Raw genomic sequence first — 143,161 nt, forward strand, 5'->3', positions numbered from 1 at the left:
TAATTTGGGTGCTCAACAGATATTGGTACATGCAATTTTTAAAAACAATTTGGCAATAATATTAGACACAATGTGTCTAAAGTCATTAGAACTGAGAGAAAGAGTTTCTCATAGATAATGGTTGTGATTTATTACTCCTCTGCAGAATTATACCAGAAATCTAACTTTCAAAGCAAGGCGTATCACTTAAGGCCTCTAAGTGGTCGGCGTGCATAAGAGAGTGGGTCAGAAAGTGCTGTGAGGGTGTTAGAGAGGACTCTGAGTGATGCTGGAGGAGGAGATGTCCTTCCTTTTGAATTATTCACTCCATCACTGTAATGCATCTCCCTTCACATCGAGAGTTCTTATTTCAAGAGTGCATTTACTCTCTACTGCTCCAGATGCGGCTGAGAGCTTGAGTTTGAGAAATATGACCAATGGGATTCCCACATATGTATGTGTATGTGTGTTGCTCTCAGTACAATTTAAGAATTAATATAAAAATCCTACTAAAATGTTTCTCCTTCTGTAACCTACTTTATGTACAATTCAATTACTTCTCTCAGGACTCAGATCTCAGATCATCCAGCATGAGATAAGTGCACTGTTGGGGTGTATATTAAAGAAGACAATGCATGTGATTTGAAACCATTAATAATGGCCTACAAAAGCCTTCATGAGACTACAAGTCTCCATGGCAACAATAAATGATGAATACATAATACATTTTAATAGGAAACTGTCCTGAACAGATGTTTGGTATGGTAAATAAGATCTTATCGGTGGATTATTTCTGCCAACTGACCCTCCACTAAACTCGACCTCCTCAGTTAGCTTGAGAACTTCCTATAAAAATACAATGGAGATTTGTGTAAATAGACAAATGTGCTTATTAAAATTGGCTCTATATATGACCTGAAATAATAATGTTTGACATTGCAAAGTATTTTTAGCTGCCGGTTTTTTGTTTGTTTGTTTGTTTGTTTGTTTGTTTTTGGTCACACTTAATTTTAAGGTTCAATTCTCTCTATTAACAAACCATTAACTACAACTTTTGCCTCAAACTCATAATTTACTGCTAATTAATGGTATGATAGTTGTTAACATTAGGTACTGGGTAGGATTAGTGATATAGAATATGCTTATGCAGAATATGTGCTGTATATGTACTAATAAACATTCGATACTTTAATAATGCTAATAAGCAAACAGAATTAGTCACTAAACTGTTAAGTTTTTCTTTAAAGAAAAAGTGAACCAACAAACTAACAATAAAAAATATTTAAAGCATTTATTAATTTAGATTAATGTTAATAAATGTGCTATTGTTAATTTTTAATCAATGTTTTTACTGAAGCTTGCACACTTCTATAATTTCCTATGACATTTTTTTTTTTTTTTTTGATTGGTTTATACAAACACAAAATAAAATAGTTTTGATGCTGTTATAAATGTTATGTCAATTGGCACTGCATTATTTTTGTATTTTATTTATTTATTACCTGGAAATTACTTGAAATGACCTTTTTTTAGCTACAGCGATAAGGGAATGCCTTTGCCCATATTAGGCATTTCCTGACACATCATAAGTTATTACTTTTGTGAGTCCATTTTGTACTTTCTGAGCAAGAGTGCCCTTCAGCTTCGAGTATGAATGAACATATACTGCATGAGAGCTTGCCTAAAAAAAGTGCAAATTCACGTTTTATTTAAAAGTGGGGGGAGCATGTACCCATGACCCTGTGTATTCCACGCCCCTGCCAAAGAACACAAGCAAGTGAACCCAGTATGATTTTGATCATTAAAGGGATAGTTTACCCATAAATGACACATTTTCTCATCATTTACTCACTATCAAGCCAAACTTTCACAGAAAAAAATGTATTTTGAAGAAATAATGTTGGTAACCAAACAGTTTTGGTTACCATTGACTTCCACTGTATGAAAAACACTTCGAAATATCTTAAAATGTCTCATTTTATTTTGTACTGAAGAAAGAAAGTCATACCAATTTGGAACAATAAATATGACAGAATTTTTTTTTTTATTTTGTGTAAACTATCTAATAGAAGCACATTTAAAATAAAAAAAAATAAAAAACGCTTGAATAAAAAAACAACCCGTTGCTGTAAAGCCAGTTACTGATTGCACACAAATTGCAAGTTAATGAGAGAAAATTAACAGGAGCACATTGTTTGATATGTAAAGCTTGGAACACTGTGACGGGTTTTGCTCCAGATGGTCATTGTGCTCAGTTTTTTTTTTTTTTTTTTTTTTTGATTAGCCATGATAAGATCACATCTGCTGGTGGACAGAGAGCAGGGGCCAAGAGAGAGGGGCCTAACAGACCCTTTGCAGCTGCACCACAGATATACCACAGATTAAGACTCCTTGACTAGATGATGAATGAATCCGTAAGACAACATCATACATCCAATGTTTTGATGACATTAGTTTATTACACACACTGACTGAAATGGAGAATAAATGTCAGATCGAGAGCGAGACAACAACTAAATAAATAATACTATTTCACCTCAAAACCTGCTTATTAATTATCTGTAAAAACTTGACCGAGCTTCATTTTGGATGTAACAGATCATCCAAAATTGTGTAAATGAACCGCATGAAGTCATAGTGAAATTACTATCAGTTACTGTCAGTTCAGCTAATTAGCACATGTGCTCATACAGAGTGCTGGGAAGAAGCAGAAATATAATGATCTTATGGCACATAGCCGCTAGTGTGATTGAGAAACATTGTTCCCACGGGACGCCGAGGACTGGCTGCCCTCCAGTATAGATACTATATTCAAACCTGCCATGAACAACTCTGTAGACAGGTCTGATCAGTCCTTAAAAGTGCAATAATATTTCACAATTTCCTGGAAATCAGTTTCTAGTGTTATTTTATTGAGTTACGCTGTTTTCGGCTGGAATTTATTATTATTATTATTATTATTATTATTATTATTATTATTATTATTATTAATATACAACTTTTTTTTGATAATGGTAAACCTCACAGTATACAGGTATCAGTGACTTCAATGTTGTAATCAAACATTAAATTTGCAACTAAAAGTGTTGTTTGCATGTGTAGTTAGAGTCTCATTGTTGTAATTTTCAATAGATCAATATCATCTAGATTTTTTTCAGGGGTTGCAAGGAGGAAAACGTTTGAGGCAAAATGTCAAGTGCAAATAAACCCTATGCATAGTTTTGTAGTTATGTTTAAAATATTTAGAAATATATTTTTATATTCTTTAAAAATATATACAAATAAATTCAGAACTTTTGTGTCAATACGTTTGAATTATTAAGCAGCATGTGTGTGTGTGTGTGTGTGTGTGTATATATATATATATATATATATATATATATTACAATAATACTGTTTACATTGTATTTTATCAAATAAATGCAGCCTTGATGAGCATAGCACACTTAATTTAATATTTATAAATGTATAAATATTTTAAAATCTTGCCAACCACCTTTTTTTTCCTTCTATTCACAGCTTTGTCTCCTGAATAAAAGATGTCCCTTGCAATATTCACTCTTAAAACTGTACTTAGGATTGACATTATAGCTTATGTAACTTGACATTATACCTTATGCTTAGTATACTTATTAGCAGCTCAAAGTGACACAAAAAAATATATAAATAAATAAATAACAAATTCTTAACAGTGCAGATTTAAGTCTACGTGTGCCATCTGGCGGTCCCAGGTGTGGTAAAGTGCAGCAGTGTACGCTTTGTTTATACTGCAGTAAATCTTCTACATTACAACAGCCCAAACTGAGTCTTTATACATGCAGTAATGGATTGGCCATGCGTTGAATAACGTCTGCTGGCCACAATTCTCATAGGACATTTTTGTCCGGCATAGGTTGAGAAACAAGTGGAACGTGTGAGGGAAACAAAACCACACACACATACAATCCCAAAAGAGGCCCAGTGTCTGTGATAAAGGTCTTCCAATTAAAGCAGCTCAACTTTCCACCTCAATAACATCTAAGCATCTATTAGTAGTAAGCCCCTCCCCCCCACACACGCGCGCGCGCGGCCTCTCTGTCGTGCTCCCGCTGAGCTCAGCTCATTGACTGTATGATTAGGTCATTTCGTTCTCATCTGTCTCTGAGAACAATCAAACAACAGCCGAGAGCATAAAGAGCTGAAGTCTGTTACCTGCTCTCCAGCAAACTGTAAATCATCTGTCCCACTGCTGGGTGATTAATGAGAATCAGGGTTACAAAGGCCAAAATCTGAAAGTTAAGCTCAAAAGATCTAATCTAATAAGACAAAATGTCAGTTATTATATAGATATTAAATAGATATTATGTAATTCACAAACCATAAACTTCCAGCTAAAGTCAAAATAAAGTTGATGTATTTGCATGTATGGTTCCATGAAGAAGAACCTTTAACATGCATGGAAACTTTTCATTGCAAAAACATTTTTGTTACACTTTTAAAAACAAAGGTTTCAAAAGGGTGTTTTCGCAGTGATGCCATTGAAGAACCATTTAGGGTTCCCCCTCCAAAAAAACTTTTAGTGAACAGTTCTTGAAAGAATCATGTTTTTCTGAGTGAGAAGAGCATTTTAATAACCAGAAGAAAACATTTTCCAATATAAAAATCCTTTACATAAATGGAAAACTTCTGTGGATGTTGAAGGTACTTCACTGATCCAACAAAAATAATTTATTTTAAAGTGTGTAGTGGAAAAAGGTTCTTTATTAAAATGTCCTTTACACTAGGAATATTAGTGTTGATTAGTTTTTCTTTTATGGCATCACTGAAATAAAAGAATGAAATTGAAGAATGAAAAAAAAATGAGCAGAGATGGAAACACTGCTTTGCAGTAAAATCTTTACATTTTTAATTATTTTTTACTTGAAAGTGATGGCTTTTTTTTATTTTTTATTGTCTGTCTAATGAGATGGCACATACTACTTTTCATATATCATATGACATCAGTCATCGCCTGACTGAGACTGAGAACTGCATCCAACTGAAACTGAAGATGTCACAAATCAAGAGTGGTACTACTCTGAAGTTACCAATAAGGGCTTATGACATTATGCATGTATGCGTATCTCATTATTACACTGTTGCCCTTTCACGTTCATAGCCAGATATCATATTAAACAACAACTCCTCTGGGAACTCCTAGACACTTAAATCCACATTCATAATTTAAAGAAACATATTCAGTGTGCTGTCTGTGCGCCCTGTCCCGAGGGGCCACAGCCGTAGACTGGACGACCCTTTGATTCTTCACACACTTGCAAATGTGCCAGTCCATTGTCCACGGCTACGTCCTGTTTTTGCATATTGATTACATTGATCCCTCCACTAAGCACTTACAAAGAGCATCTGAAGAATCAATACCGTGCCTTCTGCTGCTGTCTTGCCAAATCAAACTTACCCCACAAAATAACATCTTGTCTGGGTGCAATGACATGTATACTCAGAAGGGACATGGTGAGACAGAACCATGCTAATCCTTTCAAAAAGCATTATGCCCCTTAAGACCAGCATGTAAAGGGTGTCGCTAACTCCAAATGTAACGTTCCCTCCAAACAACACAACTCTTCCAACCTTGGTGTTTTGGACAAAGGGATGCATCCGCAGAGTTGGGATAGAGTTTCACAGCCAGATTGATTATCTGAAAGTCTGCCTTCTTTGTTCTGGTCCCCACGGTGCTGATTTTGCGCTTCAGATGAATGTACACAGATGCAGGAACTTGGGTGCAGAGCAAGAGCTGTGTAGTGGTTTTTATGACATTTTGGGTTTACTCTTAGATATTTTTATCGTTTTCAGAGACACTTATATGACGACTTTAGAACAAGAGTTCAGAACAATTGTTGGGAAAAAGTGCTTATGATCCTTGAACAGTCACAAGAATAGTATCCAAATGAACACTTACAAACAGACTTAAAACAAATGTGCTGAACTGAATCTACATTGTACAAATCTATAATTAACATTTAAAGTGAATATTCTTATAAAAGCCAAAAAGCTTGGGGTTTTGTCCCATTTTTTAAAGTAAAAAACAACATTTCTAAAACTAGATATATTTACAAATATTGTAAATATAAAGACGTATTTTCATCCAATATTTCTTATAATTTTTTTCATAGATAGACTACTTCCAAGCTAAAGGGCCACTTGTGTTTGACTACTACAGTAAGAAAGTATCAAGAGGGTCATTTAAACGTGTTCAACTGCTTTTGGAGGCTATTCAAATATTTGACTGCTTTGGCATTTTAATGTTGATTTTTCCAAACAGGAGCATCTGCACAAAGACACCTTCTGCATTTTACGGCAGCACACTACTTTTAGAGAGGTAGTCATTTATTTTATGGTGTAAATGTAGCACTCAGCCTAAATAAATGTTCAAGCTCACTGAACCTCACACAAAACAGGCACACTTCAGTGGACAAAGACACAGACGGAGGGAGGGAACATCAAGCTCTTCTTTCTTTTCCTGGAGGGGTGTTTGTTCAGAGTGGGTGCAGGGCAGTCTGGAGGCAAAAGAAGCCAACAGGGAGAAGTGTGTGTTTGTACAGGGAACAGTGAAAGATGACCAATAAAAAAAAGGAGTGAGTGTCACAAAAGCTACTCAAACTTGTGCATATGTTAGCATATTCTGATTGTGTTATGTTGTTAGTCTTGAGGTGTAAGAAAGAGCGGGAGAGAAAGTGAGTGTTGTGACAGAGGGGGGGCAAGCAGCTCATTGTAAGCAGCAGTGAGTTAATCTCTTTAGCGGCACACGTCTTATGTAAAGAGGTGTAATGGTCTCTGCCCTCTCCCTTCCCCAAGGGACCGCAAGGGACACTGGGGTCCCGTATCCCAGCAACATTTGCATGTCGGTTATTCCAAAAAAAGATATGAAGGGGGAAAAAAACTGGTGAATGGTGATAAGATCCGCCCCCTTTGCATGGTAGACTCTTGTCTACAGGCAGACTATAGAGTATTCAGTGGTTCACACAAGGACAAACACATTCTGACTCACAACTGAGAGCATGCGAAGGAGATTCGATTCAGATTTCACAAACACTGCGTCTGTGGATTTATTTGTTTGGAGAGTAAGTGTCATTTTGTCATCTATTTTATTCTGGTAAGCCTTTGAACTTGATAGTAAAGAGGTGATTTCGGGTTACAGATAGCAGACATCGAGACGCTCCAGCTGAGATTGTTTACCTGCATCACATGTTGGGAAGTGATGCCTGTGCATGTGTCACAGCACAATGCAATGTTTGACTTGATTGTTTTGTACCTTAAAAATGAACAAATAATGCAATAATGATATGCAGTGCATTCAGAGACTGCGAAACATTGCTTTTCATCAATGTTCATGTTTGTTATTATTTAGCATACAACATGAAAAGTGCAAAGTCATCACAAAAATACCCTCTGTGGGTTGACAGAAACAGTTTGCTTGTTCCAGTGATTTATGTGAGTTGTTTTAAATGGGTTTTGTTGCATTCTTAATTTATGACAACTATGTAGTAGGTGTTGTAACAAAGTGTGAATTGATAATAATGTCAAGCACTGCAAATATTTTGCAGTGCTGCATAAAAGAAGAGTATTAGCATTACACCATTGCTTGTCATGCCTCAAGGATAAAATATGTGACTCTCTTAAACAAAGACACTGATGAGATCGCTTTTCATTGGATGGGACCGCCAAAGGGCTGCCTGAAGCCATTAAGTCATTCTGCTGAAAAAGAAGCATTTATTTATAAGAATGCAAAAGTAGTGTCGAATAATCGTATTTAATTATTTGAAATCATGAATGATAATCGAGTTTTTTGTGGAATATAATCTTTCTGGCAATGGTAATAAACAGTTGCAATCAGCTGAATCTGTGTTTATGGGATAATTAATGAATGCTTCTACAATGTCTCCTTCATTTGATTTTGAACCAGCAACTGGAGAGAGATGGAGAGTGGAGAGAGAGAGCTCAGAAACAAACAAAGATGTGGTAGCATTAATGGTTCTCTCATCTAAAACCAGCTGCGAGGCAGCAAAGTTGCAACAAAAAAACCCTGAAAAGAATATTTCTTTGGAATGCATAAATTCATAATGTGACGATAATAATTAAGAAACAGCTGGCATATTTGCTGTGTCCTTTCTAGCTAATAAGCCTTTAACATATCAGCACATCATCACAATTAGCCCAGTTATACAAAGCCATGTGTGATGATCGTGGCAGGTCTTTTGTTCATAAAGCCCCTCACTATCTGCTCTGAAAAACAGATGGAAGGCATGATGTGTTGATTATGGATGTGTAATATATGCTTTAGGCACATATAAATCATAAAAAAGTTGAGTAGCTGTTGTCAGGTGACTGACAGGTCCCATCTCCCTAGTGGGACCCCATATTATGTCCAACGTATTGAGCATTATATATGTATAGTAAGCTTGTTTTATTTTTGTTTTCTAAGTAATGCTTGTTTGATGTAATGAAATATGCAAAAACATTATGCATGTTTACATGCACCATTATGTTTGAGCTAGTCTGTCAAACTATACATGGCAAATCAAATATTTTTAAAGAATTCAATATTTCATATATATTTGTAAATTAAATAAACAATGCACAAGCCACAACACATAAGCCAGCTGTAATGAACTGATGTGTGTACATGCTGGATGAAGCAAAGTTTCAATCAGATTATTTGTCTAACTTCCAGTGATGGGAATAACGGCGTTATAAATAACGGCGTTACTAACGGCATTACTTTTTCCAGTAACGAGTAATCTAATTGATTACTCTTCTCATCTTAATAACGCCGTTACCGTTACTGCCAAAAAATGCGGCGCGTTACTATAACAGATGATGAAGCTGTTCTTTTTTTTCATCAGACCAACTAGATCTCTGAGCGAGAGGCAAATATTTTTTTTTTACTGTTCTTCCTTGGTTAGTGGGCAGAGCACGAGACAAGCCCATAAATGCTGACGATTGGCTGAGGTAGAGTAAAATTTCATTGTAAGCCAATCAGAGGTAGAGTTGGGCGGGTGTTCGAAAGCACGCATAGTAGTGATGGGAATTCGGCTCTTTTGACTCAGCTCACTGAAAAGAGCCGGCTCTTTGGCTCACAAACGGCTCTTTAAATGACTTTGACAATAATATTTCAATTTTTATTACATAATTATTTAATTTCTATAGGCTAAATTTGAAAAAATAGAGTCGGCTCTTCAGATATGCGAGCCAGCTCCCGAAGTTCAACTAAAAGAGCCGGCTCTTAGAGTCGGCTCATTCGCGAATCGCGAACGACTCATCAAAAGCTCATTCGCGAACGAGTCGATCCATCATCACTAACGCTCATTCGCGAACGACCCATCATCACTAACGCTCATGAATTGCGAACAACCCATCATAACGCATAGTCGGACAGGACAGGACACACAAGGAACAACACAAGCCAGTCAGTCAACGAGAGACAGGTATGGCGACGAGCCCAAATAATCCAACAGTAGCCTTCTCTAAATAGAAGTATACATTACTTTTTCCTTCAAGAAATTAAAGAAACAATAAAAGGAAATATCAAAAGTTCCCAAAAATCTATCGTGTTATTTGCATTGATCCACTATATAAACATAATATCTACATACATGGAATTTGATTGGAGGCTAGTCTCACTTCAGATGTGTGTACAATGTTTCATGTTTCTGTTAATAATGTATTGTATTAAGTGTCCATTTCATTATACTATTCAGATTTATCATAAATAATTGAACATGCACATGTATTTTAAGTTCCTTTAAAGAGGGGTAGAGGTGGGCTCACATTTGAGCATTTAAAATTTAATTTTACTTGAAAGTAACGCAATAGTTACTTTCTTAAGTAACTAGTTACTTTTAAAATTTGTAACTGAGTAACTAATTTAGTTACTTTTTGGAAGAAGTAACTAGTAACTGTAACTAATTACTTTTTAAAAGTAACTTGCCCAACACTGCTAACTTCACAAAAATCGGACAGGTACATTGGACTGGACTAAAGCATTTACATGACATTTTAAAAAGACGTTGTTTTAGTCCAGCATAAATCAAACTCAAAGTGCATGGAAACATACTCATTGTTTTTGGTAGCCTGAAAAGAACCAAAAAAAAGCAATTTGCAGGTCTTTTGACCTACTGACCAAGTAATATGAATAGATGTTTGACCGGGTCACACTAATTTCAAGCTTGCATATGCCTTTGTTTATCAAAGAGGAGGGTGTTCTTGATACTTGTACAAAATATGCATTCAGTATGGTCTCCATATTGTAAATCAGGTTATTCAGGGTCACTGCCATTAGGTCTACCCCATTGTATCCCAAGTGGGCAAAGAGCCAACAAAAAATACTGTAGTTCCTGGTTTTGTAGGACTTGTTTGCTGAACTAGTGAATGTTAAGTAAAGATTCTGCAAAAACTATACTGCTCTAATGCCAATAGTAGTCATCTCACTACATTTCTTAAAATCCATGTTTTTCCAGGTTTCCCAAATGGGAATAAGAAGGATCTCCACACAAGGCTATGTGTCCATCAGACCTTCCTCCATCATTAAAATTCTGTAATTACACACCTGCTGCCATCAAGACCACCACCTGCCTTCTCCAGATGCCCCAGGAAACATGGGTAGCGTCAGCAGTTTGATATCAGGCCATAGCCTCCACAGCAAACACTGCAAATCTTCTGAAAACAAAGTCAAAAAGGGGCTTCAGTCGAAGAAAACAGGCCGTAGCTTTGATGGCTTTCTGAAGTATGGCTTCTCTCAGGACCATTGCAGCACCAACAACAACTCAAAAGTCAGCTATCATTCAGGCAAAAATGACGACTTCTTTTACATCAAGGTCAGCAACAAGCCCCGAACTGCTAACATTAATACAGCTGAAGACAGTCAAGGAAGAACAACTGAGATGGACAATGAGGTGGACAGGAGAGGAGGGCCACCAGAATTAGTTCCGCTGTCTGGAAAACTAGAAAAGGTAACAGAACTAGAGTCAGTCAGAGAATAAACAAAGTGTGTCATGGTTACAAAAAGTTCACCTTATTTGCCATAATAACATATTGAGAGTTTCATTTATTCCCTGCCTATGTGTTTCAGTCCTATAAAACTCTAATTTAAAGCAGTACAACTTGTAAACAAAGCAAAATGTCTGCTTAGGACACATGCTCAGTTCAGATGGAAGCAGCCAAAACCAAAAGATGGCCCATCCCCCAGTCGTTGTTAACACACAAAATCAAACAACAGTGAAATATAGTTGATGTTAAGTAATCCCCACCAGCCCCTAACACTTTTTACTAAGAGCTTAGAAGGTGTCTGCTCCATTTAATTAAACCTCCAGATTGACGAGGTAAGAATGCTTTGATCTCTCCAGAGATTTGGTCCAATGGCGGTGTCAGGGGCGATTCTAGGATTTTTTCAACTGGGGGGCACAAGAGGGGCCACGATTAATACAGAGGGGCCAATCTTGTGTTGTTTGAACTGTATATCCAAATCATTTCAAGAGTTCAGTAACCTTTAAAATCAGTAATAAACAGTGATACCCTATTATATTTTAATAGCAGTTATTCACTGCTCTTAAAAAAAAAAAATCTAATACAAATTGTATTAACTTTTCACTTTACAAAAGTGAAAGAAAAACTGTAATAAATAAAAGAATCCAATGTATGAATAGTGTACAACTCACAAATAATAATAATCAGAATAACATTAATAATTCATAGAAATAAATACACAATTAATTAATTAATATAACTACTATAAATTTAATATAATTTCATAATATGTTTTTGTTTATTATCCACGTCCCATTCAATTTGCATAGCAGCAGTTGCAGTAAATTTGCATTGACGAATAAACAAAATCTACTTATGTCAAGGCTAATTAATCTTGAGCATATTGATTTAAAAATATCATATATCCATACTTTGTTAGAAAGCTACTTGTTCAAAAAGGTAGCTTTAGTTTAACATGTAAAATATGTGGATCCTATAAAACAGCAATCGCGGAGCACCATGTTGATTTAGAACGCCAACTGAATTTATTAGGAATCTACAGACGCAAATAGACTAAAGGTGTAGAAAAATAAAGACCTATATGTGTATTTTGGACTTTTTTTTCACCACAAGTCTGAAAGAAGATATGTTACTGAAGACAAACAGGCCCAAATCTCAAAATTGACCAGTAAAAAAAAACGATGTTTTTGCATGTGTCCAGAGGTGGGTAGAGTACCCAAAAACTTTACTCAAGTAAAAGTAAAAGTAATTCTAGAAATATTTACTCAAGTAAAAGTAAAAGTACTAGTCTTGAATAGTTACTTGAGTAAGAGTAAAAGAGTATCGGATAAAAAATCTACTCAAGTAGTTAGTTACTTTGGGTCATATATACGGAGCCTATTTTTATTTAGATATATAGATAAATGTATGTAATGTGTGTGTGCGTGTGTAAATGTATATATTTCATCAGCCTTTACTGCAATTTATTATAAAACCCTGTCTGTTTACTTAAGTAACAGATATAGGTTTCATGCCATAACATATTTTTAATACGACTGACTTTATATTAAATGTGAATTTAACATTGAAAGTTAATGTGATATAAATATTGCTACTAATCTTTCATTGTTCAGAAAGAGAGCAAATAACATTAACATTATTAAAGATCATTTTCACTGACAGTCTAGATTTCAATCACTCTCAGAAACTCCCATTAAAATCACTGAAACTGTTAACACTGTGAAATCAATATCTTAATTATAGATTCGTACACACATCTGCACTTTGTTGTTTCTGACGAGAGAATTCGCCAGAAAGAGGTATTCAGTCAGCGAGCGAGTGAAGGAAGCACCGGCATTTCAGCGATGACTCATCGGAACACCTCTGATTGGCCAATGCATTCAAACGAATCGTGTGTGATTGGTTATAATGCGCAACGCTGTAAAACGCATCTATCTCTGGCTCAGCGCCAGCAAGCGATCACAGATCTGAATTTAACAGCTGATGATATGACTTGCTGAACGTACTCGCACCGGTGTGATTGAATTAAAATTAATACAATCTTAATCGGCTATTTTTTGTCTTTTGGAAGCTGCATTCAACTTGACTCCCCTCTGTTATAAGCCACACACGTACAACAAACTACTGTCATAGTGGTATCGTGTACTGTAATCGAATGTAGCCCAAGTTATTACCTGTTAAACAGTAGACAGCACACGCGGTGTTCATCTAATAAGGATCTCCACCGCAAGCAAATAATAGCCTTTGCAGATTTGCTTTCAATTCAGTGCAGTTCCATAGTCCCGTTTTCAACGCTGTTGATGCTAAACGTTACAACTCTGAGTGAACCGCTTCAGACGCTCAGTGCGTGAGGCAGGGAACTGAACGAATCATTCAAACTGATTCATGAACCAATTCACTCGTTTGCCAATTGGTTTGATCAAGCCTTTGAACAGAATTGACTCAAAAGAATGAATCATTGGCGAATGGGCATCGCTCATTGCCCAGAGAAAAGTAGACGGCGCGTTTGGAATAAACTGAAGCATTTATAACATTTATTGCATTAAGATAAAGTAACGAGAGGGGCGTCGCTCACAGTAACGAAGTAAAAGTACAGATGAGTTATTTACTAAACTGAAAGATTATAATTTGAATTTGTGAGTGACAGACAAGTAGAAATGTGGGGGCACACTGGGGGGCCAATCAGTTTTCAGGAGGGGCCAGTGCCCCCATGGCCCCTCCCCTGGCTACGCCACTGGGCGGTGTGGCAGTTGCAAGCAGACAAGCACCTCTTTCTCTGAATAGCTTCATTTATGAAGAATCTAGGATAATGAGCCCAGTTTCACTAGGTCAGGAAGTTAATAATAAACCATTGGGCAACCATGCTACCATGAGTAAGACAAAGTGACGGAATAAGGGAATGGAATAAGAAAAAAGAAAAGGATTCTTGAGATTGTCTTGTGGATCAATCATTTACTGTATGAAAATGTTTTTGTTGTTATGCCCTGGCTGGTGTGTGAGTAATTACATTAAGAGCTTCTGATCAATAGGTTTTAAGATGGATTTGTGTCCTGCCATAAACATGAGTGGATGATCAATTGTTTGTAATGCAATTAAAATTCCAAAAACACTCCTCTATCTTTGTTGTCCTTTCTCTTTTAGAGTATAGAGAATATTTTAATTCGACCCACCGCATTCAAACCAGTTCCTCCTCGAAGCAGCAGTTCCTCTGTGGAGACTCATAACGACTTGAGCACTATCCTGGGCAAGAGAATTAGTCCTATTGACAGGCTAAAAGATCTTCAGGATCCAAAGTTGGAGACAAATTCTGGTACCTTCTCTGACTCTGGAAGGAACTCTATGTCCAGCCTGCCTACTCACAGCACCAGTGGCAGCAGCCAGATGGACAACCTAAGCACTTCAACTAACCACATGGCACGCCATGGAGGCCTTGCCAAAAACATAGACACATCTCAGAACGCACAGGGGGGTGTAGCAAGGATGAATGGAAACTCTGGATCCAGTTGGATGTGTAGCGTTGCTAACGGTGGAAACAGTTGGGCCAATGGATTTGGTGAAACAAACAGAAACAGTGAGATGACAAATGGCAATACAAGATCCATTGGTGTCCTAAGTGAAAATGTAGCGGCAGCAATAAGTATGAACAGAGAAATAACTGCTGCAGCACTTACCCTTTCATCCACTGAGCCAAAGATGGATTTCTCTGGAAACCAGGAACTGCTTCTGGAACACAGATTTACAATTTCAGAGCAAAGCCCGACAAAACCATCATCTTCCGGGGGCTGTGTCCGATCACCAATTTCAATGGATGAATCACTGATACAGCAGCTGGAGGAGAAACTTCTAGAACGTGAAACCGAGCTGGAAGAGTTACAAACGAGCCTTGATGAGAAGGAGTCAGACACATGTCATCTATTTGAGGAGAAGCAACGCTACTGTGCTGAGGAGATGGAGGGGTTGAAACAACGCTGTTCTACAAAACTCCGACAAGTAAGTTGCTTACAATATGGGAATGTGACTACATAAAGTTTAGTGTGACTGCAAAACCAATGAGTACTTTATCTTACATTGATGGTCAACTAAGTCATTATTCACCTTTATCCTGGCAGATCTTAATGATGGTTTGTCTAACCTGTAGGTGTCTCAGAGGGCTTTGAAAGCCCAACAGTTATTGCAGCTTCAGGTGATACAACTTCAACAGGACAAGGAACGTCTGCAGGAGGAGGTGAACCAGCTTAATCGTGACCGGGATACTGCAGAAAGCCGTTTCCGAATCTATGAGAGCCAGAAAAACCTAGTACCCACTCTAGAAGAGACTCAGTGGGAGGTCAGTCTATAAAACTTTAGCGTTGTGTAAAGACAAATGTGGATACAATGAAAATCTAATGCGCTCTATGTTTGATAAAGTGGTCAATTTAAAAGCTGGACAGTTGGGATAATGAGGGGAAAAATCTAAATTGTTAAAAAAACACATTCACATCCATCATTTTTGTAGGTGTGCCAGAAGTCAGGTGAGATTTCTCTGCTAAAGCAGCAACTTAGGGACTCCCAGGCCGATGTTGGAAACAAACTCAGTGAGATTGTAAGTCTCAAAGCCTCTCTGAAGGAGTCCAGATGCAAGCTGGAAGAACTGGAGAAGAAGATCAAAGACTATGAGGGAGCACTTCACCAGCGGAGCGCTGAGGTTGAGGTCAGTGTTAGTTGATATTAGATTGACTTACAGTTGCTATTACATGCTCTACCATCACATTTGCCTGACTGTGATATCTCTCTTTTTTTAAAAGGTATCTAAAAATGAGTTTCAAAGAAAGAAGAATGAAGCTGACCTCCTCAGGGAGAAGGTGAACCTACTGGAAACAGATATCAAGGGCATGAAGCAGGACTTAGCAATGGCCAAAGAGGAGCAACAGCAGCTTATGACCATGAGAGCCAAAGTCGAGGAGCAACAGCTGCAACTGCAGATAAGCCAAGCCCGGATGGAGGCCTTTGGGACAGGTCAAGCCAAATCGAAAGCCCAGGATGGAACAAGTGCCAGCAAAACACTGAATCATAACAGAGGGACTGCGGACTTGGATGCCCTACAGAAAGAGGTAGAGAGGGTGAGAGGGGAACTGAAGGAAGAGAAGCAAAAGAAACATAAGATGATGAATAGCTTCCAGCAGGAGAGACAAACGTGGAATAAAGAGAAAGACAAAGTAATCAGATACCAAAAGCAGTTGCAGTACAATTACCTACAGATGTACAGAAAGAACAAGGACCTGGAGAAGATTCTGAGGGAGCTAACGGCTGAAATGGACAGTCGGTCAGAGATAGACATGGACAGCCATACCTCTGAAAAGATTTTAGCCACAGAGATATGAGGTCAGAGGATGAACGATTACACAATTAACCGAATGGTCTTAAAAGGGTTAATGTACTAGTGGGCGGAATTCACAAAGCAAAATTTAAAGGGAGGAAACATGATGTCACAAGAGATTTCAAGATGTCAGGAGTTGTTCGAACTTCAAGATAGCATCACTTGTACATACCACCAAAATATGTTCTCCTTTTAGATCTACCATTTAACTTAAACTCTTAGAATGTAATCCATGTGCATTTCTGAATAGGTTCCTATTAAAGGTGCAGTAAGCAATTTTTGTTCATTAGAATTACATTCTTACTTGAGAGACTGAATTAGTGCTCCATCAGTAACCATCACATCTGTCTCTGTGGCAGCCGTGAATTCTGTAAACTCCAAATAATTGACCACAGTCAGACTCTTTGTGTAGCCATTTAAGCATGTTCTGCCTGTCAGTCATTTTGTGCATTCATAGGGCAGCCGGTGAATAGGAAGCAGGTGTCTTGGGGTGTGGCAGTTTAGACCTGAATAATTTTATTTAACTTAAACAATTCCAATTAAGAACCATATTAAGTTTTATAAGCAGTTGACAGGTGTTGGTTCATCATGCAAGGATACAATTTTGTAAGTATTTAGCTTGGCAACAATGAGATGTGCTACTGTTTTCCTGCTAATCTCTTATAACAATGGTAAGGGATATGGAAAGAATGTGCAAGTCTTATTTAGTGAATAATTTTGCAGAATGGCTAACATTGCTTACAGCACCTTTAATCTGTGAATATCCAACCAAATGTGACCCTGGAGCACAAAACCAGTCTTGAGTCATTTGGGTATTTTAGAAATGGCAAAAAAAAAATAAAAAAAAAAAAATTAATTATCGATTTTTCTTTTATTCCAAAAATCCTAAGAATATTAATTTCCATGTTTCATGAAGATATTTTGTAATTTTCTACTGTAAATATATCAAGACTTATTGTATTAGTAAAATGCATTGCTAAGAAATTCATTTGTACAATTTCAAAAGTGATTTTCTCAATATTTAGATTTTTTTGCATCATCAGATTCCAGATTTTCAAATAGTTGTATCTCAGCCAAATATTGTCCAATCATATCAATGGTAAACTTATTTATTCAGCTTTCAGATGATATATACATCTCAATTTCGAAAAAAATAAAATAAAATCACCCTTATGACTGGTTTTGTGGTCCATGGTGACAAATGCTTACCTCTATCTAATCCAAACAATCCAGCGCTTCTTGCCTAAACCTCAAGCAGTTGTACATTCTCACTACAGGGTGACAAAGTGATATGAATGTTTTATCTGCTGTTATTGCTAGTTTGCACTCTCTCTTCCTTTTTATATGACAATAATCTTTATTACCAGTGTCTTGGCAGAAAGACTCATAGAAACAATATGTGTACAGGAATATAGTATCTCATACAGTGAGATTATGTCATGTTCAATGAAAATGCACTGTTCACAAACATATTTCATTGTTAATCTAAAGTATTTCACAATTCCTTCAAATCTTTTTTAACAGTACTATACTATCAACTTTAAAGCCTAGACATTGTACGGTTTTTGTTAGAACTGAAAAAGTACAGTCAAGTCACTTTCACTCGCAGACACATGTGGGAAAAGGGTTCATTAAAACATTTGTTTTGGAAAATATTACTTGGTTAGAACAATAATAGTGAATGCATGATGACAAAATACTCATTTTTGGATCAGTTCTGGAATTGTCTGAAGGAATTGCCTAACTGGGGAAAAGATAGGTCTTAAAACTGACTGAACAACTATTTTACTCTCCAGTATAAGTACTGAATTTTAATTAGTTATCGCTTCAAAATGATATCTACAGAAATATTTATATAGGCCGGAAGAGGCCTGACAGTACAACAATATGTTATACAGAGATGAAACTTTTTTTTTTAGTCTAGTGCAGAAACACAGGTGGTGGTAACAAAGCAGTGTGTTCTCCTTTAAAACTTAGATGTAATACAATACTATACTTAACCGCTCACAGGACAACTTTTCCTAGAAATGTTGCTTGTAACAGCAAACAGAAAGATTAAGGTGGGCAGCACTGAGACTGTTTACGTTTTTCATTGCACAAATTTGTTACCCAATGTTTCATCATACAAAAGCCCCCGAAAAGCTGCCTTGTAAGTCATCACCCCTTGAGCTTCCTGGAGTTTTGATTTGATAACAACAAACGGATAATCATATTATTGATGGTGCAGGGTGGTTGTGGGGTGTAAGGCTGTCTGTAGATTGTTGTATATTTCTTATTTATTTTAATTAAATAAATTAAGTTTTTTTTTTTTTCCTGAGTGCTGTTTTAGTCGGTTTTCAGTGAGTCATTTTATAGTTCATCAAGTTGCATATGGCACAATACCTAAACTACGGTGGCCGATAAGTGCAAAACAACATTACAAAGTGTGAAACACTTTTACGAAGCTCGAGACAAATTTACATTTTGGAAAACATTTTTACTTACTATAAAACACAATTACATGGGGAAAACACATTTACCAAGGACGAAACAAATTTACATTTTAGAAAACAAATTGACAAGAGGCAAAACACTTTTACCAGTCCCGAAACAAATTTACAATGACAGATTTTTCACGGAAAGGGAAAGTACCACACACCGGAAGTGACGCGGTGAAAGGTGTTGTTGTTGTTGTTGTTGTTGTTGGTGAGCGCGGTAAATTCGTGTGGTTGTGGAGTAAATGGCATTAATGAAGTTGCGGCCGAGGGAGGTTTTGTGGCAAACACATGAACAGCTTAACGCGGTTTTTCTTCACTTGTCATCGATGTTTGGAGTTTCTAAACGACGCGGACCAGACGGAAACACAAGACATACTCTGCATCAATGTGTTCAATATTTTAACGAGGTCCACTCGTACCCTGTAATCATCGACATGATGTCAAGTCTACACGGTGTAAACATCAGCTTGAGGGCTCTTAAAAGTAAACTGAACGAAGCGTTGTACCGCAGAAGAAAGGATACTTGGATGAGTGTGTGAGACTGTGGAACAGTCACAGCATTCGCCCTTCCAGAACAGCAGCATGTTCGGGAGTGCCCAATGAACTCTACTACTTACCACACAGGTGATACATTGGTAATGAACAGATGAAAGTATCATTCTAGTGTTTTAGCTTAAATGAAAAGAAAAGCTTATGTTTTCTATTTAACGATAGGTTTGCCTCCAGAGACTGCAGATTTCAAATTGGATAGGCTGAACTGGATGCCCTTACTGAGGCAGCCTGTCATTGACTCCTTGTGGGGACCCAAACAAGCAGGAGTACTTGGACTTTGCCATGGAACACAATCAGTTACAGAAACCAGAGAACTGGGACTCTGCACCAGAACTGTACATGAAACTAATCTAATATGTCTCAACTATGAAATTATAAAAAAAAGGGAGTTTTTTGTAGTGGTGGAATACTGCTGTCTGTCTGAACACAATGTTTATGAATCTGTCCCCCACAGCTTAATTGTTTTTGTGTAAGGTAAATTAATCAAAAATACTAATAATTATTTAATAAATTTTTGTAGTATAGAAAACAAAACTTCTTGAACTACTTGTTTCTTTATCTAAAACAGTGATTCACAAAGGGATCCCAGTTTGAGAGTCACAAATCTAAAACATTTTCAAAATGTTAACGGTGAGGGGAAAAAACATGCTCACATACTGTTACATTATAAAAACAATTTTGGCAACTGCACTTTAAAGTGAACCTTTAATGACAATGTTTTCAGAGTCTTAACTGTATGGAGCCAGAAGAGTCTCAATAAAGATAAATGCACACACTACAGTCAGATATGCACACATAGGATTCATACATGCACACACATGATTCATAAATACACACACAGGATACACAAATGCACACAAAATTCACAAATCCACACACAAAATTTAAAAAGCACAGAAGATTCACAAATGCATACAAAATTCAGAAATGCACACAAAATTCAGAAATACACACACAATTTAGAAATGCAAACAACATTTACAAATGCACTCAAGATTCACAAATGCACAGGACAAGATTCAGAAATGTATTTCTGATGCACACACACATATATCTTGATTCACAAACTGTTTGCGGTCTGTGAACTTCACTGCATTTGTGTGTGAATTTTGAGACTCCCTTGACTTGGCTCGACACACAAATGCCTTTTTTTAAACAGGGAATGATCTGCAACCAATCAGATATCTCCCTTGTTTTAGCCAATCACAAGAATGCACCCCACGTGGGGGATTGTTTACTTATAAGCCAATCAGCGAACGACTCACTTTCCTCACGCAGCGAACGACTCACTTTCCTCAGCGAACGACTCACTTACCTCACACAGCCGGCGACCCACTTTGCGCAGCCAGCGACCCACTTTGCGCAGCGAACGACTCACTTTCCTCACGAGTCACCCAGCGAACGACTCACTTTCCTCACCCAGCGAGCGACTCACTTTCCTCACGAGTCACGCAGCGAACAACTCACTTTCCTCACCCAGCGAGCGACTCACTTTCCTCAGCGAACGATTCACTTTCACTTTCTGCAGTCACTGGGCTATATGTACTGAGACATTTTTAAATTTATATTTAGTAAAAAATAATAAAAAATAAACCTGAATTGTAATCTAAACATCTGTATTTTCATACAATTTAATACAATTGCTGTGTGAACACTTTCATGTGATTGGCTTATAAGTAAACAATCCCCCCACATGGGGTGCATTCTTGTGATTGGCTAAAAGAAGGGAGATATCTGATTGGTTGCTGATCATTCCCTGTTTAAAAAAAAGCATTTGTGTGTTGAGCCAAGTCAGGGGAGTCTCAAAATTCACACACAAATGCAGTGAAGTTCACAGACCGCAAGCAGTTTGTGAATCAAGATATATGTGTGTGTGCATCAGAAATACATTTCTGAATCTTGTCCTGTGCATTTGTGAATCTTGTCCTGTGCATTTGTGAATCTTGAGTGCATTTGTAAATGTTGTTTGCATTTCTGAATTGTGTGTGTATTTCTGATTTTTGTGTGCATTTCTGAATTTTGTATGCATTTGTGAATCTTCTGTGCTTTTTAAATTTTGTGTGTGGATTTGTGAATTTTGTGCGCATTTGTGCATCTTGTGTGTGTATTTATGAATCATGTGTGTGCATCTATGAATCCTGTGTGTGCATATGTGACTGTAGTGTGTGCATTTATCTTTATTGAGACTCTTCTGGCTCCATATAACTCATCCATCATTTAGCATAAAAACAGCCAAATCCAGGACTATTTTGAATTCCAAAGTCCATTTGTGACTTAAAGTGTATAAGTCTAGGAGTGCTAATTTTAAGGAGTTTGAAATAGTGATGCACTGATCATGATTTTGCCGATTCAGATACAGATTTCAGTTTTTTTTTCTTTAAGCAACAAACAAGAAAGAAGGAAAGTATGCATAAATAAGATGTTTATTTGGTATTAAATGGGCCAAACTGGCTTTTGGCTATTGAAAAAAATAACCGTAACCATCTGAAATTAACAGCAGTAACTGCGCAGTAAGTAGACTACATTCAATACAAACATAGATGGTACAGACATCAGCATTTAGCTTCTGTTTCTGAATTTGGTTAAAACTACATAGAACTGGCCTTAAATGAAAAGATTAACTGTAACCATGTGAAATTAAATGCAATAACTGCATAGTTCTAGATTCCAAACAACACAATCAACACACATTCAATAAGATGTTTCTTAATCAGCATTCAGTATTTTAGTTTTTAAATTTGGTTTAAAATTAAAAAAAGGTATTTACCAGTGAAACTAAATAAAAGTATGTTGGTGGGAATAAAACAAAGATGCAAAGTGTTTCATTCATCCAATTAAAAAATAAAAAATTAGGGTAATGATTCACATCTATATTTTTTTTACTTGAGCCAATGAAAAATAAATAAGTTTTGTCTCAAGTTAAAAAAAAAATACAGATGTGAATCTGAATTTTTTAATTGGATGAATGAAACACTTTTTTCAGTGTGCTACAGCAGGTGATTTTTAAATCAAATTAAGTCGATGTAATTTTAAGGTAAAATAAAATCATCCTATACGAACTGACATTTACTTCTGTCTTTTCAAATGTGTATGTCACTGTTTAGTCTGTTTCGTTTCTCATCCAACAGGCGAGAAGTTGAGCTGAAGATCTCTTCACTGTCTCCGCTTGTGCGCTCGCGCAGCTTCAGTGTGCAGGAAAGGCTTTTATTTGTGAACCAGTACACCAACAGCTGCTTGCTTCCTGTGCCTCAGACATGTATCGATGCCCTTCCAGAGCTGAACAGCTGCCCTTGTCCTGCGCAGAGATTTCGAAAATACTTCCACACAAATGACATGATAGCAAATGATTACAATGTATGCGGGCACACTTCCAGAAAAAACAGACGAAAAAAGACTGATCGCGTATTTTAAGCAAAAACCGTCCGGTTCCGATTTATGGCCGGTCAAACTGTATTTGCTATTGGGAACGTAGAGTCATCCAGGAACTCTATTTGTGGCAGTGGTTCCAATCCAGATGGCAGAAGTGAAGACAGCCCAGTAGCAAACATCAAAACATCTTCCACAGACAAAGCAGCCTGGCCTTCTGCAAAGAGAAACAATTCAGATACATAATTAGGGGTTCAAGCTTGAAAAGCTGAAAGCCTATTGTAATTGTACTGATTTTTATTATTAAGGTTTTTTTTTTTTTTTTATAAGTTTTACGGCTCTGTAATCATGTGATGCACGTGATCATTTAATAGATATCCTCATAATGAACAACTTCTCCTCAAGAACTACAGCTGTCAATCAAATTGTTCATCAAAAATGCGCTATCATCTTAAAAACGTACTTGCGGGAACTGGTCCTAGATTTTTCACCCAATTGCAACCAAACAAGTGCAGTACAATTCTCTGGACTCTAGACCAATAATTATCTAAAAAAGGTTTAATGTTACCATTTGGGTAGCCATAACAGGGTCATTTAGAACATGGGAGTGGCAAAACACTCAAAAGCCTATAAATCCTAAACGAAAACTCAGAACTTCACAAAAATTGGTGAGCATATGAGACATAACATTCTAAAGATGCTTGCAAAATTTCATGGAGATCGGACCATAGATGGCACAGTCTATTACTTTCAAAATGCTTTGAAAACTATATAATTCCTATGGTAAATTGACTGTAATGGTCTTTTCCTTCTGTAATTTAGGTGGTTACATTATTGCTAAATTAAAAAAAAATATTTTGATGCTATTGTGCTTAAAGGCCGGAAATGCTTGAACCCTGATAAATGCTGCTTACAGCTTTAATTGCCATGTGATTTCTCAACTAACTAACAAACCTTCACAATCAAAAAGATTGTCTGCCCAGTAGCCCATGGTTTGACTTTCTTTAAGCCTTTGATTACTCCCCGAAGGACTGAGGTCAGGTTTGGAGAGTCTCTCAAGGTCAAAAGCAGTGAGTTGCTTTTCATAGTGGCACAGGGCAGGGGCCAGCAATTTAATGTGTTGCTGTAGTGCAGTCTACTGCAGGGTTAAAAGACCCTCCCTGAATCTACAGAGTGAACACAAACATTGTTTCACTGCTGTGTAATGGCAATTGAATTAAATGAAGGAAAACTATTAAATAAATATTTTCTCTGCAATTACTATCCACCTTAACAAACGTACATGGGGGGGGGGGTGTTTAAATTTGATTTAAAGAACTCTATTTTCACATTGCACATTAAAAGTTAATTGTTACAAATTAAGTATTACACACAGAAACTGGAATGACACAGATGGCTGAGTGGCTTGAGCACTTACACGCCCCATGCACTTTCTCAAAACTTTGTTGTGTTATAGATTAAATTTAAAATAGTATTATTAATATTTTTCCTTATCAGTATACGCACAATACGTAAATGACAAATAACAAAAGATATATAATTAATGTATAAATAGGTAAAATAAATATACACATACACACAAATACATATAAAGCATCACAAAATTGTATAGGACCATCAGTACAACTTACCTGGACGTGTTTTCTTTCTTTAGGCGTAAATCTTCCTTTTGGCCCATAGTTAAAAGACTTCTTTTGTCTTTGAGCTTCTTTACTCCATGAACTGTTTGTATGATGGGCATGGTTGTTCTGCTGAAATGGACAGAGATCCGTTTCAAAACAGAAAGTTATGAGCCGTTTCATCAGTAATTATTACCATTACTGATTTGTATTCACATGGCCTCAGATAGCTAGCGTTTTGCTACACTAAAAAATAACAACTTACTTTGATTAGCACTGTCCGGCTGTCGAGACATCTCCTGTGTTTCCGTCTGGTCCGCGTCGTTTAGAAACTCCAGACAACGATCGCACGTGAAGTAAAACCGCGTTAAGCTGTTCATGTGTTTGCCGCAAAACCTCCCTTGGCCGCAGTCCATGTTCTGACACCATAAACTTCATTTATGCCATTTACTCCACAACCACACGAATTTACCGCGCTCACCAACAACAACAACACCTTTCACCGCGTCACTTCCGGTGTGTGGTACATTCCCTTTCCGTGAAAAATCTGTCATTGTAAATTTGTTTCGGGCTGGTAAAAGTTTTTTGCCTCTTGTTAATTTGTTTTCTAAAATGTAAATTTGTTTCGTTCTTGGTAAAAGTGTTTTCCCCATGTAATTGTGTTTTATGATAAGTAAAAATGTTTTCCAAAATGTAAATTTGTCTCGAGCTTCGTAAAAGGTGTTTATACTTTGTAATATTGTTTTGCACTTCCCGGCCACCGTACTAAACAGTATACCTAACAGTAAAGGCAATGCAACTGCTAGAGCCAGTGATGACAGCAATCTGCAACACAGGTGCGCAAGTCAGATAAGACAAATAACTTCTTGTATTTTTATCTATCTATATATTGATTTATTTTTATCATGTTCTTAGCATTCCAGTGCTATCAGAGAGAATAAACACAAAAGCAGTGTTTAAAGATTTAAGCGATGTTGTGGTGTCGCCCTCTTGTGGCAAACGTCAATTATTACACAGGCCTAGTCTATGAATCTTAATGTATAAAATGCATTTTTGCTTCATTTCCCCCAAAGTGCTGGTCAGCATTGTCCTCTGTCTGAGTCATGGCGAGAGACTAGATGAAATTACTAGATTTGTAAACGCAACTACAATTCTGTCTGCTGCCATGTGTTAGTAAACCTCTTTGAACACAACCACTGGCCAAAAACAAGAGAAAGAACTTCCAAGATGAGCCAAAATCCTTTTTTTGATCTCATTCTCTGACTTAAGTATTTATCTGCATGAGTACATTATTTATTAATTAAACACGGTTGGCTTCTCTGAAGCGATTGCTTACCGTTGATTTGGAGGCGTTTCCTCTGTCCCCTCCACGTGGATGTCATGTTTACTGTCCTCTTTTCAGCTGTGATGTATTCCAGTAAGGAGGTCCAACAAGAACTCTGAGTTAAAACTTGAACTCTGAGTTGACCTACCAGGAGATGGGAAACTCTGAGTTTTGGTTTCATTTTCATTGTAACCCACTGGCAAAAATAAATAAAATAAAAGGAAACCGTGGCAGCAGTGAAAAAAAAATAATAATAATAATAATTCAGTCAGGTAAAGCTGAATTAAAGGTGTAAAAAGGTTAGACATGACTTTACAAACATTTGACATATTCAGTAAATATCATTCAGTGTCTATTTCAATGTCCAGTGGCTTTTTCCACATAGTCTAATGCTCTTTTCACATAATTATAGACTAAATGTTCTCTAATCCAACATACATTTCTTCATTAGTGTAATAAAATTAACATTTGGCTTCTATTCAGAAACCAACAGCAAGAAGTCAGAGACTAGTAAAATGGGGGGAGAACCTGCATCAGCACCACTGACAGATGAAGAGGAGGTGGCCACAATATTAAAATCTATCAGGGGAAAAATAATTGTTGCTTTTGTATTTGTGGGAAATAAAGATGACCAAATTAATTGTGAATAATTAATTTGGTCATTCAACCATAACAGCTGTGGTGGTGGTGGTTACGGCATATATCTTACATTACCTTTCTGTCTGGCATCCTTCCAATATATTCAGCCATCAGCTTCATTTTCAGAAGGCACAATGATAGGAATATGCATGTCATCAATGCATTCAGCCATACTGGAAATCCTAAAGGAAACTATGTGTATCAGGTTACTTCAAGAGGTCGCAGCAAGATGTTATCAAGTGGTACCACTCAAATAATTATGCAATTGTATATATCAAAATAAAAGTAAAATAAATTCCTCTCCTGATGTAAATTTAACTCCCCACTAATTAATGCAGCCTTCTTCAAAAATTATTATTATTGTTGTTGTAGCTATTTGATTTATTTTGTTATTACTAATATTATTTCTACTACTACTACTATTAGGCCTATAAGACTTTGCTTACAGTTACTCACAAGGTGCACTGTGTGGCATATATTAATGTATTTTAAGTGGTCGTTTAAGATTTGTATTCTATATTTTTACAGGGTTAATGTAGATTCATAAAGTGTTCATTTAAGCAACATGTTCATCAATGTTAAAAGTGTTTTTTGGACCAAAGGTGAAAAATATTTTAGTCATTATTATTTGAAAATGTAGTTCTTTTCATTCAGGTGTTTCTTCCAGGTATAACTCTTCCACTAGATGGAGCACTCACAAATTGTGAAAACTCTGAGAAATCTCTCTCTCTCTCTCTCTCTCTCTCTCTCTCTCTCTCTCTCTCTCTCTCTCTCTCTCTCTCTCTCTCTCTCTCTCTTCTCTATCTCTCTCTCTCTCTCTCTCCCTCCCTCCCTCCCTCTCCCACCCTCCCTCCCTCCCTCTCCCATATTAGGCAACTGACAGAACAAAGGATGTCATAAGTAATCGTATAAGTCTGGTTGACAAATATACAAGAAATGATTGCATAAATACTTCATGAATTCCAACAACAGCACCTCGTTGTTGCCCTCTAGTGGAAGAGAGAATAGAATCGAAGCAGGTATCAAGGTATTTAAGACCCCTGTAATTGAAGACCCCTGATTTAAAACACACGCACATTCAATTTTAAATGTCCAATTTTAACATTTTTGCATAGGTTATATTTGTATCTTCATGCATGGAAAGTACTACATTATAAATATATGGTGTAAAGTAGTGGTCCCTTTACACACAGAGAGAGCAGCACTGTTCAAAGCTACAGTGCACTAAACATTTAAAACAGTAGCATGGCTCATACATGTCCTCCTCTGTACACTAGTAGGCTACCATGTGGTTAAGCGTTCTAGAGAGGTTGGGTAATCCTGTAATGATTGGTGATGGGGTCACATGTTGAGGTGTGTGTGTGTGTGTGTGTGTGTGTGTGTGTGTGTGTGTGTGTGTGTGTGTGCTGAGAGAGATTAGCCATGGCTGGCACTAATTAAATACTTAAGACTCAGGCATAAGCAGTGAACATGCTGAATAAAACATCAGCAAGACTTTGAGACTCCATGAAGAAAAAAAGCAATACAATAGCTATGAAATCATCTCCCATTCAAATATTAACATTGGTTTATTTGTATATTGCACAACTTAATGTGAGTGGGAGAACAAGAGAATTCCCATCAAAGTATTTGCATGTATTTCAAATTAAGTATTTTATTGTACATAAAGTTATACTTTTACATTTCAAGATAAAGTTTCATATTAAACCTCTCCTTATAACAAACAAGCATTATCATTATCTTCATTATCATTTTCATTAAATGTAGAAAACAATCCAAGCAGCAAGCAAGGCATTGACAGGGATGAATATACTACAGTACAAGCATACACACACACACACACACACACAACTCTCTCACCTAAAAGATTATTAGGAACACCTGTTCAATTTCTCATTAATGCAATTATCTAATCAACTAATCACAATCACATGGCAGTAGACAATGCATTTAGGGGCGTGGTCCTGGTCAAGACAATCTCCTGAACTCCAAACTGAATGTCAGAATGGGAAAGAAAGGTGAAATAAGCAATTTTGAGCATGGCATGGTTGTTGGTGCCAGACGGGCTGGTCTGAGTATTTCACAATCTGCTCAGTTACTGGGATTTCCACGCACTACCATTTCTATTAAAACTATATATATATATTAGTATCTATGTATATACACATATAGTATTTATGTACATATACGTATATACACTAACGGGTTAATTAAAGCCTTTTTTTAAAAGTTTAAAGGGTTAAAATAAGATTTAAAATCTCTTTTTAGCTACTTTAAGGATTTAAATAAAAATCTGACATTTTTAAATGCCACAAAACAACTGGAGCAAATTTGAAATCTATTTTTTTTTTTTTTTGTTCTAAATAAATCCTGTTTTGCATTAAAAACACCTAAACATTTTGATGTTCCAGAGCATGTCTTACATTCTTCATAATTAACCATATGCTATATCCCAAAATCACTTAATTTTATTAGAAGAGATGCTCTTAAAATTCTAAATATTTTTGATTAAAAAAAAACTACACAACCTTTAATTATTACTAACTTATTACTTAATCCATTTTTATTCTTTAAAATTTACCACATCAATAAATATCATAAAAGCTTTTCCAATAAATATAATTTAAGATTTTTCTTTTTAAGTTGCTCTTTTCCATAGACTGAAGGTGAATGGCAACCAAAACAAATCTTTTAGTGAATTACAATTTACATTCAGTCTTTTCTGTCCTTTAACTTCAGAAGACCTGGGATATTTTGTTAAAATGGCTAGTTAATATATCACTTTTATATATACATATATTTTTTTTATGATTCTTTAAGTTGGTGGTTCTGGCCCTCTACATTCATTGTATGGAAAAGAGCAGCAAAAAGACTCTGCTAAATATCTCATTTGCTATTCCAGGATGGAAAGAGTGTCTGGACCCACTTTATATTAAGTGGTCTTAACTACTCTGTACTTACATTTTAATTAATAATTTAGTACAATGTACTTATTGTGTACATACATGTTTTTACATTGTACTTATATTTTAAAAAAACTACATGTAATTACATCTGTATTTCATTTCTGTAATTACATTTATAATTACACCTTAACCCACCCTTAAACTTACCCATACCTCCAACCCTCTCCCTAACCTTTCCCCTATCCCACCTCAATAGCAGCAAAAGTGTTTTACAATACAATATGAACACAATAAGTACATTGTACTTATTTTTGTATGTAAGTACATAGTAGTTAAGGTCACCTAATATAAAGTGGGACCGAGTGTCTTATGTTTGTACTGACATGAAGGTGAGTAAATGGTGATAGCATATTCATCTTGGGGTGAACCTTTGAGATAAAACACAAAAGGAGACAACATCGACACTAGCAGCACACAGAAGTGCACCAACCGTATGCATCCAGCAAGGATTAATGTCTTAAATTCACAATGTTGGTACCATATGTTTATGTTCCGCTCTAATTACATTTGTCCACTGCAGGCCCTTAAGTGTGTGAATTAGATAGAATGACTGCAATGAGTGGGGTAGACAAATCAGGCACATAAATTCACACTGCCAAGCACCGCTTACCCACAATCCTATTATGACATATAAATCTCCAGAAGATCTGGCTAGTTGTAGAGAGCCACTTGGCAATGTGCAGTGGCTTTTTACCACCTCTCATACATGTCAAATTAGGCCATACGGCCAGATAAATCCGTATTGATCTGAGAGGGCCCCCAATACCACCTGCTCACACTGCACACAATCAACTTTATGTCTTATTCACAAAAGAACATATGGATAAAGGACAATTTGAAAAGATTATACTACTGTGTCTTGTATGGAGAACTAAAATCTGACCAAACTAATCCAATGGTTTTTTAAGCCATGTTCTGGTTTCAAATAACAGGAAGTAGAGATAATGTGAATGTGTAATTTTCATGACATTTATGCTCAATGTAAAATAATATTCTTAATGAAATTCATAATAAAGTGTGATTGAAAATGATATCTTTTTAGTCTGGTGGTCTCTGAGTTTGCTGAGAATCTGGGTGGGGGGGGGGATCACTGAATCTCTAAAGATTGAAAACTCCTGCTTAGTTGCATCTCTATTTGTGAAATTGTTGCTATAGTAATGGTGATATGCTGTGCTGATATGGGCTTCCTCTAGAGAGAAGGTCAGAGTGGACCGTGTTGCCACCAGAGCAGTTTCATCAACAGGTGTCAGAAGAAAGAAAATGGCATAGAGAGAGACCAAGAGAAAGATCAGTTTGAGAGCAGCTCTGCTGAACAAAACCAAATCACTAAAAACCTAATCATACCACTGGGAAAATGAAAGTGCAAATCAAAGGAACCTGGAATGTGTCTGGGAAACTAAACAGAAGGTTTGATTGATCAGAATCAGAGACAGATCCTCATTTGAGAAGCCAAACACATAGAAACATGGTTTCATAATGGAAGAGTGGGGCATTAGTGATGTTGCAAATGTCCAACTTCATTGTTATAAAGTTAGAGATATAAGAGAGAGGATTTTTCACTCTTTGTTGCCCCTAAACTGTCAGAAATCAAATGCAGGTTCAATAGAGGAAGAAATTTTTGTTAATGATTTCATATTAACATTGAATTGTTATTTATATTTTTTATTCATTAATGTCTTGTGGAATTTTATATATATATATATATATATTTATTTATTTATTTATATTTTTATATATTTTACATTTATTACTACTATTATTTTTTTGCTGTTTTTCATTATTATTATTAGTAGTAGTAGTAGTAGTAGTAGTAGTAGTAGTAGTAGTAGTAGTAGTATTGGTAGGCCTACTCTATTTTTATTTTATTATTGTAACTTTTGTCTGACACTTTTGGAATTGATGCTTTGGTAGTTTTTTATGCATTAAATTTTGTGTCATTTAAGTACTCTGAAATTAAATGTATTTAAATAAATAAATAATAATAATAATAATAATAATAATAATAATAATAATAATAATAATAATAATAATAATAATAATAAAAAGATAAATAACTAATCATTACAAATAAATAAATAAAAATAAATAAATAAATGTTCTTTAATAAAATGAATGTTTAATAGTAAATAAATTATTGTTCACAAATAAAGAAATAAATAAACAAACAAATGTTCTTTAATAAAAAGAATGATCACTAGCCTATATAAAACAATATTCAAAAATAAATGAATTGTCTTTAATAAAATGAATGATCACTAAATAAAGCAATGTTTACAAATAAATAAATATTTTTTCTTTAATAAGATGATTCTTATAATGAATTAAATAAATAATAATCAAATAAATAAATAATCAATCAATGTTGCTTCAGTAAAACTGGGAATCGCTACAAACACACGCACAGATCGTTAACGTGCTGCCGACTCGTTTCAGTTCTGATGTCATCCTCGTGTTCGTGTCACGGAGGAGGGTAATCCACTGACTCCCGGTCAGTTCTCGAGGGCTCCCGTGTTTCACGCCGGGACTGGACCAAGAGAGAGGTGGAGTCTTTGGGCTTTGAGCTCTAACTCACCCCATGCCAATCCCCCTCTCCACACTTTCTGCCTCCTTTCTCGCACCGTACTCGGACGGGACACACAGCCGCGCAATGGAGTCGGAAGGCAGCCAAAGTAACCTGTCCTCCTCGGACTCTCCACATGACCCCTGGTAAAAACCTTCCTCCGATCTCAAACCTTAGGCTACATATAAGCGCGTCAGATCGAAATCAATTAAAAAGTAACCCAACAAAGAGGGAAGCGTGTTTTGGCGGTGTCCAGCGCACCTCTCATCCACTCGGATGAGTTTCAATGAATCTCTGCCGTTATTTGAGTCTCGGAAGATCTCGATGCCTCTCTTCTGTTTCTCTTCAGTCCTTATGATTTATACACAAACGCGAGGCACTTGTTGATCACTTGTTTGTGTTGTTTTCACAGTAAGATGTTCATCGGGGGTCTGAGCTGGCAGACGACGCAAGGTGAGTAACACATTAGTTACTAATAGACAGATTTGATTCATATAAAACTCTGAATTGCTGTGTAATGACGGTCTAAATCAATCTCATAAATCTCAGCTATAAAGTCTACACTAAAGTTACAACCTGCAAATTTAATGCAATTTAATTATATAAGACAATCTCTGAAATGGCTTAAAATCGAGTGGAAATGTAAGAAACATCTGCAACGACTGAAAAAGATAAAAGATATTAGACATTTTTATAATGCGTAGTGTTTCATGGTATGCATGCAACTAATAAGCAAGTAGCTCTGGATGATAAACCTTTTTTTTTTTTTGGCTTGATCCTTTGTGCAAAGCCTATACAACAGGTTTAGCTGAGTGAATGGAGAAAGTTTCACCAACTGCTGTCATGCTGTAGGCTGTGCTCAGTATGTAGGACACATTGTTGTTTTGAATGACGCTGAGGTATTGTTCTCGGCCCAGAACTCTTAATAGCCTTCCTGTCATCTGATTCTGCCAGCTATTGTGATCATTTAATAGATTAACATTCTCATTAGGCTTGGCAGACACCTACTTTCCACCGAAGTGGATAACTAGTTAGCCTAAATTTGATTGTTTTTAGAAATCAAAAATACAGAATCAAAAAGTAGATCATCTAAATTTACATGAAAAGTCTTATTTATGACGATGACCTCACCTTGAATTTCACATCAGGCTTCTAATATCTTCACCACTGATGATGTCATCCATTCACTGTTGATGTCATTAATTAATAATCTTTTTAATAGACTTTTCCGAAATCTTGTTTGGCTTCTCAGCTTTAATGCTCTGAAATAATCCCTCTTCTCCTGCGTTCTCAGAGGGTTTGAAGGACTACTTCTGCAAGTTTGGTGAAGTGAAAGACAGTATGGTGATGAGAGATCCAGTTACAAAACGCTCAAGGTAAGGGAACAGCCAACCTGACTGGGAAGCGACAACAAACATACAAAGGCCTTTATTATTGACCGTATTGTCCATTTTGCACAAATGGGTGGAGGTGTTGTAATTTTCATCTCTCTTTCCTCTAGGGGTTTCGGATTTGTCACATTTGTTGACCAAGCTGGTGTGGACAAAGTCCTGGCCCAGTCCAGACATGAGCTGGACTCGAAAACTGTGAGTTGTTATCATCATTTAACTGCTGTGCTAACAGTCTCCTTGTGTTGCTTTTACTAAAACCACCACTTCAGATACACTTTTTTGTTCAAAGCCGTATCTGACTGACTCAAATGCCAAAATATAATTGTTCAGGGTCACAGATGCTGTGTATGCTTGTGACGTTTCATGCTTCTTCACATTTGGTTTTGGTCAAACAATTCAGGAAGATCTGGTGAGAGAGAGAGAGAAAGTTCACATCTCAGCCGTTCCTCAATGAGGTTGTCAGGGATGCATTCCTATTCTGTGTCAATAACTATGGTAACTAGGGGACCCGGACAGGGAATGCTGGGAGCCGCTGGGAAGCCTTTGTGGTGCCTTGTCTCAAGAGTGCTCACCAAACACATTAGACTCAGATTTTTCCCCTAGTCCTTGAGTGATGTCTCATTGTTTTTCTAACAAGTGTACAAGGATTTTTAGGCCTTGTTTATGAATGACATACATTGGATGATTCAAATAAACGTGATGTTGCATCAAAACGGATGAGTCGATTCAGTAAGAGAGCTAGAAATAGGAAACTTTAATGCGAGGTTTTGTGTTGCGTTGCATCTATTTCTGAGAGTCTTTGTCGCTGTGCAAAGCAGGCGGGTCCCGGGACAATGGTGCCCGTTGGTTACCCTGACGACAGTGGAGTCACCCCCTAGGGGGTCAGTGGGGAGGGAGCATGAGGCCCGAAGGAGAAGAAAAAAACTTTCTCATCTCTCTCTCTCTCCCTCTTCTGAAAGTTTGCACCAGTTCCTCATTTGAGTGAAAGAGTGCCTTGCACTATGGCAACAGGTAGTACACGGCAAACCACAACGAAACTGTGTGTTTCTGTGCTTCAGAAATCCTCAACACTTCAGCCAATTTGTTAACGGAGATTTTACACCGAAACGGGCAACCTAAGGAAAGGACCAGCAAAAGCCCATCAGACTCTTACTAAAAACTACAGCGAGCCTTTAAAAAGTGTCTCCCAGCTCCAGTCTTCCACAGCCTGGCCGCTTGTGCTGTTTTCTAAGTGCCTCCCCCCTGAGAGAGAGGCAGGCAGAGCCAGGGGAACATGGAGGCCTTTGTCCTGCTTTACCTCTATGACTGTGCCCCTGTGAAGGTGCCTTATGGCTGCTCGCCTGGGCCGACTTTAAACTGGAGATTAGCTTAACGAGCTCAGCGATGGGGCGGTGGAGGAGGGGAAGCCAGGAAAGAGAGAAACGTGTGCGGCACAGCTCATACAAATCACAATTTTAAGTCAGCGGTCTTGGGACGCACTGTTGAGCATTCTTGTGGATGGTGCGGTCGTTCTGTGTGCTTGTGTGTTTGTCTGTATGTGATTGATGCACACCGCTAGGGTTTCGGCGATTGACCCTAAAGGATTGACCTGGTTAGTTAAGTCCATTGACTTAAAATAGTTTTGACAGGGATGACAGCTGTGGCTGTTTAAGGGCACATTGTGGTCAGATAGTATTCTGATGTTATTTTTTATTGTATTTCTGAAATTATGTGAGTACGTGTTTTCATGTTAAAGAAAGCTGTGCCACGGGATGTGTTTATGTTCTCCCAAGATGGAAAATGTGTGAATGAAAGGGCAATGTTATTCCCAGAGCCACAGAGAAATATTGACAGCATCTGAAAAAAAAACCTTAAAGTAAACGCACAAATCAGAATATCCATACAAAGTGTGCATTTGTTAAGCACACTTTAATACTGAAGTGTATTAGCACTGGGAGTCAAACTCAGAAAGAGGTCTTCACTGTAATATCAACCTTTGGGTCAAGTGAGAATACAAACAGAGCACATAAGAGTTTACAAGATAAAAAAAGAGGACGTTTTAAAACACACCAGGGTCTTATTGTAAAATATAGTCTAAATGTAGACTTTCCATTCATTTTGGTTTCAGATGGTGTTGAAATACTTTTAACACATTCATTTTTATTTTATTTAACTTAAGTTTAGTTTTTATTTTATAAATAGGTATAAGTTAAAAATAGTATTTTTATTTAAAGTAAAAGTTGTTTTTTATTTTTTATTTAGTGGACCAGCTTTTTAAACATTTATAAGCAGTGGAGCAGATTTCTTAAGATATTATGTAATAGTAATAGTAATAATAATGAAAATAAAATAGTATTTGAAGAATTGCTTTCTTTTTTTCGTTTTTTTTTTATTTATTTATTTTTTTTTAGAAATGGTCTTTTAATTATATGATTGTCATTTTACTATGTTTAATATACACTGAAAAAAAAGAAGACTGAAAAAGTGTAAAATAGTTGACGCCTCCTTTCTAAAACTAATGTAAATTTAGTGAAAGTCTATAGTGGATAAACTTAAAATCCCTCAGAATGGAATAGTGTATTCATTGTATGTATTTTATATAATGATTAATAGACAACTGGAAACTCTCATTTGATTGAACCATTGCGTGATAAAACGCAAAGGAAATAAGCAAACATTCAAGACCAAAAAAGCGTTAATGTTTAAGAGCATTCACTAATGTGAATGTATTGAATTTCTATGATGTTTAAATATACAAGCCCCTACTGAATCCATTATCTTTCAATGTCTCCACTCCCCACATGGTCAAAACCAACTCGAATGTCAATAATCTGTATTATGTGAGCAAACATTTTATCCTCAGCTTTCCTCTCATATGCGTCGGTGGCTGTATGTTGATTTTGTTTGTTTGTGTGTGTGTCTGTTTGTGCACAGGAGTGGTGCGGCCTCAGCAATGTTGTGGACCGGAGGTGACTATCAGAGTAGTCTAGAAACTATAGACATACTGTAAACTATAGCCTCTGCATCAGATCTCTGTTCAGATTAGCTTAGCCTCTTCATTTTACTCTCTAGATTCTCAAAGAAACTCTGTTACTTGTAGTCTGTTGAATGAAAACAAACGGGCGACTCTGGTAAACTGCTTTAGTTTACCTCAGAGCTGCTAGCTCTTTAGCGTAGCTCTGTTCAAACCCTCTCTCGGACAGACTAATCATTATTGGTGCTAGCGCTGTACTGCCTTCACTGTCTTCTAGAATTTAACCTCAGTACAGCATGATGTAGACTAGCGTCTGGTAAATAGATAGACTATAGACTAATTTAGAGTATCATGAGTTCCTGTAATTTAGATTGTCTACTTTGGCAATGGGTGCTAATCTACGTCAAATTTTCTGCACATGGTTCATAAAAATAAAAATCGAATGGTATATTAAAATGTTGTTGATTTACACAAATTTAGCTTTTTTAGCAACTTTAACTCTGTTTTAATGCATTTAAGTGCAAGTATACTCTAGTTTCAAAGAGCTGGATACTATTTTTAATATTTCACAGCATTTTCCAGATTATGACACAAATAAAAAATAATGATCAGACTTTCAGAAAGAAAGAAAGGAAATAGAAAGACATGCAAAAACAAACAAACACAAACAAACAAAACATTTTGTTTGGCTGTCAAGAGTGTGTGGGTCAAGGATGCTTTTCTGCTTGATCTGCTCTGTGCCTTCTTTGTTTTCTGACCCCTCTTCTTCCAAAGAAACGTGGTTGTGGTGTTTCCCAGAGTGTTTTTCATGTCATCCAGTGATGTTTACAGGAAAGCTGACCCTTCTCTTGTCCAGTCACAGGTGGCCTTGACAACCTCTTCTGTCTAGTCATACTCCTCCATTTCCATTTGCCTCTCACAGAAACCTGTGAACTTTTCTCCCTGTTTCTTTGTCGTCTCTGAACGTTACACTCTCTGACGGAAGGGGTGTTGTTCACACTGACAGCAACAAATTGACTCCAAGTTTGCCAGTCACATGAGCAGCAGTAACCGTTGGCAATAAGAAAAGTCACATTGCGGAAACTAACAATTGGTTTGAGGAAAGATTCATTTAACTGATCAAAAGGGACAGTAAAGACATATGCAATGTTACAAAAGATTTCTATTTCGAGTAAATGCTGTTCTGTTGAACTTTCTGTTCAACAAAGTATCCTAAAAAAGTGAATTACAGTTTATACAACAATAATAAGCAGCACTACTATTTTTAAAATCAATGATAAGAAAGAATGATTGTAATGTTATAATAATAATAGCATTATAATCATTTAATAAATAATTTTCGAATGATTCTGAAGGGTCATGTGATACTGAATACTGGAGTTATGATGCTGAACATCCAGTTTTGCATTCACATGAGTAAATTGCATTTTTAAAGTATATTCATATAGAAAGCAGTTATTTAAAATTTCAATAATATTTCACAATATTACTACATTTTTGCAAATACATGCAGCCTTGTCAAGAGGCTTCTTAAGTCTTTAAAGACTTATTTAAAAACATTACAAAATCATTCAAAAACCAAAACTTAATTCATAATTTTTTTGAATTATGACATTATGCAATACAAGTTTATATGCAAGCACTCTTCTAACAAACAAAAAAACTATATATATATATATATATATATATATATATATATATATATATATATATATATATATATATATATATATATATATATATATATATATATATTTTTTTTTTTTTTTTTTTTTTTTTTTTTGAACACAGGCAAAAAGCTGGAACATTTTTCTAATTTCTAATTTAATTTTGCAGCCCTAGAACACATACTGTTACAGTACAAAAATAATGCATATTCAGTATATTTCATTTTAATGCTGCATATAGTATTACCAGGGTTTTTTTTTTTTTTTTTTTTTTTTTAAAGAGAGACTTATTTAATTACTTATTGGTAAGAAGATTTCCAAAAAATACGGCCAATTGTGCAGCCAACCGGTAATATTACTAATGTTTTCAAGTGACCAATAATGCAACCTGGCAACATCTAGCAATAAAATCACTGTCAATGTGAATGGAGCATTATTGTCTTCTTGACAGTTTCTCACTGTCAGTTCTATCTTTGGTTAAATCTACATTTCTTTTTCATTTCTCATCACTCTTGTCCTCCCCTGAACTCTGCATGTATGAATGCACCATCATTCTCAAACAGTATAGTTAATGCAGGGTGCAGTCAGAGCCTTTGAAACACACATGCAGACGTCCGTGCAAGCGCAGAGAGACACCAACCGAAACCAGAGCTCAGAGGATGTGAGCTTCTCGCTGATGTTCTCATTTATAGTCCCGGGTGTGTTGGTGTCAGTCTTCCTCTTTCTCCAGTATTTCTAAACTAGACCTTCTCCTTTCAAACTCTCCTCTAGATTGACCCGAAAGTTGCCTTTCCGCGACGGGCCCAGCCTAAGGTATGTGCCTGTCTGGTCCACGTGGGCAAGATGCTTGATAATATCCAGCTTTTTGTTATTTTTGAAGATCTTCATCTCTCTTCGCTATCTCTCTTTTTCAGTTGGTGACTCGGACAAAGAAAATCTTTGTTGGAGGTCTGTCAGTGAACACTACCATTGAAGATGTAAAGCAGTACTTTGACCAGTTCGGAAAGGTAAGATTTTTAAATAAAAACAGCTTAAAGCAGAGTTTTCAGCATCATTACTCCAGTCTTCAGTGTCACATGATCCTTCAGAAATCATGCTAATATTCTGATTTACTGTTCAAGAAACATTTATTATTATTATCAGTGTTGAAAACAGTTGTTTAATATTTTTTTGGAAACCGTTATACATTTTTCAGGAATATTTGATGAAAAGACAGTTATAGGAAAATTTGAAGTTAATAAATATGTGTGTTTGCTATCACTTTTGATCAAATGAATGCATCCTTGCTGCATATTCATTTCTTAAAAATAAAACATTACTGACCCCAAATTTTTGAACAGTAACAAATTTGTTTAAACAGCATGAAGACTGACTCAACTGATGAATAAATGAATTCAAATGAAATAACGTAAACGAATCCTTCTGAAGGTTGTACAGAGGTGCACTGAGTGAAATCTGAGCCAGATTAGTGAGGAAGCATGAAAGAGGGAACAAGAGAGGCGCAGAGAGACTGAGAGAAAGAGTTGGGGTAGAGTTTGAGAGTTTGAAGGGGTGGGTTTTGTTTGCAGGAGAAGGTGGGGGAGATTACTTGAATCTGAATTAATTCGATGGAACAGCTGCTCCTGCCCTGAGCCCCCCCTCCTTCCCGGTTACCACGGTGACCCTGCCCATCCATTGTCCCCAAGTAATTTAGCGGGCAAAAGGTTTTGTGTTTGGGGTGTGTGTGTGTGTGCAGGAGAGAAAACGAGGGAGAGAGTGTGTTTAGGGGGGAGGACGAATGTTCATAACTGAAGTAACACAACAATACTGTACATCCCAAAATCTGACGGGCTTCTGTAATCGATCATCTAACGTTTCTTTGCATCACACTTCAGTTACACGTTGTCGGTGCAAAACTTGGGCAGAAAATTATTCATCATTCTTGAGCCATACTTGAGTGTGGAATGCAGATAGAGAGAGAAAAGAGAGAGAGATGATAGTCGCAGCCACCCGGGGAAGTTGCAGATTCGTTTGCCTCACTGGCCACTTTGTGTTCTGGCCTGGTTTGAACAAGGGATGGACAGAGGGAGCGATGGAGAGAGAAAAACAGACACCGTGATAAGAAGCACGCAGAACAAGATGGGACTCGATTTGTAACTCAATTTAAAAGATACTAGTTAAGATTGGAAAATTTGAAAGGTTATTAAATACAGAAAAAGTGAGAAAAGCTCTCAGATTTACGCTTGATCTGACCTTTAAAGATATTCACACTCAGGGATTTCCTTCATGTAGGCAGTTGCTTTTGAAAATATTAACAGATTTGAGAATGTGATAACAGCTGATTTATGGGGGCTGCCTTATTTGTATCTCAAGGCCAGACGAATGCTTGCTTTATCATCATACCTCCGTCATTGTTAGGTAGGCACTTTATCCAAAGCAAGTTGTGTTGCATTCAAGGTAAACATTTTATCAGTGCTTGCTCTGCCTAGGAATCGAAGCTTTGTCCTTGGCATTGCTAGCGTTTGTGCTGCTGTCTGAGCTACAGGAATTCTGTTCAGTTGTTTGAGAGTTTGGGTGACTTAAACTGCTGATATACTTTATGTCCAAGACTGCCATATAGGCAAATATAACGTAATATAATTCTAAATGACAAAATTAAATTCACATAAAAATCTGTAATACATTTCTGCAATAATATTGGTAACCTAAACTGCAGAATTTTTGTTTATGCCAAAGACGTGTAGGCAAACACAAGATAATAATAACTCTGAATGACAGAAAATGAAATGTACATAAAAGTTATGAAACTAAATGAATTGGGAAAAAAAAAAAGAAAAGAAAAAAAGTTCCGTCTGGAATAGTTTAGTAGGATAAAAATGAATGATGGAACAATTAGCACTTTTTAGTGTCTTTTTTTGTGCACACAATGTGGATAAACCTCAACGTACTATTATAATAACAGTAAATTATGTAAAGTAACCCTAAGCCAAACCCTAATCCGAACATTAACCATATACATGTAGTTAAATATTATTACTCAATACTTAAATGTATACTTAAACTAGGATACCTTAAAATAAATTGTTACCACTCTAATTTATCCCTACCCACATTTAATTACTGAAACTTTGTTTTTGCTCTGGTTTTCAGTTAAATGAAGGCAAAAAATATTTTTGGTACTTTACTAAATTTTGTTTGTTATCCACTGATAAAAATGCAGGGTTATTAATTAATTTTAATCATCTCAAAATGACCAAATATCAGCCAATTAATAACTAGTAATATTAAACCCAATACTAAACTATTAGACAAGTTTTATTTCCAGACACACATATTAAAAGATGAGTAGAAGGAAATGGAGAAGGAGACGGAACACAGAACACAGTGCATGGTATTGGTCTTTTAGTTAGTTACTCTTCACCAAGAGACTGTGAGCGTGTGCCCAATTCAAGTGTTGATTGGTCAGGCTTTCACAGTACGTTGAAAAGAAACTAGAGGCCAAAAAAGTTTGCTAGAATTTTTGGTATAGCTGGTATTGCATGACACTTAGTTGAGGGTTTTAAGTCGTCTTTTATTTTCTGAAGCAAATTAAAAATAACATGTCTCGGCAAACGATATGTTCAGATAATGTGTTCTTCTGGCATTCAAAATAATTTAATATGATGCCTTCTGTGTGCCTCCTCCTAACGACAATCATTGCATCCATTTCAAGAGCAAAATAGTTTGACAAGCTTTTTTGAGTCAAAAAAAAAAATAATGGTGCAAATACCAGTAATTTGACGAGAGCAAACGTTAGTAAAATTATTGTGTGATTCATTTGAATAATATCCTCCCATAACATTTTTTTCCGAAAGTGAAACTCCTACAAATGCAGATTCAGTAAGGTCAGTTGCAAAACTAACTGTGTCTACTTCTGTTCAGCCCTAATTCATCACTTGGCGTCTTTGGTAAAACCTTTTGCTATTTTACATTTTAACACCAAAAGACAGTTTTTACAAGTGCAACAGTTAGTAAAACTGGCCCTTGGTGTGTGGTTCTGGTGTTTGAGTGTCAGGTTTCAAAAATTATGTGACAAGTAAAGATTTTGTGTCAAAGCAGTTGAAAAAAAAAACTGTAAAATAGATTTTACTGACTATTCCTTAACACACTTAAAGGGATAGTACACCGAAAGATTATACTTTTGTTGTCTCCTACTCAAGTTGTTCCAAACCTGTATGAGTTTATTTTTTCTGTTGAATACAAAAAAAATAATCGGTGACCTTTAAAGACTCCCTTAAAAGTTGACCAAACTAGAAGATACACACATTTAATATTTTCACTTCCAGAAAAACCGAAATAAAAACATTGATGACTCATCCTGCACTTCTCATATTTTGATCCAGTCAGATGCCCCTAATATCAACTCAAACTGCCTTTTTATGTTCCCCAGTAGGATATACGTCTTCACAAGATTAACAACTGTGACTAATGCTATAGATAACAAATAATCTCGTTCTCTTCCTGTCCTACAGGTGGATGACGCCATGCTTATGTTTGACAAAACCACCAACAGACACAGAGGTAAATCTCCCTTTCTCTTTATTTCATTAAATAACTGTGCTGCCAGTCTCCCCTTGCTAAACCTGGTCCAATCTGTCTCCGTCTCTTCTCCATGGCCCTCCATCCTGTACTCTGTAGGATAAGCGGTAGGTGAGGAGAGAGACTGAGTAATTAGTGTGTTCGTTAATCTGGGTTTAGGCTAAAACCCTGTTAAGCGTCCTTCGCTCCCCCTCGCTGGTTTCGACAGCACATCGATTATGACAGCTTGCATAGCTTTACCGCAGCCTTTCAACCCAGCGGAGAGGTGGAGGAGAGGAGACACATGGAGAGACAGACAGGAGGACAGACACCAGAGCAGCACTTGAGAAGAGAGAAGCAAAAAAAAAACAGCAGATATTTTTGTTGAGAAAATCTAGCACTGTTTATGGAGATGAAGTGGACACATGTATGACTTCAAAGGTTTAAAAAAGAATATAGGTCAGAGGAAATCTGTATAATTACAGTATTACGGGTGAACCTTAAGGACACAAGGACATTCACAAATATTTAACCGCAAAATTGAGAGGTTTCAGGCACAAAGATAAAGCACATTCATTTAGTTTTTACAGATACGTGGGAGTGTCCAAACGCCTGAGACCACAAACTGGGGGATCATTTAAATATGAATATAAAAAAGAAAAAGTGATTTATTTATTGATTTATTTATTTTTGGTGATGTACACATTCTGTAATTCATGCACACTGCCATTGAAAAGTTCATGGTTCAGCATTTATATATAAAAAAAAATTAAATTAAAAAAAAAAAAAAAATATATATATATATATATATATATATATATATATATATATATATATATATTCAGTTCGAATTTGTATTTATTACAAATTAATTTGTTACAAAAATATATTTCAAATAAATGCCTTTTTTTACTTCCAATTCACCATTAAATTCAGAAAAAAATAATAAGAAAACATATATATTTATTATATTTATATATATATCGCAGATTGCACCAAAATGTATAACACTTATTATTTTCAACACTGAAGAAATGTTTCTTGAGCAGCGAATCAGCATATTAAAATGAATTCTTATGAATCATGTGACACCAAAGACTGGATTAATGGTGCTCAAAATTCAGTTTTGCCGTCACAATAAACAAAATACACTTTACAATAGATTAAAATAAGAAACAATTGTTGTAAATGGTAATATTACTATTTTTATTGTATTTTTGTTCAAATAAATGTAAAAGAGACTTCTTGCTAAAACGTAGTAGTGTGCTATACATAAATAGAAGTTTCAATTCAAATTTTAACTCAAACCTTTATACTGTTAATATAATTTTTGTAAGAGAAGCATTTTCATAAGTGGTCTCAGACATTTGGACCTGAAATAAAAAGTATGGTAGTGGTAATGTGGCACAGTGATTATATCAGATGGTACTGTGATGTTTACCATGGTGCATGTTCCCCAAAAATGATAGTATCATTGTATTTTTAGTGATGTCACAATCATTCTGGTATTTATTTAACAAGGTTTCTGAGAAGGGAAGTATAATTTGTTGGTAGTTTCATCTGCCCTTTTCGCCTGGAGTTGAACCTAAGTACATGAACATTGGACATTGTTTATAATGACGGCCGCAGTGGAAAACCAAATGTAAACTGTGATCTGAGCGTCTGGACTCTTTCTTTCCTCAGGGTTTGGATTTGTGACCTTTGAGAATGAAGATGTGGTGGAGAAAGTCTGTGAGATCCACTTCCATGAAATCAACAACAAGATGGTGAGAACTCTTTTTCTGAGACACGGTTTCATTTCAGCCGCACTGCTACAACTTGTGTTATCTTCCCTTTCCACTCACAGGTGGAGTGTAAGAAGGCCCAGCCCAAGGAAGTGATGTCACCCACAGGCTCTTCAAGAGGACGTGCACGTGTCATGCCCTATGGGATGGACGCCTTCATGCTCGGCATAGGAATGCTGGGTAAGAGAGTAGATTACAAGGATGATTAGAGTTTAAAGCATGTATTTGACTCTTCTGCCCTCTGCTGTTCAGAGTGAAACATGCAGTCTGGAAAAGCCATAAAGTTTATTCCAAAGACACAAATGCCACACTTTTATTCTACTATATTGACTAATATTGATATTGAGTTATCGTACAACTATAGTATATTATAAGTATTAAGTACTAAGCATTATTTTATGCATATAATTGTTTAACAAAATTTGATATAGTTTTTTTATTTACTTACAATACTTTATGAATAGACATGAATTGCTGTTTTTTTCCAAGGTTACCCAGGGTTCCAGGCAGCAACATATGCAGGTCGCAGCTATACTAGTCTCACACCAGGATACACATATCAGTTCCCCGGTAAGACTCAATGTCCAGCTCATGCATTCTGTAGGCCTTTTCACACGCTGGGACACGGGAATTAACTCTTTCTTGGGATAAGTCTTTGCAAACACTCAAAAATATTATTAGAGATTGGGTTTTTGAATCAGGATTGGATTGTTTTTCAGTTTATGAATAAGCAAATATCAAATGAGTTGCCATGCGATGTGGCTGTATATCGGCACGGCTACAACTACATTCATGCCTAAAAAAAACTACATTCCATGATACAAAAACAGGGTTATTTATAAAATTATAATGGATTTGGGCATCTGACATGGCACTAACTGTGAGAAATACCATAAACAGAGTGATAGAAATGCTGAAATGGTTGGAGTTCTGTTATCACTAGAATATTGCACTCCTCTCAGCCAATCAGATTCGAGGACCAGAAAGAACGGTTGTATAATTGCATATTAACCAATTCACTGACCATATTGTAATGGCTGTCAGATATAAATTGCATAGTTGCTACTAATTCAGTTAAATTTGCTAAATATGGTTTTGAACATTATCTGGCAGTCTTGACAAAACCTTTGAGATCTCTCAATTTCCATATGCACAAAGTCATATACTAATAGTCATCAAAAATGGAAATTTCACATTTTGTGATTAGATTTCATGGGTAAAAGCACATAGATTAGATTATACTGTATGTACAGTACAGCTTGGGGTTGGTAAGATTTTTAAATGCTTTTAATGGAAGTCTTAAATGCACACCAAGGTAAAAAATAAAATAAAAAATGCATACAAAACAGTAATAGAGTTAAATATTTTTACCATTTAAAGCAACTGCTACCTGTTTGAATACATTTTAAAAAGTAATTAGGGATGCACGATATTGGATTTTGGCCGATATTCGATATGCCGATATTTTCAAAAAAAAATTTGGCCGATGCCGATACCAATATATATAAACATTTTTGCCTGATATATTTAAACTTTAATTTTACTGAAGAGAAATCCATGTATCTCTTCTGTACTGATTCTACCATAAATGTATTAGTTTACAAATGTATACAGACATTCACACCTGAAAAACAGGTCAATTATTTCACTTGGAGAATATCGGTTTGGCTCATCGGCAGAAATATTCATATCGGCCGATACCGATGATGGTCATTTTAAGCTTTTATCGGCCGATACCGATGTTGTGCCGATATTATCGTGCATCCCTAAAAGTAATTGATTCCGGTGATTGCAAAGCTGAATTTTCACAAAATCCTTCAAAATCATTGTAATATGCTGATTTGCTGCTCAGTTGACATTTCTTAATACTGTCAATACTGAAAACAGTTGTGCTGCTTATTATTCTTGTGGAAACCAGTCATGTAAAGACCCGTGGCTGCTTGTAAATCTCAGAGAGGCGGTCTAAGACTTTCTTTCTGTGTGTCTTGCCACTCATAGGCCCTGCAGTGCTTGTCCATGTGTGTCGTGTGAACAGCACTTGTGTGTATGTTTAAACAGCTTCCTGTGTTTATTTCTATTCTAGAATTCCACTTAGAGAGGACCCCCCTTCTGACATCACCCCACCCCCCTGAGCTCACAGGTTAGTTCCTCTATGAGCTTCACAAGCAGCTAGTGCACACGGCCAACACACAGCATAGTGTGATCTGATTGCCGTAAGATTACGATGTGACAACAGCACCCAGGAAACCCTGCATAACAGGCATTACCACACATTATCAGAGCATCGTTTCTTTCTCAGAATAACGCAAGCACTTTTCCCATTGCTTTTGTACTGCTTGATACTGATTGTGTTCTCTTTCCTGTTTGCTTGCTTGTTCTGTATGTATGCGGATGTTTTCGTAGCCATTCCTCTAACGGCGTACAACCCCATGGCGGCAGCCGCAGCAGCAGCAGCTGTGGTCAGAGGTGCGAGAAATTTGTTTTTTCTACATCCCACACACAACCCATTCTGTAGAAATAAGAGCTCAAACCCCAATGTCTGGCCTATATAGCTATAAGCTTCCCTGTTAATGAAGCGATAGAGGCATTGTGGAATTTCATGTTGATTTGTTCTGTAGGCTCAACTTCTTCTCGCTCAGCTGGGTTTTTAGGTACCAGCAGCCCTGGGCCGATGGCAGACTTGTATGGAACGGCCAATCAGGACTCAACCGTCAGTAGCTATATCAGCGCTGCAAGTCCCGCCCCCAGCACTGGATTCAGCCACAGCCTCGGGGTGAGTCAGTGACATGCAGTGCTGCTATTGTGGACTCAAATCAAAAACATTTTCAGTCATTGAAATAAAGCTGGAAATAAACTACACTTAAAAAAAAACAACGTCACTTAAAAATAGAAATGTTGCTTTTTAAGCTAAAGTACTAAAATAACGAAACCACAGAAACACAAAATGGCTAAAACTTAAACTACATTTAAAATGAAAACTCAAAATGTAAAAATTAAAACCTAACTCAAAACATTAACAAATAATATAATAATATAAAAATAATGATATAATGACACCGAAGACAAAGTGAAAAAGAAATTTAGAAGGTTTAAAAAACACATTTCAACCATTTTCAAAACAACAACACCAACATACATTTAATGACTCTAAAAACATCCAACAAAAAAAATAATAAATAAATAAACAAACATATTTTTGTACATTTTGAAAACATTTATGTATATTAATCATTTTCAATAGATTTTTTAATGTATATTTTTTTTAAGAATTCATGAATATACATTTTTCGAAGTTACACCAGGTGACATTTTAAAACCTTAACTAACCTTGCCATTTTATGAAAGGTTCAATTATTGACCCTGACACACAATCATGTGTCTGCAGGGCGTTTTTTTAAATATTTGTAGTAATTATTAGCTGTAATATTACTATTTAATAATAATTACTATTATTTATTATAAATTGTTAGAAATAATAAATAATTCACCATAAAGTCATTAAAAACATGATTTCAATTGCATTTTAGTGTATTTTTTAATTAATCAAAAAAATCTGATGAACTATTAATCTGATAACTGAAATTTAAATAAAGATTCCTTTATGCTGCATTAAAATTCACGTCATATTTGTATCTTTACAGGGCCCTCTGATTGCCACAGCATTTACTAACGGCTATCACTGAAATGAGTGACAGGTACTATAGTATTCATGGTTCTGACGTCTTCCCCACATCTTAAGGAAGGCTTATATTCAATCGAATATAACGGATGCGATCTACGTGCCGCAGGGTTTATTTTCTCAAGCTCTCTGTTTTTGAATGGTTTTTCTTATGACAACCCTAAACTGGTGGAATGTCGGCTGCAACACTATTAATGTGATGTGACATATTTCCTGTTTTATGAATTACTGTCATAGTCTCTAAACTAACCTCCTGCTCCTCTTATATAGAGCCAAACCTGTATATAACTAGTTCATTCCTCAGATTTAAACACTAACAACTTAAGTGTATTTTTTGTCTCATTTTATTTCTCTCTCTCTCTCTTCAGTTTTTGTTCAAATTTTGTCTTTTTTGTGTTGACATAATGTACATGTAAGTTTGTAATTGTAGAAAAGCATCTTCATTTTAACTGCATAAGAGCAATAATCTGTCAAAACTCTGGATCTTTGTAGCGTATTTAAAAGACTAAATCGCTTTCAGACACATTTGGTACATTTTCTACTGAAGAATATAGTGTGATGGGATGTCAAAATGTATATTTTGTTAGTTTTGCAACTGGATTTATTACATTGATCATGAAAATAGCAGTAATTATAAGGAGAACATATTTCTCAGACTTAGATTCGAACTTGTTTGTGTAAAATATTGTACATAATATCTTTTTGATCTGGTAAGATCTGTCGGCATGATTAAGAGAGTTTTTTACCCTCAAGAACGCAAACACATGATAATCTGTGTCCAAAAGTTTTTTTTTTGTTGTTGTTGTTTTTGTTTCATGATTTGATGAACTTAAAATTGTTTTATTTTGTTTATTTTGGTTTTTAGTTGTTGTTGTTTTTTTTGTGAGAGAAGGTAATGTGAATGATGCTACTGTTGAGTCAGTGTGTGTGTGTGCGTGTGTCTGTGTTTGAGAGTGAAAGCATGTCTGGTGCTGTCATGATCTAATGTATTATCTTCAGTAAGATGTTTTAAAATGTGAAGTGTAACCCCTATTTCCATGCTGTTTTGTTGCTTTTACCAAGTTTATATCCACAGCACAATTCCTCTTTAAGAGGGTTAAAGTGTTGTAATAATTGGAATATAAATATGCTTCAATTAACTGAAGACTCTGGTACTGGTGGAGAAAAAAAAGTAGCAACACTAATATAACACTTTTTATGAAGTAAACAGGATGGCTGTTATTAATTAAAAGTTTTAATGTTTCTTGTTTGAAGCTTGACCCTCTGAAAATTGAAATAAAAACAAATATAAAAGTAAATGTGAAAATGCCGATTAAATTATTTCAAATTTCAAAACTCCTACATGATTTAAAGCTGCATGACTCACTTTACTCCAGACGTTGCCTGTTAATTTTGTAAGTCCTTTGTAATTCACCTGTGACTTCAGAGCATGTCAAATCGCCTACAGTCTGTTACTGATTCTGTCTTCTGAAAGTGCACACTGAACACTCCCACACAGAAATCTGTATTCACGGGACATTTGTGAAAATATATTGAAACTAAAGATTTTGCTCATGATGAAACAGCATTATCTTATTGTTGAAGCACGTCATATGACTAGGGCTTTTACCGTTAATTTCGCTATATGGGGTTGCGTAGGCGGCAACACGTATCAGTCTTTTTAGATAAACATCTCTGTTCTGTTCATTAAACAGTTGATTTCTTGTAATTTTATTGTATAACGCTTATTACTACAAAACATGCTATCAACACTAACCTGCAAATGTTACCTTAAACAGCTATTTTTAACTCATAAAATATAGTTTTGCTGGTATAAATTAATTGTCGGTTGATTCAGTGATGTTAAATCATATTTTTGGCTTGAATAAAAAAAGTTAATTTAGATGTTAATATTTGCAGTTAAATATTTTTTCTGTGTGTGATATGAAAAACAAAATGTTAGGATAAAACTTTGCATTGGGCCGTAGCCTACACATTATATTATCTCTTTTTTTAAATATAATTTTAAAATAATTCCTATATAAAGTCATTCCATACTGCAACAGAATCTATTCAGTACACTTACAGTCTTAAAAATAAAAGCACTGGCAAATAAACTCGCAAAACATCATTTTGCAATTCCATGAGGTTGCATATCAGTTTGACTGTCACCTGTTAAACAATGCAATAAAAATATGTTTCAGCATCACTAACCTTAATCACTCCGAAGACACAAGAAAAAATCTTTCAATCTTTTTTCTCAGAGGAATGAATGTTTTTATAATGTTTATTTTAAATATACATGCATTGTGAGCACAATACAGCTTAATATCGATTCAAATGTGAGCCGACTACATTTAACAATCCAGTCTTCATGAGTATTACATGAAGAGAAACAGAAAATTGGAAACTATCTAAAAATATTTACAGAAATACCCTCACAAACTTGGGCCGAAAAGAACCAGAAGCTTGAAGTGCGACTAAGACTGTCAATGACATGCACCCTGCCTCATATGCAAGGCAAAAGAGATTATAGTGTGAATAAAATTTAGGCAAATGATGCTTAACCTTTATCCTTTAGTCCTTTCTTTATGTGGACCTCAGAGTATGTCACTGATTCCTCGGTGCAGGTCACTGAAGTGAGTGTCGGAGCTGGACAGTTCTGATAATCAAGACATAACATCACATAATTTCAGCTTACATATAAAGTGCAAGTGCAAAATACAACAAAACTGTACATTTGCTTTCTAAATTGTTAACAACTATTAACTAAGCATGATCTAAATACTACAGAGCTCTTGATTGGCTCTATTTACCTCATTTCTTGATTTCACACTGTCTCGAGGAATGTTTATTGCTGCATAAACAACAGTTGTTTCACAAGTGTCTGGGCACTGTGATCCACGGGTAGCATTAACCTGAGAGAAATCATGTTTTTCTGACATCAAGAATATTCACAAAAAAATTTTTTTTAATAAATTAACAAACTTCACTCACCAGGGCTTCTTTTGCTCTAGTTCCTATTCGCTTGTGCCCTAAAAAATACAGCTTGTTAACATTTACAGTCAATTGAATTTAGTTTATTTTCAAATTGATGGTGACCTTCAAATCTCAAGTACATTGTGATAAATCTACAAGCATTCAAGTTTAAAAGAAATTTCACAATTTTTCTTACCTTTAGAATGTTTGTGAATAACACAGGCAATGCAGATGATCGGCAAAACAAAACCCAAGCCTAAAAGCACTGACCACGTCACTGTGTCCATAATGTAGGGCTTTGGTGTAACAGGTGTATTAGGCACTACAAATTATAAGAGTAAGAAGTATAAATGTTTATAATTTGGATTGTTCATTAGACTTTTTAAGCAAGAGTTAAGTGCATTGACGCATGTCAAAAGTGTATTGTATTCACAGAATAGAATCAAACTTATGAAACGTGTAAAAAATAAAGCTCACCCACATATACATGTGTTCCCTTTCCATATTCAACAGTTCCAAGTTGAGGTAAATCCATAAGTGCTGTACAGTAATACATGCCACTATAATTTAGACGTACTGACTGCAGGTGCAGCATTGCGTTGATAAACACAGATCCATTTACAGAAGGTAGATCGACAGAATTAATCGTTTCACTCTTGACTACAGTTTGATTATCTTGCATCCACTTAACCATGATTCTTTTCACGTGTGAATCAGCTTTAATATGACAGCTGATGCTGACACTTTTGCCTTCCTTTGTTGTCATCTCAGGTGTTTGCCACACAGATATGTTCCAAGATGCATCTCCAGAGACAAGACCTGTGAAAATAGTAAAAAGTAAAGTAATTAATTCAATTAATTGTTATAAATCTAAGAGCATCTTTATATTAAATTGTGCTTTTGAAGAGAGAAAGGACGATATTACCTGTGAACCAGATGGTTACGAAGAGAGCAGAGAGACTGGAGCTTGTCATTTTATTTAACCTGCCGAGCCAGCGGGTTTCTCACGTTAGCAGAGGCAGCTGTTTTTCATTTTTCCTGTGTGGTGTATCCTGCCGTTTGAAACAAAGCATCACCTTATCTGCATGAACTCACACGCTACGGTGACACCCACAGACAAGCCAGTTCAGCTCAGTCAACGAGTCTTGTGACTTATTTTGTCAAATGTACATTATTCATTTAGCAAATGTATTCATTTTTCAAAGATAGACTGAAATGTCATTCATACAATAATGCATTCTTTCTATGATAAGTAAGCTTTTAGTTTCTGTATTAAAATGTATTTTGAGATTTTTTTTGTGGTGCATAAAGCCAAAACATAAAACATCTTTCATCATATCATAATGAACAAAACATTTATTAATAAAGTAATGAAAGAATTAAATTCTGAAACATATTTAAAACCTTTTTTTTTTAATAAAATATGCACACACTGTACACAGAACATGTGATTCCCCTTTACTTAAAGGTGTCCTTGTTACAGTCTTCAAATATTCATTAACAATATGACCTTAATACTATTAATTATGGTTACATGAAATCATGCATAATTTACTATAGTATATACATAAGACGTGTAATAAGAACATAAAATAAGGTGTTACCTAAGATTTTTCCATACTATATCATCCAGTGCACTATTATATACAATCCCAATTCCAGAAAAGTTGGGACATTTTGTAAAATGCAATAAAATATTTTATTCAGCTGACAAAAGTACAAAGAAATGCTTTCCAAAGTTTGCACTGATCAACTTAAATTTATTTTGTAAATATAAACAAATTTTTATATTTATATTTGTTTTGATGGCTTCAACACACTCCAGAAATGTTGAAACAGAGGCAAAATAAAAGTGAAAATGTAATAGAATATCCAAGTTTAACTGATTTAAAACAGTTCACTGTAAGCAGGTGAACTGGTAATAGATGAAGGTATCATGTTTGGGTATAAAAGGAGCGTCTCAGTCTTTGCAAGCAAAGCTGGATCATGGCTTATCATTTTGAGCCACATTTCATGATAAATAAATAAATAAATGTTTCATTTATTTTAATTTTTTTTATCAACACAGAGATACAGTGTGTATGCACACTTAATATTTCAGGCTACAACACATTAAAATAATACATGCATTAACACTAGATATATGAAGTTCTGGAGTTTAGTTTAAATATTTTTTTATTATTAGACTTCTTTCTGGCACTAGGAGAGGAGAATCAGCAGGGCTGGACTGGTGCAAAAACATCTGGCCCACACAGTCTCCCATAAATGTTTTGCTGGGGTAAGGGCAATTGGAATAAAGTAATTATTAATAAATAATGGACGAAAACAAATTATATGTTTGAATATTAGCATTAATAAAGGGTCTTAATTATTGAATTCATATTTTTCCGCAATTATTGAATAGCTAATTCTTGAATACAGAGTTAACTATAGGTGAGCATGATTACACCAAGTACAACATGTTCCTGGATCAACATCCTTGTTAATCCTGGAACAACATTCCGATCAACCAATCAGAAATTAGATATAACTTTTCAGGAAATATCTGTTTTAGGCTCACTATCAGGGTGAGGTGCTTCTACACCCTTTTTAATCAGCTATCATTTCCCACTGATTTTAGGGAAAAATTATGGATGGGGTTAGGTTTAGGGGTAGGGATTGTGTTAAGTCTACATTTTTGGACAAAAATGTTGATCCAGGTCATCAGAACATGTCTTACTTATTAAAATCACGACAACCTTATTTTAACCTATATTTATTAGGCTACAAGTAGGCCTATCCTATAACAATTTTCATTAATAATCAATATCATAAACCATATTTCTACAATGTCAGTAAATGCATGTTAAAAAGTCTAGATGTGGTGCTGTGGATTAAATTGCTTATTAACAGTTTTTTTATACAGTTTACCTCACAGTTTACCACACAGTTTTCGCTAACTTCACCACAGAGACTTTACTGTTCAAATATAAGTTTTATGTGTTGAATTCAAATGGGCAAGTGCTGCTTATTATCACTTCAATAGAGCAGCGAAAGTGTCGAGCTACAGTCAGTGTCAGTGCTGTGCAGTTTAATCAGGTAACTTAGTGCCATTTCATCACTTGGTTTTAGTGTTTGCTTACCATGCGCTACAGCGATTAAAAGATATCCGCAACTCTAGTGTAAACAAGTACAAAGACGCTCATATCTTTTGGACTGAAATAGTGAAGATACTAATATGCAGGGGCATGGTGGTATTTCGCAAACGGCTCACTGGGAAAAGATCAGGTGGTCCCGATGTCCTTTACTCCACAACAAATCACGTCAGCCAGACCCAACGCAATCCCCCCCGCCCCCCCATTCCGAGGAGATCCAAAGAAATCCAAAGAAATCTCAGTCTGTAGGGCAAGCAGGGCCTTCCTTAACTGACGCAGGGCCTGGTGCGAGGTAGGGAGGGGTGCCCCCTTTTGTCCGTTAGCGTTCTCCTTGGAGTCCACTCAAGCGTGGTGCCTGGTGCAACTGCACCAATGACACCCCCGCTAAGGATGGCCCAGAGATCAAGACAGGAAACCTCAGTTGAAAATGAGAAACCATCATGTTAGAGTGTCAAATATAGCCACATGAGCTCTGGAGTACTTTGGTAAACTGCTGTCACATACAGCGTTGCCGCTCCCACCACGTGCATCACGCACTGTGCGTAGGGCAAAAAGTGCTGAGGGGGCACCAAAATTAGCCTAATGAATTTTTTTTTTTTTTAAATGCCGGTATTATTTCATCAGCCTATAGAAATATTAGCCATGTATATGTAACAAAAAAGGGGGAACAAGAAAGATATTTAATAATTGCTCTAGTCTATTCTAGAAAGTGAGTCCACAGTTTTTTATGCAGTGATGCCGCAGGGTTCTCTTGGCCGGAGCTCTTCTCATATAAGCTAATTTTAGAAAGACAGTGGGAATGTGGGTGTGGTCATATTGTGATTTCGATTTGTTTCTGTGAAAAATGGATGTTGAGTTCTCAGTCTCGAAGACCAGAGGGACCTTCAAGAATTCCATCAGTGTCAGATCCAAAAACAAACATCTGTCATGGTATGGGGGTGCAGCAGGGCAAATGGCATGGGTCACTGGAAAATGTGCAAAGGTAGCATTGATATGGAGGCATATACTGAAATTGTACAGAAACATTTACTGCCATCAAGATGACATCTTTCATGGAAAGTCCATGTTTATTAGATCAAGACAATGCCATGTCTCATTCTGCATGTGCTACAACAGCGTGGTTTCATAGACACAGAGTGAATGTGCCAGATCAGTCCAGATCTGTCTCCTATTGAAAATGTTTAGCCAGTCATGAAAAGGAGAATGAGAAAATGACAATCAGACACTGCTGAGCATCTGAAGTCTTGTATCATGTGAGATTGGACAAAATATTTTCTTTCAAAACTTTAACAACAAGTTTCCTCAATTCCCAAACAATTAAACGTTGAAATTAAAAGGAAAGTTGATGTGACACAGTGTTAAACATGCCTCTGTCCCAACTTTTTTGGAAAGCTTTGCAGACATCAAAATCCAAATTTGTTTATATTTACAAAATAAAATTAAGTTGGCCAGTGAAAACATTAGATTTTTTTTTCTTGGTACTTTAGTCGATTAAATAAAAGTTAAAGATAATTATTGATTGTATGGCATTTCACAAAACGTCCCAACTCTTCTGGAGTTGTACCAGTTGTAACAGTAGCTTTTATACACTATGCTGCGCTGTTTGCGCCCTCCTCGCTTAAGTTCTATGCAAAAACCGTGGGAAAATTGCCAGTGTGTATTTCTTGGCAGCCTTGTAATGTGATTTCAGGGCCATTATCCATATGGCTGTATCAGTTGTAACTTTAACACTCCCTTCTCCATTTGACAGATAATGGCAATATGGGCAAGTAGACAGTCTTTTTTTTCTCCACTTGCCTCTCCTCTTACATCTTACATTGCTTCAGCGTCCTGCACACATTCTCTCTCTCTCCCTCTCTGAAGAAGGATAGTGTTCAGCCCGGTTGGTAATTAGGTCATAAGCCATCTCTGACTCACTCAACGTCTCATCCATTGCCTTTCACACTTACCCGATCATCTGACATCCCCATGAGTGTCTTCATGAGCTCTTGCCTTCTTGTTTCTCCTCCGGTCTTCCATTCAGTTTCCTGATCTTCTTCGCACGGCTCTTGTAAATGTTCTCACCATCTACTGAACCGTCCTAACTCTCTCTGCTTGTTACTCCTGCATCATGAGTGCTGGTCTTCAACAGTCGGACGAAAAGACCAACTGCTCTATCGATGGGAGTTCGGTCCACAGTTTTGGAAGGTGTGCCGAGCCGCAGGAGCCACCACCACTAAAAAATTATATTTTTTTGACTATTTTTACTTGCTTTTGTCCGGCATGGCCTATTAACATTATCGCGCTGGTTTTTTCTCTAATGGTGAGTAGAAAATACTTGTTATGTATATGTATATAGATATTATCTGTGTATCTACCAGGACAGTTGCATGTTTGTACGCTGCAGTTCACCCAAAAATGAAAATGCTGTCATAACTTGTGAAACAATAAAAAGGAATTGAAGTAAAGATGACAAAAGCTGCTTAGTTGCTAACATTCTTCAAAATATCTTCTTTTGTGTTTCACAGAAGAAGGAAAGTCACATGGTACAGGATTGCAATGACATAAGAGTAATCAATGACAGATTTTTCATTTAGGGTGAACTATCCCTTTAAATCACATTCTTAATTGAAGATATATATCATAATGTGCAGTTTGTCTTTTCTGGTGTTTTTCTGCAGAGTTGATTTTGTGTGTTTATAGTTTTGCACTTTTCTGAGTGTTATACATGCGGCTTTGAAATCTGACTGAACCTAATGTTTTTATGGTCCAGATAGACATATAAGTGTTAAAAATACAGATGCCTGAAGTATCTGTGAAGTTCACTTTTGTAGCACTCCCACGCTTGCAAGCAAGACTGCATACACTCTCACACACACCCTTTCCCCTGCTCGAGCATTCACACGGCAGCCTGCAGATGTGAAAGGTGGATACTGTGATGATGAACTTTCTCAGGCTGCTGGTCTCTATACTGTAGATGAACAGGAAAGTTTTTTCAGTGGTTTTCTACCTGACTTTTCACACCTTGACCTCAGAATGAGAGATACAGTTTTACACTCTGGCCACTAACATTATTCACTTTCTTTTTAATGTCAATTAAAAAGAAAGTACGTTTTGCTATGAATATATATGAATATATATTAAAAAGCATTGTTTCTTATTCTTTTTTGTCTTATAGTATATTAAGACCATGACCCCATCAAAACATGAATACTATATATTATATACATCATGTATTAATTGTAAATGTTGAGGCTGTAAAGCACGCTTAAATCAGACACGGGTGTCACAAGGCAAATATCTGAGGCCTGTGTATTATTGAAGTCACTAATATTATTAATATTATAATTTGAATATATTATACACTTAAATAATTGTATTTAAATAATTCTAAATGATAAATAAAAAAAACATTTAAGAATACTTTTTTATTATCATTCTAACCTTAATATTTATAAGTAAGTATTTCTGCATCACAGATTTAAGCACTTTATCATAGGAATAGAGAATAGTACATCAGTGATGTATAATTAATTGGGGGGGGGGGTCTATCAAGACTAAATAGGTAGAAATGTATCATGTATGTGAACAAATGTACATTCATTTGTATATTTTTGTAAGGTACAGTGATTTATGGCATAAATGTTATTTATCCGCATCATAGTTGCCCATTCCTGTCATACCTTTCCCCTGCATTCAGCAATCTGTGCTTTCAAATGCCACCACCAGACTAGAGGTGGTGGGCTCTGAATGGGTTAAAGTGCAGGGGCTTGCTGTGGAGAGCAATACCTCCAGTTTCAAGTTGACTCTACCGCTGTTACACATTAAAACTTTAGGGCTCACCGACTACAACAGCTGCAGACACCACCACACTGTCTGTGAGAAACTAGAAGAGCATCACAAATCACGCAACCCAGCTTAATGCACTCTGACACACACACTGGGGGGGTTTATGCATTGTCAAAATTGGTTAACACATAATGTTTATCTTCACAAGAGCAGTGATTTGATCATTTAAAAAAATAATTCTCACTAAACGTCATGCTCATTCATGATTTTTGTTTTGTTTTGTAATCAGTAGTATTAAAAAAAATTTAATATCCTTAAAACAAGATTTACTTCCACATTTACTTAAAATGCATAAAATAATAAAACTTTGTATATTTAAATATTCTTTTTTCATGTTTTAGGCATGCATCTAACATGTAGTTATGTTTAGCACTAATAAATAGTTTTAATATGCAAATCAGCTTAGTGAAATCAGATGATCTTTGTCATCCCAGTAAATGTGATTTAGTGCAACTGGGCTGTGTATGTCCAAGTCTCAGTTTGCTGTCTGATCTTATTAAGAGAGATGGAATGAGGATGGCATCTTCAGTATGCCCCTCATTGCTGTTTGCTTTATGGGCCACCTAATGAGACCTGTCACTGATTCTGCTATCCAAATAAGCTACAAATGTATTTTTACAATAAGCATAAGTTCTGTATTGCTTCATTTAAATGAATGTCTTTGAGTTTTTTCATCCTCAAATTATTATTTTGTGAAATTGTGTCTAGTCACGGTTAGGATTTCTCTCTCATTCAGTCACAAAGCGTTTATGATGCAGAAGACTATGAAGGAGCTCAGCGGTTGGGGAGAAAGGCTCTTCACATGGGAATTGCTTCCTTAGTCATTGGCCTTGTGATCATAATGATCTTCTCTGTTGTACACTTCACCACGGTACTCATTTGCTGTCTTGAATATATTATGAATGTGGTTCGTTTAAAGAATAGTTCACATAAAAATGAAAATTCAGTCATTATTCACTCATGTCTCAGTCTTGCCAAACCCACATGAACTTTTGGAGAAGATCCTAACCACTGTTTTCAGTATAATGAAAGTGAAGGACTGACCAAAAATACAAAAATCACCATAAAAGTATTCTTAAATTAGTTATTATGACTCATGTGCTATATTTCAAGTGTTCTGAAATTATATGATAGCATTATATGAGAAACAGACTAAAATTTAACTCATTAGACTGAAAGTCTTGGAGAAATCATCAAAGAAGCAGCAATGCTTAATTTTATTAAAGTTTTCCTTTACGTTGGATATTTTATATGAATCAATAGATTCTACTCAATATCAGTGAAATAGTTTGATAACAAATTGGACTGATCTTTTCTTTTTTTTTAAGTCACACTCACTGACTTGATGGTCCGATTGCGGTGGTTAAAATTAAGCTGAAGGAAAAGATTGTCAGTGAACTTAAATTTCAGTCAGTTCATCACTCAAAGCCTTTATGTGGCTTCAGATAACTACAAGAAATGTAGCCACTTTTAGGGAGCTATTTAAACTTTTTTGAGACTTGAAAAATCTTAATTCTATTTATTCAGCAGATTGTCTCCTTTGTGTTTGGAACAACATGAGGATTACTAACTTGAGCATTCATTTTTCTGTGAACTATTCCTTTAAATTGTCTGATGTACATAATAGTCTTACTTGCATATCCTGCTAAGTAACATGATTTATTCATTGTGTTCTCATTTAGTAAGATATTTCTCTTTTCTTTTTTTATATCAACTAAACAGGATGCAATCTGATCATGGAGAAACCAGTTCGACAGGAAGACTAAACAAAACATTGGTGGTGATCAGTTCCAGTCAATGCAGGAGAACACCCAAGACGTGGTTTCAATGTGGTGGCACCATGAGCTTGAACCATCCTGGGTTTATAAGTAATCAATATTTTCAAATGGAATGTATAAGTGGGTCTGATTTGCTCAAAGCATGGCCGAGAATCCGAACTAGAAGAAATCTTACACTTAAAGTCATTTAATATTTATAGCATCTCAGAATGATGTTGTTTATTTCCGCAGGCAGTACAACTGCATTTGAACGGCTGTATTTGCTGAGTATGATGACACATCAAATATTGCAAATGTATAGTTTAGAGGTGTACATTGTATTTGTCCTGAAGCATACTAAAAGGATGCTTGAACCCAAATAGCTGATGCTTTTACAAAACACAAACCAGTGGATGTTTTTGGATGAATGTAAAAATAAAAGTATAATCATTTTTTATGAATATGAATAAACGTGCAATATATGAAACGACTCAATAGACTAAATGCACAAGTGTCTGTAACAGTTACATAATGGATTAAAGCAGCACTAGAGACTCCATCTCCACCTTTACACCCAATGCACTCAGCAGCGTTTGAGGTATCCTGTATTTTGATATGTAATATTATAGCCAGCTAAATCTGCCTTGAGTCTTGGCAATCGCAGCAAACAAGCTATGGTATACCAGTGGTAATATTTACTTCAGGTGTTTCATTGACAAGTTTTCAGCTACTTAAATGTACGGGGTGATTATAGTAATAGTAACCAGTGCGTCATTACCATCGATCTCACTTGATTTACTAACTAATGTTTTCCCAAGATGTACTGGTGGCCGTCTCACTACTGTCTGTGTTTATTGAAGTGTGCTTCGCCGGTTGCAGTTTCACTTATCCCAGTACCTCATTGCCAGTCATGTCATGACACTGTAAAACTGAACAGCAAGCTTCTGATGAACACGTGTGTGGACACTCAAAAACAGCTGGCTCACTCCATCACAGGACACACCCAATGGCATACCCCTTAAATAAAAAAAATACATTTTAATGAAATAACTATGAATTAAATATAAAATTACTTAAAAAAATATATATATATTATATATATATATATATATATATATATATATATATATATATATATATATATATATATATATATATAATAAAATAGTTTAAATTAATAAATAAATATACAAATATTAAGAACTTATATTTAGTTTGAACTTAAATACCTTGATTATTTTAAATAAACCACATTTCATATAGACCTAATACTTAAAATGGAATAAACATGATAGTAATTGGCCTATGTTTGATTACTATAATAAACTCATACATAACATAAAAAATGTTTCTGTTAGTGTAACAACCGGTAGGTATGTAGTCAAAACTGCACTTTCATGCAGTTTATGAATAAGTAGCAGTACACTGCATTCATTTGTAGCAAACAAATATGTGTATAATATATAATATTAAAACATTAACAACGTGCTGTTTGAAAACAAACACTTCTTTTATTATTTTAAATAGGCTAAAGCACATTATATAATACTTAGAATTGAATAAATATGATGGTAAGTGGCCTATATTTAATTACTATAATAACCTCACAACCCGTAGTCAAACAGATTGTTTTACACAGTTTATTAATAACAAGCAGATTACACTGCTTTAATTTGTACAAACAAATATGTGAATAATATACATATAAGATTGAGACAGAGCAAAAAAGACCGTGCTACAAAAGTAGCAAATGTGTTACTTCTTCCACCGGTTTAACTCACGCAGAGCTCGCCGGTTATTCTTTTACTGTCTATGGTTATTCCCCCTGTCCCGAGCAGCAGCAGCAGCAGCAGCAGGCGGAAGAGGTGTGCTTAACATTTAACCTTTTTGTGAGGCAATGTGAAAATGGCGTTATGAAAAGTATCATAGTCGCGAACTACAGGCAAATAAAGTTTTCAGAGGTAAGAGATTTATTCACGAGGGAAATCACCACAGTCCGAGATGAAACGAAGATACACTGAGCTCGTTTCTGTAGGCGAGACTTACACGCAAGAACAGGAACAAAGAAAAAACGAATGTCACAGAACGACCAAAGAAAACAACATCCCTGTTTTTACTTCCTTGGTATTTCTAGGTTAGGCTATTCAACTGTTGAATCGGCCGCGTAACTCCAGACTGCTAAAACCGCACAAAAACGCCGTGTAGGTTTGAAATACGTTTAGGTGATTTCCAAAACAATATAAACAGCGCTCAAAGGTTAACGTTAGGTTACTTCACTAATCGAACGTATTGTATTGTAAGTGAACCGTTTGCGTATTTTAACAACGTTTTAAGGAATTATATATCTGTCAAATTAAGTTCCTTATTGTAAATATAAAGGTAGTTTTCGGCTGCAGTCTGCAAGTCAGTTCGTCTAGTGGAAATCAAACTGTTCTTTGGCGCCTCTAGCACATTTTGGCTAAACTACGATTATCAGAAAAAGTTAAATATAAGGGTTTTGCCATATTTGTCGTATGTGATAAGTTAAACTTAAAAAAACTTGAAAATTTTTGAAAATAATTACATTTTTCTTGTTGTCGACTTACCATCCCATACTAATCGCGAGCATCCGTTTGGTTGTTATGGTTACCAGATGAACGCTTAGGTCGAGACTCGCTACAGTCTATTTTGAAATCAATAATTATTAATACTACTTTTATAGTTACTTAAACGTTGCCAGCTCCCTTACTTTAGAAATTATTGTATGAAAAACGTTTAAGAAAAGAACATTATTACCATACATTAAATATTAAAGGGATAATTCACCTGTTTGTCATCATTTGCTCACCCTCAAATTCTTTCAAACTTTTTTCAAAGTTTCTTTCTTCTACTGATCACAAAAGAAGATATTTTGGTACATTGGTCACCAAACAATTGACAATAACCATCTACTTTAATAGTATTATTATTTTTTCCATACTATGTTAGTCGATGGCTACCGTCAGCTATTTTGTGAACTGTTAACATTTTTTTTTTGTATTTAACTGAAGAAAGAAGCTAATTTTTGGAGCAACTTAAGGGTGAGTAAATTATAATATAATTTAAATTTTTAGGTTGACTTTTTTTTTTTTTTAACTTTTAAGACCACTGGTGAATATACTTTTGAGTGAGTGAATTGAATTGTGAAGGAAGCTCTTGTTCAAAACTGGAAGTCTCATTAAAATGCATGTAAATAAGGAGCAGCATGGGCAATACCAGCAGTGAGAGAAGCACAGCGGAGAAGACGCAGAGGCGAGAGAATCGTGGTGGCAAAGATGGCGCTCGACCCAAAATCCTTATGGACAGTACGGAGGACGGAGACATCTTCCAAACAGATGATGCCAAGGTGGTGTGGTTACAGTGAAACATTAACCTTGAAAACATGTTCCTTAACTCATTTATTGCAGCAATATCTGACTGCTCTGCTTCTATTAGCTGTACACACCTCATCCATCTTTATCTCTGTCTTACTAGGAGTTTCTAGCCTGGCAACATGATCAGGAATCAGATGCTAAATCCGTGCCAGAGGAAAGGCCCACTGTGTTCCGCTGGAACGGTCCAGGGAAAGATATCTACTTGTCTGGCTCCTTCAACAACTGGTCCAGCAAAATCCCCTTGACTAAAAGGTGAGTGCTGACAGATCATTAGATCATTACAATGACATGGTAGACTATGTTAGCACAGGAAACACAGCAGGAGGTATTCGCATCATCTTAAAAATGATAACGCTAAACGCTCTACAAGGAGCTGTTAGTCAGCTGGTCCTCGATAGTGGGTCTGTTCAGATAGACTCGAAGGACAGCAGGGGAAAATGAGAAGCTAAATTCAAAGAGTAAGATGCATTTGAAGGAGTAATCCATATTTAATACATGTTAAGCTCAACTGACAGCTTTTGTGGTGCAAGGTCGATTTGCACTGATATGAATTTCAATGAGACATTGTAATGCATAAAACCACAAACCGTAAAATGATGAGAAAAGAAAATAATTCATGTACACTGCTGTTCAAAGCTTTAAAAAAGAAATATTAAATGAATCAAACATGACAATAAAGTCTTTAAAAAATTTTTTTTTTTTTTTGAAGCAGCACAATTGTTTTCAACAATGATAATATTTAATAAATGTTTCTTGAGCAGCCATTCAGCATGTTAGAATAATTTCTGAAAGATCATGTGACACTGAGGCAGGAGTAATGGCTGTATTAATAACATATATTTAAACAAAAAAAGTTCACAATATTGCAAAATCTCACAACATTATCTTTTACTGTATATTTTTTTTTAAATCATGCAGCATAATAGTGAGCATAATAGTCTTTCAAACCCATTTTAGAAAATCTTTGAACAGTAGTTCAAATAAAATAAAATTTCTTTTTAAATTCTCTCACTTTCAAATTCTCTCTCACAAACAAGCTTTGTGCCACAAATGCTGTTGATTGAGCTGAATATTCCTTCCACTTCGTTATTGTACATAATTGTCTAGCTTCACACATTTCAAAAGTGAAAATAAAAAGAAAAAAAAAGAAAACACTTAATTGTTTTAATATAGCACGAGGACACTCTTTCTCTCTGATACTGTAGTTTTGACATGTTTTAATCACTAAAACTGGGCAATTAAGACAACTGTGCTTTTACATGCTCAACACTAGGGGTCAGTGAAAGAAAGTAAAAAGGCAAATTTCAGATTGTGCCCCCTTTCCTTTTTTTTCTAAGTAGAAAAGTGGAAAGAACCTTTCACTTGCTTTTCCTTACTGTTTTGATCTCCTTTTAACAGTCAAAATAATTTTGTGGCCATAATTGACCTGCCAGAAGGTGAGCATCAGTATAAGTTCTATGTGGACGGACAGTGGATATTAGACCCCAAAGAGGTGGGAAAGAGTTTCTTATAGCATTTGTTTATCTGATAATCCTCATTCAGTAGTATATTTTGAAACCTGTACTTGCATTTTTTAATTAAATCTATTTTCTTCTAGCCAGTTGTGACTAATAAGTCAGGTGTGATGAATAATGTAGTTAAAGTGAGGAAAACAGACTTTGAGGTTTTTGATGCACTGAAGACAGATTCTGAGAAATGTGCCGACATGTCAGGTAAGTATAAATCTATTCACTGTTAAGCTACTGAAATATGTTACAGGTTCTGATCTTCTGTCTTTTTCTGTCAGACTTATCCAGTTCCCCACCTGGACCGTACCATCAAGATCCCTACTCAACAAAATCAGAAGACAGACTGCGCTCTCCTCCCATACTGCCACCACATCTGCTGCAGGTGCTCCTCAACAAAGACACGGGAATCTCTGTAAGTGCTGCTCTGCTACATCCTGAACATAAACTGGATCAGCCAATGACAGCAGCTGCTCACTGTTTTTGTTATGTTTTTTTATTTATTTAAGAATTCGCTTATTCTCACCAAGGCGGCTATTTTGTGAAATTATTACAATTTAAGATAAGTTTTTTCTGTTTTAATATTCTTTAAAATAAAATGTATTCCTGTAATGCAAAGCTGAATTTTCATCAGACATTACGCCAGTCTTCAGTGTCACATGGTCTTCAGAAATCATTGTAATATGCTGATTTATTATCAATGCTGGAAACTGCTGTGCTGCTTAATGTTTCTGGGATAATTTTCAGGGTTCTTTAATGAATGAAAAGTTAAAAGGAACAGCATTTTATATATATATATATATATATATATATATATATATATATATATATATATATATATATATAGATATATATATATATATATATAGATTATTATTTTTTTTTTAAACAATATACATTTTTACAGTCAGTTTTTATTAATTTAACACATCCTTTCTGAATAAATATATTAATTTATTTCAATAAAAATAAAGATAAGGTAGTGTATATTGATCCAAAATAATTCTTTTAAATAAATACTGCTCTTTTTTTTATCAAACAATCCTATGTAAATATAGCAGCACTGCTGTTTCCAATATTGATAATAAATCCGCATATTAGGATGATTTCCGAAGGATCATGTGACACTGAAGACTGGAGTAATGGCTGAAGGAAATTCAGCTTTGCATCACAGAAAAAAGGTAAATTATATTATAACAGAAAAACATTATTTTATATTGCAATAATATTTCACAATATAACTTTTTTAAATTAAATGTAGGTTCCTTAAGCACAAAATCGCATGGCAAAGCAATATGGCAAAATTACTATGCCTTGAATAAAAATGTTACAATTTTAGCAATTTTAGAAAAGTATTCTAAAAAAGTGCATTCATAATATTAAATAAATAATGTAATATTATTTAAAAGAAATAGAAAATTAACAATGGTGTATATTTTTGTTGTTTTGGTTATTTATTTAGCTAGCTAGCTTTATGGAACATTAAAATATTTCCATTACTTAAACGCTTCATTAGGGTTTTTTAACACACATGAAATCTGATGGAAACCGAGCAAGTGCTTTGATAGGAGCTCAATTCTTTGTAAATACAGTGTTGCAGTTAAAGCAGTTCCTTTTTAGGCTTAAAGAGATAAGAAAAGATAAAGAGCCTATGGTTGGAAATTGCTGAGTGTGGCCAATTTGAGAACACAGAGACTTTCCCTAACTTGTTCCCATGTCTGCTTTTAACAGTGTGACCCAACCCTGCTGCCTGAACCAAACCATGTGATGCTCAACCACCTGTACGCCCTGTCCATCAAGGTCTGGCAGGAAACTACACACATACTTCAGAAATTCTCAAATAATGTCCACATCATCAGTGATAGTTCACTCAAAATCTGTCTGACGTTATTATTATAATTTTTTTCTATGCAACACAAAAGTAGATGTTGCTGTCCAAAAATAACAAAAGCACCATAAAAGTATCATTCCTTTAGTAGAAATGAGTGAGTAATGAGTTATCAAGTAAATGAGATGTTATTTTCAGGGGAACTATCCCTTTAATAATTTTATTTTGCATATGGTAGAGTTGACCAGCAATTTGAGTCAGTGTCACTGATGTGCATCTGTTTGCTCTCCTCACACAGGACGGCGTGATGGTTCTTAGTGCAACACACCGCTACAAAAAGAAGTATGTGACCACACTGCTGTACAAGCCTATATGATCTCAATCCACCAACACTATTCTCTCTGGTGTTTGCCTTGTACCACTAAATGTTATTCATCGAAGAAAGGGACCATACCTATCAAACGTCACCAAACGCATGTGTCTCTGTGAGTTTATATTTGCGTGTTTCTGAATGTCAGCGTCCCACCCAAAAACCAATATCAACAATGTTTGCACAAATAATGTAATGCGTTTGCCAAATGTTAAAATATCAGCTTGCAGACGTGTTCTGTATGTGGTTTTTCAGTTAATGTATTTCAAAATACTCTTAGAGCATTCAAAGGACATCTGTGATGTCTGTCTTCAACTTTTCTTAGATCATCTTGTTTCATGGGATGTTACTTAAAGACATTTAATGTGAACATTCCCGTCGTGTTCCATTGGATGTAAATCTGCAATTAAAACGATACCTGTTGATGAATGGACCATTGTGTTAATAAAATGCACACTAAAACATTGTTTGTGTATTGTGTTTACATTAAGCAATCACATACTGATAGTGTATTTTCTTGGATAAGCTCTACTTTTTAACTGTTCTGCTGCTTTAATATGAGCACTACATATCTGTCTAGATGGATACAATGCATTATGTAAATGTTTTTCTCAATGCACGGTTTTCTTTGTCACATTTTGGGTTGGAAGGTGTTTTTTGCAGAGATGTTGCTAGTGCTGAAAGTCCTGCTAAACTGAACTAAATATTTGTGGTATTTATCTGTACCTCACCAGTCTGGCATGAGCCTTGAAAACAAGCTTATCAAAGTTATTGTGATATTGTTTTGTAATTTGGAATCCATCCTAAAAAAAAGTTCACACTAAGAAGTTTCACAAAACCATAATAAGTTCTCAATAAGACTGTTAGGATTTATCGTTGCACAATACAAAACTGTGATTACACAATATCCATAAGGCACTGAAGATTCTTATTTGATCTCAGATTTTTTTTCCAATTATGGTACAAATTCCAAGAGGACTGTAAAGTGGGGAAAAATAAAAAAGCTAAATACTTTGTTATGAATGCATTTAAATAAACAGTTTCAGTGTAACCTTGGTTTTTATACCAAAACTGACTCATATGGGCAGAGAAAGGAAAATGTCACCCATTACTGAAAAGACTTGGCGAAATCGGATGATAAATTTATTAGTGGATTGCATTAATCTGTCTTACTTTGAGATGTGATGTTCAGTTAAAGTCTTTTTTCTCTGTCATAAAGACATGTGACAGCTTTAAAGAAAAATGCTAAGTATGTAATGCACCAAACTAGTCGACAGACTGGTTGACAACAAGATGCTCACATGTAGAAAAAAAAAAAAAAAGTCTTGTCTACCAAAGGAAGGCTGTCAATTTGAGAAGAGACAGTTTTATTTTTAAGTCATAGTGATTGACATAGTGCTTTAGCTCGCTATAGTAGAACTACTGCATTGGAAAATTACAGAATTTATTGCATATCATTTAACCAGAGAGGAAGCTTTTGGAAATTGGAAGTAAGCTAATGAAACCGTAATTGTTATATTGGATTTATATTATCTTTATTATACTGATTTCCATTACGAACATTATGATTAAATGGTAGCATGCAAAGGTGTCACATAATAGTCAGAAATACATCTGCGCTGTTAATGCACTGTACAGTAAGATCATAAGCTACAATTATCCCACATATTATTTTTTTTCATTTATAATAAATGAAATTAAGTTAGAGGAAAGAGTGTTGTTAACTGTGATTGAAAAAGAATTTATGCCCTTTTAGAATTTATACAACCCTGCTCTCTATATGGATCAGGTTGTTATATTTGGATTACATAACAGACATACACAATTCAGAAATAGATCAAATACACAGTAAATGGAGCAGCGGTGTTAATGCAGGTTGAATATTCCTGATCCTGGGGTCTTAACCTGTGTTTTGAATCATTTAGCTTAGGCAGTTTGTCTCATGAGAATTATGTCACAGTGTTTTACTGCATCAAGAGAAAGGTGTGTTTTAGTTGACATGTGAAGCCGTGTCACACCCAACCAGCCTCAGTTCTCCAACATGCCTTTATTTATTCAGAAGACTAGTGAGGAATTAAACAAAACAGCACATGCATTGTGCAAAAGAAGATTTGTGCCTATAATTAGAGGTAAAAGGTTGTAAGGGATGTGAAGCTTAGAAGAATGGTGCGCAAGACAGCTTGTAAAAATAGAGTTTGGGTTGGTATATTGACATTTTCATGTAATGTTTAAAACATGACACTATTTTATCCAAAGCAATATGCACATTCTCTAAACTGATCTCCATGGCCTTTCTGAACACGCTTAAGCTCCAGGATCTCAGACAGGAGGCAAAAAGCTGCTGCAAATTTCTAATCTCTGAGAAATCTCTTATTTCCTAATGTTTGAAAAAACAACAGTAAAATTAATATAGCTACAATAATATATACAATGACATTTTTGGCTTCTTGCAGTGGTATGGCTGTCTATCTCACACTCTTGATCCTTACCGTGACTCTGCCCACATGTAAGTACTCTTAACCATAGCCTTCTTAACAAAGACATAGTGGTTCATTACAACTTTTTCTAATTTCATGTGAACTGATTTAAACAAAATTGACACAATTGAGTAATATAATGCATAATTTCTGGAAAAATAAAATAAAATTTAACTTAACAGACCCCAAACATTTGAATGGTAGTGTAAATAATGCAACAGATTCTATCACGCTAGCAGATTGTTTCCCGTCAGTAGAATTGTTTGAGTACTCAAACTGATTCAAACCCACATTTGCACTTGAGTTTACCAGTGATATCTCCTCTGCAGCTCATCTGAACAACATTAAAAACTTGCTACAGTTTGAGGACATGATTGAGTGCACATTACCAGGCAGTTCACCGCTGCTGAACTTTGCAGACTATGGCTGCTATTGTGGTTTAGGTGGATCAGGGACGCCTGTTGACCAGCTCGACCGGTTAGTGTATTATATTATATTTTGTGAGAATGTGTTAGTGTTTATCACACAGTTTTTATTCTGAGTCATAGTGTATTATTAATGCTCTTTCTCTAATGACCTGGTAGGTGTTGTTTTACCCATGATGCCTGCTATGGCAAAGTAGAGACCCTTCAGTCCTGCTCATCAGTGTTTGACAGTCCCTACACAAACACATATGACTACAAGTGTGATAAGAATACCAAAACAATCACGTGTTTGGGTGAGTGAAAATGCGGGGACGTCAACATAAAGAAAAAACAAATATCAGTATATAACAGACAAACTTACAAACAAGTTTTTTTTTTCTCTGCTATCAGAACTTTTTCCAAGACAAGCCACAGCTGAATAAGCCTAATTTTTGTGCGTTTACAAAAAAAGTGCCATTACTTTTCTGAATGAATCAATGTTGCCAAACGAATCGTTTGAGTTAATGAATCAATGACTCACTCAGAATCCCTGACTGAATCAGTGTCGTTGAACAAATTGGTTGGTTCAGTGGATCAAACGTAAAGGTCACGTTGGCTATAACTGCACAAAAATTTAATGAAATTCCCTGCAAATAATACAAAACTGGCAGTCTGTTTGAAATAGACATATGTAGTATACAACCAATGGAACACAATAAACTGTTGTATTAAGTTAATTTTATATAACATTATTTTGAGCTTTTTTCTAAAGAGTACAGACAAATATACTGCAAAAAATATACTGTGTTATTCAACACATCAACATAAAAGTGTAAAACATCACATTTTAAGTGTACATAAGTGTCTTTACATACTCTCTTTGAGTGTATTTAAGTGGTCTTGTGTTTTATTGTAGTCTTATATTATCAAGTAAAAGCTGAAGTGCGTATTTAATCAAATTAAACACACTCCTTTATACAACTTCTCTTTTTCTCTTTCAGACAGTAATAATGACTGTAACATGTTCATATGCAAGTGCGACAAGGCTGCAGCGGAGTGTTTTGCTCAGTCCCCTTATAATGCCTCCAATAATCATCTGGCCTCGAGTGTTTGCAGCTCAGCTTCCAGAGAGACCAGCAGCTTTCTTATCACTCTCACTACATTCACAGTCACTCTCATACTCCTACAACACAACAAAATGCCTTGCAATAAGTGAAATGTGCATGCACTGAACATAACTGTGTTCTTTCTTGTCATTTTGGTAATTTAAAACCTTTTTGTGTGCCGACAACTCTTTTGCATGTACTCATGTTTTCCAAGCCTAATTCTCATGCCTTTTTGATAAAACTGAATTCTTCTTGTAGCAGCTGTGCAAATTGCAAACACATGCTGACATTCCCAAAGATGAAACTTGCCTTTTGGAAGCTTGTGTGTTCATATTTATTAATATATCTTATGTTTCTAATTCACAAAGTTAGCTTATCAATGTGCACTTCCCATCAAGGTTATATAAATAAGTTTTAGACCTATAAATAAATGGCTGCTAACTATTCATCAGGTCTTCACCATGAACACCTTTCTGTCTCTTATTATCCTGAGTGTGAGTCTGCCCACCTGTGAGTACACTTAATATATGTTCCACTATTCAGCTCCTTGTTTTATTTTATTTATTATATTGTATTATTTACGCGAACCAAAAACGTAACTTATAGAGATATTAAATATAATTTGCTAAACAGCATTTATTGATTTATTTAGTCATTTCGATAATTGAGCTAATAACTTTATATTCTAATTTATAACTTTATAATATTTCATGAGAATGCTTTAACAGAATTGAAAGGGATACTTCATCCCAACAAAATTTGTCATCATTAACCCCTCAATGTTCCAGAAGAAGCTTTGTTGTTTGCAACACATAAGAAGATATTTTGATATTTTAAGATATTTTGAACATTTTTAAGCAGCCATACATTTGCATGCAGTGGGCTTCTTTCTGTGTTCTGTAGGAGAAGAAAGTCATACAGGTTTTCATGTTTTTATTCTTCTTTTTCTTTTTTTTACATGAAGGTGCAAAAATGACAAAATTAGATGTGAGTAGTATTTTGTGAGTAGTATTTATATTAAAAAAATAATCTAAAGTCAGAAAGCTGTGCATGCTAAAAAGATTGTAGAGGAAATGAGCTTTGGTGGAAAGTGTAGCAACACATTTTTTTTTAATGTCTGTAACTTATGTTGTTGTTTAATATTTCCATATTTAATTGGACTTATTTTGAAAACTACATCTTGTCCCTAAACTGTTTTAAAAAAGAAAGAAAGTGCAGTGACTACCAGGGTGGAAACATGGATGCCCATTTAAATTTTATATTTGATATGTACATTTTGTTCTCTGATAATACAATTTTAATTCAGAAAATAATTAGTCTAAAATAATTAAAGTAATTGGTCATAAACACTAACTTTGTTTCAACAGACCTCACTAGACTCCATGGAACACTGGATGAAGCACAAACCAGTCATATGTTTGCTATACATCTCTCACAATTGCTATGCATATCTCATAAATATTTTGTAAGGTAGATGGTAAATTAAAGATTTTACAAGATATGTGTATGTGTGTACCTACTTAACCATATTTTGGGGACACATTTGTACCCAAACGTGAGCTAAACATGACAAAATCTCCTTTTGGAGATGTCCTCATTTGTAAAACTGTTATAAAAATAAAGTAAATTTTTTTTTGTTAATTGTAAAAATGCAGAAACTTTCCTGTAAGGGGTAGGTTTAGGTGTAGGGGTGGTGTGGGACAATAGAATATACAGTTTGTAGTATAAAAACCATTACGTCTATTGAATGTCCCCATTTAGATAAGTAAACATGAAAGTGTGTGTGTGTGTGGGGGGGGGGGGGGGGGTAATTTAATAAAAAATGGTTCATGTAGTATTCCTAACTTTTAAAGTTTGAATTTTAAAAGCATTTTAATCTTTTTATAGACAGTTTGGAAAGTATAGAACAGCTGATAATTAAGACCACAGCCTGTTGTTTACATAAGATTCGAATTATATTGCATAATTAGACTGCTAATCAGTATGAGCACTGATACACTATCACTGTTCAACAGTGGTGGTGCCTCTAGACTACCGTGCGGTGTGGCAGTTCAGGGATATGATCATCTGTACCAACCCTAATAGCTGGCCTATACTGGACTATGTGGACTATGGATGCTACTGTGGAATAGGAGGCTCGGGCACCCCAGTGGATGAACTGGACAGGTCAGATTCAAACATCAGGTTATATGCAGGGACACTGAATTAATCGGCTGAATCTGTTTGGTCAGTCACAGTTCGGCCTTCTCAGGCTGAGATGATCAGTGCAAAAATTATAAATGTTCAAATGTTGCACAGATGTATTTATTTTTTAGGCAGTATGCATTGCAACATAGAGATATCTTTTAATACTGTGATTCTTTCTATTTTTGTTATAAACATTTAATGACAAGAATGTGCAGTCCAGCAAATTTAAACATTACCTTCTTGATGAAAATAATGAGATTTTGGCACAATAGTAATGTGAATATTAATTAAGCGGCTCATGAATATTAATTATGCATCACATTTCTCAATAAAGAAAGGGGCTACAGTTTGTTTATTTTCCACAGCAGCCAAGCAGCACAAATATCCTAAAACAGAATAATTGTTCATAAAAAAAATGAAGGCAACAAACTTCATGTCCACAGTATCCTCTGTCTCTCTAGGTGCTGTAAGGTCCATGATCTGTGTTATTCTGACTCATGGCAACATGACGACTGCTGGGGTATCTTAGACAACCCCTACACTGAAATCTACTCATTCTCATGTGACAAAGCAGCAAAGAAAGTCACCTGCAATGGTGAGATGTTACACTCATGTCTATCTGCAAGCACTGTTAGTAACTGAGACCTGAGCTGCATCTGGTTTGTGGCACAAAATGTGGACTGTTGATCTTTTATTTCTTGCAGCTGACAAGAATCGCCCGTGTGAGATGTTCATCTGTGAATGTGACAGGAAAGCAGCCGAATGCTTTGCAAAAGCGGGTTACAACCCAGAATACGATAAATATCCTAATGGAAACTGCAAATGAACTGAAATGCGATAAAGGTTTAGGATGTCCCTAAAGTCTCATTAAAAATAACAATGGTATAGCATGTAAAAGTTCATTTTTGTTCATTCCAGGTGATATTTAATTCATTTCTTCAATGGTATATGCAAATTCATGCATTTAAATTATTACCATTTCTTTTCTTTTTTCTTTCTTAAAGTCCAACATCTACCTTTTTAATATTCCAAAATATATTCATTATAAACAATTTTGTTAGTTTGATCTCTCATTTTTAAACACAGTTTTACACATTACTGTTATCTAATTGGGAAAATTAAGAATCTACACAGTAAACACAACTATATTTTCTTTGATAAGTGGTTTAAATATGTTAAATCATATTTGTAAATGTTAAATCGAAAACTTTCACACGTCGTACATTACTTTTTCCCTTTTTTTTTTTAGACAATTATTATTTTTATTTTATTTTTTACTTGGTGGTCATGTGACCTGATATTGTCACACATTATATTCACAAAAGCCTTATGTTTTTTTTGTTTTTCTTTTCGTTTTTGAGAAAACTGAATTATTCTTGTACAAACATATGCTGACATTCCCACTGATCAAAGCACACACACACACATAATGACAAACATATGCTGATGTTCCCATAAATCAAAGCACACACACACACACACACACTCAACTTGCACAAAACTGTAACAATCTTAGCAACTGTACATTTGAGCACTTCTTATGTGTGCGTATGCACATATATTAGCATATCTTAAGTGTATAATTCACACTTATCAATGTGTTCCGCCCTTCAAGGTTATATAAATAAGTTACTATAAATCAATGGCGGCTAACACTTGTTCATCTAGTCTTCACATGAACACTTTCCTGTTGTGATCCTGAGTGTGAGTCTGCCCATGTGAGTACACTTCAGATATATTCCACAATTAAACTCCAGCTTATTTCTTTAATTAATTATATTTTATTATGTAGGCTAAGCAAATATTTAACATATACACATATTGAATGTAATTTGCAAAACAAATTTTAACAAACTATTTATTAGTGAGTGCGAATTGAATTATTAACTAACTACTGGTCCTGTTGTTTGATTATTAGATCAAATATTTTCTGGGAATACTATAAAGGATACTACACCAAAAAAAAACAAAAAACAAAAAAAAAAAATCACTGTAACTCTTTACCCCCTAAATTTGTTTAAGCCTTTTTTTGCTCCATACAACTGAAGGACTCATTTTGTGTTTTGTTAAAGAAAGAATGTCACACAGGATTGGAATGACATTTGTGTGAGAAAATGATGACAATGTTTATTTTTGGGTGTAGTATTTCTTCCAACAAGACCTAAAGTCAGAAAACTGCATATGAAAAGATTGTAGAGAGAAATTAAGCGCAGAGAGTGTTGCAACACATTTCTTATTGTTGTTGTTGTTTTGTCTTAAATTCAAAAATGATTTCCCACATTAAATTGAGGTTATTTTGAAAATTGCATATTGTTCCTAAAATGTGTAAATGAATGTCAAATGTAAAACATATATACTTAAAAGTATATAGTAATTAGTTATTTAACCTAATTGGTTAAACCGTGTGTGTTGCAAATGCCCCGTGCTCCCTGTTCTCTACAAGTTCAACTGATGCTACTGTGGAAAAGGTCAGATTTAAATCAGTTACAGAGACACTGAATTATTCATTTGAATCAGTTTTGTCACTCAAACCTTAGCATTCTCAGGCTGAGAGGTTTAGTAAATGAAGAGTTTTCTCAGGCTTGATCAGTGTTATTCTGATTCATGGCAACAGGAAGACTGCTGGAGTATCTTAGACGACCTCTACACTGAAGTCTACTCATTCTCATACAAATAAAGTCACCTGCAACAGTAAGATGTTATGCTTATTGTACTAAAGATGTCTATCTGCAAGCTCCACTTGCAGTTCATCCATCTCACCAAAAGAGGTCAGCATTACTTTAAATCTAACCCTGGATTTCGATTATTTACATAACCGATTATGACTGCATAATAATTAGGATGATTATGATTATTAATTGATCTCTTCAGTTAAATTGCGTCAAATATTAAAAAACAAATTATTCATTTTAGTGAACATTTTAATTAACTGCATGTGTTCATTTAACAGGACTGTACACTGGAACACTATAAAAAGTGACTATGAAAAGCATTTAAGTACATTGAATGTGCAACAGTCAGGCAAGTAGTTCACAAACAATCTATAAACTCAGAAGGAGCATGTCCAGAGCTAGGTTTAGGTCAGCCTAATGCAGTTGACGTGATGGTCACGTTTCCTACCGCATGCCTTTCTCTAGTTTGCGTTCACAAATGTGATACAGTTGTCTGTGACAGTCAGCCTCATGCATCAGCTTTCGATGCACCGTGTCAGATCCTGTTAAGTGAGCACAGGACTCCGTATCCCAATGAGAAGGTTGATTTTCATCCCAGAAACTGAAAGGAACACAAAACGCAAGGAGTCAGAAAAAGTTTTGATCTGTTTGGTATGTTATCACTTCTGTTTTTCATAACTTTTAAAAACAGTTACAGACAGCTTAAAACACATGCTTATAATGTACGCCAATGATTTCTTACTGTGGATTTGAATAATAATTATCTCCATTAATCCAGGACCACTGGCCCATTTTGTCTCTCTCGAGACCAATCCAATAGTCAGCCCTCTTCTGAACCACTCTTGAAATGAACTCCTGAAATAAAGAGGCAACAATGTGCTTCATCAAGTCTGTATTTATTTAATCAAAATACAATACAGAGATAAATACTATTACAATTTTAGATAAGTGCTTTCTTATTTAATATATTTTAAAATATGTATTCTTGTGATGGGAACGCTGAATTTTCCCCATCATTATTCAGTCTTCAGTGTCACATGATCCTTTAGGAATTATTCTTATATTCGGATTTACTGCTTAACAAACATGTCTTATTATCATTATCATGTCTTAATATTTTTGTACTTTTTTTTTTGTATTTTTTTTTTCCAGGATTCTTAAATTTTATAGAAATTATTTAAAAATGCTTTTATTGTCACTTTTCAACAATAAAATTATTTATTTCTTAAATAAAAAAAAAAAGAATAATAAAAAAAGAACTTACTGAAACAGAACTTTTGAACAGAAAGGTAAATGTAGATGGAATTATAAACTCATGTTCTTACCAGCTCTTCCTCACTGTTCACAACCATCAAGTGCGCCCCAGAGTTGTGGCATAAAGACTTTGATAATTCCCATGTCCCATAAACATTCATTATCAAATAACAGGAGTTCCTATATAAAACCCAACCATCCGAGCAGAGCCCTGTATTTAAGAAAACAAACCACACTATTATAGACACAGCTTGCTTACAATGTAAAAATTGTTTATAATTATAATATGCCAGTTGTATTCATTTTAAAAGTGTTTTTTTTTTTTTTTTTTACATTTCTTACCTCTGTCACCGTTGTACTGGAATGGGATGGGTGTAATATCATCAGAAAGAAGACCTCTGGTCTGATCCTCTTGTGAAGACTTCTTGACTAGAGGATGTTAAATGAAAAACAAACCAGTTACACAATGATTAACCCATAAAAATTTGCTGAGAGACATTATAAATCGGACTTACAGTTGAGACCTGTTACGATTCCTATTACCATGAATGAAAGTAGGAGTAGAACCGTGAACATGACACAAGCCACTTTGCCTGAATATTACAGTGAATAAACAAACGTCAATAGTTTATAGCAAAATTTCAATCAGACATATCAAAAGCAAACACCATTAGATGAGCTTATGTACCATTGTACCATTTTGCTTGTCATTTAGCTCACATTTCTATTTAAAGCAATATGTTATGCAATTAATAAATGCCTGATAGACTGATATGAGCAGATAGGAGTATTTATTTTTTTATTTTTTTATTTATTTCAGTTTAGATAACTCCGACCTGGACTTGAATCTTCTTTCTATTGTTTGAGCAGCCGACACCCATAGCCACTGTCTCTGCTTTAATAAGCTACAATGATACTACTTTACTTGCCTTGCTGGTAGAAGGGATCCACCCTGTCAGGATTTCCCTCCACATCGTCCGAGAGTTTGTTTGACTGCATTGCTTGAGGTCAGCCTATAGCCTGATTGCAATGACCAAAAAAACAAACAAAAGTCATTCTGAAAATGCATGAGACAATGCCACTTTTGCAAAGTTCTCTGAAATAGGCTAGAGGTTCAGATACATCACAATATATCTGTTACATTCAATGCAAAAAATGCAATAGCCTGTTGTAAGCATAAACACATAAACAATGAGAAAACACTCTGAATTCCAGTTTTTTAATCATCAAAGCGTAAATAATCTTTAAGAAAACTTCAACTTACTGATCAGCTTGTTTCCTTGCGACACACAGAGTTTTCCATGGCACAGCTTGGAAAGTGAAGACTGTGTGGAATGGCAGGATGACGCCAGAGGGGCTGGTCCTCTCCACCCAGCCAAACCAAAGTTCAGGGTTTTCCGCCAAGAACATCACAGATGCCAGAAATGCATGACAAAGTAGCTATAAAATATAAATATCTTTGTGGTAAGTCAGAAAAACAACTGTGCACGAGCTCTTCGCATTACTGTTGGCTTTTTAAAGTTACAGATGTCAGCTCTGATCTAAAATAAATGCAGCGGCATGACTTATGAAGTGTTCCAAAGGAAATCTCGTATAGGCCTAATATATGATTACATTTAATGGACAATAAAGAAATTGCATTTGCATAGGTACAGCTTACAGTTTAATCAGTAGCATTCGAGTACAGACTGTGAAGGTGTATTTCACTGGTTGGTTTTACTGAATGAAATAAACACACAATAACACTCTTGCGTGAAAGAACTGAATGAACATACAGTGGGGATCGAAAGTTTGGGCACCCTTTGCAGAATCTGTGAAAATATGCGTGATTTTCAAAAAATAAGAGAGATCACACTAAACGCATGTTATATTTTATTTAGTACTGTCCTGAGTAAGATATTGTGCATAAAAGATATTAACATTTAGTCCACAAGACAAAAAAAAAATGCTGAAATTATTAAAATAACCCCACTCAAAAGTTTGGGAACCCTTGGTTCTTAGTACTGTGTTCTGTTACCTGATGATCCTCGACTGTCTTTCTGTTTTGTGATGGTTGTGCATGAGTCCCTTGTTTGTTCTGAACAGTTAAACTGAGCAGCGTTCTTCAGAAAAATCTTTAAGGTCCTGCAGATTCTTCAGTTTTCCAGCATCTTTGCATATTTGAACCCTTTCCAGCAGTGACTTTATGATTCTGAGATACATCTTTTCAGACTGAGGACATTTGAGGGACTCAAACACAACTATTTAAAAAGATTCAAACATTCACTGATGCTCCAGAAGGAAACAAGATGCATTAAGAGCTGGGGGGTGAAAACTTTTGAACATGATGAAGATGGCCAAATTTGTCTTATTTTGTTGAAATATAATTGTTTTCCATTTAGTTCTGCCCTTCGTAAGCAACAGAAGATACTTGTATGTTTCCCGGTACACAAATTAAGTACAATTTACCTTGGTCTTCAAATTCTGAAAGTTATCACCCCCCAGCTCTTAATGCATCTTGTTTCCTTCTGAAGCATCTGTGAATGTTTGAATCTTTTTAAATAGTTGTGTTTGAGTCCCTCAAATGTCCTCAGTCTGATAAGGTGCATCTCAAAATCATAAAGTCACTGCTGGAAAGGGTTCAAATATGCAAAGATGTTGGAAAACTGAAGAATCTGCAGGACCTTAAAGATTTTTCTGAAGAACGCTGCTCAGTTTAACTGTTCAGAACAAACAAGGGACTCATGCACAACCATCACGAAACAGAAAGACAGTCGAGGATCATCAGGTAACAGAACACAGTACTAAGAACCAAGGGTTAACAAACTTTTGAGTGGGGTTATTTTAATAATTTCAGCATTTTTTTTGTCTTGTGGACTAAATGTTAATATCTTTTATGTACAATATCTTACTCAGGACAGTACTAAATAAAAAATAACCTGCATTTATTATGATCTCTCTTATTTTTTGAAAATTACTCATATTTTCACAGATTCTGCAAGGGGTGCCCAGACTTTCGATCCCCACTGTATGTTTGTTAAAGAGGATCTGCTTTGTTTGTTTATCACGTCATGATTGAGTCAGTGAGTCAGTTTTATTCACATAAAGAAGACAAAAAAGAAGAAAGAAGTGTAAAAATTACTAAATACAATTCAAATAGGCTAACATAAATGACACAACACAATTAAAATGACATAGCTAAAATCACTCTGTTGCTGTTTGTATAATGAATCGTTTGAGTTGCAATTAAAAAAATGCAAAAAAAGACCATCAATTAATAAACCAAGATTTTTTTTAACCCACTTTGAATATATGTAGCCTGTGTATAATTTTTTTTTTTTTTTTTTTTTTTAGAATTCAGGTTTTGGAGTTACACCACATGATATTTTACAAAGTAACATTACATGTTATAAAAGGCATATTTTATATTCAGAAACATACAGCAGTAGTGATTATTAGCTGTAAAATGAATAGGAAATAATAATTACTATTATTTATTATAAATTGTTATAATAATAAGCAAAAAAAAAAAAAAAAAAAGCAAAAAAAAAAAACGATTTTGATTAAACTTTTATTAAAAAGTAAAAAAAAAAATGAGAATGTTTTTCCTGTGGATTTCTTTATGCTGCATTAAAATTCATGTCTTTTTTTTACCTTTACATGTTTTGCCCTCTACTTGCTACAGCATTTCCTAAAATGAGTGAAAAGTAACCTACAGTAGTGTTCATGGTTCTTCTGACGTCTTCCTGAAAATCCATTTCGACCTGAATCATAAACTCAGAACAAAAAAGAGACGTAACCTGTTGATCCTAAAGTGTCAGTTGAGTGAATGGATACGAAAGATTTGACTGACTCATAAATCAAAATCACCAACACTAGTCTGATAGAGCTGTTGTTGGACCTCCCCGTCACTAGATGGCGGGCGCGTCAATCTCCAGCTCCAGCAGCCGCTTTAAAACTTCTTCCGCCGCTGCTGTTGTTCGAGGCTACGCAAAAATGGCCGCGATCGGACGTCTGTCCCAGAAGCTCCTAAAGTCCGCTGCGCTGACCCAAACCCGTCAGCTGTCGGCTGCAGTGGCTCACGGCGAGCAAGCAGGTCAGTAACCAACTCTGAATAACCTCAAAGAGACGCCCTAATAAAACGACCAACCGTTACGAACAGCCGCTACTCTACGTTTTGACCTTGTGGAAGTGACGCGAATGGCTGACTAATGTTGTTCAGTCGTTAGCATAAAACTGCAGAACGGCAGTTGGTTCAGACTTTTGTGTAACACTAGTAAGGTAGCGAATATTAAGTAAGTTGTCTTTTGCTGACTAACGTTACATAGATGAATAAGTTTGAAAATGACTAGGGTGTGAACCAGTTAAAGTGACTTCTCTATTATGGAAATGTCTACACGTGTCAGGTAAAAAAAAATCTTAACGTGTCTCTTGCTGATACATGTTAATGCAGCCAAGACCTGGAAGATCCTGTCGTTTGTGGTGGCGCTGCCCGGAGTCGCTGTGTGTATGCTGAACATGTACCTCAGGGCTCAACAACACCAGCATGAGCAGCCCGAGTTCATTCCCTACAGCCACCTGCGCATCCGCAGCAAGGTGAAAACACCCAGGCTTTACACTAAAAACACATTTAAAGTGTCTTTAACATGAGGCTGGCGGGAGTTTGTTTTTTTAATGAAAAGAACATATGAAGGTTCAGTGGAGTCTGGGCATATGATTTTAAATAACGGAAGTATTGCATTTTAAAAGTCCGCTTTACTTGTGGGGTTTTGTTTTATTACTACTTAACACTGTAAACTTTGTCATTGGTCTTGAATATCAATGTCACTGAAGATCAATGGGCTGAAATTAGGATTTTTTTTGTTTTTTGTTTTTTTTTGTCAGCTAAAGCTGAGCATCACATTTGAAAGCCAAGAAACATGATTCACCTCCACCCCCAAATAAAATAAATGTAAGAATGGCTGGTTTATCTGGCATTTAAGATCTGTGTGTACTGTCATCGAGACCTTAGAGGGCCTCCAGGAATGAGGCTGTGACCTCACACACCGCAACCAAATGCAATGCATATATCAGTACTTAGAAATGTGAATGTTTTTGGTAGGTAATGCTGAGAAATATAGCTAGGAAAATATCTTTTGATATTTTTACGCTTTGATGTTCTAGATATTGTACAATGTACTAGTGATACTTTAATGGTTATTTGGGAGGGGGTAATAAGATTATAACAACAATTGTTAAATGCGTTTGTTAAGGATTCAAATGACAATTTAAAAAGAAAATGTTATGACATTGTAACACATTTTATAGCTTAATTGTGCTTGAACTGTATATACTGATGTAGTGTAGTTCTATTGTAGTCATTAATGCAGACTCAAAATATTTAATGTAAGAGCTAATAATCAGTAAAATGGTAGTTTTAAAAATACATAATTTCCATAGTTTCGGCTTTTGCTATTTATCATTGTAATTGTTTCCTGTATATGCATACATTTAACAATTCTTATAAGGAATGTAGTACTGTAAGACCCACAGTAATTATACAAATCAGAGGATTTTTTTTTTCTGCAAATCAATACCACCTGTCAGCAGCTCTATTCAGTTTCTTTACATTTATATGTAAACCATCTTCCCAAAAGTTTAAAAACGTTTATGAATTTTTACATTTTTCTTCCAAATCTTTTATTTTTTACAAAACAATAGTGTTATAGCAATAAACATTAAAATATTAATAATTCTAACTAATATTTTGTAGTCTGTTTGAATACAGAAAACTGATCACATGTCTGATACAAATAAGAAAAAAAGTATCTACATATTTTACTAAAACTTCTGAATGTATGAAAATGTTTTGTGAACATTTGTGTATTAATTGAAAAATCGGTATGCTTATGTTGTTAGTCAAACAATCTCTTTTCTCTCTTCCTCACGCATACATCAGCGTTTCCCATGGGGTGACGGCTCCAAGTCGCTCTTCCACAACCCCCACGTCAATGCCCTCCCTGACGGCTACGAGCAGCATGATCACTGAAAGCTGTCTGAAGCTCTGTCAGATGTCTCCTTCAGGGACCAGAAAGCCCTCCGTCTCCTCTCATTTCTCTGGACCACTCCTCTTTTTTTTTTTTCAGTTTCATAGCATCAACATGTTTATCTTACCTCTGTGCTCTCCACACCTAGTGGAAGTACCTTATGGAAAGTTACATTTACTTAAGGACCACTGTATCACCTTAACTGCTTAATCTGAAATAAATAAAAGTCTATTTGTTAAATTATAAACCATATCAGAAGTCAAATTTTTTGAAGGGAGTGATTGAAGTAGTCAGATCCTGCTGGGATACACTGATTTGCTAGTGTTTAAATGCGGCATTATAGATATACATTATAGAAGAGAAATGCATAAAAGCAAAAACAAATTGTTAAACGGTTAACGGTTTAATGGAGTGTGTATTCTGTCCATAGGTGCAGGAGACTAAAAAAATATGCAAATATTCAAATGTACATTATAAAAATTGTGTATATATGTATTGCTTCCTCAGAAATTAAAGGCTAAAATGGAGAAGGAAATGCCGTTTGTTCCTCCAGGCTCGCCGTACTATCAAGACACTCTCACATGACTTTACTCTTGTGACACATTCCTTCACAAAAACGAAATTTAATGGCATCATGAAGCATGAGATCTTATCAGTTTCCGTGTATGCTGAATATATTACTGGTATTTGGTTCCTCGTGAAATAGTTAACAGAATTCTCTAAGCGAAAATGAATCTTTAGGTGAGTGGGACTCAGTAACACAGCTGAAGTTGGGTGTCATGCTTAAAGTTTATGTAAACTTCATTCAACCCGCTGACGGTGAGTGGAAATAATAGCTGTATCTGTTCTTGTTGCACATACACAAAACATGGAGGACTTGTCTCTACATTGCGTGCTCAACCAAGCGCAAGCATACGTTGTCTAAACTGGGTATATAAACAAACACAAGCTACTGCTATTAATGTGGAGTATCTTTCTAAGTAAATACTAATTTCCCATTGAAACGGATAATCATCATCACATTTAAACTATATGTATTTGGCGTGTTCATCTTGACAGCAGTTGAATGAACCTCGCTAGTGAGCGATACCCAGCCTGATTTAAGAATGATCCACATCATTAACTTGATTTGAATAAGTATCTCCTGTCAAAACAAAAATATTTCTGAAAGTATTTACAAGGTTAAATGATACATTTATTGGTTACTCATATTACGTTTAATGAGTGCCACAATAAAGGTTTTATTTACTGTATTTACACCGAGGGTTGAGGAACGAGCATGTCTACCTCTGTATTTGTACATTGACGTGTGAATTCGAGAAATTTTCTCAAGTTACTTATACGAAAATCACATACAAGGCAAATACAAAATAGCCTTCATTAAAATGAAAGCTATGTTTATTTAAACATTGACTTGAGTTCTTAACGAAATGGTAAGGAGTGACGGGCATAATGTTTGACTTGAAAATGTAAGTAAAAATCTTGACAGCTTATTCCCAGGTTTGTGGTCTCAGACTGTTGGACCAGTTGCCATGCAGTGCTTTGGTTTTGTATTACCTTCCCTATTTGTTCTAAGCATAAATAACCATATTTTGTGGTATGCCAAAGATATAGGAACTCACTCAAAAATGAAAATTAGCTGAAAATGTATTCACCCGCAGGCCATCCAAGATCCACAGATTTGGATCAATTTAGCATTACATCACTTTATCACCAATCGATCCTCTGTAGTACATGGGTGCCGTCAGAATGAGAGTCCAAACAGCTTATACAAACATCACAGCAATCCACATGTAATTCACCTGTCTCCAGTCCACATGCCAGCATCTTGTGAAATAAAAAGCTACATTATGTTTGTAATAAAGAAACCCATACTGAAAAATATTGTCATTAATTTCTCTCCCTCATGTTGTTCCAAACCGTAAGACCTTTGTTCATCTTTTGAACCCAAATGATGTTATTTTGCATACAATGTAAGACATTTCTGACCCTACATATACAGCAACGCAACTGACATTTTTAAGGCCCAGAAAAGTAGTGATCCGACATAACAAATTTATAAAAATAAATGAACACATTTATTGATGTAGTAAGGACATCATTAAAATACCAAGTCCATGTGACATCAGTGGTTCAACCGCCATTTTATGAAGCAACAAGAATACTTTTTGTGCACAAACTAAAAATAAATTATTACTTTATTCAACAATTTGTCACCATCTGCTGCCATTCATGTGAGTACCATGCCATGTTTTTGTTTTCTTTGTGCACAAAAAGTATTATTGTAGCTTTGTTAAATTACGGTGGAACCACTAGTGTTACATGGACTATTTTAACAATGTGTTTACTACGTTCATCTTTGGAACACAAATTAAGATATTTTTGATGAAATCCAATAGCTCTCTTGTGTCTGAAATCTATGATATTCTCCAAAATGGTACAATAATGTTTCGGAGGAGAAGAATTGTTGAATAAAGTCTTTTTTTTTTTTTTGTGCAACAAAAATGGATGAACCACTGATGTCACATGGACTCTTTTGTCGATATTCTTGGTAGCTTTCTGGACCTTGACTGTAGGACCCTATTTATGGGAGGGTCAGAGAGCTCTCGGATTTCATCTTAAATATAATAATTTGTGTTCCAAAGATGAACCAAGGCCTTATGTTTTTGGAATGATGTGAGGGTGAGCAATTACTTTATTCAACAATTGGTAACTGTCTGCTGCCATTCACAAGAGTTTCATGCCATTTTTTTGTTTTCTTCGTGCACAAAAAGTTTTCTTGTAGCTTTGTTAAATTACGATGGAACCACTGCTGTCACATGGACTATTTTAACAAAAAGTCGATTATATGTTGTCCACTCTCAACAAAATCCACTGATATATTTGGTTAGAACAGTTTTAGACTGTTTGTGCTTGTGAATGGCAAATATCTATGCTTATTTCTATCCTAATTCAGACAAGATTACTTTTTCACTGTATAAATCAATATTATGGATAGAGGACTCGTATTTTAGCTGGAAGCAACAGTTTAATGTCAAAACACTTTCATAATTTATTTCATTATTGGAAACACCCAGCATTTCAATGTTGACAAATGGACTAGAGTTGTGTGGATCACATATGGATTATTATGTTTTTATCAGTGGTTTGGACTCATTTTGATGGCACCCATTGTTGTGCACTGCAGCTCAGACATACAGTTGATATAAACATAAAAATAATTCACAAATAATGCACAACACTTCAGATTCCATATGACAGTGGACTTTGATGTGAGAAGACAACAGGGGATGGACTTTTTCACAGGAGTTGTTATTGTTATGGATTGTGGACTGGTAATTTGGCCAAAAGCACTGGTTTAAAATTATAAAAAGTCTTAATGGTGGATTAGTTTTGAAGGACTGGAGACGTCTGGATTACTTGTGGATTACTGTGATGTTTTTATCAGCTGTTTGGACTCTCATTTTGATGGCACCCATTCACTTGCAGAGGATCCAAGTGATGAAATGCGAAATTTCTCCAAATCTGTTCAGATGAAGAAACAATCTTAACTACATCTTGGATGGCCAGAAGCTGAGTTCCTTTTCTTTTTTTTGTGTGAAGTGTGAACAATTCTTTTAACTGGATTGCTTCTCTTTCAACAGATCACCAATGGCAGAGACAGCAACTTTGACTGATTCCAGACGGTGAGAAAATATATTAAGTGTGTAAACCTTTACAGTCGTTTTTTAAACAAAGTGATATGTTGTAGACTTTTACAGCTTGCCGTTTCCTAAGATGTCCTTTAAAAAGGCATCCCTTACAGTGTGACCCATAAGTGCGGTCATGAAGAACAGAATGCTCATTGTCCAGTGCATTATACATGTTTAGAGATGCTATGCTTAACATCAATAGAAAACCCTTCTTTATCAATTTCCTCAATTTTAACAGTAATACTGGAAGACAAGAGGCTTGGCTCAATGGCTAACTGTACTGCTCATGTGTTTTATCATATTTCCAAATGCAGCTTATTCTTCCTCTACGATAGTTCAAAGGTTCAAGAGGAGGGTGACCTGACTAGAGATGGGATTTACTATTTCTCTCCTGAGGATGTAAGACATACGTCCTGTTCATATTGATATAATTATTAAAGAAAATTATTTAGATTTTGTTTAAAGCATGAAGAAGCAACTGCACCTTCCAAAACACTATTCTAACACAGCTGCTTTAAAAGACGACCTTAATAATACTTCATATACATAAGCATGATGGTGTTTGTACTGTGGCAGACACCAATAGACCAACAAGAGCTGCTTTGTGGCCAGCTGGCCGGTGTGTGTCGTTGTGTATCTGAGCTGTCCTCATCTCCTGTACGTCTGCTTCGCCTGCGCAAAAGCAAATATGCAGTCCGCATGGAGGATAACTTTCTTTGGGTAAGATAATATTTTGTCTTTGGGTAATGACATTACAAAACCTAATGTCCTGGTGCCTAGTACCTCCTGACTTAAATAAAGCCAAGGCTTTGGAACAGAGCGATGCAAACTTGGTTTGACTGAAAGCAAAATTTCAGTGTGCTTTTATGGTGGTTTTACAACTCTCTTGAATGGGATCTTTCTCTGGGTTCCAGGCATTGAGCTGTGTGGCTGACATTCCTGATGTGAGTGTGTGTGACTTACTTGATCAGCTGATTGCCCTCTTCTGTTTCTACAATGGACCTGTGCATCACAGCTACCAGGTTCTGTTCATTGATTATGAGATTATGATCTAACCTGAATATATATTTGGAGTTTTGGCTCAGTGAGGTTTTTTTTTTTTTTTTTTTTTTTTAAATAAATAATAATAATAATATATAATAATAATAATATAAATAAGTTCTGTTCTTTTCAAAACTTAATTCATAAAAGAGTCTTGACAAAAAAAAATGTATCATGGCCCCCACAGAAATTCTGAATAAAATATGTTTCTTGATCACCAAATCAGTAGCCTATATTAGAATTTTTTTCTGATAGATCATGTGACACTGATGACTGGATGACGATGATGCTGAAAAATCAGCTTTGGCATCTTAAAATAGAAAATAGATATTTCCAAATTGCAATCATATTTTGCAATATTACATTTTTGTTGTATTTTTAAAATATGTAGACATTAATTTTAAGTTCATTTTCTACCTATTATTTAATTAATAATAGGTAGATTAATAATATTAAGTAATTAGTGGTAAATACAAAAATCTGAAATATTGTAATGGCAGTTAGCTAAAATAAAATTTACATTTTCAATTCAAGTTTAAAACGGAAATGTTTTTAATGGTTTTACTTTGTCAGGTATAATAACCCTGCTTCATTCGACAATAAAAAAAAATCTTACAGACCTCTACATTTTGAACAATATCTATTAAATGTTAATACCATATCAGACCACTTCCACATGTATGTTGTTTTACTGCACTTAACACAGTTGTACAGTAAAGAGGAGTTGGCTCTACGATGGGCCAGATATCTCTGTCACCTGCAGGGCGGCTCCACTGAGCTGCACAACATCTTCAGCTGCTTGAGGACCATTGACTCCACGCATGTAAGTATGAGTGGAATTATTCTAAAGAGATGGTAAACTTACCGTGCTTATTACATTAACGGTGTGCAACAAAACATTTTAAATTCATTCAGTCAGTCAGTCAGTCCTGCAATAGCAAGCCCTGAGCAAAGCATCCTGTCCTTATGTTCATTATGAATGATTTTCCCAAGCCTGTTTTTGAATGGTCACTTCTCATTACTCCTCACTCCTCACTGCATCAGATTGACCCTCTGCTGCTGCTGAAGGCTGCTCTTATTCTTCAGGCATGTCAGCGATGTCCTTTGGTCTTGGCAGGCTGTATCCTCTACAGGGGCAGGTGAGCTTTCACTGCAAAAGAACATTTGTTTCCCATAAATGTTTATTCCAAATGGCTAAAGCAAGGCTAAATTCCAAGTGGCTTAAGCAATTTAGATAGACATGTCTCTGTTATATAGGGTGGTTAGTACTCAGATGCCGCCTGCGCTGACAGTGAAGGTGATGGCGTATGAGACGCAAACGTACAGCCAGGTACAAACAAGTTCATGGTGACTCCTGATGGTGTTTCCTGATACCGAACATATCCTTGTGTATTTTTCTTATTTCTCATTACAGGATTTCCAGGTGATGGCCAATGGCCTGAGCTCATCGGTGGGCTCACCGTCCTCTTCCACAGCTACTACACAGGTGTTCCTGATGCCCACTGAACTGCACATGCTCCGCTGCCCCCCAGTGGATAGAGCATGCAGGTACAAATCAAGAAGTGTATTCTGCCATTAATTACTCACACTCATGTGGTTCCTAAGCCAAATTAAGATCTTTTTTATTAAATTTAAGAGCCTGCAAAGACAGCAATGTAACTGAAAATGTCTCTGCTGTCACCTTTGATCAATTCAACATATCCATGCTTAATAAATGTGTTGATTTCTTTTGAACAGAATCTGACTCAAAACCTTTGAACAGTGGTGTCTTTAAATATTCATTGGTGTTTATATGTATTCTCATTCTTAGGTCTCACTGCAGTCAACCTTCCTGCCAACCCAGCAAGTCCCGCCTCTTGTCGCGCACTTTATCTGACACCCCAACCACAGATACTGACTCTTCAGGCTTCGATCCCACACATTGTCCCCCAACATCCTATCAGACAGTGCCATCTTCTCCTCGCTCCTCACTCTCTGATGAACTGTGTTTCAGTCCTTCTCCATCACGTGTTAACACTCCCATTAACTCCAATCTCATGAACCAATCTGAGTATTTCACTCCTGACTCACATGACCTCAGCACATCTAACGGGACCAACTTGCGTGCGGTGGAAGAAAGCTTGGCAGGCCTGAACATAAAGCAGGGTATAGATGCAAACTCGGGGTCAGAACATTCAGATCAGGACATTCAGAGTGAAGAAATCAAGGCCCTCGCCAATGGCAATGAGCAGTCAAACTTTCTTGACAACCAATCTGACCTTGGTAACCTGATGAAAAGTGAAGAAAATAAACTGGATGTTAACAATCATGTGATCAATAAAAATGGAACATTCCAAGAAGAAACTGAGGAAGAGGCAAAATCAAAGAGCAAACAAGTCAATAGGAAACTCAAGAAGAAATATGAACCCACAAACACGCCCTCACCACATGAGAGCCTAGCAGACACCTCTCTCGTTCCATCTCTATTATACCAGCATAGAGTCAAAGGTTTGGTGTTGGCCCTGCTGGTCGAGCCTGAGTTCAACACAGACCCCTCCGCCAGAGATGAAGTGGTAAGAAAAATTAGTTTGTGTCAATTTAAAATATATCATACATATTTAAGGAATGCTTAACAAAAGAATTGTATTTTCTGAAAATCTATTCACTCTCTGGCCATCCAGAATGTATGTACTTGAGTTTGTTTCTTCATCAGAACTGATTTGGAGAAATTTAGCATTACATTACTTGGATCCTCTGCAGTAAATGGGTGCCGTCAGAATTAGAGTACAAACAGCTGATAAAAACATCACAACGTCCATCCCCTATTGTCTTCTTACATCAAAGTCCAGTGTCATATGGAATCTGGAGTCGTGTGGATTAATGGTGGATTATTTTGATGTTTATATCAGCTGTTTGGACTCTCATTCTGATGGCACCCATTCACTGCAGAGGATCTCGGATGGCCTGATGGTAAGTAAATACTCAGCAATTTTTCATTCTTTGGGGTGAACTGTTATATTAATTGCATTAATTTTAATGAGTCTGTGAAGCCCCAATATATATTTTGGGGTTTGGAATCAGTATGATTTTTTTTTTTAAGGAAATTAATACTTTTATACAACAAAATGTAACTTTATTTTTGATGGAATATGCATCTTTGGTAAATATGGAAACGTTGAGACACACTTAAAGGAGTAGTTAACACAAAAATGAAAATTCTGTCATTAATTACTTACCTTCATGTTGTTCCAAACCCATAAGACCTCCGTTCATCTTTGGTACACAAATGAAGATATTTTTGATGAAATCTGAGAACTTTCTGACCCTGCACAGACAGCAACACAACTACCAAGTCCAAGGCCCAAAAAGGTAGTAAGGAAATAGTCCATGTGGCATCAGTGGTTCAACCATAATGTCATGAAGCTACAAGAATACTTTTGTGCCAAAAGAAAAGAAAAATAATGACTTCCCTCAGAATTTTCTGAAGGTCTTATGGGTTTGGAAAGGTGATTAATTAATTAATTTTACCTTTACCAACTATCCCTTCAGAAGCAATAAAAATCCCAAGAGCTGTTTCTGTAATAAAAATATTCTCTCCTACCACTTCAGCATCACAGCAGCTTGGCATCATTAAACGGGCTTGAGGCTCACTTGAGAAATACCTCACCTGGGACACCAGGCCCACCCGGGCCCTACACCTTTGCTCACTATGACTGCATTCAAAACACTCTGACTAGTAAGTCCTGTTTCATATAAACATTATAAATCTTAATATCTTAGTCAATTCAGTCAAAATGGTAACATACGCAAATGATTCTGTATTTTATTTGTTCTTGAAATAGTTTGTGACTTTTAATTTAATGTGTAGCTAATGTATGTGGGCGCTCCGTTGGACCCCAGGATCAGGCCTTTGTGAAGGCCACTAAGCTGGTCCATTCACATTTCTCACGCTTAGACACACTACAGGAAGCCATTGTCAGGTTAGTGTGTGTGTGTGTGTGTGTGTGTGTGTGTGTGAATGCATGTTCAGCCATTTTTATAATTTAATGTGTAATTTGACAATATTTGACATGTATATCCTGTTTGATTTTTTTGGGATTAATTTGTTAATGTGAACAGTTTAAACATCTAACATAAGTGTTATTAATAATTGATGCACATTTCAGTCATGTAAGCATTGTGTTAATGTCTTGAATTACAGGAACGCCAGCTCGGCAGTGTATGGAACCCGTACCACGGCCCAGGAGACATATTTTCTCCAGCAGGGAACACCTGTCAGAAACTCGGGAAGTCCTGATCCTCAGGATAGTGCCTTCTCACTACCCAGAAAAGCCCGTCTGCGGCTCCTTAAACATGGAGTTAACCTGCCTTAGCTGGGCTCTTTTTATTTAAGATTTGAATTCCTGTTATATCTCTTTCTTTTCATAGATATTCACCATATTTGTATGTCTCTCGCACCTTGCAGCTACCCAGAATGTAATTAAGGCTTATATAATAGGCTATTTATAATAGGCTGCTGTTTGTTCATTTTGTAATTAAAAGTAGAGGCTGAAATTTATAATATACTGTCATTCCAAGTAATACTAACATATATAGGAGGTGTCTCCATCCGAGAGACAGATTCTGCTGTAGCCCTTTACAGTTTAAGTGGAATAGAGAACTGAGGCTGAGACCATTCAGTGTTACTGTTAGATAGATGTGTATAACTGTTGAAACTGCCAGCTTTTTTTAATGGAACAAAATTGTGCTAGAGTCTTAATAAATCTCCTTTAGTAAACCTGTTTGTTATTCTGTTAGAAGGGTTTAGATATATCAGATAATGAAAGAGTGTCTGAAAAAGTATTTGGAATAGGACACTTCAGGCAAAAAATAATATTCTGCACCCATTCACTCACCTCATGCAGTTCATTTTAACCCCCCCCCCCCCCCCCCCCCAGACTTTCTTTTATCGTGGGAACACAAGTGAAGATATTTTTTAATATTCTACTTTTTCTACTTACATCTTAATATAAGCTACTTAGTTGTTATAGTCTTGTCTGTTAACTATGTAATTAAATTCTACATTTGTATAAGTATGAATTGCAAAGTGTAGCTTAAGTGTCCAAATACTACTTAGGGCTAGTATGTGCACCCAGATGAATGGTTTCTATATCCCAGATTACCTCTCTGTTAGTTGTGGAGCTATTGTCAGGATAGGGCAGTTTGGGAAAGTTTTATGCTTGTCTTGGTCCAAGCCGTTTCTCTTGCAAATGAGTAGCTCATTGGTGCCTGTGCAGATGTTCTGTAATGAGGGTCATTAGGAGTGAGAATAAGAATGGCCTGGACTGGCAGGGCTCTGGGCGCCTCATTATGCAGACACATTTAAAAGGTCGATGGGGGTGTAAATGGCTGCTTAAGGGTCCCAAACAAAACCAGGGGGAGGAGAGTCCAAAAGAAGCCAGAATTCAAATTCCACAGAAGAAACTGCGCTTATTGTCAGAGCAGGATTTACCCTCTCATTCGCATAGTGGAGATCCCGGGACAAGCATCTCCGGAGCGCAATATATGTGGATATTTGAAATGGCCACGGTTACGCGCGCACGAGTTTCACTACTGGTCCTCGCTTTCATGACCATTGCTATAGGAGTACAGTGCCGATCGCTTCGTACACAGCTTCGCAAGGTGACGTCGTTTCAAGGAGAGCGTAAAATCCGAATCGGACACGTCCAGAGACGGAGCCGTCGCGAACCGGGATCCGAGCACGACCAGTGCGCTCTCCTGAACTCCCCGTGGACGGAGAGCGCCACTCCGCTTGGTGATTGGGGCCAGATGTACCGTCTGAGGATACTATCGACGATGAGTGCTGGACCTCGTCGAGCTGTTTTCCCAGAACCCCCCCTCTTCAGGTTCGTCAGACGGGTTTATCGCTGTTGTCAAGTGGGCTACCACTGTGGAAGTGTCAAGGGAATACAAGGCGGGAAAGTTGGGGGTAAGTAGCGCTCTGTTCAAACACCTTGATGAAAAAGTAATCTGCAAGACTGGCGGTCAACCAGCTTCACCAGCCGTTTTACTAATAAAACATAAATTTAATTAAGGCAATTAAGTCTTAGAGCATCCAAGATATTTGAGGGTCTAAATTAAATCGGCGTTATTCAAATACAGTAATCTAAACTTTAAAAATTCGAACAGAAGTATTGTTGAGGTAACCATAGCAGCAAAAAAAAAATATTTTTTTGGAGAAAAAGATACTGTTAAAACCAAACTATAGTGGTTTGTTGGACTTAGCTGATTTAAGCTGGCCACGATGGTCTCTCAGTCTGGTCGAGCTACTATGATTGCCTTCAAACCAGCAACGACCAGTTTGGTAGACCAGTTAAAACCAGACAACCAGCTTTTTTTCTTCTTCTTCTTCTAACATGGAGATAGATTTTGACAAAATTAACACGTAGAATACAACATCAGAAATATACCAAATAATTATGAATGGTGTTCTTTTCAAAATACATTTATTGGCAGGGACGATAAAAGGCAATTTTGCTTTGCTAAGAGGAACCTCAACAGACTGCAACTTGAAAATCTCTGTCAAAAATTTACTTGCAAAGCTAGACCAGCACCAAACCAGCAAAACCTAAATCAGTAATCTGGTAATTCCCGATTTTACAGCAGGTATATTTATGTGACAACAGTATCCCTAATTGTGTTTCGTTTTCTTGTCAAGACTACAACATTGAGTTTCTGCTCGGAGAGGATGTGCTGTCAGCACCGCTGGAGAAAGCAGAAGTTCATTTTCACTTTTCAAACCCCCAACACCTCAACATCCAACCAGTGCTGCCCTCGCTGGAGAAACGAGGGTTCCCTACTAGGTGAGGCAGAGGAACTTGATAGATGATGTGAGAATGTTGTTAGCACAGTTCTCCAAGACGTCACTGAGCTCCTGAAAAACAGTCTTCAATATTTTCTCCTTCTCTCTGCAGGTACAGAGTCTGGTTGAGAGATGGTGTGGTAGAGCTGAGAGTGGATCTGCTTGCCCTCATCCAGGCCCTGCAGCTGGTAATTGGAGGAGCCAGTAGAGGTCCAAGTGTGATGGAAATGCATCGGGTGAGGGACATGACCAGACCAGGGGTCGTTGTCCAAAAGCAAAGACCCCCATCCCTTCAAGACACAGTGCCTGTAGTGTTGGGGGAGGTGAATGAGCCCAGGGATGGTGAGACCCCCCTGCAGCCCACTTTAGAGCTGGGACTGGCATTACACTGCAGCTTACTGAATAATATCGCACAGCCCTGTCAAGAATATGGTGTACATCTAGAACATGCACCCTTTATCGCTCTGACTTACAGATAGCAAGACGTATTCAGCCATACTAAACAGTGTTTTAGCAAATAGATTTGGAAACTGCTTCTGTGTCCAGCCAAACACTGTCAATTCCTAGCGCTCCCCCTTCACAAGTTCTTTGTGGCCATACAATCTCAGTCTATTCAGTCCACTAACACCTGGTGTGAATATTCCCTGGATGGCTCGCTGTTTTTTAAGAATTGCTAATGATTCCCATTGTTCTGTGACAATGGTGCTTCAGCCGAAGCTCACTGTAATTCAGAGTGGCTGATGTTTTGTGGAACACTATGCACTTCAGCGTGTAAATTGAATTTATTAACTTATGGGTGTTATTTGTGAGAAAAAGGTATGAATGAAAAATGTAAATAGTGTAAAAATTCAGTCCTATATATTAAATTTGCATTGTATATACATTGTATATACATGTCCAATAATTTGTTTCTCTCTGTTCGTGTGGCCATGTATTTTCTTCTCAATTATTTGAGACATGTTGTTCCAATAAGGTGTTTTAAATCAATTTAAATTTGAATGGGACACATTGTGAACATGAAGCATTTTCAGTGTTGATTATAATCCAAGACAACAACAGCATTAAAAGTTTCAGATTGTATGCTGAGCATCCAACACTGCTCAAGCTATTATAAGCGTTTTTTTGACTCGTTTTTCCACTTAATTTGACACTTTAGAAAGTTAATCAAGTATTAAGTTGCGGTTAAGGGTCAGCGATAACTTTATTTTATCTAATTTCCAAAATATTTCAAATAATTTCGGGTTAATTTTATTTATTTATAGGTTTTTGTTTATTTTAATAGCAATATCTGGCAACACTGCATTGCTGGCATTATTCTGACAGTTATACAAAAGGCAGCGGCTATTTATACTTAGTGCAAATAGCTATAGATGTTAAAATAGCAGGATTTTCTGCTATTTATAATACCTATTGCAAATAGTGGCTATTATCTGCACCTCAGTATTTTAGTACATTATAAAACAGTATGCAATAATTAATGAGCGTAAATTTAAATTCTAAGGCAAATTATTAAATGGATGCCACCTTATTGGGACAATAAAGCCCACCCTACTTTTAAAATTATTTTCTGATGTCAAAGGAGGCGGATTTGAACCTGGTTTGATCACGTCAAAATGTTTATTATACACGATTTATTTTCTGCACCACTAGAGGTGACGATCAGTGGTCTAAAAAAAGTCCAGGGACAGGGTATTGCTGACAAGCAAGCTGACATTCGGAAAGGGAAAAAAAATTATATTACTTGTCACAAACGTTATCAATGTTGTCAAAACACTGTCTAACACCAGTGCAGAGATCTGTGGAACAAGTAACTTAGGGTACAGAATGAAATGAAATATGCAAACACTGGTCATTAAGAAGTCTATGCTACATCATTCAGTATAGTATAAACTTTCACAAATCGTGCTATAAACATTCATAAGACCACTAGACAAAGTTATCAGCTATATAATGGTTATAAATAAAAACTATTACAGCAATATGTATGGTATGGTTTCATGAATAATAAACAACTGATATAATTATTCACCATAAATATAGTAAAGTATTAACAAACTTTGATGCAATAAATAGGGTATGATTTAAAAAGGAGCATCCCTCCAAAAACATCTGCATTTCTGTCTTTTTTCAAGTGTTAGAGTATATAATTAGTTGTATTTATAGGGTTTATTATAGCACAATTATATAATAAGGGGGTTATTTTAGAAACCCCCTGGAACTCACTAATTTTCAAAGCCTGGCTGCGGTCATGAAGCCAGTAAGATTTTGCTAGTTTTATTCAGAAACATGCATTAATTCATCAAATTAACAGTGAATAGATTTATAATATTACTAAAGATTTCTATTTAAAATAAATGTTGTTCTTTGGAACTTTCTGTTCCTCAAATAAAAAAAAAATATCAGGGTTTCCACAAAAATATTTAGCAGCACAGCTGTTTTCAACATTCATAATAATAGGAAATGTTTCTTGAGCTGAAAATCAGCATATTTGAATGATTTCTGAATGTTCACATGACACTGAAGACTGGAGTAATGCAAAAAAAAATCAGCTTTGCATCACAGGAGTAAATTACATTTCAAATATAAAAATATTTTCTCTTTTTAGATATATATTTCCAGTTGTACAGTGCAGGTTTACTGCACTTTTACAGGCAATTCTAAAAGACCTTTATCTGGAGTCTGCCATAGTCATATTTTCACTGGCATAGACTCAGAAACAGTTACAATAACATGAGTTGTAAAGTAATCGTATGATAATATTTTATGGAACACTCCAGTTTTAAAAAAAAGAACTACACAGTACAGAGTTTAATGAATAGTCTTGTCTCATTTCTGATATGTCCCACTTTGTGATTGCATTTTAAACTTTAATTTCGAGAAATGCATGATAGCAGTTTCATATGAATACAATTATTTGCAAATGGAGTGAAAAACAGGGACACAGTCCAGTAGATGTGCATACAGGTGCGGGTTAGCTTGAGATATTTAGAGAAGCAGGAAGTGGGAGGTCTTTATTAACACCTTAACCTCTGATGTCACATGAACAGACACAGATGTAAAATATCATTGAATAGATAATGAAAGAAAACAACTCAAACATTTAAAAAAAATGCCTTGGCTTGGGATATCTAATACACCATACGCAATTACATGTGTGCTCCACAGGATCAGCTACACACTGCATTTTGTTTATTTAATTTACATGACATTTGCAGGTCTAGCAATCTTTAAAATCACTTTACAAAATGTGATTTTCACAAATTAATAATAATTATAATAATAATAATAATAATAAATTAATACATTTAAATTGAAGAAATTTCAAGTCACGTTTAGTCCTCCTAAAGAGTCCTGGGCCCCTGGTTGAGATCCACTGGCATATATTTTATTTACAATAAATACTGAAATGGTTTATTTCACTCAATGGTTTATTTTATTTTCGTAGTTCGAAATTATATGTGTGGGGCTGACTATGGAACACAAACGTTTTCTAAAAAAAGTCAAACAAGATGACATTGTTAGTGGTGAATATGTTTGCGGTATCTGTTTTCACTGAATAGTTAAACTCTACACTTTGCCCTCAACACAGGCCGAGGCTAAAGTTCACCAAGAGAGGGAGAGAAAGAGAGAGAGAGCAACAGATTAAGGGAGGAGGGAATGAAGGGAAAAGCAAGTAGCAAAAAAAATCACATTTCGAAGCAAAAGGACAACAGGTGTCTAGACTTAATACAGGAGCAGGAACAGAAGAACGCTGGAAAACAAAGAGAAAAAACGATAAAGAAAATGAAAACAAGCTGTTCATGTCAAAGACAGACTACTGAACTCAAAGCCTGAAACAGAGGTGAATATTGAACGTGTGCGATATTGTTTTGCCGTGTGTCTACATCTGTTTGCACACAAAGAGTGGGTTGGTAATTGCTTCAGTGACACGGACATAGCTTCTGTGAGCAACTTATATACAAACCACGGCTGCTTAAAAACCTCCGAACGCAAGAGATGGAGGGAGGAGAGGGGAGAAGAGCAGGAGGAGAACGAAGCAGCCGGCTGTCGGCCCTACAGGAGCAGCTTGTGTGGTCTCTCCTGGGATCAGGGCTGTCAAAAGAGCTGCTGATCCAGGCCATGGGAGATCTGGAGCGAGAACGGGCCTCGGCCGGCGCTGAGAGGATGGATCGGGCTGACGGCGAGAGCTCGGAGGAGGGAGACATGGACAATCCACCTCCTATCTTCCATGAGCTGGAGAGGCTACCGCCGGAGGAGGCCGCGAGGCAGAGAGCTGAAGTGGACCAGCTGTTGCAGTAAGTACGGTGTCTTCTGTTCAATCAGTCCAAGCTTCATACATAACATGCAATCAGAAATGTCTAATATGACTTTAGTGCCTCAAATGTTGTTCTTCTAAAGAAAATTCATCTAAAATCCACAACTGGCATCTTCTCAACTTGCTACTTTACTCCACAAATTCTTGATTAAAGCTTATTTTTGTTCTGGCTCATGTCAGGTCTTCTTTCTTCTATTCCTTTTCTTTGGCTTCCTTTCTCCTCTAATGCTCTGCTTCTCAACTGATGGGGTGAATATAAAGGAGGTTCCACCTTTTTTAGTTACTAATTACCCACCCTATTCATTATTCTCTGGCCATTTCAAACTTTTTAATAAATGAGCTACATCGACTGGTTAAAATTAACAGAGTGACACAGTGTCCACCGCTCTGTGTGTGTGCGTGTGTGTGTACACATGACTGTGGTGATATTGTAAAGATAGTGCTGTTGTGAGGGTTTTTTTGTTTTGTTTTCTAAATGTGTAGCTCTTTGAATAGAGATAAAATGGAATTGTAATGCACTTTATTTAAACCTCAGAAGGAATTAGTGAGTGATTTGTATAGGTGAAATGCATCACTGTTAGATATGTTTGTGTGTAAGTCTTTGTGTGCTGGTGTTGAATTCAAGAGGGTTATTTGCAATCTCTTTTACTGGACTTTGGCCCGTTGTCTCTTGCCTTATCTTACAGTGTAAACATTGCACCCTCTCTACCTCTGTATTATCTATCCTTTCTCTTCCCCCTCACCCTTCTCCCAAAACATTTTTTTTAAATAGCCTTAAATTTAAATAGCCTTAAAATTATTTTAAGTAGGAAAAATTAGGTATTTTCAGGAATTTTACAGCCATTCATGTACTATGTGTTTGTCTACTGATATAATTAAAAGAAGAGTGTACTTTCACATGACACTTTTATTTAAAGCATAAAATGTTTTATCTCTTACTTAGAATATATATTTTTAAACGTGCCATAATATATATATATATATATATATATATATATATATATATATATATATATATATATATAAAATTCCAATATCAGCCACTTTGCACCCTAACCATCACAATTACAAGAATTTATTAATTTAACAAGGGCTCAAAATTAGATACATTTCTTAATTTGTCTTAATTCTTTATTGACCATTTATTAATTACTATTTAAAATAACTGTTTTCTATCTCAAAGTACATTAAAAGTACGTTTGCAAAGCTGGATTTTCACCACGGTCTTCAGTGTCATATGATCCTTCAGAAATCATTCTAATATGTTGAAATGCTGCTCAATAAACATGTCTTATTATTACCAATGTTTAAGATGGTTAATATTTTGGTTGAACCTTGTTTTTCAAGATTTTTTGATGAATAATTAATAACATTTAAAGTAGTCATTTTTGTAACATTATAATATAGATCTGTACTATCTTGTTTGATCAATTTACTGCATCTGATCCCTTGCTGAATAAAATGTATAATTTCTTTTTTTAAAAATCCTATCCTAAACATTTGAATAATGTATATAATATGAATTTACTTACTGTGGCTTAGTTGAAATATACATAGCATATTTATTTAAGGCCATACCTACATATTTGGGGCTTAAAATCACCTGGAAAATCATGATAAAGTATGACTCTTGAAATTTAATTAATTTAAATAAACTCTGAATTTCTCAAACACAAATGGCACGATTTTCTGATAATTATTCAGTAGTAAGTATCATGTTCTTTGTGTGATTTCATAAGAACTTGTTTAGAAATATTCAGAAAAGCCTATTATAATGTATTGATGTTTTGGTCTGTTAGAGAGGATCCTTGGCACATGGCTAAAATGATAAAAAGCTATATGCAGCAGCACAACCTACCACAGAGAGAGGTGGTGGAGTCCACATGCCTCAACCAATCCCATCTCTCCCAGCACCTCAACAAGGGCACACCCATGAAGAATCAAAAGAGGGCTGCTCTGTACAGCTGGTACGTCAAGAAAAAGGCAGAGATTAACCAGCGTGAGTATGACCATTTCGTATTTCTCTACTTTAATTCGTCTTTAAGAATTACACTACTGATTCTCTAACCCTGATCAATGCAGAATTCACCAATGCAAGTCGAGGTGTTATGTCAGGAGAGGAATCTGGGGATGATGTAAGAAAGGGACGGAGGAATCGATTCAAATGGGGCCCAGCATCCCAACAAATCCTGTTCCAGGCCTACGAGCGACAGAAAAACCCCAGTAAGGAGGAGAGGGAGGGACTGGTGGAGGAGTGCAACAGGTAAAGAGTGAACTGAGAACCAACTCAAAATGTTTTTAAAGGTATGACATAATAACTGTTGAATGTATATGTGTTTTAGAGCAGAGTGTCTTCAGAGGGGTGTTTCTCCATCTCAGCTGGCTGGTCTAGGCTCTAATTTGGTCACAGAGGTTCGTGTTTATAATTGGTTTGCAAATCGGCGTAAAGAGGAGGCATTTCGCAACAAACTGGCACTGGACGTGCCCTATAGCAGCCAATCAGCTCCCTCAACAGGCCAGACGCTACCATCGAGTCCTTCACCAGGTACAACGTTATTTTTTTATTGGCAACAGGTGGGTTCTTCTTCCTAGATTTCTCTCTCAATCTGACCTGTTTTACCCACCTTTCTCTTTTGGGGATATCCTGAAGTTCTGAAGTACAGCCAGCCTGTTCTGAAGTACAACCATTCAGTGGTTTGTGAGGGTCTGGGTACAGTGAGAAGCTCCAGTGGTGAAGACCGAGGTGGGGGCGCTCGTCTAGCTAGTCCTCTTCAGCTAGAACCCAGTCATACACTGCTGGATACACACCATCACAAACCAGTAAGATTACACTACTTTACACATATCACCATAAAACACTGAGATTGTAAGTGATCACTGACTGATTGCTTTTACAGTATCTTACAATAATGTTAAGAAGGTCAGAAATTAATTTATCAATTTAAACTTATATTAGCGATAGATTCTATTTAAAAATAGCAGTATGTTCTGCTATTTATACTACTTATTGCAAATAGTGGCAAATATCTGCACCTCAGTATTGTAGTACATTATAAAACAGCATGCAATAATAACGTATTGAGTGTAAAAACCTCCGTAAAAAAACCTCTGTAAAATTAGAATTATTAAATGGATTCTGTCTTATTGAGACAATAAAGCCCTACCTACACCTATCTTAACCCTACCTGGCTATTTATTTTCAACTTTTCGATTATTTCCTTTATTCTTATTGGCCATAAATGCCTTTCCGATGAAATATAAATGTGAAAAGGGAGAAAAATGAGTTCGGCAAAAGACTGATTCGAACTCGAGTTACAAATAATTATCATCTAGTTAGCACAAATAGCCTCTTCCAACGAGGCGGTTTATTTGCACTCAGTATAAATAAACACTTTGGTTGAATAATTATGAACGTTAACATTAATGTGATACTCCACACCAAAATTCAAATTTTGCCATTAATCACTCACGCCCATGTTGCTCCAAACCCAAACTATGTTTGTTCTTCTTGAAGATATGAAGATATTTTCGGGCTTGTGAATGTCCCATAGACTGTAAAGGTCAAGAAAAGTAAGAATGTCGACATCAGAATAGTCCATCTGCCATCAGTGGTTCAGCCGTAACGTTAACCTGTATGACTCTCTCAAAAGAAGATATTTCACAGACCTGTTTTTGTCCATACAGTGAAAGTAAGAGGTGGATTAAAATTAAATTTTAATGGACAAAAACCCTGAGACTTTTAAATGATGACATTAACTGATTAACTGATGACAGATTTAAATTTACGTGTAATACATTTAAGGCAAATGCAACTCAGGTTTTAGAACCTGAAAGGCAAAGTTTCCATTTTCTCTCTTAGGCATCTTGTGGTGGCTCCTTACCTCCAGTCAGTACTCTCACTTCCCTGCATGGCGTGTCAGGACCCTCTGCTGCTCCTTCAGGACTGATCATGGCCTCCCTACCAAGTGTAATGAGTCTAGGGGACTCCTCACTTTTCATAGGTACAATTCATACAGTGATCTGCATTAAGAGTTAACACCCACACACTGCTAATTAATACTAACACATGTCTTTTACTGCAGGCTTGACGTCCTCTCAACCACAGACAGTCCCTGTCATCAATAACGTAGGGGGAGGCTTCACTACCCTTCAGCCAATCTCGTTTCAGCAGCAGTTTCACGCCTCACCTCAGCAGCCAATAACTCAGCAGCTTCAGAGCCACATTTGCCCAAGCTCCTTCATGGCAACAATGGCACAGTTACCATGCCACAGTATGTTCTTAATCAGAGCTCTGAGTAATTAATTAGTGGTGCATCAAGACAAGCATCACTATAAGTCAGACAAATGTCTAACTAAAATTAGATGAAAAAAAAATTCCATGAAACAATATATAAGTAGTGTTTTTGTCCTAAGAATTTGAGAACATTTTAAAGACCAGGGGAAGTATGTGTAAAGCCACTAAGAGTACAATTTTAAAGTTTGTCATGAAACAAATGTACTATTTTCCCTAGACTTATGAATAAGAGTGATTCATAAATGAATGGCATTCAGTCAAACACAATGCACTGGATAGCTGGCCAATCAGAGCAAACCTCGCTTTTCATTCCAATGAGTTTTGTAAAAATCTACGTGTTTCAGAATGGTGGGGCATAGAGGAGAAACAAAAATGTAAAGTATATAGAAAATAATGTGGGTTTTTTTACCCTTAAACCGCATACACACATTTCATTACACCAAAAACAAAAAAAAAATGTTCTTTATAGCAACATCAAATGACCCCTTTAAATATTGTGGCACGAACCCAACCAAACACAACATTGGCCAAAAGTGATGATGTTTTTAATGACCCCACATTTTGCTTAAATCATCAAAATACGAGAGAAAAAAAAAACACTGACCCATGTTGCCAACTGCTTTCAACTAAAAGTAGCTAAAACAACCGCTAAATGTTGCTAGATAATAGCATAATGGCAAGTTCACTGATCTTTATAAATATATCAATAGATCAGAGGGGGAGTCTTGAAATCTAGGTTTTTCCAAGAAACTGATTTTGTTGCTAGGCTTTTGAAAAAGTCTCAAAAGGGGTGAGGAAGTCACTAAATCTAGGGGGGGGGGGGGAAATCACTGAACTGGCAACACTGTCACATTAACTGCAACATATTTAGTCATTAATGTTTCGTTGGTAGTTGGCAAGCTCTTGTTTTTGCATGTGTTCATAATTTCTTTGTATGACAGCATGGCCAAAAATGATGGCTGCACAATTTGTTATTATCACAAATAAAACGATTGACTCCAAACCTATAGAAATATAATACAACTATTAGTAAACTTTCAAATTCAAATTTCTGATAATTTACTCACCCCCATGTCATCCAAGTTGTTTACGTCTTTTTTTCTTCAGTCGAAAAGAAATGAAGGTTTTTGATGAAAACATTCCAGGATTACTCTCCTTATAGTGGACTTCAATAGCTACCAAACAGTTGAAGGTCAAAAATTATACTTTCAATTCAGCTTCAAAGGCCTCTACAGGGCAGCACGAGGAATAAGGGTCTTATAGTGAAACGATCGTTCAATTTCTAAAAAAGTATATGCTTATAAACAAAAATGTGCACCTAGCACTGCTCTGTGATGCCCATCCATCACTTCACGTAATATGTAATTACATTAAAAAGGTCAGGCATGACAAAGCCAAAAGTTTAGTTCTAAAATATTTAAGCATCTACAATTCCCGCATGAAGTGATCATTTAAAAAAACTTACACAAAGACATTTGAAAATGTGTCATTGAACAAACAACAACTTTTGAACGGTCCTCCTTCTCCACTTTTGCAAACACTGAGTTGTTACTTCCGTCTACGTCAAGTGTGACATTTTAAATGTAATTACGTATTATGTGAAGTCATGGACGTGCATCGCAGAGCACCAGTTAGCTGGCTAGACTGAACACTTTACACTAGCATGGTGGCGGTGAGTTTTAAATGGACAAGCACCATATAAAGACCTAGTTTGTCTCATTTCAGAGATGTAGTGTGGACTTCTACTTTAATACTGCATGTGTTTCAGTGTACAGCAAGGCAGATCTGAGCTCTTACTCCTCCAGTCTCCTGTCCCAGGCCATGGTCATCGCAGACAGCAACAGCATCGGGACACTGACTAACCTCACAGCTGTTCGACAGGTATGAACTAAACACAAACTTATTAGACTGACATGATTACATGAACATCATTTTCGGATTGAGGGCTATATTATCAATCGTCTTGTGAATTTACAGCAATTCTTTTCCTCTCCATCAGATTCTCACCTCAGATCCTGAGGGTCACTCAGACACTCCCATTGAAGAGGAGTCTTTACATCTGCAGTCCACTTCACCTGAGCCAGGTACAGACCCTTGCAGACCTTGTGCTTAATCTAGCCATATTCTGATGTTTCTGTTATAAAAAAATCTGTTTAATTACATTTCTAGTGTCTTCTGGCAGTTTGGAGCTCTATCCTCAGACACACACAAGTGAAACCCATCCTTCTCACCTGCTCTCCTCTCCATCCGGAGATTTAGACCCTTACATGCCTACACAGATGGTCTCTACTGCACAATAGTAATGCTACTGAGAGCTGGTGTAACTCTTTAAAATACATCAGAGAGCAAAATTAAAGTAAATAAAAATTAGCCATCATTCAAAAAAAAAAAAAAAAAAAAAAAAGCCACATTGCTACCTGCTGCCTACCCACGGTGACGAAGAAGAGCAATTTTAAACTCTTTAAAATTATTAAAACCTTTAAATTATGCTCCATAAAAGACCTGAGTTCAATTTAAAAATGGAATCTTATGTGAACAATGTTATAATTAAAGTTGTAATTTTCAAATTGTGTGACTTCAGTAAATTACTGTAAAAATATAAATGTCATCGTTCTACATTTCTGTGTGCAGTTAGGTTGTAAGACTGATTAAAATGAATAAAAAGTTTAGAAAAATACTTTGTTTTAGAGGGGATTTATAGCATGAAAACCTGTTTGTTGCAAATGTAAAATATATTCTCAGTTTTGCAGTCAACTGTTACTATACAAGGAATGTCTTAAAAATATGCAAACACCAAGAACAGCATGTACAGGATAATAGACCTTAGTTAGTCACCATGCTGAATTGTATGCAGATGAAAACAAGGCTGTATAAAGGTCCTAGATCACTCTGTCTACCACAGTTGTTTTCTCATTCACTGCTTCTCCATTAGATTGTTTCTCTGTGTGTGTAATGTTGTCCTCACTTCTCTTTGTGGATGCTTTTCTTTTTTCTTCTTGTGAATCTGCTTTTCTCTCTTTTTTAGTACTTTTCTCCTCGTTTGGGCTGCAAAGTTTCATCTAAATTTAGCCAGTTGATAATCATTATAATCATATGTGTGTGTGTGTGTGTGTGTGTGTGTGTGTGTGTGTGTGTGTGTAGCCAACTTCTTTCAATGGAAAGTAAGTAAACTTTTGTCATTTATATATTTTACTGTTTCTGTTGTCAGACAATGGGATGAATTTGAAATAATGACTGAAATGCGGCCCTTTAAGACTACCCAGCTCTCTCTTAATCTGCACAAAATCTGTGTATTATAGTAGGCTATTTACAACACTTTAGGGGGAAGTTGTGGCCTAGTGGTTAGAGAGTTTGAACCCTAACCCTAGGGTTGTGGATTCGAGTCTCGGGCCAGCAATACCACGGCTGAGTTTCCCTTGAGCAAGGCTAACCCCCGAATGCTCCTTGGGCGCTGCAGCATAAATGACTGCTCCAGGTGTGTGTTCACGGTTTGTGTGTGTTCACTGCTGTGTGTGTGCACTTCGGATGGGTTAAATGCAGAGCACAAATTCTTAGTATGGCTCACCATACTTGGCTGAGTGTCACTTTCACTTTAATGAATGCTACAGCACACTGTAGTATTAACTATAGATAACTGATAAACTGTAATAAATACTGTAGTATTCTTTAGGTGAACATTACTGGCGGTAGGTGACCATCATGCAAACATGAAATATTAACATATTGCCCACCCACTTGTTGGTCTTTTCTGAATGAAAATGCAAATTCATTATTTGCCACTAGATGCCGCTTTTGGGCAAGTCCCATTCCTGCAGCAATAACTTTTCTGAACTGAATGAAGATTAATGTCTTGGCATATGTATGATGTGTTTATTGAACCAGTCAGATAACAGTAAATGAAGAGTCAGCGAGAGGCTCATGTGATTGGCTACAGGGAAAAGTTGGACCCACCCCCCTCACACTTGAAAAACTCAGTGAGAGAATCTGACAAAATTGTAAGCGCAGAGAAAAGAAAGACGGAGCTGTACATATTGTTTTATTTCAAGGGGGGGTGAAATGCTATTTCATGCATACTGAGTTTTTTACACTGTTAAAGAGTTGGATTCCCATGCTAAACATGGACAAAGTTTCAAAAATTAAGTTGTATGTTTGAAGGAGTATTTTTGTTCCCAAAATACTCCTTCCGGTTTGTCACAAGTTTCGGAAAGTTTTTTTCGAGTATGGCTCTGTGTGACGTTAGATGGACGGAATTTCCTTATATGGGTCCTAAGGCACTTCTGCCGGAAGAGCGGGCGCTCCCGTATAGCGAGGCTGAGCAGCACAGACATTTCACTGATCAGAGCGATTCACTGATCAGAGCGAGAGCGTCGCGAAAAGTCACAAAAGAAGTGTGTTTTTGGTTGCCAGGGCAAGACAACCCTGCACAGATTACCAAAAAAAAAAACAGCATTAAGGGACCAGTGGATGGAGTTTATTTTTACAGAGCATCAACAGAGTTGTGCAAGTGTTTTTGTTTGTTCCCTGCATTTCGAAGATGCTTGACAAGGCCCAGTTTGACGACAGATTTGCGTATCGTTTATTTCTTAAGGATGATGCAATCCCAACGAAAAAGGGTCACAATTGTGTGTTGGAACCGCAGGCGGTGAGTAAAACTGCTTCCAATATCTCTGCCTCCTTGTTAGTGCGTCCCCTCCCATGCCAGAGACCCGGGTTCGAGCCCCGCTCGGAGCGAGTCGTTGCTGCTGCTGCTTTCGTTCAGTTTCAGCCTCTGGATCTGAATCTGACTGTTAGCCATGGTTATTTTGGTTGGTTTTGTCCTCACGGTAATGTCACAGCTTCCAAACGCTCTCAACGTAAAAGCCTACTCGCGCTCGTGATTCTTTAGCTCCGCCCACACGTCACGCCTCCAGCCGGTCGTGTTTTTCCGGGAAAAATCGGTACAGACTATCTTTCTCTTATGAATATAATAAAACTAAAGACTTTTTGGATTTATGAAGGATGCAGTACTACTCTATATATACTCAAGATTAACAGGATATTGAGTGAAAACGAGCATTTCACCCCCCCTTTCAGGAATTGTTTGCCCCATGTGCACAACAAGTAATTTAGACATTTGCAACAGTTTTTTTTTTTTTTTTTTACACATACAGATTGGTTCTATGCAGTCAATCCGTTTTGCAGTTTTTTTAAACTGTTGTTTTCGCTTGCAAATCATTGTTCGCATGCTTGCAATGCTTTTGACTGTCTTTTGGCGAAGTCAGAAGCATGCAGATCAGATTTATTTTGCTTTAGCATGAAGCGGCAGGTTCACAATACATGAATTAGGCTACACTTACAAGTAACAGTAAACGATGCAAATAATTTTTTCTTGTGCTTGAAACGCAATTTACACCTTTACAAAGCTTCTCATGCACATGTACATTTAATTTACACAAAGTCTTATGTACACTTCCACAAATATTACCCTGCGTATGCAAATCTTTTTGATGTAATTTTTCCTTTGTAAAATGAGACTGGACCAATCACTGCAGATTAGCGTCACGCAAAGGAGGGGTTTGGAAAAATGAATCACTGAGTGAATCGACTGGGAGTTGCTGAGCATGTAAGGTAATAAGCACGCAGATCTAAAAATATTATTTAGTTTTCTCTCTTATCTGTTAGTGTTCACTTGATACAAAGATAAGATAAAGACGTCGAGCAAGTAAGGTAACAATAAATAAAATTTCATGGCATCAATACATCTAAAAAAAGTTAGGACAAGGCCATGTTTACCACTGTGTGGCATCCCCAATTCTTTTTTATAAGAGTCTGCAAACGTCTGGGGACTGAGGAGACAAGTTGCTCAGGTTTAGGAATAGAAATGTTGTCCCATTCTTGTCTAATACAGGCTTCTAGTTGCTCAACTGTCTTATGTCTTTATCACATCTTCCTCTTTATGATGGGCCAAATGTTTTCTATGGGTGAAAGTTCTGGACTGCAGGCTGGCCATTTCAGTTCCCGGATCCTTCTTCTACGCAGCCTTGATGTTGTAATTGATGCAGAAGCTGCCCATGCCACACACACTCATGCAACCCCATATCAGAGATGCAGGCTTCTGAACTGAGCGCTGATAACAACTTTTGTTATTTGTCCTTGTCCTCTTTAGTCCAGATGGCATCCCAATTTTCCAAAAAGAACTTCAAATTTTGATTCGTCTGACCACAACAGTTTTCCACTTTGCCACAGTCCATTTTAAATGAGCCTTGGCCCAGAGAAAACTCCTGCGCTTCTGGATCATGTTTAGATATGGCTTCTTTTTTGACCTATAGAGTTTTAGCCAGCAACAGTGAATGGCACGGTGGATTGTGTTCACTGACAATGTTTTCTGGAAGTATTCCTGAGCCCATGTTGTGATTTCCATTACAGTAACATTCCCGTATGTGATGCAGTGCTGTCTAAGGGCCCGAAGATCACAGGCATTCCAGTATGGTTTTCCGGCCTGGACTCTTATGCACAGAGATTGTTCCAGATTCTCTGGATCTTTGGATGTTATTATGCACTGTTGATGATGAAAACTCCTTGCAATTTTTCTCTGAGAAACTCCTTTCTGATATTGCTCCACTATTTTTCGCCGCAGCATTGGGGGAATTGGTGATCCTCTGCCCATCTTGACTCCTTAGAGACTCTGCCACACTGAGAGGCTCTTTTTATATACAATCATGTGGCCAGTTGACCTAGCAAGTTGTAAATTGGTCCTCCAGCTGTTCATTATATGTACATTTAACTTTTTCTGACTCTTGATTTTACTTGTCCCAACTTTTTTGTAATATGTAGCTCTCATTAAATCCAAAATGAGCCAATATTTGGCATGACATTTCAAAATGTCTCACTTTCAACATTGGATATGTTATCTATATTCTATTGTGAGTTTATGAGATTTGTAAATGATTCCATTCCTTTTTTACTCGAAATTTCTACAGTGTCCCAAATTTTTTGGAATCAGGTTTGTATTTATTAACTTTAATAACTTTAATTAATCTATATTTTATTGGTTTTAATGGTTTTGCAGAGGTTTTAAACGTTTTAATTATTGTTTCTGTACCTGGAATTTCGGTTGCACTTTATTTTACAGTACGTGTACTAACATGTACTTATAGTGTACTTACAGTGTATTTATATAAGAAAGTTCTGGTAACACAAGGTAACTACATGGGGTAGGGTTAGGTTTAGGGGTGGGTTCAGGGTAAGTACATAGTTATTACATAGTTTTTGTAGTTACTATAATAAGTACATAGTATGTACATGAGGAACAGGACTGTAAAATAAAGTGCTACCGGAATTTTTTCTCCAAAGGGAATCGCATTTTTGAGGGCCTAAATATGCTCCAAAACTCAGAAAACTTTGAACACGCATTTAAACTGGCGTAAATTTACATATGATATGGGTTACAGAAGTGGGTTTGGCAAAATGGCTCACCTGTAAAATCTCGACGGAGTGCGCCTCAAACTAAATTTTACGTACATGTATGAAAATCGGTACATACATGTAACACACCATTACTTACAAAATATTATCTTGGTACAAAATCAAAACCCAACAGGAAGTATGTTATTTTGTATTTCCTGTACAATTTTTGTGACTCCGCAATCTGTTACGTCATTTGCCAAGGCCCACCCGCCTACATGGCAAACAACCAATCACAGTTTGTTTCTTTCAGCATCACGTTTCAAGTTGTTGTAGTGTCGCCACAATAAAAAGCTGGTGTGTAAAAAACTCTTGGATGTATTTTAAAGATTCTATGCTGCAAACTATAAATATTTGACTTACTTTTGAAACTCCAGGGTTTAGTTGATTCTGATAAGTGCTCGTCGTCACAGTTGTAAACACGGCTGCTTTCTTTTTTTGTAAGGGTATTTGGCATCTTTGTTTCCTGGTGGAATGTTAAAGAACGCGACACACACGTCTGCTGGAAATCAGTTATAATTCAACCAATCCGATGATGACTTTGAAACTTCTGAAGTGTTTCTTTTGTGTTCCATATGCATCATACATTTAGCCAATGGTCCGTGACGTCTGAGGCTGAGACTACTAATCCACTGGCACTTGACTCGACAGTGTGTGTGCTACATCCTTTTTTACTATCTCTAGATTAAACACTGTATTCTGTGGCATTAATGCATTAATGCAGCAGTAACATATAGAGACCTCAGCTTGTAACCATTCTCTAATTAATATTTAGAAAATTATAATGTGTTAAATTACTCCGTTACTAAAAAAGTAATCAAATTACAGTAATGTGTTACTAAGTAATGCGGTACTGCCCAACACTGCTGGTGACAGGAAATGACTTGTTTCACACTAACTTAAACATGCAATGTCCGATCTGCCCCAAACCTCCCATGTTTGATAAGAGTCCTGGCCTGAACACATCTTAAGACCAGTATAAATTTATAGTCATAGTGCCAACTGTTGGCAACAGGAAACGACTCGTTTTACATGAACTTTAGCATGCAATGTCCCTCTGCCCCAAACATCACATATTTGATAAGAGTTCTGGCCTGATCAGGTCTTAAGGCCAATATTCAGTTATAATCATAGCATCACTTGATGCCAACGGGAAATTACTCGTGTTACACTAACTTAAACATGCAATGTCCGATCTGCCCCAAACTTCACATTTGATAAGTGTCCTTGCCTGAAGACTTCTACATGCCAATACTGAGTTATAATCATAGTGCCACCTGTTGGCAGCTGACAATTTGGCATATATAAATTACTTTGACATATTAATCCTATATTTACCACTTTAAAAGCATATTGCCCGCTGTTCTCTGTTTTCCTATGGCCACTGGTTGGAGGTGAGCCCATGTGTGAGGGCCCTTTCATTGCTACTTGCAGCTTTAAATATTTATGCAATTACTAATTGATTTGTTTGTTCCTTTTTATTACTGACTGTTTACTTGTCTTTAACAATTTAATATTTTAAATCTATATGAGTCTAGTTGTTCTTGTTGTGGTATTTTTGTTAAAAGCATAGCCAAAAGTTAATCTTATAGGCCTAAGTGTTCTTTAGGCTGCTGGTTTTTGCTCATGTTATTTAGCTGCAACAAAATGCTTTGTAAAAAGACAATAATTGTTTTAACATTTACATTTTTTACTTCTTTTTTTATATTGGATTTTTTAAACTTGTAACTAGGAATCAATAAGAATCAGAATCGTTAAGCAGTATCGGAATCGATAAAATTCTAATGATACCCAGCCCTACTCGTAAGGCTGAAGGCATCACATCAGTTCAGCTGTTGATTCCAGAATAGTAAATCCATCCTCAAAAGTAGTCTTGGTGTAGTTTTTGATCCTCAGCTAAAATTTGATGCACACATAAAACACATTTCTAAAATTTCCTTCTACCATCTTAAGAACAATGCACAGCTTACAGTCTTTTCTTACCTTTGCTGATGTAGAAAGGCTTATACATGCCTTCATTACATCTAGATAAGATTATTGTAATGCCCTGTTTCCTGGCCTTCCAGCTAAATTTCTTAACAGGCTGCAGTACATTCAAAGCTCTTCTGCTTGTGTGCTTGTACTTCTCCGCGGGAACACATCATACCTGTGCTTTCGCAGTTGCACTGGCTTATCAATGCTAGTATTGATTTAGAAATTCTAATTTTAACAAACCACTACAGGAGCAGGACTGCACCAGAGTATATTTGCTCTCTTATGGGTCCATGTGTACTTCTTCTCGCTCTCTCTGCTCTGCCAGTTTTCTTTGACTTTAACAGCCTTCATGCAAACTTAAGACAATGGGGGAAAGAGCTTTTCAAAGCCCCTAAATTATGGAATGTACTTCCATAAAAGGACTTCCTTTTAATATAAGAAATGCACTGACCCTGGATCACTTTAAAAAGTTTATTAAGATGCATTTAAGGTTTAAATAATTTGTGTTTTTTTTCTTTTTTGTTCTTGTTGTTGTTGTTTTTTTTTATTGTATGTGTGTTTTTTTAGTTTTACTGTAGTGGTTTGGGCTTAAGAGAAGCGTGTAACAAATAAAATATTATTATTATATTATTATTAAAGGGTTACTCCACCCCAAAATGAAAATTGTGTCATTAATCACCTAGCCCATGTTGTTCCAAAAGAAAACAAAAATAACGACTTTATACAATAACAAAAAAGTGTTCCCGTCACTTCATATAACCCAGATTGCATGTCTGATGGCAGATGGACTATTCTGATGACAACTTTTCATACCTTTTATGGACCTTGACAATGTTATTTACTTGGCAGTCTATGGGACAGTCTCAAGCCTCCAGATTTTCATCCAAAATACTTTAAATTGTGTTCCGAAGACGAATGGAGCTTTTACGGGTTTGGAACAACATGGGGTAAGTGATTAATGAAAAAATATATATTTTAGGGTGGAGTATCCCTTTAATTTCATTTATATTTATTTATGGAGTTGTATTGTCACACAAAAGGAAGAAAGAAAAATAGGAAAATAACTCAAAGACCAACAACAAATTAGGCTACTATATTTACGAAATTAGTAAAAAAAACTGACAAAAATATGTTTTTTATGTGCTTGTGTACAAATAATTGTTACAAACTATTTGGTTTTCTCAAAAAAAAAAAAAAAAAAACTACATCCATCTCCTTGTTTCAGTTTCCTGTTTAATCTCTCTCCTATGTTGCTGGCTCATTAATATTCAACATACAATTACAATACTGGGCAGAAATGCAAATTTACAAAGTATCTATGAAGTTCAGGATATCTCTGGTCTAAAAAGTTATTAGTAACTAAAATAAGAACTAGTTCTATTTTTTTTTTGTTAACACGAAGAGTTTAATTAAATACCAGTCACTATTGGAGTAAGTACTAGTATCTAATGAATAAGTACTAGTAACTTTACAAAAGACACTACTACCTAAAGGAAAAGCACTAGTATCTAAAGAATAAACACTAGTACCTAAAGAATAAGCACTAATAGTTAATTAATAAGCACTAGTACCTAATGAATAAGTACTAGTACTTAATGGAAAAGATACTAGTATCTAAAAATAAGTACTATTAACATGAAAAAGATACTAGTACGACTTACAGATTAAATGTTACACCGGCTTGCCATAGATGGTTAGCTAAATGAGATGCACCTGTGCCATATTGGATGATTATCTGATCGTGCTTCTCCCGAACCTTGTTAATAAAACCTAATGTGTTAAGTGGCCGGTAGTACAGTTGAAGAGAAAATTAAATTAATCAATTCATCAACACAGTTTCCTTCATCTAATTCCATTCTTTCTTCATCACTTATTTCACATATATCACTTTGTTACGACCCTATAGTTTTTGTGTTTTGGTTTGTGTGTGTCTGCCCAGGTTGCTGCTGATTGGTTCCTGCAGACTCATTGCTGTTGCCCTCTGATTGGTCTTCGCCCCTTTAAAAGAGATTTTGTGAACTATGCTGTTTGTACGGTGCTTGTGTTGTTTTACCCCCATTTGTTGGATATTCCTCTGAGTTTGATGTTTCTTTGTAAATCTTTATTTTGAATATTGTAAATAGTTTTGGGAAAGTAGGGAGTTAGACGCCACCTTTTGTTTTTGTAACGTTTGGGTCTCTGTTTCTGGATTAGGTAGTTGGGTTAAGAGAATTGTATTCTTTTTTGTTTGCTTTATTTTATTTTGGATAGGTAATTTAGAGGGTTTAATATTTAGCACATTTTGTTTATTATTTTGACACTGTCAGCTCCTGAAAGTGGACTCCCAAATAAAATTCAAAAGTTGATGGTTCACACTTGTTTTTTCCATGTTATGCTCTACCCCTAGACGGGGCGTAACATGGAAATTGGGGGCTCGTCCATTCTTGCTAAATTGGTAGCTTGTCTATTTCAGTGGAAAGTAGTTAGTCACTTAGTTGTTCTGTTGTGGTTTCTCTTTGACTGGGATTTTTCTTTTGGTAAGGGAGGAGTTACGGTGATTAGTATGTCATCCAAATTTGAACTCGATAAATTTACGATCGCGCCGACAGTAGAACAATTGGAAAAATGTCGTAAAGATGATTTGTTAGTGATAGCAGATTTCTATGATATAGTTGTATCTTGAAATGCGTTAAAGAAAAAGATTAAGGTGGTACTGCACATGGAGCTTGAAAAACAGAACATTTTACCTAGTGAGAGTGTGGTTACAGGTGTTGCAATAACTTTGCTGAGACTTCAATAACTTCAGGAAGACAAACAACTTCCAGCCAAATCATTTCCAAGAATTAGAGCTATACCCCTTACTGGTAGCTCATTACGTACAGCCATTTTAACTGAACCAGTCACAATTTCTGAACGCAAGTACACAGTATGCAAAGGAACTCTTACAACCCCAAGTTCTATTCCTTGAATTAGAACTTCTGAGTTACAACTAGACTGTGCTGAAAATGGGAGTACATCTGCCAAGATGAAGGTTTGTGCAGCACCAGTATCTCGAAGAATACGTACGGTTCTAGAATTTGAATCTGATTCAGACAATGACACTACACCTTCACAAATAAAAGGTTCAAAGGTAGGATCAATAGAGGATAATGAGTCAGGAGAATGAGCGCATACAAAAGCTACAGACTTTGACACATTCTGAGCCTTTCTCTGGCTTTTCCGCTGTAATGCAGGACAAACAGCAATCAAATGTCCTTTTTCATGGCAATAAAAACATTCTCTTGACATCCATGATAAATCATTTGTGTGATTATCTAGGGAAACAGCATCTGCACCCTTAGAAATATAGTTGCTATTCACAACAGCGCGACGTGAGAAACGTGGGGACTGAAAATCAACCTTGTGCGTAAGCACAAATTCATCCGCAAAAACCGAAGCTTCAGTTAAAGATGAAACTTTTTGTTCGTTGAGATAAACTACCACTTTTTCTGAAACGCAGTTTTTGAAGTCTTCCATCAAAATTAATTCCTTTAACTGCTCAAACGTAGTGACTTTGCTCGCTACACACCATTTCTCAAACAATGTAGTCTTCTCACGTGCAAATTCGACAAATGTTTGACTGGGGTTTTTCAAATGAGCCCTAAATTTTTGACGGTACGCTTCTGGAACAAGTTCGTATGCTCTTAATACAGCCACTTTAACCGAAACATAATTCATGCTTTGTTCAACGCCGAACATACCTCTTGCGCCTTCCCAACAAGTTTACACTGCAACAATAAAGGCCAAATATTTTTCGGCCACTTTAACGTGGCTGCAATGCGCTCGAACACAGTGAAATACGTGTCAACTTCCCGTTCTCTAAACGTAGGGACTAATGAAATTTGTTTACTAATATCAACATCAGTGTCAGGACTTACCTTAGACACAGGCAATGTTGCAGGAAGAGAAGGAGAAGTGATTACCAGCGTCTGCACAGGAGTATTTCCCCGTAACACTGGAGATTGTAACTGCTTAGCCTGCCCAAACTTCAATTCAAGCTCCAGCTCTTTCACTCAGACATCTCGTTGTGTCTCAAGCTCTACAGCTCGGACATGCAACAGCTGACTTTGGTATTGGCTTCGGCTTAGCTCCACTTCCAGTTCTTTCAACCGGATGGCCAGTAAGGGGTCTTTTACCAGAGACAGATCAACAGGATCTATGTGAGCTGCCTCCTGGGACTTGAATTCTGCCTCCGCAGTTTCCAAATCTTCAGATAGCAAAGTTATTGCAACACCTGTAACCACACTCTTGTGTCTTCAGTGCCACCAACATTTGAATTCATGAATAAATCAGAGAGACCAATCTCATTGTCGAATTTACACACCTGTGCACGAGTAACAACACACGAATGAAATACACTTGGAAATTTTTGAATTAACACATCATTCTGAGGTACACTAGGGACTTCAGTAACTTCGACAATGAGATTGGTCTCTCTGATTCATTCATGAATTCAAATGTTGGTGGCACTGAAGACACAAATGTGGAAGCTTGTAGGCCTATACAAAATTTAAAGCTGGAACCTATATTCGATTTCCCATTTGACAAGAGATAGTTGATGGAGGCATAAAATGCTGATGATACTTTGAAGTCATGTTTTTCTGTTGTGGTTGACAAAGCTGAGATAGCTGACCATACAATTGCGTATTTTATTGACGATGGAGTGCTAATGCGTAAGTGGAGACCTGAGAGCTTAAAGCAAGATTGGAGCTCTGTGTTCCAGGTAGTCGTTCCTAAGTCATATCGAGAACATGTACTGAGTGTGGGGCATGACCATGAGTTGTCCGGACATTTGGGTATTAAGAAGACCTACCATAACCTTCTTAAACATTTTTTCTGGCCTGGAATGAAGTCTGCTGTTACCTAGTATTGTCAATCATGCTATGAGTGTCAGGTTGCTGGAAAACCAAACCAAGTTATTCCTCAAGCTCCCTTGAAAAGCATTCCTGTAATGAGTGAACCATTTGAGAAACTAGTTATTGATTGTGTTGGTCCTTTGCCAAGAACTAAATCTGGTCACTCATATCTGTTAACACTGATGTGTTCTGCTACTAGGTTCCCTGAAGCCATTCCCTTACGTTCACTAAAGACTCTGATCATTGTGAAAGCCATAGTGAAGTTCTGTACAACATTTGGTCTTCCAAAATTCATTCAATCCGATCAAGGATCCAACATTATGTCAAGGCTTTTCCGTAAGGTAATGAAAGAGTTGAGTATTAAACACTGTAAATCTAGTGCTTATCATCCACAGTCCCAAGGTGTCCTCGAAAGATTTCACCAAACTCTTAAAACCATGATCAGAACTTACTGTCTCCAACATGAGAAAGATTGGGATGAGCAGATTCCTCTTCTGTTGTTTGCTGTTCGTAACACCACTCAGGAATCCCTTGGTTTTGCTCCGGGCTGAGTTGGTCTTCGGACATACCCTTCGTGGTCCATTAAAATTGTTGCAAGAGCAATTACTTTCTGGAGGTCTGCCAAGGTTTTCTTCTAAGAGTGTCCTAGATCATGTAAGTTCATTTCGTGAGCTCTTGCATTCTGTGTGGAAGTTAGCACGACAGTCCTTGTCAGCTTCCCAAACCCGAATGAAGGGAACATTTGATAAAAAGACTGTTCAACGCTCATTTGAAATAGGCGATCAAGTTCTTGTGTTGCTACCTTTGCCTGGCTCTGCACTACAGGCAAAGTTCACCGGACCATATGTGATTGAAGAGAAGTTGATTGATACTGATTATGTAGTACAAACCCCTGAGCGGAAAAGAAAGACTTGTGTTTGTCACATAAACATGCTCAAGTTCTATGTTTCCCGTTCTAATTCTAAAAACTCCATCAGTGTTCCTGTAACTTCTGTGACTCCAGTTGTAGTAGCCTCTGTAAATGCAGCTTCTTCTGATTATTCTCCAAGTATGGATGATCTTCGGTTAGGAAGTGCCTGTCTTTCTGGTGCACGCCTTCAAAATTCTGAAGCTTTAGTAACTCTCGATTCTAAGCTCTCTCATTTATCTAGATCAGCTCGAAGTGAAATTGTGCAGTTGGTTGAGAAGTATTCACCGCTTTTCTCGGATGTACCTACTGTGACTCAGGTGCTAATGCATGATATTGATGTTGGTGACCATCGACCCATTAAACAAAATGCTTACCGTGTAAACCCTGTGAACCGTGAAATCATGAAGAAGGAAACTCAGTATTTGATTGAAAATGGTTTGGCTGTACCCAGTTGTAGTCCGTGGTGTTCTCCGTGTGTGTTGTTCCCAAAAGCTGATGGAACCTCACGTTTCTGTACTGATTACTGAAAGGTTAATCAACTAACCAAGGCAGATTCCTATCCTCTTCCCAGGATAGATGATTGCATTGATCGCATTGGCAGCGCTAAGTTTGTAACTAAGCTAGATCTACTTAAGGGGTATTGGCAGGTGTCGCTGACTGAACGTGCTTTCGGAGATTTCAGCATTTGCTACCCCTGAGGCTTTCCTTCAGTATAAGATCTTAGCTTTTGGGCTCAAAAATGCTCCAGCGACCTTTCAACGTCTAATGAATTGTGTCTTGGCTAATGTACAGAACTGTGAAGCGTACTTGGATGATGTGGTCTGCTACTCGAATACTTGGAATGATCATTTGGAAACTCTAGAAGAAGTGTTTACCAGATTTCGAGATGCCAATCTAACACTTAATCTAACAAAATGTGAGTTTTGTAATGCTACCATCACTTATTTAGGCAAAGAAGTTGGTCATGGTACTGTTCGCCCTGTGGAAGCCAAAGTGCAAGCCATTGTTGATTTTCCTGTACCTAAATCAAAAAGAGATCTTAGACGATTTCTTGGGCTTGCCGGGTACTATCGGAGTTTCTGCAAGAATTTTTCTGTTGTTTTGAAACCCCTCACAGATATCCTTCGCAAAGATGCCAGTTTCCAGTGGAATGAGAACTGTCATTGTGCATTTGTTTCTTTGAAGAGTCTGTTATGTAGTTCTCCTGTTCTAGCTGCTCCTGAATTCAGTCGACCTTTCAAACTTGAAGTGGATGCCAGTGGAAACGGTGCGGGTGCTGTCCTATTACAAGAAGATGACCAAGGAGTTGACCCGTATGTTACTACTCTAAAAAGTTTAATCGTCATCAAGTAAACTATAGTACCATTGAAAAGGAAGCCCTAGCTCTTTTATTTGCTCTACAGCATTTTGAAGTATATATCGGTTCTAGTCCACATCCCATTGCTGTATACACTGACCATAATCCCCTTGTTTTTCTCCAAAGAATGTGTAACAAAAACCAGAGACTCATGAGTTGGTCACTCATCTGTCAGAGCTTTACTTTGCAAATCAATTACAAGAAGGGTGCTGACAACGTGATAGCAGATTCTTTGTCTAGGTGTTAATTGTAAACTATGTAAAACATGTTTACTCTTATATGTGGGGGTGTTACGACCCTATAGTTTTTGTGTTTTGGTTTGTGTGTGTCTGCCCAGGTTGCTGCTGATTGGTTCCTGCAGACTCATTGCAGTTGCCCTCTTATTGGTCTTCGCCCCTTTAAAAGAGATGACCGCATTTCCTTTAGGGGGGGCGGCCATTTTGTGAACCATGCTGTTTGTAGGGTGCTTGTGTTGTTTTACCCCCATTTGTTGGATATTCCTCTGAGTTTGATGTTTCTTTGTAAATCTTTATTTTGAATATTGTAAATAGTTTTGGGAAAGTAGGGAGTTAGACGCCACCTTTTGTTTTTGTAACGTTTCGGTCTCTGTTTCTGGATTAGGTAGTTCGGTTAAGAGAATTGTATTTTTTTTGTTTGCTTTATTTTATTTTGGATAGGTAATTTAGAGGGTTTAATATTTAGCACATTTTGTTTATTATTTTGGCACTGTCAGCTCCTGAAAGTGGACTCCCAAATAAAATTCAAAAGAAGTTGATGGTTCAATCAGGGTATCTTCTGTCCATTCCAAATCCGTTTCCAATTAAAAATCAGAAAACTAAAGACTGATTTCTCATTTTGTCGTTTGGGGTTTAAAAAACGGTTTATGGCTTCAATATTTCATACGCACTTGTGGGCGGAGCTGAAACGCTCCTTTCATCTGATTGGTCGAATCGCTCCGCCTTCAACTCGATCTTACATTCTTTCAGAATAAGAGTCTTATAAGAGTAGTGTCTGAAACCACCGCTCACTGTTAATTAACATAATATTTGAGTCAGATGTTGCTGCGCAGATAATTCGTGCTGCTGTGACTTGCAAGTCACCCCTTTAAATTATTTCTAGGTTATAGTATTGTATGAATATTGTCCCACTGTAAATACAGTGCAAATAGTTTTGTCTCCTTGGATAAAAGTGAAGTGGAAATAAAAATCAATAATAGACTGAACAGTTCCATGATAATATGTCTGTAACATTTACCACTCTCATCTTTTAAGTCAAAAGGCACTAGGTAGGTGTGTGTGTGACATTAATAATTAATTGGGAAAATTAATATAGTTAAATTTATGAAATAAATTAGCAATATTAGTTTTATTCCATACTAAATTGAATGGTTTTTCTTTTAGTCTTCTTTGTTGGCCTTGAGAAAGCCGACATATATTTGAACATTATTATCATTTATTTTGAGAGTAATTGACAACGACTAAAATTTTAATGTTTCACCAAATTTCCTTCTCAAAAAATCCTAGTGACTTTCATTATCTGAGCAATGAAGGTCTTACACTAAATGTCCACTAGAGGGGGAGACAGGATTTCTATTTACGTAAAATGGCGAATAAATACATTAATTTCATGTGTACTACCATGAATATGCCATATCCGTGTACACGAATAAACTTCACACTTCAAGCTGTACTTAAAACTTCCCATTCTGGCTTTTTCAACCTACCTCCAAATTTATATTAAGGTTTATTTTTTATTCACACTGGTTTATGCATTTAATGTTTGTCCATCTAGATCTTTTATTTTTCATGAGCTGTACATTTTAAGATGTACTCAGTGTTGATAAATCACATGCACTGAATATAAAGTGCTAATGTCAGGACTCTCAGTCCTCCTCTTGGATGGCCAGTGTCCTGCAAAGTTTAGCTACCCCAAATAAACACACCTAAGCTAAGCAAGGTCTTCAGGATCAGTAGCAATGTCCAAGTAAGTGTGTTGGAACTGAACTCTGCAGAACATGGTTCTCCCGGTTCAGGACTGAGTTTTAAATCTATAAATGAATTTGTACAGTTGGGTGTCTGCATGCAGAGGTGTACTTCAGTAAGTACAATGTAAACTGTAATCTATAAAGACAAAATCTTCAGATAAGCATTTAGGCCACTGCCTTGAGGTTTCCATCCATTGGTCAAAACAGACCTCGCACCCCACCACACTCCTGCTAGCGGTCAACATTAACTGCGGCTGGTGCCAAATAAAAATTATTATGTATCCCTTGTGCATTGTTCAAATTCACTACCCTTTCGTTATGTTTGGGATTAAAACATCCACTCAATTAAACTGCTGTAAGCATTAGATAAAACATTTTTTTCCCCTAATTTATTGTTGGTGGATGTTTTTTTCACTTCCATTATAATTACATTTTACATGTTACCTCTTCCCAACAGGGGAAACCACCAACAATCAAGAGTGCATGATTATATGGTGTCATGGCTTTGCATCAAAAAATGTCGTTATAATGGAAGTCAATGGGGCAAAAACAGCCACCAACAATAAATGAGGGAGAAAAAATGAAAATCTAATGCTGCACAAAAACTAACAATACATCAGAGCCAATCTACAGTTACTAATCTTTGACATGCCCAAGACTTTCATGAAAGGTAAAAAAAATATCCAGTCCACAATTACTTTTTATATTGAAAATATGTCATTTTGTGTGTGTTTTTTCTTCCTAAATCAGTGACATCATTTATGAACTTGGTAATTAAAGAGTTAAAATCTTGGATTTTCTTTTTAAACATTTGGTAGTTTTGATCAGGACTGAGGGTGATTAATAGATTTATGCAAAACAAAATTAAAAAATCTTTATCTGATACATTTTTACAGCATTTTAATTTAGTGGGTGTTTTCATCCCGAACATAACAAAGGGTAGTGAATTTACCCACAGTATACTGTTGAGTTTTTGAAAAATTTCAAGCATTTTCAAGTGTAAAAATAAGATTTGTCACCAATCATTCCATTAGCTGAAACACAGAGAAAGTTGTGGCCAAAATAAGACTCAACTTTACCCCCTAGTGGACGAAAACGTCCCCAACAACGCATATGGGGTATTATGTAACAGCAAGTCATTTGTGCAAGTACATTTGACTTGCAGTTTTCCAAAACTTAATCATTTTTATTTGGTACCAGCTGCAGTAGTTAATGTTGTTTTATATTATACAGCTATCATTGAGCTAAGGTATACCCCCCTACCACCCCATCTATCATTAAAGAACCTGTGTTACACATGAAATTCATGTATTTATCTGTCATTTAAACTTACATAAACAGAAATCCTGTCTCCCCCTCTAGTGGACCTTAAGTGAAAGACCTTCATTGCTCAGATAATGAAAGTCACTAGGATTTTCTGAGAAGGAAAAAGTCTGACCAGTTACAGCGACGAGTCAAACGAGTCTGAAGATCTGAGCTGAATTTGGTGAAACAATAAAATTTTAGTCGTTGTCAATTACTCTCATAATAAATGATAATAATGTTCAAATATATGTCGGCTTTCTCAAGGCCAACAAAGAAGACTAAAAGAAAAACCATTCAATTTAGTATGGAATAAACTAATATTACTAATTTATTTCATAAATTTAACTATATTAATTTTCCCAATTAATTATTAATGTCACACACACACCTACCTAGTGCCTTTTGACTTAAAAGATGAGAGTGGTAAATGTTACAGACATATTATCATGGAACTGTTCAGTCTATTATTGATTTTTATTTCCACTTCACTTTTATCCAAGGAGACAAAACTATTTGCACTGTATTTACAGTGGGACAATATTCATACAATACTATAACCTAGAAATAATTTAAAGGCGTGACTTGCAAGTCACAGCAGCACAAATTATGTGCGCAGCAACATCTGACTCAAATACTATGTTAATTAACAGTGAGCGGTGGTTTCAGACACTACTCTTATAAGACTCTTATTCTGAAAGAATGTAAGATCGAGTTGAAGGCGGAGCGATTCGACCAATCAGATGAAAGGAGCGTTTCAGCTCCGCCCACAAGTGCGTATGAAATATTGAAGCCATAAACCGTTTTTTAAACCCCAAACGACAAAATGAGAAATCAAGTCAAAAACTAATTTTCCGTTTGTTTACCTAGATGGAATAACGAATAAACGAGCCATTTTTCCATTTCTCGTTATTGAATTCATGTTCTCTCACTTGAATCCTCTTGAGTCTTTCGTTTTCTGTTTTTTTAATTTAAAACGGATTTGGAATGGACGGAAGATACCCTGATTTGGTTCACACTTGTTTTTTCCCATGTAACTAAAATAAGAACTAGTTCTATTTTTTTTTTTTTTTTTGTTAACACGAAGAGTTTAATTAAATACTAGTCACTATTGGAGTAAGTACTAGTATCTAATGAATAAGTACTAGTAACTTTACAAAAGACACTACTACCTAAAGAAAAAGCACTAGTATCTAAAGCATAAACACTAATAGTTAATGAATAAGCACTAGTACCTAATGAATAAGTACTAGTACTTAATGGAAAAGATACTAGTATCTAAAAATAAGTACTATTAACATGAAAAAGATACTAGTACGGCTTACAGATTAAATGTTACACCGGCTTGCCATAGATGGTTAGCTAAATGAGATGCACCTGTGCCATATTGGATGATTATCTGATCGTGCTTCTCCCGAACCTTGTTAATAAAACCTAATGTGTTAAGTGGCCGGTAGTACAGTTGAAGAGAAAATTAAATTAATCAATTCATCAACACAGTTTCCTTCATCTAATTCCATTCTTTCTTCATCACTTATTTCACATATATCACTTTCACTGTCCTAAAGTGCAATTTGCGCAATTTTTTCCTCTGTCTCAACTCCACATAAATCTTTTGTCTCACTTCCATCCTCACTACATCCTTCAGTGCTATATAAAGTTTATTTTCTCTAGTTCAGGATGTTGATCAAAACCATGACTGTTTGATGGAACAGGTGCTGTTGGAACTGTATGTGTCCAAGTACTGCTTATACCTACTCATCTTGTTGTAGTCCCTCCACTGTTAACTGTTGAATTTTATTTTACATTTATTTGACACATTTTTTATGATTTTTACATGCAAGTTTACTTTAAAAATATTTTAAAAATAGTAACTAAAATCGGTTTACTTGAAGCATGTATGTACAATTCACTATAAGTGAGATCATAACATTAAAATACATAAAATCATAACATGAAAAATGTGCCACAGTTTAGTGGAAGACTTCTGCCATCTAAAAAATAAAATCTCAAAATTAAAACATGAAACCTCCACTAGATGGATGCAAATGACCAGTTTTATCGGACCACTCAATGTAGAAGTACATCCTTTCAAAAACTTTTCAATTACATTTAAGTTTAGATATAATAAAAGCAGTATTGAGACAATAAAAATACTACACTTTTTTTTTTTTGTATCAGTTTTTGCAATTATATCTGTGTGTATGAGCATTAGCACAACATACTAACATACAACCTTATATATTTATTTATTGTTTGTTTGTGTGTGAGTTTTATTTGTGTCTAATGGAATTTAGATGAAGGGAACTTTTTCTTCTTATTGATTCAATTTCGGGTTGGGAAATAACCCTGAACACTGCACAAGCATTAATAATAATAAACAAAAAATAAACACACTTTATATTTGCATATTAACTGTCACCTGTCCCCTCTGTGGGACGCCTACATTTACTTAACTATATTACAATTAAATCTAATCTAATCTTGACAAACTATGCATCGTTGGAAAGGTCTAAGACACCCAAATATATATTTTACCAATGTTTTTTGTAAAAAATTATGTAGGAAAAGTAATCGATTAATTTATCACAAGAGTGCACCCTCAAAAATCTAAATTACAACAGGAGTTTTTGACCTTTGTTTAAAAAAAAAAAAATACTTCTTTGTTGCCTTTTTCTCTATCACATTTTAGAAATCATCAGAAATTATATATCGACTGAAAACTTAAAATCGCAAAATCATCCTTTAAAACCCATTTTAAAATCAGACATTGCATTACCATTTAAATGGTACATCAATATCATGTTACAAAATATTTTCATTCATGAATTATAAAAAATTAAGTTTGGATCGTGCACTACAAAGTCAATGTTCAAAAATGTAAGTGACAGTTAAGGGGTTTTAAACTAGCATTTTTTTTCTACTCACCACTGTCTTTTTAAAATTGGAAAGGATCTTAACCTTTGTTGACCTCTCTAGTATCTGGATAGCCTTAGAAAAATAAATTACATTTGTCTGTGTGTGTGTGTGTGTTTGTTTTATTGTTTTCTAATTAATTACAAAGAATTACACAATAGCAGAAAGTTGTGTGTGAGGGGTAGATTTAAGGTAAGGGGATATGAAATACAGTTTCTACAGTAGAAAATTCATTACACTTGTGGAGAGTCCCCATTAAAAACGGACAAAAAAAGGCTCCTCCTCCACCTGCTCCACCACCATCGGTCGGCCCCCTGGAGTCAGCAGCCATTCCCAAGTTCCCACCCACACCTCCCTCTGTTGTTTCTACGGTGCGAGGTCACACCTTCCGGGAGGGGGCAGTAATGTCACACCCCTGCACTCGTTATGTTGTGTTTTCCATTTCCCCATGTTCTCTGTGATCCAGTTTTTTCCTCTCATGTTTGGTTAATTGATTAGTTCCTAGTTCCTAGTCTAGTTTCTTTCCAGTTGTGTTCAATGTCTCCATTAACCCTTTAACGTGTACGATCACACCAGTGTGATTAGAACTTTCAGTGTGACACGTCATTAACTGCTGAATTTAAATCCACTTTTGTGCTTTGGCTGTGAGACAGATTGGACGTGTTGAGTGCTTGTCATATTATGAAAAATATTCAGTATTTTCCACTAAATAATGCTTAGTGTAGATTTCAGATATTTAAGTGCACATGAGTACTAGCAAAAACATACATTTACATACATTGTAAAATTTACGCTGTTGTCTGTAGGAACGGCAATAATGATCCTTACAAATATAATCTGACGATCTGTTTTTATTGCTTTCATATACAGCTTGTGTAGGTAATTTTAGTCTATGGAGACCTACTTCAACATGTTTCGGGAGGAGAGGATGAATTTGCGTGTTTGCAGTGCAAACTAAAATGGCAGCGCCCCTCACCCTGTATAAATCAACGAACACGGTCAATATAAAAGTTTTTAAGCTACCAAATATATTTACTTGAACATATTTCAGAATCAGAATATCAGATTTCTGATTGATATCAGAATATCAATTTCATGATATAGTGAGCATGTTTGTGAAATATTTGAATAAAATGGGAAAAACTAAAAAGTGATCCCTGTGTCAAACAGATCTATTTTGACGTGTTGTGTCACATGACAAGCATGAAGCTTCGCCATAGAAACAGTAAGGCGGTACACTAAAATAACAGTCGTCTAAAAAAACTGACGCTGGGGGCTGAGCTAGAATATTTTAAACTCACGTGCAAAAGGGTTAATTTAGTAATTCCATGCACCTGTCTGCCCTTTGTTATCCTGTCTTTATATACCATAATCCATATACCATAGTCTTTCAGTTCAGTTTTATCGGGTCTACCAGTTATATACGTGTGTCTTCCTCTAGTGTTCTTTGTTGGATATCACCTATGTTGTATTAATAAGTCTTCTTTTGCTTATCCTCGGCTCCATGTTCCTTCTGGCCAGTGTAATCTTGACACACACGATCCTTCAGAAATAATTATATAGATTATATAGGCCAGTGGTTCCCAAACCTGTCCTGGCGTACCCCCAACACTGCACGTTTTCTTTGTCTCCCTAATTAAACACATCTGATTCAACTCATCAGCTCATTAACCCATGTGATAATGAGCTGATGAGTTAAGTTTCACAATACATGAATTACACTTACGAGTAACCGTAAAATGCTGCAAATAATTATTTTTCTTGTGCTTGAAACATGATTTACACATTTATAAAGCATCTCTTGTGCATGCAAATTTATCTTATATTCACATCTACATATCCTAGTCTGTGTGTGCAAATCTTTTAGGCATTAAATAAAAAAACAAAAAACAAACAGCAAGCAGTTGACTTGCTCTGGACTCTAAAACTATTCCAAAACAATAAAACATCATGTGTATGTAAACTTTTTGAAGATTTTTATAAAATTATACATTTTCATTTTTATAGAATCAGTAAATGTTAATAATTTTATGTAAAATTGATTATTCATGGCAGTACCAAATAAGAATGCATACATTATGATCTCTCTTATTTAACAAAAAATACTGCATATTCTGCTAGGGCACAGGTGGGCAAACTTAGTCCTGGGAGGCTATGGTCCTGCAGAGTTTCGCTCCAACCCTAATCAAACAGACATGAAGCTAATCAAGTTCTTCAGGTTATTAGAAGGCTACAGGCACGTGAGTTTGAACAGGGTTGGAGCAAAACCCTGCGGCCCTCCAGGACAGAGTTTGCCCATTTCTTTGCTAAGGGTATGTAGACTTATGAGCATAACAGTAGCTTCTGAAAGGCAGAATTCACGAGTTCAAACTTACATATAATTAGCTGAAGTATTATAATGCATATTTGGTGTGCTGTCCAGGAAAGGACTCCGAGCTAGGGAATGGCCCGAACCTAGAGTAACTTCTCCCCCTATATAAAAGTGTAAAATGAACTCTAGTGGAGGAGATGGGGTGGATGCTGATAAACCTTCAATTGAAACAGGTAAGCCAAGTCAGCTGTATTTATACCCTAGGGTTGATTATCTTAAGTGGCTCCACCTGCGCTAATTAGGTTAAGTGTCTGACGTGCTCCTCCCAAATCGTGTTAAATTGCATTTCATGAATACACACTTACATATAATTAGCTGAAGTATTAAAATGCATATTTGGAGTGGACTAAGAAATAAAATAAAAAATATATATATACTTTCAGGTGCACTGATAAACTGATGTTAAATATAAAATATATGGAATAATGGAGCAGCTTGATAGCCGAGTTATAGTAGGCCACCTAATAATGATAATAAAAAACATTAATAGGAGAATGAGTCTAATATCGTCTGGACTATCATCGATACGTAATACTATCACCACAACCTAGGATGAAAAGGCATAGCTTTGAAGCGGAGGTGATGTCGACTTTTGCCACAAGAGAATCAAGACCCATGGAATGATGAAAAAGGATTTTTTTCTCTCTCCCCCAAAACTGAGAATGTGGGGCACTGAAGCGGATCATGAACCCTTGTTCAAATTCACGTCGCCTATTGGGGAAAACTGAACAGCTCATTTCAGTGAAATGGCTTAATGTAATGAAAATCAGAAAAATGGCAACTTTTGCGGTCCACATTCAAGGACTTTATTATTATTATTATTATTATTTTAATAGGCTCTTGTGGGAGCAGAAACTGCTGCGGCAGCGGGGAGATACAGAAAAGGCTCCTGCGGTAGGAGACACTGCTGCGGCAGTGGGGAGATACAGAAAAGGCTCCTGTGGGAGCAGACACTGCAGCGGCAGTGGGGAGATACGGAAAACAGAAGTAAAAGGGAGCATTAGAAGAGGAGGAGAGATAGCTACTTGGGCTGCCTGCAGAGCTTGCTTCGGCTGCTGTAGATGTTGGCTGCGGGAAGAGTAGAAGGGTTAGTAACATTTGATGGGGTAAGCTAAAAAATTAACGAGTAGCCTACCGGGTTTCCAGCTTAGCAAATGGTTGCCCGATTTGACAATTACTCAAGCCTTGTCCGCATTAGTACGTTCCTGTTGGAGAAGCATCTTTCCTCTCGTTTTGGTCTTCCAGCCTTTTTAAACGGCCTCCAGAGCGGATACATTTGGAACACTGTTTTCAGGTTGTAGTATGGACTGTGGAAACAGAGGCTTTTGAAAATGATGACGCATGAGTGAGTGGCCGATGAAGCATGTTTAGTCTTGTAAAACATTATACCAATAGACATGATCATAGCAGTAACGTTAATTGCAGTTATGTGTTATTCACTTCCAAGCGGTTTCTAAAGATTTACTTGCATGCTTTTCGTATTACGGTCCTAAAAAGACAACAGAAATTTTACTCACACTTGCTCTCCTGTGGCAAAAGACAAGGGTAGTTGTTTCAGAAAAATTCTGACAGATCACGCCAGTAAATGGTGAAATATGTCTCTAAATAAATTGGTCCTGCCAAAATAGTTGCATGAAACTTATCGGTTTAAGCTCAGTGAGGTTCTTCAGTTTGAATGACGACTCTGGGAAAAAATTCCTTGGGTTGGTGGTTAAAAATGGATTCATCATCCGACAGAACCACGTCATAACCTCATTTAACAAACTTTTGCCGCGAAACCTGCATTTAGCATCTTCACCTGAAAATGTATTGATTTACGATACACGGTCTGCGCCTCTAGTGGACGCAGCCTCAAACTGCGCCTGGGCAGGAAAAGCCGCGTTGAAAGGGGTGTCTGGAGTGCGGCCCAGGCTGGTTGAAGGCCTGCTGCTGCTGCGATCCAGTGCTCGAGGAGAGCCCGGTCTTGGGGCGGGACGATCTTGGTGTCGAACGAGGTGAGCTCGGGGCTTTGCACAGTCTATTGGCCACAGCGTGTGGCTTGGTGAGAAGAGCACCTGTCACGATGACGCTTAATGATGCTCAACGGCCTTGTTTGGTGAGGTAGGAATGATCATGGGTATCGGCAAAAGCAGCAGATCTGAAAAATCCCCGGTATAGAGCTCCTCGTTGAAAGGAAAATTGGGTCTGTAAAAAAATGACAGACAGAGCTAACCAGGATGCTGATAACCCGTCAATGGAGACAGGTAGGCTAAGTCAGCTGTATTTATACCCTAGGGTTGATTACCTTAAGTGACTCCACCTGTGCTAATTAGGCTAAGTATCTGACTGGAGTATCTGAAGACTGGAAAATTGCCATACACAGAAAAGTCTGTTTCTGCCAGTGTCAAGAAAGCAGAAACACCAGAACACATACAATGAAACTGCAATAAAACTGGTTTGTGGACTGACGTGAACAGTCCAGAAACTCACCTTTTCATGCAGTAATTTGTGGTGCATCATGTTTCGAAACCAGTTCAAATGATACTGGTAAACTGCTCTGAACAGATATACTGTAAAGGTCAAAATCATAAGGAAGGTTTGGTAGAACAACGGTACAGGTTTGGCTGTATTTGTGTTGGATCTATATGTTTAAAAACTGGTTCACATGATTCTTGTAAATATGCAAACAAGTTTAAACTGATATATAGCTTGTAATCTTGAGCAAGGTTTGCTAGAACTATGGGGAAGTTTTAGTTCAAAATCTGATAAAAACTTCCTTGTGCAAAGAAAAAAAAGAATATAGAAAGAAAAAAGAATTTTATGAACACATTCATATTTTTAGTGAGCTCTCTGTGCAGTTTTGATAGACCTTAAAGGGATAGTTTCAAGTTTACAAGTTAAATTTAACTTCAACTTATTCTACTATACTAGATTCAACCATTCTTGAGCATACTAATACTCTAATGAGAGTTAGTTGGCATGTAGTTGCAAAGTTGCTTATAGTCGATTGATTAAGGGGACCATTAACATATAATGTAACCACATAAAACATTGCATTCTTTCTAGGGCTGGGATAACTGGTGAAACTTTGGTGTTTCGCCCTTTCTCTGTCGTGTTTAATGATTTAGATTAATATGCACAAGGGAGAGAGAGAGCAAGAAGCGCTCGTGTTGTTTGAAGACTGTGAGTGTGCGTGCGCAGCAGGGGCTCTCTCTCGTACGCGCCCTGTCAGGCACAGCAGTCATTCTATTCTACATCACTCACCGATCAAATCTTTGACAGCCGCCAAAAAAAAGATCAATGCAGAAAAACCCCTGGATTGGTTATATAACGTTGGACAGAATGTTGATCCGGCCATCGCGTATATTCAACGCACATAAGGTAAACATTTTGCAAACGTTTTTTAGAGAAATAAAAACAGGTCGACAAATCGATGAGCATATTTTGCGTCGACATCATCGATGACCTCGATGCGTTGTCCCAGCCCTAATTCTTTCAGTTTGTGTATTATTAAGTGCACATCGTTTAAAATTAGCTCCACAGGAAACACTCAAATAACACTCAACATCTAACCAATCACCAGCTGTAGTAAGATACATTGCAGATCTTAAACAATGAAAATATATGATACAGTCAATTATACTGTAAAAGAAGTAGGTTAAATATGGTGTTCATTGTGGGTTATAAATAATCATACTCTTAAACGTATAACCACAAATACGTAAATATTATAATGCATTATAATTGTTATGATTACTCATAAGTTGATATAACATATTATACGTTTTTTTTGTAATGCATTATGCATTCATTATAATGCCTTAAGAATACCCTTATAATGTATTGTAAATAAGGGCTTCATAGAAAGTGTTCCGATTATTCTCTTTATTTTCATAGAAGAGAGGTGTTCTTGCTTTATTAAAACATTAATCTCATCCAATTTTAAAGCATTTTTTTTTTTTTTTTTTTTGGAAAGCAGAGGTTAAACATTAACATAGTGAAACAAATTGTCAAAATGGGCCTTCTTTGTAAATCTGCTAAGGGCCCTCAAAATACTTTAGGGCCAGCCCTGAACATGCCTGCTATGCATATCCTGACTTTATTAACCTGAGTTTGGATGTGTGAAGTCCAAGTCAGGTCCTCTGAAATGTTTACACCAAGGGTCTTGAAGCTGCTCACCCTCTCCACAGGGGTCCCACTGATCATACGAGGAGTATAGGGTCGCTGCTGTCTCTTCCTGAAGTCCACAATCAGTTTTACTCACATTCATAGAGAGAAAACTGTCCTGGCACAATGATGTAAGTTTCTCTACCTCATCCAAATATGCAGGTTCATAGTTGTTGGAAATGAGGCCCAGAACCACATTATCATCAGCAAATTTGATAAGAGATGTGGAGCAGTAATGTATGTAGAGAGAGTAGAGAAGGAGACTCAGGACACAGCCCTGTGGGGCTCCTATGTTCAGAGTGATGGAGTTGGGAGTTGAACTGGCCTACTTTCACCACTTGAGGTCTACCAATGAGGAAATCAAGAATCTAGTTGCAAAGTGTAGAATTCAGGCTGAGGTCCATGAGATTGGAAGCTAGCTTAATGGGGACTACAATATTGAAAGCTGAGCTATAATCGATGAATAGCAGCCTTACATAGTTTCCATTGCTGCTGTCAATGTGGTTGAGGGAAGAGGGCAGGACGTGAGAGATGGCATCTTTAGTAGATCTGTTGGTGCGAATATCAAACTGAAGAGGGTCCAAAGTATCAGGAATAGAGGAGCAAATGTTGTTTTTTATAAGCTTCTCAAAGACCATCATGACTTTTGATTTGAGGGCAACTGGACGATAGTCATTCAGGCAAGATGGGTTATTGTTCTTAGGCACAGGGATGATGACATATTTTTTAAAGGAGGTTGGAGCCACCGAGGTAGCAAGGGACTCATTAAAAATAGATGTAAACAAACCAGCGAGCTGATCAACATAGGACCTCAGAACATGTCCAGAAATCCCATCAGGACCTGCTGCTTTCCTGATGTCACTCGCTTTAGAGCCTTCCGAACCTCGTCCTCCGACACGGTGATCACATGATTATTGCACATGACTTCTGCTTCCTGATGCACTGATCGGCAGACTCGCGGTGCCTTGTTGCATTCAAAGCAGCCTTAGAAATAGTTTAACTCATCAGCCAGTGATGGATCTGCTCTCACAGCTTCAGAGGATTTGTTTCCAAAGGCAAAGATGGTTCTAAGGCCTTGCCACATGCTTCTGGAGTCATTTAGCTGGAAATGCGACTCTATGTGCTCCTTGTATCTGTGTTTGGTGACTTTTACTGCCTGTCGGAGATCATAGCACAATGTTTTATACTTGCTCATGTTCCCCGAAGGGAGTCCGGCAATGTACACAGCAGTGCATTTGTTTATTGCAGCACGGGTTGTTCTGTCCGCACACGGTTTCTGATTTGAAAAGATCCTTATAGTTATTGTCTCCGTGGTTTGTGTTTACAAAGCTTAATGCTACATCCATGAACTCGCTGACGTCAGAGGAACTTTCTCTGAACATGTCCCAGTCTATGTCATTAAGAGCCACCTGTAGCATGGCTTCAGAGTGGGTGGACTAGCACCCTCTGCACCAAAGGTTCTTGAACGAGCCTTTGTTTATATTCCAGTGTGAGGAAAATGGCAGCATGTTCCGATTTGCCAAAAGCTGGTAGTGAGCAAGCTTTGTAGCCATTCTTAAACAGAATAGCAATCATCCAGTGTATTGAGTCCTCTGGTTGAACAGGATACATGTTGATAAAAGTTACCCCCTGCAAGGGGGTAAAACATAGACTTATGTGAGGATCATGTTTGTGGACTTTAGTTCGACTTTCAACACCATCACCCTAAAAGCTCTCCAGACCAAAGAGTCAAGTCAAGAGTCAAGAGGCATTTATTTGTCATTTGCATAGTTAACACTGGGAAAACCAGGCATTGAAATGTTTGTGATGAGGCTCAGAAATACATTGACAATGACAAGACATAGAATACATAGATGTACATGAAGAGCACCAAAGATTTTTGAGTGACATCAGTTCCCTTAGACAGCCTTTCTCAAGCAGTGAGTCTGATAGATGTAAGGCTGGAAGTTTATGTACAATGATGAGAACTGCTGTTCTCACCACTCGCTGAAGAACTTTGCGGTCCAAAGAAGAGCAGTTGCCATACCATACAGTGATGCAGCCGGTCAGAATGCTCTCTATAGTGCCGTGATAGAAGTTTGACATGATGTTAGAGGAGAAGCCAAAACTGTTCAGTCTCCGCAGGAAGTAGAGATGCTGACGGGCTGTTTTCACTATGGTCTCTGAGTGTAGTTTCCAGAAAAGATCCTCAGAGATGTGAATGCCAAGGAAATTGTAGCTCTTAACTGTCTCTTCTATCTCTCCATTGATGTGAATTGGAATGTGACCCTCTCTCTGTGACTTTTCCTGTAGTCCACAATCATTTCCTTGGTCTTGCTGACATTTAGGGAGAGATTGTTATCAGCACACCATGCTGTGAGTGCATTAACCTCATCTCTGTATGATGTCTCATCACCATTAGTGATGAGTCCTAGGATAGTTGTATCGTCAGCAAATTTGAGGATGATGTTGGAGCTTTGCTCAGCAGAGCAGTCATAAGTGAACAGGGAGTACAAGAAAGGACTGAGTACACATCCCTGTGGTGCTCCAGTGCTGAGTGTAAGTGAGGAGGATGTGTGTATGTCCAATGCAATGGTGTCATCAATGGATCTGTTATACTGGTAAGCAAATTGTAGGAGATGTGGGATTTGACTAGCCATTTGAAGCACTTCATGATGACTAATGTCAGTGCTACAAGGCGGTAGTCGTTCAGGCAGGAGACAGGTTTTTTTTGAGGGGGGGGGGGGGGGGAGGCAGGGATGATGGTGGTTTGCTTGAAGCATGTGGGGATGACTGTAAGACTCAAGGAGAGGTTCAAGATGTTGGTGAAGACATCTGCTAACTGGACAGCACAGTCCCTCATGACACATCAGTGCATGCCATCTGGACCTGGAGCTTTCCGGCCATTGACTCTCTTGAAGGCCATACTCACTTCGAGTGTGGTTAGAACCAAAGGACAGGTGTCAAAGTCAGCAGGTATATTCACAGCAGGAAATGTGTTGTCTGTCTCAAAGCGAGCATAGAATGTATTGAGCTCATCAGGTGAGGAGACAAACAAAGACACACCACTGTTTTTCTTCCTTTGTAGTCTGTGATATAGCGTAAACTGCTCCACATGCGTTGAGGGTCAGAGCCATGATATTCTGACTCCACTCTGTCCCTAAAGTCTCTTTTGGCTGATTTGATGGATCTTTGAAAGTCATACCTGGACTTCTTGTAAGCAGTTCAGCTCTCTGTTCCTAGCTCTATCTGTTAGTGGATCACCAGCTTTCTGGCAGATACCCTTTCTGGCTTTCACCAGCTTTCTGGTAAGGAACTGGCAATATCCTTATATCTATCTGTTACCACCTCCATCCTAGTACATTCTTTGCTGTCCTTCTTGACACCAGGTCACTGTCCAAAAGTCTTGGCCTCTCAGTAAAACATTAAGTATTAATGCCTGTATAGCTAATAAAGCACGCTGAGTGGATTAAGCGCAATGCGGCAGAGATGCGTGAGCTTGTCGAGTGAATATGCATTTCATCAATGGAAAGTTTGTAGTTCAGTCGGATATGTAAAAAACAAGTATGTAAAACTGAGTGGCTACCTGCCGGCAAATACAGTAAAGTGTATTTGCCGGTTGGCAACAGATCCACAATCGGAGCATCCAGTTAGAGATTTATACGGGATTAACCCATTTATTGTCACCACAGAATTTGCATGTGTTTGTGGTTTTCTACAAATAAAGATAAAAAGAAAACACACACACATATATATATATATATATATATATATATATATATATATATATATATATATATATATATATATATATGTATATATGTGTATATATATATATATATATATATATATATATGTATATATATATATATATATATATATACAAATAACAACAGTGGTCACAATAAGTATAATAAAAACACAGTATCTACACAGAGAATATATTAAATAAAGTGATTTAACAGTCAAATAAGAAACGTGCCATTATATGGGAAGATGCGCTGTTAGAAATGACTAATAATGCAGTTGAAATCTGACATCTCTCAGCGCTGAGGACAGAGATGGAGCCGCTCTGTTTAGAACATTAGTGCGCATGCGCCCAAAGAGTGCTTTAAAGCTCAAATATGGAGGAATTTTGTAATAAAATTTCCGAAAATATTTCCTCCAGTTGTGTACTTACAATATCTCAAAAGTCTCCAAAGATTTTTTATTTCAGAGAAATTCCGATTTTAAATAACTGGCCGTCCCGGAAAAGAAATGTCGCCTCTCAGTGACGCAATGTCCGCTCTATACTTTGTTTCTGGTGTAGACCATGTGATGTTCCACCACACCGGAATATCACATGGTCAAATGCGGAAGTGGTGGTTATGTTATAGCCGCGCGTATGGTTTGGTTGTCATTGTTATGGATCACGATTACTCTTTGGCGAGTATTGAAGTGCCAGTAAATATTTGGATACACGCAGACTGTGTGACAAACGGAGGAATAAAACCAGGATAAATATCGGCCAGGCGTTTACGAGATGGAGAGAGCTGCGCGAAAATCTTGGACTTGACAGAGACTCTGCTCTCGCGAGTGTATTGATAGACAGGTAAGCAAATCAATTATTTATTTTGTTATTGTACAAGTAACGTAATAGTTACAGTAAAGATGATTTTTAATAGATATGAATTACACCACATGCCTGTACATTCTGTCACTGTAGCATTTTTTTTTTATCAATAACGTTACCTGTGAGAAAATAACATAACGTGGCAAATGGACTGTTTCAGTTTCAATAATAGCACTTATAAACAAAGTTATATTGCTCTTTGTACTAAGGTAAGGATTTTTATCGCATGTGGTGACCGAGATTATGGCAGTACAATTAAATACAATCGGATATGTGTTGTTAAAAATATATTTAGTCATTACTTGCAAATGTTCGTTCAAATTTACTTTTAGAACGATAGGTTTGAGCACGTTAAACAACACGGCATTAACCATAAACACGTAACACTGCACAACATTAACCCAACAAATCATTTAACAAATAGCTGTAAGTTGTAACGGGATAATATATGTAACGGAGGCCAGCCAGTAGTGTTGTGCAGGGTTGTGCCTCCTTGTTAGTCCGTCTGCCTCCCATGCCGAAGACCCGGGTTTGAGCCCCACTCGGAGCGAGTGCGAGGAGCATCAGAGAAGACCCGGGAGAGAGGGGTTACATATAGTATAACATTTCACGTTCCTTGCAGTTCATTAATTATGATGACATAAAATAATACGATCAGATATACAGGTAATACAAAAACGAATAAATTACCTCATCCGTAATCATGATTCGTTTATCCAATTTAGATACATTGCTATGCTGAAAACGCATTAAAAACGACATCTCCCATCGTCACCTGCTTCATAGCGTCATCAAGCTTCGCCTTTGTTATTGTTGGAAATGCACCCTCTGGTGGTCAATTACAAAAATCACATATTGCAGCTTTAACTCTTAGAAATGAGCGATACATATTAAATATATATTAAATAAATCATATAATGTTTAAATAGCACACAGATTATGTCCTTTAAACATAGCAGTAATATATGTGAGATAACTAGTATGTAAATACACACAAACATCTTTACCAGCTAGTTTAACTTTGTCAATCACATGCATTAATTTATAAACACTCAAAGCAGTTCAGCGTTCACAAACAATATAGAAAGCAATGGATGAGCAGACTGTTACTCACTTTTTAGGCACGCAGACAACTTTGGCAAAGATAAATCGCTACAGTACAGCTCGCATCTGTCCGCTTTCCCGATCGGTCTAACTCCATTCTGTGGGCGGGACCGCTGACCTTCGCATCCTGCATGTAGTGCTGATTGGCTCGCAGGATGGATGCTGTGTGTGCGTTGACTGTAGTGTATTGCAGGGGAAACTTAGCCAAATGAATATAACCGGTGTGTGGCCTTTTTTTACAGCCGCCCCCAGATTTCCAAAGGGAAATATGTACAATAACAAAAGGGCCTATAACCTGTTCTACACCATTAAGAGTAGCTTTAATCTGGTATGGCAGGCAATTGGATGAAGGGTGCCACTGGGCGTGTGTATGACTTCTTTCCAACCTCAATTTCTGCTGCTCTTACTCTGCGTTCTACTCCAGGGAATACCTTCGACACCTGGCCCACCGGCCAGAGTGCTCTGGGCAGCTGGGGGTCGACAATCAGGACGATGGTGCCAACCTGGAGGTCAGATGTCTCATCTTGCCACTTCTGGCGGGTGTGAAGGCTGGGAAGGTAGAACCTGATGAAGTGCCTCCAGAATTGTTTGGCAAGGACTTGACTATGGCGCCATCTGCGTCGACTGATCAGTTCAGATTCAGGTTATATTACAGGAGGAAGTGATGAATCTGGCCGCCCCATGAGAAGGGAATTTGGTGTGATAGGGTCTACATCAGTGTTAATTTTGACACGAAATTTTTATTTAGTTTCAGTCTTAGTCTTTTGACTATAATTCTTTTTAGTTTTAGTCAAGTTTTAGTCATCTGATTTGTTTTAATTTTAGTCTTATTTTAGTCGACTAAAATTGCTTGGTATTTTAGTCGACTAAAATTGCTTGGTATTTTAGTCGACTAAAATTGCTTGGTATTTTAGTCGACTAAAATAAGACTAAAATCAATAACAGATTTACTAGACAATTTTTTACAGCTGGTATAGGAAACAAACTTAACCAAAATATATAAAACACAAATTCAACTTTATTTCAACACAACTGTGTCTTTATTTCGATTCAAAGGCTTTTATGCAGCAACAAACACTGTCATGATAATGTAAACAATAACTAGCTGCCAATTGACCATCAATAAAAGAAAAATAACGTTAGGTCCAGGACCTTAAAGCTTACAGCTGAGCTGAACAATAAGTGCATACATTTAAAGTAAATATTTAATAAGTTGGCAGCTAGGTGGATAAAAAAAGTAACAAGATTTTATAAGGTATTCATTTGTCTAGCAATATTGTATGTTTTAAATACTACAATATTGCTAGATTTGTATGTATAATGATAGGATGTGAACATTCATGTTTCACATGACTAATATAGAAATATTTGTGATATTGTCAACAAGTAGAACATTATAAAATATACTAAACATTAGTATTAATCAAATGTATTTATCATGATATTACGTATTAGTATTGTGCTCTCATCTAATTTGAAGAAGGGGCTATTTTACAGTACTTTTCAGTTCGTAATATTTAATGCTACAACATCTACGCACTGCACTATTCCAATTTTGCTTAGCTCAATAAACAAAAGAACATCGTTGTGAAATTACATTTGAGAAAATGTCCGGGTGGCTCGTCTGTAAATGTCTTTTCAAATTGGTTGTGTTCTTGCCACGAATAAGCGCTCCGCGTGCTTTACACTTTGTTTTGTTTTGTTCGTCGTCAAACGTGAAGTGAGCTGTGGACATTTTGTTGCTCTTTTAGACATGTCTCACCTCTTCGAATGCCGACTTCCCGGGAGCTCATTTAAAAACTGAAAACCTTCGCTTCACGTCTCAATAAGTCAGGCTCTGATTGGTTCTCTTCTCTCATGCAGTCTGTTCTGTTTTGCCGGTTCTTTTGCTCATTCCTCGCATCTCTTCCGTCTGCTGATTTGATTTTCGTCACAGTCTATTTTCGTCTCGTCCTTTATTTGTTGACGATAATGTCAATCAATTTAGTAATAGTTTTAGTCTCCATCAGTGCCTTCTATTTTAGTTTTCGTTTCGTTTTCGTCTGCAAAAATATATTCGTGACGAAAATAATGACGAAAATATTTAGTCAAAGAAATTAACACTGGTCTACATCAGAAATGTCAGATGAACTGTAGCCTAGTGGCTTGAAATTTAAGATCCCTTCAATTTCCACCAGCACAGTGTACATTACTTCAAAGGTGACAGACTGGGCACCAAGTGTTGTCATCAAGGCCTGTTTGAGGGAGCTAATCTCTCTTTCCCAGCTGCCACCAAAATGTGGAGAATTAGGGGGATTGAAGTGGAATTGTATTTGCTGGCTTGCCAGTTGCTGTTGCAATTCAGGGACGATAGCTGCTTATGCTTCTTTCAGTTCTCTCTCCCCTACTTTGAAGTTAGTCCCTTGATCTGATAATAGCTCGAATAGCGTGCCTCGTCTAGCAATGAATCGTCTGAGAGCCATGAGGAATGAATCAGAGTCAAGGCTATGAAGGATGTCAATGTAAACTGCCGTTGTAGTTAGACATTTGAACAGGATGCCCCATTTCTTCTCATTTCTGCTACCTACTTTAACAGTATATGGACCAAAACAATCCATTCCTGTAGAGTAGAAAGCGGGCTTAAATAAACGTAATCTGGCCGGAGGGAGGTCTGCCATCTTTGGTACTTCAGGGTTTCTTCTCCACTTCTGGCACTCCACACAAGTCCTCTGACAATGTTTGATGGCCTCTCTGACACGAAGAATCCAATATTTTCGCCAAAGCTCTGCAAAGACACTTTCAGGGCCTGGATGATGGAGTTTAGTGTCATAACTCTGTATGAGCAGTTTAGACACTGGGTGTTTTGGGTCTAAGACAATGGGGTGCACAGTATCAGGATCTAGATAAGGACTACAGCGAAGGCGACCTCCTACTCTGATTAGCTGTGTATCATGGATCAGTTCAGGGGCCAGTAGTCACGTTTGGTAAACCATGATCTCTGGGTTTTGCACTTTGTGGGTGAAGTCTGTGTGTTAAGCGTCTGCACTGATTAGTTTGTGGGCGTCTCCGTTAATTGTCATCAGCAGCAGCTCTCACTCATTACCCTCTCTATATAATGGCTTGGCTTTTGTGTTGTTCTGCGTTTGGATGTCAGTGTCTTCCCCCAGAACCCCGTCCACTCATCGCACTCATCACAAGCATCACCACTTACCTTCGGCTCGATTCCCTGCAGTTCCTGTGCCACCCTCTCCTGCTGCCATCTCACCACCACCATCAAATTAACTTTAGAGGAGTGGCGTCACTGGTTGGAAGGCTCAGGGGTACCTTTCATTGTTTGGACCGATCATAAGAATTTATAGTACATTAGAACTGCCAAAAGACTCAATTCCAGACAGGCTCGGTGGGCACTTTTTTCGGTCGTTTTGATTTTACTCTATCGTACTGCCCAGGTTCCAAAAATGTCAAACCCAACTCTTTATCACATCTTTTTGATCCCTCTGCCCGCCCGTTTACTCCCGAGTGTATTTTACCTGAGAAAGTAGTTGTCTCAGCACTCGTATGGGAGGTCGAGTTGAAGGTCAAGACGGCCTTAGAAGGGGTAACGCCTCCGTCCGGTTGTCCACCGAATCATTTATTTGTGCCGGAGGAGTTACGGTCCGAAGTCATTCAGTGGGGTCACTGCTCTAAAGTTGCTTGTCATCCAGGGATAAGTCGAACTAATGGGTTAGTTAAACAAAGGTTCTGGTGGCCACTTATGGCTCGTGACATCCACAAATTTTTTTTGGCTTGCTCAGTTTGCGCCAGTGGTAAGTCATCTAACCGACCTCCTGATGGGCTCCTTAAACCGCTGTCTGTCCCTTCGAGACCCTGGTTCCACATCGCACTAGATTTTGTTACCGCCCTCTAATGTCATTTTGAGCGTAGTGGACCGGTTCTCGAAGGTGGCACATTTAATTCCCTTGCCCAAATTACCGACAGCCAAGGAGACAGTGGTCACTGTCCTAGATCACGTCTTTCGGCTTCATGGCCTGCCGGTAGATGTGGTTTCTGAAAGGGGATCTCAATTTATATCCAAATTTTGGAAAGAGATTTGTAAGTTGCTAGGAGCGTCAGTTAACCTGTCTTCGGGTTATCATCCCCAGAGTAACGGGCAGTCTGAGCAAGCCAACCAAGATTTAGAGAGGAGAGCAAGAATCCTTCTTCCTGGAGCCAACAACTCTCTATGGTGGAGTACGCTCACAATTTGTTGCCAGTGTCAGCCACGGGCCTTTCTCCCTTTTTAGTGCAGCTTAGGTTACCAGCCACCAGTTTTTCCCAGTCTGGAATCTGAAGTCCCCTCCGCTCACGCATTTGTCCAGACGTGCCACCACACCTGGACCAGAGCCCTCGAGACTCTGCTCCGGGTGAGGGAGCACACTAAGGCCAAGGCCGATCGCCATCGGTCAAAGCCTCCCGTTTACGTGGTGGGTCAAAAAGTGTGGCTTACTACCAATAACATTCCTCTGCAATCCATATCTAACAAGTTATCTCCAAAATTTATTGGCCCGTTTACTATCATCAAGATCATTAGTCCGTTGACAGTCCGCCTCAAGCTACCTCCAGCGTACAGGAGGATACATCCCGCCTTTCAATTGTCCAAAATGAAACCCGCGTTTTATGCACGTATTAATCCACCTACTCCGGTAGATGGGGAACCGAAATATTCGGTTAATCGTATTCTGGACTCGAGACGGAGGGGGCGAGGATTCCAGTACCTGGTGGACTGGGAAGGTTATGGTCGGGAGGAGAGGAGTTGGGTACCTACTAGGGACATATTGGATCACTCCCTTATTGATGATTACAATCAGCAGGTAGGCCCTTCTGGGAACTCCAGGAGGCGTTCTTTTGGGGGGGGGGGGTGTACTGTCACGGTTGGTAAAACGTGATCTCTGGGTTTTGCACTTTGTGGGTGAAGTCTGTGTCTTATGCGTCGAAACTGATTAGTTTGTGGGCGTCTCCATTAATTGTTATCAGCAGCAGCTGTCACTCATTACCCTCTCTATATAATGGCTTGTCTCACGTCTTGTGTTTGTGAGAGCATTGTTTCATGTCGATAACTGTGCTTTGCTTTTGTGTTGTTCTGCGTTTGGATGTCCGTGTCTTCCCCTGGAACCCCGTCCACTCATCGCACTCATCACAAGCATCACCACTTACCTTCGGCTCGATTCCCCGCAGTTCCTGTGCCACCCTCTCCTGCTGCCAACTCACCACCACCATCTGGATTCCTAACCACCTTCCACCATCTTGGATTATCGTCTTCCCAGC

The 143,161-nt window shown here is 36.7% G+C and overlaps 11 protein-coding genes and 1 long non-coding RNA gene across 23 annotated transcripts; 9 read left to right on the forward strand and 3 right to left on the reverse strand.

The window, feature by feature from the left end:
- The first annotated feature begins 6,698 nt into the window (after positions 1-6,698).
- On the forward strand, positions 6,699-19,917 carry LOC127964261 (leucine zipper putative tumor suppressor 1). The gene is made up of 7 exons (XM_052564403.1): positions 6,699-7,076; positions 10,473-10,964; positions 14,140-14,988; positions 15,137-15,325; positions 15,494-15,688; positions 15,783-19,455; positions 19,546-19,917. Exons 2-6 carry the CDS (start codon positions 10,611-10,613, stop codon positions 16,356-16,358), a joined length of 2,163 nt encoding a protein of 720 aa, XP_052420363.1. The 5' UTR covers positions 6,699-7,076; positions 10,473-10,610; the 3' UTR covers positions 16,359-19,455; positions 19,546-19,917.
- Positions 19,918-21,792: 1,875 nt separating this feature from the next.
- On the reverse strand, positions 21,793-25,128 carry LOC127963043 (uncharacterized). The gene is made up of 3 exons (XR_008154720.1): positions 24,634-25,128; positions 24,381-24,500; positions 21,793-22,966 (listed from the first exon to the last, which is right to left on the reverse strand). It is a non-coding gene; the product is annotated as an uncharacterized LOC127963043 (long non-coding RNA).
- Positions 25,129-31,845: 6,717 nt separating this feature from the next.
- LOC127964208 (RNA-binding protein Musashi homolog 1-like) lies at positions 31,846-49,165 on the forward strand. 3 transcript variants are annotated; one of them, XM_052564350.1, is made up of 14 exons: positions 31,846-32,003; positions 32,270-32,310; positions 33,152-33,233; positions 33,359-33,443; positions 38,640-38,681; positions 38,783-38,875; positions 42,359-42,407; positions 44,088-44,170; positions 44,251-44,368; positions 44,678-44,758; positions 46,272-46,328; positions 46,592-46,654; positions 46,840-46,961; positions 47,830-49,165. In XM_052564350.1, the coding sequence occupies exons 1-14, from the start codon at positions 31,873-31,875 to the stop codon at positions 47,869-47,871; spliced, it is 1,089 nt and encodes a 362-aa protein (XP_052420310.1). In that variant the 5' UTR covers positions 31,846-31,872; the 3' UTR covers positions 47,872-49,165. The 3 variants fall into 3 exon arrangements, with proteins under 3 accessions (XP_052420310.1, XP_052420309.1, XP_052420308.1); XM_052564349.1 differs by having other exon boundaries at positions 31,847-32,003; positions 46,828-46,961; XM_052564348.1 differs by having other exon boundaries at positions 31,848-32,003; positions 46,807-46,961.
- A 910-nt stretch (positions 49,166-50,075) lies between these two features.
- LOC127964209 (uncharacterized) lies at positions 50,076-51,917 on the reverse strand. The gene is made up of 6 exons (XM_052564351.1): positions 51,751-51,917; positions 51,303-51,644; positions 51,022-51,147; positions 50,844-50,881; positions 50,663-50,764; positions 50,076-50,508 (listed from the first exon to the last, which is right to left on the reverse strand). Exons 1-6 carry the CDS (start codon positions 51,797-51,799, stop codon positions 50,410-50,412), a joined length of 756 nt encoding a protein of 251 aa, XP_052420311.1. The 5' UTR covers positions 51,800-51,917; the 3' UTR covers positions 50,076-50,409.
- A 9,409-nt stretch (positions 51,918-61,326) lies between these two features.
- Positions 61,327-67,104, forward strand: LOC127964257 (5'-AMP-activated protein kinase subunit beta-1). Of its 4 annotated transcripts, none has more exons than XM_052564394.1 (8): positions 61,327-61,409; positions 62,761-62,908; positions 63,037-63,188; positions 64,335-64,428; positions 64,534-64,648; positions 64,723-64,856; positions 66,173-66,241; positions 66,568-67,104. In XM_052564394.1, the coding sequence occupies exons 1-8, from the start codon at positions 61,357-61,359 to the stop codon at positions 66,643-66,645; spliced, it is 843 nt and encodes a 280-aa protein (XP_052420354.1). In that variant the 5' UTR covers positions 61,327-61,356; the 3' UTR covers positions 66,646-67,104. The 4 variants fall into 4 exon arrangements, with proteins under 4 accessions (XP_052420354.1, XP_052420355.1, XP_052420356.1 ...); XM_052564395.1 differs by having other exon boundaries at positions 61,369-61,505; XM_052564396.1 differs by lacking the exon at positions 61,327-61,409 and adding an exon at positions 61,414-61,505 and having other exon boundaries at positions 62,667-62,908.
- A 1,992-nt stretch (positions 67,105-69,096) lies between these two features.
- LOC127964176 (phospholipase A2, minor isoenzyme-like) lies at positions 69,097-70,933 on the forward strand. Its single transcript, XM_052564328.1, has 4 exons — positions 69,097-69,145; positions 69,446-69,593; positions 69,701-69,834; positions 70,522-70,933. The coding sequence occupies exons 1-4, from the start codon at positions 69,097-69,099 to the stop codon at positions 70,734-70,736; spliced, it is 546 nt and encodes a 181-aa protein (XP_052420288.1). The 3' UTR covers positions 70,737-70,933.
- A 70-nt stretch (positions 70,934-71,003) lies between these two features.
- Positions 71,004-73,698, forward strand: LOC127963415 (phospholipase A2, minor isoenzyme). Its single transcript, XM_052563320.1, has 4 exons — positions 71,004-71,136; positions 72,642-72,792; positions 73,275-73,408; positions 73,518-73,698. The coding sequence occupies exons 1-4, from the start codon at positions 71,088-71,090 to the stop codon at positions 73,637-73,639; spliced, it is 456 nt and encodes a 151-aa protein (XP_052419280.1). The 5' UTR covers positions 71,004-71,087; the 3' UTR covers positions 73,640-73,698.
- A 1,205-nt stretch (positions 73,699-74,903) lies between these two features.
- Positions 74,904-78,411, reverse strand: LOC127963414 (C-type lectin domain family 4 member E-like). Its single transcript, XM_052563319.1, has 7 exons — positions 78,004-78,411; positions 77,669-77,759; positions 77,255-77,332; positions 77,082-77,168; positions 76,811-76,950; positions 76,228-76,340; positions 74,904-76,086 (listed from the first exon to the last, which is right to left on the reverse strand). Exons 2-7 carry the CDS (start codon positions 77,736-77,738, stop codon positions 75,930-75,932), a joined length of 645 nt encoding a protein of 214 aa, XP_052419279.1. The 5' UTR covers positions 77,739-77,759; positions 78,004-78,411; the 3' UTR covers positions 74,904-75,929.
- Positions 78,412-80,618: 2,207 nt separating this feature from the next.
- Positions 80,619-82,991, forward strand: LOC127963416 (cytochrome c oxidase subunit 6A, mitochondrial). Its single transcript, XM_052563321.1, has 3 exons — positions 80,619-80,814; positions 81,172-81,314; positions 82,657-82,991. Exons 1-3 carry the CDS (start codon positions 80,634-80,636, stop codon positions 82,744-82,746), a joined length of 414 nt encoding a protein of 137 aa, XP_052419281.1. The 5' UTR covers positions 80,619-80,633; the 3' UTR covers positions 82,747-82,991.
- A 148-nt stretch (positions 82,992-83,139) lies between these two features.
- LOC127963412 (BLOC-3 complex member HPS4) lies at positions 83,140-92,233 on the forward strand. Of its 7 annotated transcripts, none has more exons than XM_052563312.1 (13): positions 83,140-83,563; positions 86,389-86,430; positions 86,751-86,835; positions 87,013-87,156; positions 87,351-87,458; positions 88,184-88,300; positions 88,522-88,616; positions 88,735-88,807; positions 88,892-89,025; positions 89,288-90,029; positions 91,066-91,192; positions 91,325-91,436; positions 91,658-92,233. In XM_052563312.1, exons 2-13 carry the CDS (start codon positions 86,396-86,398, stop codon positions 91,827-91,829), a joined length of 1,944 nt encoding a protein of 647 aa, XP_052419272.1. In that variant the 5' UTR covers positions 83,140-83,563; positions 86,389-86,395; the 3' UTR covers positions 91,830-92,233. The 7 variants fall into 7 exon arrangements, with proteins under 7 accessions (XP_052419272.1, XP_052419277.1, XP_052419275.1 ...); XM_052563317.1 differs by having other exon boundaries at positions 87,351-87,380; XM_052563315.1 differs by having other exon boundaries at positions 86,772-86,835.
- A 208-nt stretch (positions 92,234-92,441) lies between these two features.
- On the forward strand, positions 92,442-95,201 carry LOC127963930 (uncharacterized). Its single transcript, XM_052564030.1, has 3 exons — positions 92,442-93,424; positions 94,154-94,298; positions 94,410-95,201. Exons 1-3 carry the CDS (start codon positions 92,743-92,745, stop codon positions 94,774-94,776), a joined length of 1,194 nt encoding a protein of 397 aa, XP_052419990.1. The 5' UTR covers positions 92,442-92,742; the 3' UTR covers positions 94,777-95,201.
- Positions 95,202-97,918: 2,717 nt separating this feature from the next.
- Positions 97,919-105,213, forward strand: LOC127964128 (hepatocyte nuclear factor 1-alpha). Its single transcript, XM_052564288.1, has 10 exons — positions 97,919-98,592; positions 100,412-100,611; positions 100,695-100,875; positions 100,955-101,157; positions 101,263-101,432; positions 102,472-102,613; positions 102,695-102,883; positions 104,675-104,787; positions 104,906-104,990; positions 105,076-105,213. Exons 1-10 carry the CDS (start codon positions 98,294-98,296, stop codon positions 105,204-105,206), a joined length of 1,713 nt encoding a protein of 570 aa, XP_052420248.1. The 5' UTR covers positions 97,919-98,293; the 3' UTR covers positions 105,207-105,213.
- Positions 105,214-143,161: the final 37,948 nt, after the last annotated feature.

Source organism: Carassius gibelio, chromosome B8, assembly GCF_023724105.1.
Source record: "Carassius gibelio isolate Cgi1373 ecotype wild population from Czech Republic chromosome B8, carGib1.2-hapl.c, whole genome shotgun sequence".
NCBI lineage: Eukaryota > Metazoa > Chordata > Actinopteri > Cypriniformes > Cyprinidae > Carassius > Carassius gibelio.

Coding starts and splice junctions, on each gene's coding strand:
- LOC127964261 (XM_052564403.1), top strand. CDS start 10,611: ATGGGTAGCGTCAGCAGTTTGATATCAGGCCATAGCCTCCACAGCAAA. Junction 14,989..15,136: donor GTTCTACAAAACTCCGACAA/GTAAGTTGCTTA, acceptor TCTAACCTGTAG/GTGTCTCAGAGGGCTTTGAA. Junction 15,326..15,493: donor TAGAAGAGACTCAGTGGGAG/GTCAGTCTATAA, acceptor TCATTTTTGTAG/GTGTGCCAGAAGTCAGGTGA.
- LOC127964208 (XM_052564348.1), top strand. CDS start 31,873: ATGCCAATCCCCCTCTCCACACTTTCTGCCTCCTTTCTCGCACCGTAC. Junction 38,682..38,782: donor CGCGACGGGCCCAGCCTAAG/GTATGTGCCTGT, acceptor TCTCTTTTTCAG/TTGGTGACTCGGACAAAGAA. Junction 38,876..42,358: donor ACTTTGACCAGTTCGGAAAG/GTAAGATTTTTA, acceptor CCTGTCCTACAG/GTGGATGACGCCATGCTTAT.
- LOC127964209 (XM_052564351.1), bottom strand. CDS start 51,799: ATGACAAGCTCCAGTCTCTCTGCTCTCTTCGTAACCATCTGGTTCACA. Junction 51,645..51,750: donor CGTAACCATCTGGTTCACAG/GTAATATCGTCC, acceptor CTATTTTCACAG/GTCTTGTCTCTGGAGATGCA. Junction 51,148..51,302: donor GGGAACACATGTATATGTGG/GTGAGCTTTATT, acceptor TATAATTTGTAG/TGCCTAATACACCTGTTACA.
- LOC127964257 (XM_052564394.1), top strand. CDS start 61,357: ATGGTTATTCCCCCTGTCCCGAGCAGCAGCAGCAGCAGCAGCAGGCGG. Junction 64,857..66,172: donor ACAAAGACACGGGAATCTCT/GTAAGTGCTGCT, acceptor TGCTTTTAACAG/TGTGACCCAACCCTGCTGCC. Junction 66,242..66,567: donor TGTACGCCCTGTCCATCAAG/GTCTGGCAGGAA, acceptor CTCCTCACACAG/GACGGCGTGATGGTTCTTAG.
- LOC127964176 (XM_052564328.1), top strand. CDS start 69,097: ATGGCTGTCTATCTCACACTCTTGATCCTTACCGTGACTCTGCCCACA. Junction 69,594..69,700: donor CCTGTTGACCAGCTCGACCG/GTTAGTGTATTA, acceptor ATGACCTGGTAG/GTGTTGTTTTACCCATGATG. Junction 69,835..70,521: donor CAAAACAATCACGTGTTTGG/GTGAGTGAAAAT, acceptor TTTCTCTTTCAG/ACAGTAATAATGACTGTAAC.
- LOC127963415 (XM_052563320.1), top strand. CDS start 71,088: ATGAACACCTTTCTGTCTCTTATTATCCTGAGTGTGAGTCTGCCCACC. Junction 71,137..72,641: donor GAGTGTGAGTCTGCCCACCT/GTGAGTACACTT, acceptor ACTGTTCAACAG/TGGTGGTGCCTCTAGACTAC. Junction 73,409..73,517: donor AAAGAAAGTCACCTGCAATG/GTGAGATGTTAC, acceptor TATTTCTTGCAG/CTGACAAGAATCGCCCGTGT.
- LOC127963414 (XM_052563319.1), bottom strand. CDS start 77,738: ATGCAGTCAAACAAACTCTCGGACGATGTGGAGGGAAATCCTGACAGG. Junction 76,951..77,081: donor CCAGTACAACGGTGACAGAG/GTAAGAAATGTA, acceptor TCTTAAATACAG/GGCTCTGCTCGGATGGTTGG. Junction 76,087..76,227: donor AATTATTATTCAAATCCACA/GTAAGAAATCAT, acceptor TGTTCCTTTCAG/TTTCTGGGATGAAAATCAAC.
- LOC127963416 (XM_052563321.1), top strand. CDS start 80,634: ATGGCGGGCGCGTCAATCTCCAGCTCCAGCAGCCGCTTTAAAACTTCT. Junction 80,815..81,171: donor GGCTCACGGCGAGCAAGCAG/GTCAGTAACCAA, acceptor ATGTTAATGCAG/CCAAGACCTGGAAGATCCTG. Junction 81,315..82,656: donor ACCTGCGCATCCGCAGCAAG/GTGAAAACACCC, acceptor CGCATACATCAG/CGTTTCCCATGGGGTGACGG.
- LOC127963412 (XM_052563312.1), top strand. CDS start 86,396: ATGGCAGAGACAGCAACTTTGACTGATTCCAGACG. Junction 87,459..88,183: donor CTGTGCATCACAGCTACCAG/GTTCTGTTCATT, acceptor CACTTAACACAG/TTGTACAGTAAAGAGGAGTT. Junction 88,301..88,521: donor GGACCATTGACTCCACGCAT/GTAAGTATGAGT, acceptor TCACTGCATCAG/ATTGACCCTCTGCTGCTGCT.
- LOC127963930 (XM_052564030.1), top strand. CDS start 92,743: ATGAGGGTCATTAGGAGTGAGAATAAGAATGGCCTGGACTGGCAGGGC. Junction 93,425..94,153: donor ACAAGGCGGGAAAGTTGGGG/GTAAGTAGCGCT, acceptor TTTCTTGTCAAG/ACTACAACATTGAGTTTCTG. Junction 94,299..94,409: donor AAACGAGGGTTCCCTACTAG/GTGAGGCAGAGG, acceptor TTCTCTCTGCAG/GTACAGAGTCTGGTTGAGAG.
- LOC127964128 (XM_052564288.1), top strand. CDS start 98,294: ATGGAGGGAGGAGAGGGGAGAAGAGCAGGAGGAGAACGAAGCAGCCGG. Junction 102,884..104,674: donor GGCACAGTTACCATGCCACA/GTATGTTCTTAA, acceptor CATGTGTTTCAG/TGTACAGCAAGGCAGATCTG. Junction 104,788..104,905: donor ACCTCACAGCTGTTCGACAG/GTATGAACTAAA, acceptor CCTCTCCATCAG/ATTCTCACCTCAGATCCTGA.